This window comes from Schistocerca piceifrons, chromosome 1 (assembly GCF_021461385.2).
Source record: "Schistocerca piceifrons isolate TAMUIC-IGC-003096 chromosome 1, iqSchPice1.1, whole genome shotgun sequence".
NCBI lineage: Eukaryota > Metazoa > Arthropoda > Insecta > Orthoptera > Acrididae > Schistocerca > Schistocerca piceifrons.
Window position 1 is genome coordinate 101,161,912 of NC_060138.1, and position 144,179 is coordinate 101,306,090.

The 144,179-nt window shown below is 43.3% G+C and overlaps 1 protein-coding gene across 1 annotated transcript; it reads right to left on the reverse strand.

Moving 5' to 3' along the window:
• Nucleotides 1-58,998: 58,998 nt before the first annotated feature.
• Nucleotides 58,999-111,233, reverse strand: LOC124715741 (odorant receptor Or2-like). The gene is made up of 5 exons (XM_047243118.1): nucleotides 110,951-111,233; nucleotides 106,377-106,476; nucleotides 81,963-82,076; nucleotides 69,481-69,636; nucleotides 58,999-59,167 (listed from the first exon to the last, which is right to left on the reverse strand). Exons 1-5 carry the CDS (start codon nucleotides 111,226-111,228, stop codon nucleotides 59,108-59,110), a joined length of 708 nt encoding a protein of 235 aa, XP_047099074.1. The 5' UTR covers nucleotides 111,229-111,233; the 3' UTR covers nucleotides 58,999-59,107.
• Between the last annotated feature and the right edge of the window lie 32,946 nt (nucleotides 111,234-144,179).

The window sequence follows — 144,179 nt, forward strand, 5'->3', positions numbered from 1 at the left end:
TGCATACTACGGGTCGTCGGTGCAGCGCGGCATGACTGTGACCGATGGCCTTATGCGGATCACACGACTCCAAATTTCATCTGAACACAGTATTCTTCACTTCATTTTCTCGGGAGCTGGTTGAGATGGACAAGCTTTAACTGACAGCAGCAATTGCTCACAGATTGTCGTTGGCAAGGTGAACAGTGGACCAGAACCCTCAAAAATTGACCAAAATTTCAAGATTGCTCAAATATGGTCATGAATGGGTGTAATAGGGTTTCTGACCCTTGTGATAACGATTTTTAGATCAAAATTAGCAAATTCAAAGTGATGTATCCAATAGGACGAAAATACTCTGGAAAAAATTAATAAAGTAGACTAAAATGTTTTCGATTAACATTTATAATTTTAATTGTAAACTTTATTACAAAACTGCCTCTACTACTTTCTTGGTTACAGGAGATATATATTAGCAACAAAAACTGGAAGTTTTAGAAGTCTTCTTAGTCTTCTTACTCTTAAATTTCTTGTTCATTTTTATTTTCTTCTTCATCTTCTTCCTCACCAAATTTGGCATACTCTTCATCATCCACAGTATATCTGCAGCAGGCACCAAGAGGGCAATAGTTTCCGAAAACATAGTTTTCACTTTCCTCCGAGGTGATTTCCGCAAAGAGGAAATACAGGGAACTGTTGTTGCCAGAAGTCTCCCGAACACATTCTTCATGTTTTTCACGCAAGAAAGATGTTCGAGCAAAGATTAGGCAATATTGCCTTATTAACTTGTTTCTCAATTCCTGGGCATCAAATATTGTTCAAATGGCTCTGAGCACTATGGGACTTAACATCTGAGGTCATCAGTGCCCTAGAACTTAGAACTACTCAAACCTAACTAACGTAAGGACATCACACACATCCATACCCGAGGCAGGATTCGAAGCAGCGACCGTAGCAGTCGCAGGTTCGAATCCTGCCACGGGCATGGATGTGTGTGATGTCCTGGGCATCATCTGACAGCTGAACTATTGGTAAAATGTAGAAGCAATAATGTCCGGTCCGTAGGTCAACAGTATATAGACTCCTGTTATTATATTTTACCATGAGTACTTTTTCACATAATGCCTGGCGGTTACAATGCCGTTTGTTCCAAACTTTTCGACGTCAATTGCTATTTTCTCAGGTAGAAAATGACATTTTTCAACTGCCCGGAAGATAATAGTACATGCTCAAGGATGGAAAGAAAAAGTTGGCAGAATGTTGTGGAATCTAAAACTTCTCTTTTTTTCCTCGTGTTCTACAATTTTCTCGCTTGCATTCTGCTAAAAACATGTTGTTGTTGTTGTTGTTGTGGTCTTCAGTCCTGAGACTGGTTTGATGCAGCTCTCCATGCTACTCTCTCCTGTGCAAGCTTCTTCATCTCCCAGTACTTACTGCAACCTACATCCTTCTGAATCTGCTTAGTGTATTCATCTCTTGGTCTCCCTCTACGATTTTTACCCTCCACGCTGCCCTCCAATGCTAAATTTGTGATCCCTTGATGCCTCAAAACATGTCCTACCAACCGATCCCTTCTTCTAGTCAAGTTGTGCCACAAACTTCTCTTCTCCCCAATCCTATTCAATACCTCCTCATTAGTTACGTGATCTACCCACCTTATCTTCAGCATTCTTCTGTAGCACCACATTTCGAAAGCTTCTATTCTCTTCATGTCCAAACTAGTTATCGTCCATGTTTCACTTCCATACATGGCTACACTCCATACAAATACTTTCAGAAACGACTTCCTGACACTTAAATCTATACTCGATGTTAACAAATTTCTCTTCTTCAGAAACGTTTTCTTTGGCATTGCCAGTCTACATTTTATATCCTCTCTACTTCGACCATCATCAGTTATTTTGCTCCCCAAATAGCAGAACTCCTTTACTACTTTAAGTGTCTCATTTCCTAATCTAATTCCCTCAGGATCACCCGATTTAATTTGACTACATTCCATTATCCTCGTTTTGCTTTTGTTGATGTTCATCTTATATCCTCCTTTCAAGACACTGTCCATTTCGTTCAACTGCTGTTCCAAGTCCTTTGCTGTCTCTGACAGAATTACAATGTCATCGGCGAACCTCAAAGTTTTTATTTCTTCTCCATGAATTTTAATACCTACTCCGGATTTTTCTTTTGTTTCCTTTACTGCTTGCTCAATATACAGATTGAATAACATCGGGGACAGGCTACAACCCTGTCTCACTCCTTTCCCAACCACTGCTTCCCTTTCATGCCCCTCAACTCTTATAACTGCCATCTGGTTTCTGTACAAATTGTAAATAGCCTTTCGCTCCCTGTATTTTACCCCTGCCACCTTCAGAATTTGAAAGAGAGTATTCCTGTCAACATTGTCAAAACTTTCTCTAAGTCTACAAATGCTAGAAACGTAGGTTTGCCTTTTCTTAATATTTCTTCTAAGATAAGTCGTAAGGTTAGTATTGCCTCACGTGTTCCAACATTTCTACGGAATCCAAACTGATCTTCCCCGAGGTCGGCTTCTACCAGTTTTTCCATTCGTCTGTAAAGAATTCGCGTTAGTATTTTGCAGCTGTGACTTATTAAACTGATAGTTCGGTAATTTTCACATTTGTCAACACCTACTTTCTTTGGGATTGGAATTATTATATTCTTCTTGAAGTCTGAGGGTATTTCGCCTGTCTCATACATCTTGCTCACCAGATGGTAGAGTTTTGTCATGACTTGGTCTCCCAAGGCCATCAGTAGTTCTAATGGAATGTTGTCTACTCCCGGGGCCTTGTTTCGACTCAGGTCTTTCAGTGCTCTGTCAAACTCTTCACGCAGTATCTTATCTCCCATTTCGTCTTCATCTACATCCTCTTCCATTTCCATAATATTGTCCTCAAGTACATCGCCCTTGTATAATCCCTCTATATACTCCTTCCACCTTTCTGCCTTCCCTTCTTTGCTTAGAACTGGGTTGCCATCTGAGCTCTTGATATTCATACAAGTGGTTCTCTTCTCTCCTAAGGTCTCTTTAATTTTCCTGTAGGCAGTATCTATCTTACCCCTAGTGAGACAAGCCTCTACATCCTTACATTTGTCCTCTAGCCATCCCTGCTTAGCCATTTTGCACTTCCTGTCGATCTCATTTTTGAGACGTTTGTATTCATTTTTGCCTGCTTCATTTACTGCATTTTTATATTTTCCTTTCATCAATTAAATTCAATATTTCTTCTGTTACCCAAGGATTTCTATTAGCCCTCGTCTTTTTACCTACTTGATCGTCTGCTGCCTTCACTACTTCATCCCTCAGAGCTACCCATTCTTCTTCTACTGTATTTCCTTCCCCCATTCCTGTCAATTGTTCCCTTATGCTCTCCCTGAAACTCTCTACAACCTCTGATTCTTTCAGTTTATCCAGGTCCCATCTCCTTAAATTCCCACCTTTTTGCAGTTTCTTCAGTTTCAATCTGCAGTTCATAACCAATAGATTGTGGTCAGAATCCACATTTTCCCCTAGGAAATGTCTTACAATTTAAAACCTGGTTCCTAAATCTCTGTCTTACCATTATATAATCTATCTGATACCTTTTAGTATCTCCAGGATTCTTCCAGGTATACAACCTTCTTTCATGATTCTTGAACCAAGTGTTAGCTATGATTAAGTTATGCTCTGCACAAAATTCTACCAGGCGGCTTCCTCTTTCATTTCTTAGCCCCAAGCCATATTCACCTACTATGTTTCCTTCTCTACCTTTTCCTACTCTCGAATTCCAGTCACCCATGACTATTAAATTTTCGTCTCCCTTCACTACCTGAATAATTTCTTTTATCTCGTCATACATTTCATCTATTTTTTCATCATCTGCAGAGCTAGTTGGCATATAAACTTGTACTACTGTAGTAGGCATGGGCTTTGTGTCTATCTTGGCCACAATAATGCGTTCAATCTGCTGTTTGTAGTAGCTAATCCACACTCCTATTTTTTTATTCATTATTAAACCTACCCCTGCATTACCCCTATTTGATTTTGTATTTATAACCCTGTAATCACCTGGCCAAAAGTCTTGTTCCTCCTGCCACCGAACTTCACTAATTCCCACTATATCTAATTTTAACCTATCCATTTCCCTTTTTAAATTTTCTAACCTACCTGCCCGATTAAGGGATCTGACATTCCACGCTCCGATCCGTAGAACGCCAGTTCTCTTTCTCCTGATAACGACGTCCTCTTGAGTAGTCCCCGCCCGGAGATCCGAATGGGTGACTATTTTACCTCCGGAATATTTTACCCAGGAGGACGCCATCATCATTTAATCATACAGTAAAGCTGCATGTCCTCGGGAAAAATTACGGCTGTAGTTTCCCCTTGCTTTCAGCCGTTCGCAGTACCAGCACAGCAAGGCCGTTTTGATTAATGTTACAAGGCCAGATCAGTCAATCATCCAGACTGTTGCCCCTGCAACTACTGAACAGGCTGCTGCCCCTCTTCAGGAACCACATGTTTGTCTGACCTCTCAACAGATACCCCTCCGTTGTGGTTGCACCTACGGTACGGCCATCTGTATCGCTGAGGCACGCAAGCCTCCCCACCAACGGCAAGGTCCATGGTTCATGGACATAACTAACAAAAATTAGCTGTTAATAGTGAAATAAGTGTTCTTAATTAAGTACATTCCTTCTGGAATAGTCTTACATTTCAAAAAATATTTGGTTTGATTTCACTGAACAACAATATTTCACCCGAACAATGCAGTAGTTTTCCAGCCCGGCTTTTTCGGCGCTCGGCCTGCAAATGAATGCCGCGTTGGACCCGAAATTCAACCTTCGGAAGAAACAGCTGTCCGCTTATATAAGGCTGGGACTCAATAGTCCCAACGTTTCTCTAGCCAACCTATTAAACGAAACTTGTTAAGTCTGATTTCATGATTATTATTATTATTTATGGCCACTTTTACGGGATTCTGACTTATTGTGCGACTTGTCACTCGCCTCTGGTCCCTGCGGGTTAGATCAGTTTACGACCAATGTTCTACGCCATGTTATATGTATTAAAGCAGTACACCATTTCTTGTAGACACATTGGACCGTCCACATTAATACAACGACAAACCTGGTAGTCAAGGAAGGCAGGATTGGGTTACGATTGTGGATGGGTCCGTAATCTGTTACTATTGGTTGCCTTCTATAGTTACACAGATTTATTTTTAAAACATTAATTCCAGAGTCAGCAATAAATAAAAAAATACCACACGTTATTAATGAAGGAATAAACATCTGTGTAAATAATAGTGTTTTGAGTGCGTTACAATTTAGTAAATCACCATAAAATGCAGATACAGAAAATGTTTAAAAAGAACAAGCCACTGTGATCACGGCTGAAGGCCTTACACACCAAGAATGGCAATAAATTAAGAATGTTTAACAACTCGCTGCAATTACAATTTACAGTATTGAAATATTAAAAAGTGGCCACAAAAACAGCAAAAGGTATCAGACGCCAGGAACGGCAGTAAATAAGGTTTTAAGGCTTATTGCTAAGATACAAATATCGAATTATTTTTTTCAAAGCAAATGACCATACACGGCTGAAGGCCTTACACGCCAGGAACGGCAGTTCTATGAAAAAATTTACAAACCTGCTGTAAAACAGCAAATACAAGCAAAGGTTAATCAAAGAAAACAAGCAACTGATCACCAAACGGGTGAAATAAGGTGATGGTAACCTTCTAACACAACCCTTAAACTGCTAGATGTATTCCAGAAGGCGACCAGAACTATTAACTAGACATAAATAACCTTTCATCTAAGTATTACAAGGTATGGTAATAAATAATACAATAATAAAAGACAAGGACCAGTCACAGATGGTGCTCCAGGAATCGACCTCTGAGAAGGTCTAGCAACAAACACTTTCGCAGGCGATGAGATAGGCAGCCAAGAGTTGCATTCACTTCACAAGACGGTAACTCAGACTTTTGGCGGTCTAACGAATGACTAATGATAGTCTTGCTGAAGCTACCTGACGTCCAGTAAACCAAATGCAAGAACTGAACAACATGCCAAAGTCGGAACCGGTGGACTGCACTACGCCCCCAGAATACTGCGCTTAGAGCGCCCGGAATGAGAAAGGAATCACTACCACCAGAGTAGAAGAATCACGAACGGCCTACAATCAAGAAAGCTGTCAAAACTACATGCCTTACCGGACACTGCCGTTACATACTCTAACCCCCAGGAAAGGTAACTGGGGCATTAGCAGCCACCAGGCAGGAAAAATACCGCTGGTTGAACTTAACAAAAGGTAACAAGCTGAACGCAGTAAATAGTAATAAGAAGTCGAAGAAAGGTAATCAGATCCACTTTCCACAAACACTCCACTCGCTGCTCTTCGCCTCGGTAACACTACGAGCAGCAACACGAACCCAAGTCACTGGAGAATCGCGAGATGTCACAATGGTGGAGGTTTCTCTACTTGAAATACACTCATCTTATCTGGTTTACGACGAGGTCGTGCACCCTCGTGACCACAGCCCTTCCATCCGGCAGTCCCTGCGTGCCGCCAGCGGTCCCGGCTTGTTCTCCACTGCGCAGACCTGGCTCCTCCTGAGTCCCCAACCGTACTGCGCCACTCACACGACTGGGAAAAACCAGTACGTCGCCTCAAAGATAGGGCAACAGTTACTAGATATCGGTAACCTGCGCTGCTGTCACTAGCGGACAGGCAACGCTTGCAAAACGGATGGCGCCAGTCAAGACGAAAAGAAGACAAACAACCGCAACAATGCCAACTAAACGATACGGTCTGGCCTCCAACACTCCTACAAACAGCACCAACGCGAGCCGCAGCACGGCTCTGTGGCCAACTTCATTCATGCTGTGGTGAGGGTAAACACACTAACACTCCTCCAGTCGTCCGCCTATTTAGTTATCTGTGTGTACTGATTTTATCTCTCTACTGTGAGTTTCCATGAATGCGAACGAAGGCTATCTATAAGTACATTAATTACGCAATGGAATTTTTAAAACAATATCTAAAAAGGTGGCTCTGTCATTTATAAATGCCACCCTGGAGGAGATGTTTAGAGTACAAAGTATTCAAAAAACAGTAACTTTTGACCCAATAAGAGCACCCTGCACCATGAACTTATCCAGTGGATTCTTCCAATCAATGTGAGGTTAGTCAAATATTGAGTCCCGTGTCCTGCTGACACGGACCAAGTACTTTCTCCGGTAAATCACAGACTCAGGGTTGGTTTCTCCCGTAGAATCTTCTAGACCAAATTTCCTTTTCCCTAGCTCCATATGCATTTGGAAACGTCCACAGTAAAAATCGCAGGAAACAGGCTGGCGGACATGGCTCCGTGCTAACGGCTGGTGGCGCCGCACAGCTTCCCAACACATTCCAGGCGGCTTCTACACTGTCTAAAAATTTTGCTGGACATCGTTGTACACCGCCTGCCCTCACATCCCATTCCGGCCGCATCCTGGTAAAGCCGGCGCCATCGGCGTCTCCGTGCTAGCAACCACTCGCTAACAACAGCCGTGCTACTGTCGCATCTCCAGACACCCCCTCGTATAGCGTGCCACCACAGAAAGGGCCTTTGTGCGCCCAGCCGTCGGTTGACTTCCCGCGGTCTTCCCTGTTCGCACGCTTATGGATGCACTGCGGCGGAGGTGCCTTTGTCCTATTTGTTCCTCCAGTGTCCAGTGAGCTTTTCACGGCATCGCTACATTCAAGACCGATCACCAAGCATGCAAGTGAGAATCAGTTACTTGTGCCAAGGTGTGCTTCTCGATGTCAGTCATATTCTGTATTCATAATAAAACTACCCTGCTCCTGTCAAACGATATCAAAACCAAATCTAATTCCATGATATAGTGTGCTTCAACAGCACTGTGAGATGCAAAATCTTGCCACTGTACAACGGTAGTTCCTTTTCTGCCTTTGTCACAGCTCCATGTGGACCCACATTACATCACTGGTTCTACGCAACCGACTCGCACAACCACTCCATTTCATTGCAAAGACTTACGCTGTTTGTAAAAGATTACACGACCACCTGGTGCCACTTCTACACCACCCTTAGCTCTCCAGAGTGACCAGTTGGACTTCTCAGGGAATTATTAATATCTGCGTCTACTTCTGCATGGGTACTCTGCAAATCAGACTTAAGTTTCTGCCAAAGTGTTCATCCAAACACCTTCACACCAATTCTCTGTTATTCCCCTCTCGAACAGTGCGCGGAAGAAGCGAACACCTATATCATTCCGTGTGAGGTTTAATTTCCCTTATTTTACTATGATGATAGTTTCTCCTCTTGTAGGTCGGCAAAACAAAATATTTTCGCAATCTGAGGAGAAACTTTCTGATCGAAATTTCGCGACAAGATCCCACCGCAACGAAAAACGCCTTTATCGTAATGATTTCCACCCCAAATCCTGTATCATGACCATGACGCTGTCTCCCCTATTTGTCGATAGTACAAAACGTGGTGCCCTTCTTTGAACTTCCTCAATGTACTCCGCTAATCCAGTATGGTAAGTGTCCCAGCAGTGTAGTTCACATCTGCCGGGACGTAAATAACGGTTGAATCATTCGAACTATGCATGCAAATGAAGCATCTATATTTTTCATTTGCAGTACTCCAAAAGAGGACGAATAGGCTTAGTGTAAGGCAGTCTCTAAAGTAGATCTGTTGCATCTCTTAAGTGTTCTCCCAATAAAACCCACTCTTTGGTTCGCCTTTCCCACAACATTTTCCATTTGTTTTTCTAGAATGTAAGTTGTACGTAATTGTAAGTCCTAGATATTTAGTTGAATTAACGACCTTTAGATTTGACTGATTTATCGTGGAACCGAAGTTTAACGGGTTCCTTTTAGAGTTTATCTGAATGACTTCACACTTTTCATTATTTAGGGTCAATGCCAATTATCGCACCATACAAATATCTTATCTAAATCGTTGCAATTGTTTCTAAATACTTTATTAGACGATAAAAAACGTAAAACGGATGCTCAGGTTGTCTCCTAAATCTCTAAATCGTTTATATAGATAAGGAACAACAGAGGCCTGAATGAAATTTTCACTCTGCAGCGGAGTGTGCGCTGATATTAAACTGCCCGCAGAAGAGCATCTGTGAAGTTTGAAAGGTAGGAGACGAGGTGCTGGTAGAATTGAAGCTGTGAGGAGGGGTCGTGAGTCGTGCTTGAGTGGCTCATTTGGTAGAGCACTTGCCCGAGAAAGGCAAAGGTCCCGAGTTCGAGTCTCGGTCCGGCACGCAGTTTTAATCTGCCAGGAAGTTTCAGCAGAGGCCTATAACATACCCTTAGCGAACGCCACAAATCACTTTTGTTTTACTCAGTGACATTCCGTCAGTTTCTACAGAGTGTCACCTCTCTGTCAGGAAATCGCGAATCCAATCGCAAAACAGACGATATTTCGTCAGCACGAAATATGATTACAAGCCGCTTGTGAGGCACGGTGTCAAAGGCCTTCCGGAAATGCAGAAATACGGAATCAATTTGAAATCCGTTGTCGATATCACTCCACACTTCATGTGAGTAAATAGCTAGTTGTGTTTCACAAGAACGATGTTTTCTAAATTCATGTTGACTGAGTGCCGCTAGACTGTTTTCTTCGAAGGAATTTACAACGTTCGAACACAATATATGTTCAAAAATCATACAGCATATGGACGTTAATGATATGAGTCTGTAATTCAGTGGATTACTCATATTTCTTGAATATTGGTCTGACTTGAGCAACTTCCTATTCTTTCGGTACGGATCTTTGTCGAGCGAGCGGTTGTATATGATCGTTAAGTATAGAGCTATTGCGTCAGCATAATCTGAAAGGAACCTATCTGGTTCACAATCTGGACCGGAAGACTTGCTTTTATCAAGTGATTTAAGCTGCTTCACTACTCCAAGGATATCTATTTCTAAGTTACTCATATTGGAAGCTGTTCTTAATTAGAAACCTCGAATATTTCCTTCGTCTTCCTTGGTAAAGCGTTACGGGAAGGCTGTGTTTAGTAACTCTGTTTTGGCAGCAATGTCGTTGATAGTATTTTCATTGCTACCACGGAGAGAAGGCATTGATTGTGTCCTGCAGCTAATATACTTTACATACGACTAGAAACTCTTTGGATTTTCTGCCAGGTTTCGAGACAAAGGTTCGTTGTGGAAATTGTTATAAGCATCTCCCCTTGAGGTCCGCTCTAAATTTCGAGCTTCTGTAAAAGATCGCCAATCTTGCGGGTTTTGCGTTCTTGTAGATTTGGCATGCTTTTCTCATTGTTTCTGCAGCAGTATTCCTACCTGTTTTGAGTACCATGGTGGATCAGCTCCATCTTTTGTTAATTTATTTGGTATAGATCTTTCACATGCTGTCAATACTATTTCTTTGATTTCAAGACACATCTGTTTTATACTTACGCTGTTAATTTGAAAGGAGTGGAGATTCTCTCAGGAAAGCGTAAAGCGAATTTTTATCTGCTTCTCTGAATAGATATATTTTTCGTTTATTTCTGGTGAATTTGGGAGTTACGGTATGCAGTATAGCTACGAGGATCCCGTATTCACCCATCCCTGCATCCGTTTTCATGCTCGTTATTAGCTCAGGATTATTTATTGTGTTTGCATAACCGTTTATTATTGAAGTAGGCTCATGTAGTAACTGGTCAAAAAAAAAAAAAAAAACTTACCTTTAACTAAACTAAGTGTATCGTATCTCACGATCCCCCCTCCAACCCCCTTCCCAGTCGGATCTAACATTCCTTATTTCGGTAGTCACACCCCACCTCATCCCCTTCACCCACAGTTCAATGCGGTCTCCTCTTGGCGCTTTCCAAATTTGCGTGTTTCGTTCCTGCAATTGTAGCGTCAGATTTTGAGAACAGTACATGATACAGCCTAATGAATTGCAAGGGTGTTCGAGGTTCATTAAACAGCGTGTGGCGTGCTCTGGAACGTATTTATTTTCTTTGTTTTCCTGACTTGGTGACGACTGAACATAGCAACACAACGTTTTACAACGCTTCGTTCATGGACGCAAAGTCCTCTACCAAGTTCCCAATTGTAGTTTTCACCTACATTCATTTATAGTGACTTCTTTTGTGACACGTAATGTACCTTTGTACAATTATTTAAATATAATGGTATTTGTAAACTTCCCTATTGTATTGTTTGTAAATAAATAAATACCTTTCAGACTCATTTAATGTAAAGAGACGAGATAAAAATTACGAAAGGTATATGTAACTATCACAATTCCGTCTTCACAGTTACTTCCTTGGGCGCCGTGGGAGAGGGTGCTCACAAGAATCCCTCACTTGTAGCAAATCTCCAGAAATGTCTCAATTTAGCCAGTGAGCCCGTAGAGGATGGCGTAAGAGGCTCACTCTATGACTGGCCGTGCTTTTCCATCCTAGCGAGTCGTCGTGTACGATTGTAGAATTTATTCTACCCATTTTGCCGAGAGGCTTTCAAAGTTTATGTCCCTCTCAGAAGCAGCACCAGCGACGTCGAGTTGGTTGGAGAATTGGTACTAGGACTAACAGAGTTAAAGGAATTACAGACCTTGGCTGCAAGCGGTAAGTGGAGAAAACTAAAAATCTGAGCCTGTGTCTCCTGCTTACTACGCAGGTGCAATTCTATCTCTTGTGACTCTAAGTGATAAAGCGGGAAGCTTTATTATCCGGATTAACATTCGAAAGGGATGCCATTATGAAGCACTTATTTACTAACTGATAATGTCGACACAATTATTAATGACTAAATGAAAGCTAACAGTTTCCTGACAGGATGGTGTTGCTATAGAATTATATCAGAAGGCATTATATTGGCGACCGGCGACTATAGTGCGTAGCCTACAGCTAGTACTTACACTCGTGATATTTCGTAACCGTTTGTACATTTTCGTTAACTTAAACCTCATTCCTTTATTTATTAATATGATCGATTTATAGCGTTGTAATATTGTTGTAAGAACGAACTTACGACATGTAGCCTTCTCCTAATCTCTGCAGTGGAAAAAGCTACATTTATTAGCAAATATTTGTTAAGCAAGATTACTTGCGTCGAGCTAGAATAATTGGGCTTTTCCTACGTATCTCACAGCTGACGTAAGGGGCGTTTAGCCACAGCGCCTCACGTCATCGTCCATTGGTAACGCCACATGGCTCCTTCAGCCAGCGTGGGAACTGAAATCTATGCGTTCTGACTGTGTGCGTTCTGCAGTACCGCTTTACCCACTGAACTCTACATATGCAGATGCGATACATATTTGCAAAACTGGAGCTGTTCGCTGGGACCAAGCGGTTCTAGGCGCTTCAGTCCGGAACCGCGCGACTGCTACGGTCGCAGGTTCGAATCCTGCCTCGAGCATGGATGTTTATGAGGCCCTAGCTTTAAGTAGTTCTAAGTCTAGGGGACTGATGACCTCAGGTGTTAAGTCCCATAGTGCTCAGAGCCATTTGAACAATTTTTTGTAAAACTGGAAAATAAGGAAATAAAATGTGGCTTGAACGGAAGGGGTACCTTTCATGCTGTACGAACCTAAAATAAAAACACGACATATTTAGAATTTTCTCTTAATCAAATATGAATAAACCGTTACGAAATCAATACGAATTGCTCTGATCAAACAGTAGGTGGGCTGTTCACACACTGAGAAGGTGTTCACCCAATGACAAATTATGAAACGGAAGAGCCGGATAAGAAACAGGAACCGAGATGGTTATGGTCTTTTCGAGGAAATCATCCTGACATTGAACTTCCTCATTTTCAGAATACTGAAGGAGCAATCTGTTTTACTTGCTAAAAACATTCAACAACTTAGATCGCATAAAATATTTCTTTATTTAAGACAACCGGCTTCGACAGACTTTGCTGTCATTTTCAGATCTCAAAAATCTTTTTGTTGTGAAAGGTATTCATTTTACGGATATGCACATGACAATTTGGCGTGAGGTCCAAAGTAAAATGAGTAAGTTTCACAACTAAACGATTTTTGATACCTGAAGATGACAAGCAAAAATCCGTCGAAATCGGATGTCTTAAATACAGCCTTGGGAGAGCCAGTCCTGACAAAACTCTACCATCTGGTGAGCAAGATTTATGAGACAGGGGAAATCCCCTCAGACTTCAAGAAGAATATAATAATTCCAATCCCAAAGAAAGCAGGTCTTGACAGATGTCAAAATTACCGAACTATCAGTTTAACAAGTCACAGCTGCAAAATACTAACGCGAATTCTTTACAGACGAATGGAAAAACTGGTAGAAGCTTACCTCGGGGAAGATCAGTTTCGATTCCGTAGACATGTTGGGACACGTGAGGCAATACTGACCCTACGACTTATTTTAGAAGAAAGATTAAGGAAAGGCAAACCTACGTTTCTAGCATTTGTAGACTTAGAGAAAGCTTTTGACAATGTTGACAGGAATACTCTCTTTCAAATTCTGAAGATGGCAGGGGTAAAATACAGGGAGCGAAAGGCTATTTACAATTTGTACAGAAAGCAGATGACAGTTATATGAGTTGAGGGACATGAAAGGGAAGCAGTGGTTGGGAAGGGAGTAAGACAGGGTTGTAGCCTCCCCCCGATGTTATCCAATCTGTATATTGAGCAAGCAGTAAAGGAAACAAGAGAAAAGTTCGGAGTAGGTATTAAAATCCATGGAGAAGAAATAAAAGCTTTGAAGTTCGCCGATGACATTGTAATTCTGTCGGAGACAGCAAAGGACTTGGAAGAGCAGTTGAACGGAATGGACAGTGTCTTGAAAGGAGGGTATAAGATGAACATCAACAAAAGCAAAACGAGGATAATGGAATGTAGTCGAATTAAGTCGGGTGATGCTGAGGGAATTTGATTAGGAAATGAGAGGCTTAAAGTAGTAAATGAGTTTTGCTATTTGGGGAGCAAAATAACTGATGAAGGGCCAAGTGGAGAGGATATAAAATGTAGACTGGCAATGGCAAGGAAAGCGTTTCTGAAGAAGAGAAATTTGTTAATATCGAGTATTGATTTAAGTGTCAGGAAGTCGTTTCTGAAAGTATTTGTGTGGAGTGTAGCCATGTATGGAAGTGAAACATGGACGATAAATAGTTTAGACAAGAAGAGAATAGAAGCTTTCGAAATGTGGTGCTACAGAAGAATGCTGAAGATTAGATGGGTAGATCACATAACTAATGTGGAGATATTGAACAAAATTGGGGAGAAGAGGAGTTTGTGGCACAACTTGACTAGAAGAAGGGATCGGTTGGTAGGACATGTTCTGAGGCATCAAGGGATCACCACTTTAGTACTGGAGGGCAGCGTGGAGGGTAAAAATCGTAGAGGGAGGCCAAGAGATGAATACACTAAACAGATACAGAAGGATGTAGGTTGCAGTAGGTACTGGAAGATGAAGAAGCTTGCACAGGATAGAGTAGAATGGGGAGCTGCATCAAACCAGTCTCAGGACTGAAGACCACAACAACAACAACAAATACAGAAATATTTTCGCGATCTGTGGTGTTGAATGCTTCTAGCATCTTGTCATTCGCATCAAGTGAGCACGTGGATCGCTGGAAGTCGCTTTGTACCTGGTTCCTCCAGACTGCCAGTCTGGCTCTTAATCAACACACTTTGCTGTGTAGCAATCTGAAAAACACATTAAAAACTGTACGAGACACGCTTAGAGTTGTGCGCTGGAGCCAACTCTGCGTTTTTAGGTGCATTAAACGGGCGAAAACTTCGCTTCCTGATACCTCCCGCCACAAAACACGTTCCCTTCTCAGTGTTTAATCGCCCAGCAGCCTCATCCCACCCTGCCAGACGAGCAATGAGGGCGTGCGGCGGCAAGGGGCCGCGTGGCCCATTGTCGTCCTCTTAATGGATTTCCGATTGTGTCCCGCAGATTGTCCTCACAAGTGTCATCACGAGAAACCGCTTCGTCATAATTATACAGTTGCGAGCAAAACGTGGCCGTTCAGTTTTCTTTATTTTGCTTCTGAATGCCTCTCATGTGCCGGCTGGGAAGAAAATAACTAGTGCAGCCTAGGAAAACCCTGACGCGAATAGTTAAGTATCCTGCATAGTCGTCTAAAGATGAACTGAAGTGTAGCAATAGGTGTATCTTTTTATTTATTTATTTACTTATTTACTCGTCAAGTTCCGTAGGACCAAATTGAGGAGCAAATCTCCAAGGTCATGGAACGTGTCAGTCCATGAAATTACAACATAAACGTAATAACAGTAAAAAATACATCTTCATAAGCCTTAAAAAAGACAGTCCATAAGTTTAAGTAAACGCTATCAGCAATACCATAAAAATCAGCTTAATTTTTCAAGGAACTGCTTGACAGAATAGAAGGAGTGGTCCATAAGGAAACTCTTCAGTTTCGATTTGAAAGCGCATGGATTACTGCTAAGATTTTTGAATTCGCGTGGCAGCTTATTGAAAATGGATGCAGCAGTAAACTGCACACCTTTTCACACAAGAGTTAAGGAAGTCCGATTCAGATACAGGTTTGACTTCTGCCAAGTGTTAACCGAGTGAAAGTTGCTTATTCTTGGGAATAAACTAATAATGATAACAAGAAACGACAATAAGGAATATACGTATTGAGAGGCCAATGTCAAAATACCCAGACTCGTGAACAGAGGTCCACAAGAGTTTCGTGAACTAACACCACTTATTGCCCGAACCGCCCGTTTCTGAGCCAAAAATATCCTTTTGGAATGGGAAGAGTTACCCCAAAATATAATACCATAAGACAATAGCGAATGAAAATAACCAAAGTACACTAATTTTCGTGTCGAACGATCACTCACTTCAGATACGGTTCGAATAGCAAAAATGGCAGTATTAAGTCTTTCAACAAGATCCTGAACATGGGCTTTCCACGACAGCTTACTATCTATCTGAACACTTAGAAATTTGAACTGCTCAGTTTCACTAATCATATGCCCGTTCTGTGAAATTAAAATGTCAGGTTTCGTTGAATTTTGTGTTAGAAACTGTAAAAACTGAGTCTTACTGTGGCGGTTCGGGCAATAAGTGGTGTTGGTCCACGAACCTCTTGTCGACCTCTGTTCACGAGTCTGGGTATTTTGACATTGGCGTCAATTACCTCCAGCACAATCTCAGACGAGTCCATTCCATGTCGTGTGCGGCACTTCTGTGTGTTCGCGGGGGCCCTACACGATATTAGGCAGGTGTACCAGTTTCTTTACCTCTTCAGTGTGTAAGTGCTGTGTGTTCCATCGGACATGTCCGAAAGAACAGACACCACATATATAAATAATTAAGGTGAGACGGCCAATGATCTGTTCAGTGCAGGCTCAAACTCTTACGGGAATCGTCGAAAAGTCGTGAGTAATTAGGATATTCGGCAAGGGGCACTGCATCAGTACTGTGTGGATAAGTTGAGAATTTGGGTCCGACAGTAGACGTACAGGGGTCGTCCGTGTGGTTGGTGTGGCCACTGTGTCCGGATGGCTCAATGGTCTGCGCATCTGCGTAGTAAGCAGGAGACACAGGCTCAGATTTTTAGTTTTCTCCATTGAATTCTATCATTTACCGCTTGCAGCCAAGGTCTGTAATCCCTTTAACTCAGTTAGTCCTAGTACCAATTCTCCAACAAAGTTCGTGGTTTCATTACCATCTACATCTCAAAAACTAAGTCTAAATTAAGATTTGGCAGTTCGATTTAATTCATGTTCTTTTCCATGTATCATACCCCGTTTAGATTTGTTACATTTGCCATTCTCGAGCATGTATGTTCGTAGCATCGTCACGAAAACGGCCTGTATACACTAATATTTGACAATTGTGCACGTCGTACGGTAGAAATGTCTTATTAATTTGGTATTGGTCTGAACAGACTGTAGGCACTACAGATACGTAGGAAAACGAGGTGCGGTCTCTGCCTCCACGGGCATTCGCCACTGCTGCATTGGCTAATGTGGGTAGCTTTATACACTCCTGGAAATGGAAAAAAGAACACATTGACACCGGTGTGTCAGACCCACCATACTTGCTCCGGACACTGCGAGAGGGCTGTACAAGCAATGATCACACGCACGGCACAGCGGACACACCAGGAACCGCGGTGTTGGCCGTCGAATGGCGCTAGCTGCGCAGCATTCGTGCACCGCCGCCGTCAGTGTCAGCCAGTTTGCCGTGGCATACGGAGCTCCATCGCAGTCTTTAACACTGGTAGCATGCTGCGACAGCGTGGACGTGAACCGTATGTGCAGTTGACGGACTTTGAGCGAGGGCGTACAGTGGGCATGCGGGAGGCCGGGTGGACGTACCGCCGAATTGCTCAACACGTGGGGCGTGAGGTCTCGACAGTACATCGATGTTGTCGCCAGTGGTCGGCGGAAGGTGCACGTGCCCGTCGACCTGGGACTGGACCGCAACGACGCACGGATGCACACCAAGACCGTAGGATCCTACGCAGTGCCGTAGGGGACCGCACCGCCACTTCCCAACAAATTAGGGACACTGTTGCTCCTGGGGTATCGGCGAGGACCATTCGCAACCGTCTCCATGAAGCTGGGCTACGGTCCCGCACACCATTAGGCCGTCTTCCGCTCACGCCCCAACATCGTGTAGCCCGCCTCCAGTGGTGTCGCGACAGGCGTGAATGGAGGGACGAATGGAGACGTGTCGTCTTCAGCGATGAGAGTCGCTTCTGCCTTGGTGCCAATGATGGACGTATGCGTGTTTGGCGCCGTGCAGGTGAGCGCCACAATCAGGACTGCATACGACCGAGGCACACAGGGCCAACACCCGGCATCATGTAGTGGGGAGCGATCTCCTACACTGGCCGTACACCACTGGTGATCGTCGAGGGGACACTGAATAGTGCACGGTACATCCAAACCGTCATCGAACCCATCGTTCTACCATTCCTAGACCGGCAAGGAAACTTGCTGTTCCAACAGGACAATGCACGTCCGCATGTATCCCGTGCCACCCAACGTGCTCTAGAAGGTGTAAGTCAACTACCCTGGCCAGCAAGATCTCCGGATCTGTCCCCCATTGAGCATGTTTGGGACTGGATGAAGTGTCGTCTCACGCGGTCTGCACGTCCAGCACGAACGCTGGTCCAACTGAGGCGCCAGGTGGAAATGGCATGGCAAGCCGTTCCACAGGACTACATCCAGCATCTCTACGATCGTCTCCATGGGAGAATAGCAGCCTGCATTGCTGCGAAAGGTGGATATACACTGTACTAGTGCCGACATTGTACATGCTCTGTTGCCTGTGTCTATGTGCCTGTGGTTCTGTCAGTGTGATCATGTGATGTATCTGACCCCAGGAATGTGTCAATAAAGTTTCCCCTTCCTGGGACAATGAATTCACGGTGTTCTTATTTCAATTTCCAGGAGTGTAGCTGCCAATATCTGATGGAACGATGCCTGGTGTGGAAAATAACGTTTTGCTTGATGCGACTCTGAGAAAGAAGAAGTGGGTAACGAACATTGTGTAGCAGGCCCTATGCGATTTAACTGAAGGAAAAGGGATGAGAAAGGAACGGAAAGGGGAGGTGAGCCGTGGCGGAACTGGCGCTAGTAGTATCTCTGACATGAGTACGATCTATTTCCTGGTGCAGGGGTTTATCTTTGGGCTTTGGTTGGCTCGAGATATAAGGGAGTGCCGACCGCGAGTAGGGGGAGAGGACACAACGCTTGAGAACGGAACGCGGCAGTGCGCGAGTCGGCGATTGGTTGGCGAACAGAAGCGAAGACGGCGTGCCTGAGGCCGGGCGGCGGATGTCACGTGGTTGTACTGGAGTCGGCGGAAGTTGGCCGGCGCTGTGCATTCTCCGGCAACCTCGTGAGCTGTGGATGAGCCCGCTTCCTTGGAGGGACACGCTGTTGTGGTCTTGCGAAGTGATGGTCTGACATCTTCGCAAAATCGTCCCAGCATCTAGACATCCACTTAAGTACGCTAATTACTAAGAGCGCTTACTTAACTGCGATTGCGATCGCTCTTTGTACAGCAAGACGTTGCACGACGTATGATGTGATGCTTGTTCGATTTCATTTGAGGCCTCCTGCTAAGCGTGTGCTCTGCTTCGGCATAATATTGATGTATTTGCAGATGTGTGTCATTAAGTTCTAGTGAGTGCCGGTTTACGTGAGCCAGCGCATTTCCCACTCTTAGTGATTGTTTATCCAGTACTGTCTCACTTAAAGGAAGCACTTTCTAACGAAATTGGTTGCTGTTTAGCCTTGATTTTATAGAGTTAATTTACTGATCAATTTTAAATGTTAAAGCTAAGAAAGGTTTTTCTGCCTTCTGTTGTCGGGTGTGGTCTGTGTTCCAGTGAGCTGAGGCAGCGGGCAATCGAAGCGCAGGGTTTCGCTTTAGATTATAAGTTTGGCCTACGAGCGGTGGACTTCGCTTGAGCTCGGGTGTTCCTCTTCGGTAGCGTTTGCTTGGTTCACATTTTGGTGGTCTACTCGACGTCGGGTTGCAAGCGGAGCCACGTCTTGGTTCGAAGTTAAGTATTACTCCTCTCGGTCGGTTCCACCGTTCGTCGTTAAACTTCGGCCTTACAAACTTGGACCTTGCTTCTGTTATTACTCATTTATCATTGTAAAAGGCTATAACTTTTTATGCCCTAAAGGTCAATCTTACAAGTCAATGGGCACTTGAATAATTTCGGGGTCGCTCTGTAAGATTGATCAAGTTATAAATGTGTTTTAAGTATTCGTGTTGAAGTTGAGGCTGTGCGTCAAATGATATTTTGCGTGTAATGTAACGCTTTAATTGAAAGGGTCTTAAATAATGTGTCTTAACTAGAATTGTTTGTTAAAGTAATGGTTAAATTCAGCCTCAGTGGCTTCTGTCAATTTTGATGGAAAATCGTGGGCAACATGTAATGTTAATTGAAAGGGCCTTAAATAATGTGTCTTAACTAAAGTTGTTTGTTAAAGTTATTTAAAAACTTGCTTATGATTTATGTAATGAATCTTGTCCGAGTGGTACCTGTCAAATTGTATCTGAGATTGTTTTGGGTAGTTAATAAAACCATTGAAATTGAAATGTTAACTTTATTGGGTCCGCCCTTCCACCCCTTTTAGATTTAAACAAAACAGCTGTTTAGTGACGGCGTTCCAGAAGGGATTAGTGATAGCAGCTACATCAGGAGTTTGTGCGGCAACAGCGGCGAAGAGTGAAAATGTGTGCCGGACTGGGATTCAAACCCAGATCTCCTCCTTACTAGGTAGGCGCGATAACCACTGCGCCACCCGAGACACAGTGTCAGTGGCAGCTGCGCAGAGTATCTTGACACCCCTCAAGGCCAACCCACCGAGCTCCAGATATCCGCAATCCCTGCCCATTTCGCCAGCCGTAGTGGCCGTGCGGTTCTGGGCGCTACAGTCTGGAACCGAGCGACCGCTACGGTCGCAGGTTCGAATCCTGCCTCGGGCATGGATGTGGGTGATGTCCTTAGCTTAGTTAGGTTTAAGTAGTTCTAAGTTCTAGGCGACTGATGACCTCAGAAGTTAAGTCGCATAGTGCTCAGAGCCATTTGAACCATTTTTTTGAACCCTGCCCATTTTCTCCATGGCCACTACTCAGATTCCCCCAGGAGGTCGAACGTACTTGATCCGCACTGAAGGAGGAGGATCATTGCCCATCTAGGCGAATCAGTTATATGAATGCGTGGTGTCCGTTCTTTCAGACATTCATATAGGTGCTATATGTGCGCAATATCTCAGCCTCTGTACAAAAAATGACAAAGGCTTTCTATATTTGTCTGTCAGCTACCTCGAATACTTCGAGTTGAAGCCAGAGCCAAGGGAATCTTGTTTAGCCTCATCGCATGATTCCTGATCTGGGGGCGAGATATTATACACCTGAGGCCAATGACGATTGCTGATGCTGCTGCTGCTGTCGCAGACTCATGAAATTCATCTTGCTTCTCCAGGCTCTTCTGTTGCAGAGAGGTGAGGTGCTGTTGCAGCAGCAGTTGACTGGTGTTCTCAGACCTGTTAGTGCACAGACAACTGACTACCACAGCAACCAGGAGAGGTTAGAGAAAGTACGGGCGGCTTCGCTGCGAGACAACGGAAACCAGGCATGCAGGAACAACCAGCTGCGGCGAAACGTTAGGGAGCAACCAATTTGGTGGTTTGAAACTATGTGTGCGTTCTCAATTTAGCAACGGGATGGCGGCCAGGCTGTTTGTGAGTTGTTTCCAGAAAATGATGTTAAGAGTGTGGTGTCAACGTTAGACACCACGCTATAGGTTCCTATAATCGACAGCGGTCCAGCACTTCCAACCTCTCCGGACTCGCTGGCACTTGCAGCGCCGCCGTATGGCACGGACAGAGACTGGCAGATCGCACCGGTCGACTCAGCTACAGGTCGTGAGCGAAGTCAGATTAGAATAGCCTTCAGCTCGCTAGGTTCACAGCCTCTAGTTCGCGCGCGTATTACGCACGTAATACCAGAATTGTGTTACCTTGGTTTTCTTTATAATCCAGTTAATGTTTGTTAATGAGTCATTTGTATTCAAGGAAGATAGTTGTTATTAGTTATGTTCCAGGAGTGCAGTAGCAGGACAAAGTTAAGTAAAAGTAATTTACTAAAGTATTCCAGTACTAATTATTATAGAATGTTCCAGATCCCTACAACCACCCCACTCGTGCTAGTCTGTAACACCCCCCTGCAAATCCCAGGGGTACCGATCGAAAAGCATCCTGCATTTGTGTGAGATCATGACATGCTGGTAACGACCTTCACATCAAAGAGCACTTTACCACCGAACGACTTACGGCGATATGGGACATACGTTATTTACTAACAGAGATACCCGGTGTTGCCTAGCTATTTATTTGTAGCTATGCATCCACGGCCGTACCACACAGCGTCTTGCCTTTACGTTAATGACGTCATACATCCTGAACTATGAGTCGTACGATGATGTCATTTTGTTATTTCAATCAGAGCCATATGCGGATAGTGCCTGTAAAATATGTTCCGAATGGAGTTAGTACCAACGAAGTGATAAATTTAAACGTCGTGCATTATGCGGCAGTCTTTCACGCATCCCATTGTTTATGACATCATATTTCCTAAACCAAGTATCGTACAATGAAATAATTTTGCAGTTACGTTCAGGGGTATAAGTGCGTATTGTCTGTAAAATGTGTATTGAATAGAGGTGGTAATAAAAATATTATAACGTCATGCCTCACGTACCTTTACCGAATGAACAGCGGAAAAGTAGTAAGCGATAAACATTTTCCCTTTCATTATTTTGTAGGGGTTATCAGAGAGAAAATATTTCGTAAAAATTTCAAATTACGTATAAAGTTTTCTACAAGTAGGTAAGTTTTCTCCTTTTCAAATACTGGATGAATAAAATCTGGGAATTCACGCGTCAGGGGCTTCTTTTTCACCCCCACCGCTTTAATAGTTACGTGGTTCTTTCCCCCACCCCACCTCCAGCAGCTACACTCACCTGACAGTAAGGTATGTGTGTACCAAGGCTGGCTTAAAATGGTCCAGTGGTTTAGGAGGAGATGTGGAAAACACACACACACGCATACACATACATACATGTTCACACTACTGGCCTTTAAAACTGCTACACCAAGAACAAATGCAGATGATAAACGGGTATTCATTGGACAAATATATTATACTAGAACTGACATGTGATTACATTTCCATGCAATTTGGGTGCATAGATCCTGAGAAATCAGTACCCAGAATAACCACATCTGGCCGTAGTAACGGCCTTTACACGCCATAGGCATTGAGTCAAACAGAGCTTGGATGATGTGCACAGGTACAGCTGCCCATGCAGCTTCAACACGATACCACAGTTCATCAAGAGTAGTGACTAGCAAATTGTGACGAGCCAGTTGCTCGGCCAGTACTGACCAGACGTTTTCAGTTGGTGAGAGATCTTTAGAATGTGATGGCCAGGGCAGCAGCCGAACATTTTCTGTATGCAGAAAGGCCCGTACAGGACCTGCAACACGCGGTCGTGCATTATCCTGCTGAAATGTAGGGTTTCGCAGGGATCGAATGACGGGTAGAGCCACGGGTCGTAACACATCTGAAATGTAACGTCCACTGTTCAAAGTGCCGTCAATGTGAACAAGCGGTGACCGACGTCGGGCGATACGCCAGTATGGCGATGACGAATACACGCTTCCGATGTGCGTTCACCATGATGTCGCCACACACGGATGCGACTATCATGATGCTGTAAACAGAACCTGGATTCATCCGAAAAAATGACGTTTTGCCATTCGTTCAGCCAGGTTCGTCGTTGAGTACACCATCGCAGGCGCTCCTGTCTGTGATTCAGCGTCAAGGGTAACCGCAGCCATGGTCTCCGAGTTGATAGTCCATGGTGCTGCAAACGTCGTCGAACTGTTCGTGCAGATGGTAGTTGTCTCGCAAACGTACCCATCTGTTGCCTCAGGGATCGAGAGGTGGCTGCACGATCCGTTACAGCCATGCGGATAAGAAGCCTGTCATATCGGCTGCTAGTTATACGAGGCCGTTGGGATCCAACACGGCGTTCCGTATTACCCTCCCGAACCCACCGATTCCATATTCTGCTAACAGTCATTGGATCTCGACCAACGCGAGCAGCAATGTCGCGATACGATAAATCGCAATCGCGCTAGGCTACAATCCGACCTTTATCAAAGTCGGAAACGTGATGGTACGCATTTCTCCTCCTTACACGATGTGTCACAACAACGTTTCACTAGGCAACGCCGGTCAACTGCTGTTTGTGTATGAGAAATCGGTTGGAAACTTTCCTCATGTCAGCACGTTGTAGGCGTCGCCACCGGCGCCAACCTTGTGTGAATGCTCTGAAAAGCTTGTCATTTGCATATCACAGCATCCTCTTCCTGTCGGTTAAATTTCGCGTCTGTAGCACGTCATATTCGTGGTGTAGCAATTTTAATGGCCAGTAGTGTATAATATGTACTGATTCAAATTGGGAAGTCGAAAAAAGTCTGTGGAAGAAATAGTTCATTTGTTCGTGGACTAAGAAGTGACTCATAAAAGGAAAAAAGGGTTAGGTAAGCAACTATTTTAATGTGGAAGGAATATTTATTGAATAGTCATATCTACATTTCTTCTATACTTCAACTTGCCATGCAATTTTTGTTCCTCATATATTGTTGAAATACTATTAAAATTTATCCATCTCTTATAACCACAGAATTAATTAAATACTCCTCTCTGCAACACCTTTTTATAACTTTGAACATATCCTTACACCGTTCTAGCATCAGAGTATGCACACGGCAGTCCCAAGGTTCCATCCTGCAATATTCGAAGTTGCACTCAAAGGCTAATTTCCTCGTATCTGCGGGACCAGGTGTTTATTGAAATTCGAATAGGTCCTTTCATCTGAGAAGAAGCCCCCTAGACACCACAGAATAATTCACAAAGTAGGCAATATCCCCACCTTCGATCATCATCCAATAATTTACATGTACATTTATCAAGAGTTGTTAGCACTCTTCAGAAAAACACACACACCCGCACACACAAAAGCAAGGACATCAAAAAATAAAAAAATAAATACACACACAACCTGGCCGAAAATAATAAAACGCACACGTCACACTCTAATTGTAAAATACAATCACTCACACTCTTGGTTTACATGGGGATCCCATAACCGGATTTCATCAACCAATTTACCAATACCGTTTCTGGGTGGTCATGTAAATACTTCAAAATCGGTTCTGGAAATCTTCTTGTGATTGCCGGTCATCCAATTCCGCAATCGATTTTCGCTCACTAGTTTTGAAACGTACTTGGGCTGTCAGCTTTCGTTTTGTTCTTATAAATTTTAGGCTAATTGGGACGGAGTGGTATATTGTACAGTGAACGATAAGTAGAAATATTCGAGTGAAGCTGTTTACACCTCGTCCAATTGACGAGAAGCAGCGATTGTGGTGACTAAATCCTGAACTGTATCAACTGTTTTGGAGGCGCTATATTTAAATGGGCTAGAAAATCCGCTTCAGACCTTGACATATAAGCATGACAGTGAAAAAAGTTTCGAAATTCGGTTTTCGTCTTTCGGAAGATATGTTGCATGTAACCGTAGTGGCAAAGCGATAGCACACGTTCCCACCGCCGGCCCCTGTGACCATGCGGTTCTAGGCCCTTCAGTCCAGAACCGCGCTGCTGCTACAGTCACAGGTTCGAATGTTGCCTCGGGCATAGATGTGTGTGATGTCCTTCGGTTAGTTAAGTTTAAGTAGTTCTAAGTGTAGGGGACTGATGAACTCAGATGTTAAGTCCTATAGTGCTCAGAGCCGTTTTGAACCGTTCCCGCCATTACCAAAACAAACAAAAGACAAACGCATCCCGCATTAGCAAAACAAAACACACGAAAGTGCAAGATGAGGAGGAGGAGATTACTGTTTAACGTCCCGTCGACAACGAGGTCGTTAGAGACGGAGCACAAGCTCGGATTAGGTAATGATGGGGAAGGAAATCGGCCGTGCCCTTTCAAAAGAACCATCCCGGCATTTGCCTGGAGTGATCTAGGGAAATCACAGAAAACCTAAATCAGGATGACCGGACGCGGGATTGAATCGTCGTCTTCCCGAATGCGAGTCCAGTGTGCTAACCACTGCGCCACCTCGCTCGGTCATGCAAGATGACTGCAGTTCTTCTCAATACAGTAACGTGAATATTTTGTTCAGTGAAAGTGCTGTATGCTGAACAACCAAAACATACACGTGGAAGATCACGAAGCAGGCCGTTGTGGCCGAGCTGTTCTAGGCGCTTCAGTCCGGAACCGCGCTGCTGCTGCGGTCGCAGGTTCGAATCCTGCCTCTGGCATGGATGTGTGTGATGCCAATAGGTTAGTTAGGTTTAAGTAGTTCTAAGTCTAGGGGACTGATGATCTCTGACGTTAAGTCCCATAGTGCTAGAGCCATTTGAAGATCAAGAAGAATGAAGTACACAAAAAAACTATGAGCAACGATAAGAATTAAAACTGTTTATAGAACGGTTCATGATCACAAAGATAAAAGAGAAAGCATATGTTGATAAAATCTTCTCGTGTTGACAGCCCAGTCAATGCGTCGTTCTCCTGCTGTCAACCCGAGATTTTATCAACGGTATTCGCCGAGAAAGCCTGCATTCACAGAGAAAGCATATGTCACACCTACGGCAGCTACTCTTCAAGAGCTGAGAAATCAAATGCTTGAAGCTATCGATGCAAAAAACAGAAACCTACCGTTTCGACGTTTCTCCAACAACGCATGGCGCTCATGTTGAGTGTACGGAAGTATAGAATAGTTTCTGTGTACACATAGAACCTTGAAACTCCCTCTAGCCAGTGACACAAGCACTGTGTTTCTATTGTTCATAGCTTGTTTGTAATAAACATTTGAAATCTGATCTTTCCTTTTCAGTCATCCTGCACTTGGCTTGCAAAGTGTATGGTGGCCCTACTCGGACGCTGGCAGGCGCCGAGTTGGAGCTGGACCCCCTGAGCGAGAGGCAGCAGGCAGGTGGACGGGCCCAGCTCGCGCCTGCTGCGTCACGTCCGCGCTTTGTGCGCTCTCCGTTGTTCTTTTGGCCGGCCCGGCCGCTTGTTGATAAAGCTAATGAGGATCGCCGCCGCCGGCCGACTACCTGGCTCTCGTCACATTGTGTGCGGGGACAAAAGTCACTCTAAACAAGCCGCACTCACTCCAGCCAGACAGCACACGAGTGCTTTTTGTCAGGCGACGTCTCTCGACTGGAGGCTTGCCGAAGTGCCACTGGCGCACAGTGCAAACAGTCATTGTTTCTCGAACAGCTGCAGCGGAGGAGCGGACAGAAGATACGTGTTACTGAAGCCCACCCTTTCGGTTTATAACGTACACCCATCCGTAGTGTACGAGTATTTTTCAGCCGAGAAGCATCTTCTCCCCATTTATATGGTCCATTCTGTCTGTTCCTTTCTTTAAGGCAGGAAGTTGTGCTGGCATAAGCTGTCGCCAGCACATCGGTCGGCAAAGATGTAGCGCGAATATCGATAGTAGGCGCTGGATCAAGCGAGGCCAGAGACACACCGACAAGCAACAGATCGCCAACGCCCTCTCGATAGTAAGTATTTAGGCTGCCACCGCCGACTGGAGACTCACTAACTGACACCAATTTGGAGTCTGTCTGGTCACTTGTGGAGCAGGTATAATTGCTCATGGGTTATGACAGTACACAGCGACCACATTAGTGACCATAGCAGGACCAGCAGTGAGACTAAAATTTGTAATAGCAAGATTACCGATATTGTCTGCAACAGGACTATTACTGATGAGCTTGTACCACAAACATGGACTCTGTTCAAGTTAAGTAGCAGTTTCATGTAAATAAAGAGCAGTAGTAATCCTTGTGTGCATTTGTGTTGTAGAAAGAGCATACTGGACACCTATGATAACATCCTCTCCATTGCTTCCTCGTGGTACAAGACTCTACAGGAGTATTATACGAACCTAAAGTTTTGTGTGACATCTGTGGTTGTACTTTACTTAGAAAAGACGAGTCACATCGTAAAACAGTGGTTTATGATACTCGACTCGAAATTGCGGGGGGGAATCTTGTTGACATCCCTGTCTGGATACTATCCATATTTAGATTTTCCATACTTCTCTTGTTATCCTTTTGGGTTTGGTAGTTCAATCTTGGACCCAAGTACTGAAAAATGAAGTGAAGCCTCTGAAATATATGTGTGTCATCAACTGTTGCATATACCATGGACACTGAAAATATCAGATGTCGAGATCCTTCATCATAATAAATTGCGAAAAGGACTGCTACATGACAAACAAAGTGAGTCTCAATGCTTGTGGTATATTACGAGAGGTGTTCAATAAGTAATGCAACACATTTTTTTCTGAAAGTATTTTGGTTTCATTCAGGATTCTAATACACCACACTTCTGACTACAAATCCCTATTTTCCATCATATTCTCCATTCAATGCGACGACCTTACACACCTTACTGGGAGGCCTGTATGCCCGTACAGTTCTACTACACTGGTCGATGTCGCAGCCAACGTCTTGCTGCATCAACAACTTCTGCATCATCCACGTACTGCTTCCCATGGAGAGCATGATTCATTGAGCCAAACACATGGAAGTCAGAAGGTGCTAGACCCAGGCTATCACTGCAAGGTGTCCACAGACGTTCTTCAAGCATCTATGAATATCTGCGATGCTGTGGTTTTCGACCAAAAGAAACTCAATGACAGCTGTCTGTCTGGCAGGCACCTCCATTACAGACGCCATTTTGAAGGCCAAGCATAGCGTCACTATCGATTGCAACTCAATGAAACTACAGGTGCTGAAACGGAAATATTCCACAATGTCACCCAATAAACTCTGCATTTTTCACATAAAAAATGTATTCCTGTACTTACTGGACGTCCCTCGTACAAGGAGTGAGACTTTTTACCTATTACAACTTATAATTGAAGCTACAAGCGGAAAGGTCCAATGGGTGACGATGGATTTCGTGGCTCGAAGGCATTCGTAACTGGAACAGTTAAAACAAGAGCCTTCCAAATCTAGCTATGCCGATCGCCAAGCGTCATTGGGAGATGAAGTCTTAAGGGGAAGAAATGTTCTTCCTAAATAACTGAAGACAGTAGTTCCTCTGAAAAGGACGTGCCCAGTTTTCTTCCCTCATTACTAGCTCCCGCGCAGTCGCTCATGAGACATTTAATCCTGACGTTTGTTAGTAATTAGTAACGAAACACATCAATTCCGCGCTACTCTTTACGAATTAAATACATTTTTATCTTACGTTTACCTTAAATGCATTTAGATCCTGTCTGATCTATTCCACATAACGAAAGAAGGCCTGTGATTAACGTCTCGTCAATCACGAGGTCGTTAGAGACTGAACATAGCTCAGAGTAATTCAATCTTAGTCATGCCTACAAAGTTTGTATCTCAGTGATTGTTTAACTTGCCTCATCTCGTACATGCAGGAACTGTTGCAAGAAAAATTCGATCTACCTGTTGAAAGTCTCAAATACCTTCATGCTCCAGTTCAGACCAATATCCTTAACATCGGTTTTCTGCAGGATTATTGAACACATTCTGAGTTCGAACATAATAAATTTCCTTGAAACAGAAAAGCTTCTGTCGACAAATCAGCAGGGATTTAGAAAAAAGAATCGCTCGTGAGACACTCAGCCTGATCTTTTCACATATGATAGCCTACAAACCAAGGATTTGGGGCAAAATGCAAATTCCATATTTCTAGATTTCCGGAAAGCGTTTAATACGGTGCCCCACTGCCGACTATTGACGAAGGTCCGGGCATGAGGTTCTCAGATATGTCAGCGGCTCGAAAGCTTTTTAAGTTCAGAACCCAGTATGTTGTCCTCGACGGCGAGTGTTCATCAGAGACAAGCGTATTCTCAGGAGCGTTCCAGGGAATCGTGATGGGACCGCTCGTATTCTCTGTGCACATAAATGATCTGACGGAGTGAACAGCAATTTATGTGTGTTTTTTATGACGTTGTGGCGTACGGAAAGGTGTCTTCGATGAGTAGTTGTAGGAGGATACAAGGTGACTTAGGAAGAATTTCTAGTTGATGTGATAAATGGCAGGTTGCTGTAAACGTACAAAAATGTAAGTTAATGCGAATGAGTAGGGAAAACGAGCCTATACCGTTCGAATACAGATTAGATTAGATTAGATTAGATTAATACTTGTTCCATAGATCATGAATACGACACTTCGTAATGATGTGGAACGTGTCAGGTTAATAAAAGATGTCTGTACAAGATATTACATTACACAAAATATTGCATGACACTAATGTTTAAGTTGTTTTTTTTTTCCTTAATTTATATCTAAAAATTAAGCGAATGAGTAGAAGGAGTTGTCATCTAGAAATTCTTTTATTTTTAAATGTTAGTTGGCTATCTGTCAGGCTTTTGATGCTGTTTCGTAGGTGACCAAATACTTTTGTGGCAGCATAATTTACCTCTTTCTGTACCAAAGTCAGATTTAACCCTGCATAGTGAAGATCATCCTTTCTCCTGGTGTTATAGCTATGCACATTGCTATTACTTTTGAACTGGGTTGGATTATTAACAACAAATTTCAGAAGTGAATATATATACTGCGAGGTTACTGTGAGGTCCCTAGATCCTTAAATAGATGTCTGCAGGATGACCGTGGGTGGGCTCCAGCAATTATTCTGATTACAGAATTAGTAGTGTGCTACTTGGCACAATCACGTCGTTTAAATGTCAAAGGGTAAAGTTGCAAAGCTATATGAAATAGAACGCGCAAGTGGTAGTAAAGATCGGCTTCGTTTTTTTTTTTTTTTTTTTTTTTTAGAGAATTTTGGGAAAGTGTAGCATATCTGTGAAAAAGACAGCGTATAGAACGCTAGTGATAGCCATTCTTGAGTAATGCTCGAGTGTTTCGATTTCACAATTTAGATTTTTTAATTACTTTGATAGTAGGCTGAATGCCTGCTACAAAATTTAAACTGTATGCTTTCTTTACGATTGGCGTATCAGGTTTAGTGTTTTCCTCACACATCAATCAGTCACCACGAAATGTGTAGACAAATGTCGAGTTCTACCTTTTAACATGACTATTTAATCGGCTTCCTGTGGTAGAGAGACTGTCACGCCACTGTCACTATACAAGATGCTTTCCTCTTATAGCACTGGCGGTGCTGGAGGTAATTCCTCCTCCTACTCAATAGTTTAAAAAACTGATGCGACACGTCTCCGCAGATTTTTAAAAAACGCAGAAGGCACATATTTGGAACTGTTAAAGACACAGACAGCCTGTTTAGAGATAGAAAGCACACTACAGTAACAGTTGTAGAATAATGATAGATGCCTGGTAAATTTCGAGCGGAACGCAATATTTGTAAGGATTCAACCAAATACAGTAATTATAAATTGCCCTTGAACGGTTTTGTCGAAATTTGATAATGATCTTGCAGCTTTGTATCCCCATGTTCTGTCCAGATACATACTATTTATCCTGCCTGCAATATACCATTACCAGAAAGCTAAACTCACACTTTATACACAACTACCAATCTCTGTGAGGTTCTTCAATTGCTAGTGAAACTGGCTACTGGGTTCAGGATCATACACTATATCTTTATGGTCGTTTTATCATTGTCACATGAGCCCTTCCATTCAATGTGGAAGCTCAACTTGAGCTACTTACCATCTGTTGTTTCATCGGCACTCCACTGTAGCAGTCAAAATCTGTGAGCAGACTTTTTACACCATTTGTTTTACAATTTACAAAAGTTCTTCCAGTGACATTACAGATCTGCTAGCAGACACCCCTCAAATGTCTTACACATGTCATATGCTGTGCCCCTTCAGAATACAGGGATTTGGTATAACGAAGTTCTACAATCAATTTGTACAAAAGTTTCCGTTTAGCTGTCTGGAGAGTCTCCTTTTAATGTGTCATGTAGAGGTGTAGGAGGGCCTGTAGCAGAGTGGGGTATTTAATGTTCGACAGTCATTTTGAGATACAAGAAAATAATGATAAAATGTTAAATTGGTTCAGATCTTTTTATTATACCACTAATTTTCAGAACATTACACTATGCAAATGTTTAATTTCCTAACTTCATATTTTTCTTGAAAAAATTGAGAAATTGTATTTTTCCCCATTTTTTCCCCATTGTTAGAGCAAAATGGGAAATAATATTTCACATACAGAAATTAGTTGTAAATGAAAATCCAAACCATTTGTATACACTACACATACAAAAATTATTTATAAACAGCATATAAACTATAAATGTTTGTGCTTCACATAAAGTGCATACATAACCTCATGGTCGCTGTCGATCCGTGCACACAGATTATGGTCCCAATTGAGACATGTGCTATTTCTGATCCATCCCTCTTCACAGTAGTCAATACTGTTCGTATGCTAGTCCTCGATGTTCATTAGTTGTTAGTCCAAGAATCTGAGCCGCTTGGCATAGGCGCGCGGTCTGGCACCTTTCCACGATTCGCGCGGCTCCCGCCGTCGGAAGTTCGAGTCCTCCCTCGGGCATACCGAGCGAGGTGGCGCAGTGGTTAGACACTGGACTCGCATTCGGGAGGACGACGGTTCAATCCCGCGTCCGGCCATCCTGATTTAGGTTTTCCGTGATTTCCCTAAATCGCTCCAGGCAAATGCCGGGATGGTTCCTTTCAAAGGGCACGGCCGACATCCTTCCCTAATCCGATGAGACCGATGACCTCGCTGTCTGGTCTCCTTCCCCAAAACAATCAACCAACCCTCGGGTATGGGTGTGTGTATTGGCGTAAGTTAGTTAAAGTTAGATTAAGTAGTGTGTAAGATTAGGGACCGGTGACCTCAGCTGTTTTGTCCCATAGGATCTTAACACAAATTTCCAATTTCCAAGTAGCTGAGTTTACATTGTAGTCAAATACCCAACTAGTTCAGCTTCTTGTTGCACTGTAGAGACACATAAAACGACTTATTGACTCAAATGGCCCTGAGCACTATGGGACTTAACATCTGAGGTCATCAGTCCCCTAGAACTTAGAACTACTTAAACCTAAATAACCTAAGGACATCACACACATCCATGCCCGAGGCAGGATTCGAACCTGCAACCGTAGCGGTCGCACGGTTCCCGACTGAAGCGCTTAGAACCGCTCGGCCACACCCGCCGGCTAAAACGACTTATTGCTTGGTCTTTATTTTCACGTTTCGTACCCATATGATGCTCTAATGTGGTTTGAAGGACGTTGAAATGAATTTCTGCTTACTTATGGCCCATTCTCACAGTTTCTACAGCCTCTTGCATTTGGTATAGTACGCAAGCTTTGCCAGTCAGTTTTTCTTTTGTAGACTCGAACCATTACGTGCAGAACACAAATAATCTTATGTGCACGAAATCGAAAAAACGCAGAAATAATTACCGTGGTCTCCCCTACCTCGTTCTGCCGCAAGACCACACTTGCAGATTATATAAGATTCAGCGATCACCATGAGACATAATATTTAAGGTAAATAAAGGTGAAGCTGAAGATCAATTGTAACAAACGTATGTTTACTTACATGAGAGATATTAATAACTGATTATTGCAGAAACGCGTAGGAGGAACGCATCTACACAGAACAAGGAACAACGCAGTATGTAATGGCGACGATGCACTGTTAGGTAATTCGCCTTCACCCCTCGACATAGTTCTAACAATATGCGATAGACAGTAGGACGTAGACGACAAAAAGAACCGTTACCGCGGTTTGTCCTCCTACCCCGTTCTGCCACATGTCCCCCTCCACTTCCTCTGAGCTCCTGCCTCACACGTGTCAGCAACACCGTCGTCTACTTGGTCACACAGCTGAGATACTTCATGACGCATAAAGCCTAGTTTACACGACACTAGGTTGCAGGCAACTGCACTACCGGCCACTGCGCATGCGCGCCGCGCGCTTGCGTAACTCGTCTCTGAAACTAAACAGTTTCGGCGTGTTCCAACTTTGGCTACGGTAGTTGCTTGGGTTTTGAGGTTACGGGTGTACGTAGAGTGTAGACAAGCTGAAATATGAAGTGGGGAACGAAGAATAATGTTCACCTTTTGGATATCTATACTTTGTTTGTGGGATTTCAGTGATGTTGATTACAAAAATAAGCAACATATTGCTGCTCCTGAGACGGTCACTTGCGATCAGAACACAGATAGTTTGACAATATCTGAGCGGCAGGGCAAAATTTTTTGAATTACGAGCACGTATACAACTGAATTAAGAAAAATAGAAGCAAATGTAATTCTAGCTGTAGAAGTGCTGTTGTCTACAAGACTAAAATCCCATTGTTTGAACCGGCCGAATATTGTTGACAGGAGGGAAGGCTACACAAATCAAGAAGCTGTATTCTTTATTCAATATTTATCTATTTAAAACGTCGCAGCAGTGCTCCCCATTCAAATATGTTTGAATTTTGAAATATTGCCACTGTACAGATCTATCTTCAAGAGAGTAGTTTGCAAACCATTTGCTACGGTCGCAGGTTCGAATCCTGCCTCGGGCATGGATGTGTGTGATGTCCTTAGGTTAGTTAGGTTTAAGTAGTTCTAAGTTCTATGGGACTGATGACCTAAGATGTTAAGTCCCATAGTGCTCAGAGCCATGCAAACCATTCTCTTCTTAATGTGGTCTGCTTCGAATAATTACTGCTGTTAATGTTAATAATTATAACTGTTAATAATTATTGGTGTTAATAAAAAAGCGTCATCACCAACTAAAACCGCATCTTATAGCATGCCAAGTGTTCTCGATTGTAATGCATGCAATGTGATATATAATTTCAGTTCTGGCGACAGTGCTTCAAGCATTATAATATCTTTATTCCTTATCGCATAATTAACTCTATTTAGAAGAAACGTTAACAGTCCTAGTGACAATCTAAGATAATCAAAAGAACTTCTCGGGTCTTCCATTACAAATTATTTCAGCAAGGATGCTGAGCTTCCGAGCTGACGTCTTTTCTTAATCCAGTCACGAATCGAAACACATTTCTTTTTTTTTTTTCCTTATGCACCGATTCCACGCAACAATCTTTAACTCCATCATAACTCGTGCGACGTGCAGCTGCCAAAACTTTCATTTCAGAGACGACTCAGGAATCCACAAAACGACGAAACTGAAGTATATAGTGGTTTCGCCATGTCTACAGTCAAATATGAAACTATTTGAGTGCAACTCATTCCACGCAATGAGTGGCGCAACCCAATGTCGTCGTGTAAACTAGGCTTAATACTCTTTCGCACGGTGAGAGAATAATCGACTTCTCTTTCTGGACGCGCCTTATTCCAGATTCGGTGTACAGCCTATTTAAACAAGATTAATCCGATTTCACATGACTTTTGACACGAATGTAGACGGGACTTTGGGGTGAATACTTCGGAGTTGAAAAAGTTTATGTTGGTGTCAGTTGTAATTTTCCGGTTCATGTGTATACCGAGACGGTTGTCTCGCTCGTTCTTTACCCAATGCGCGACATGTGTAAATGGCGATTAATATAGCAGCGAAAGGCGTTTTCCATTTCGACATATGCAGCTACAAGCAAATACGAGAATTTCTAACCATAAGCTGCCTAAGCAACGGATAGACCTTAAGGAGCGCACGGTCTTGCATCGAACCGTTGGCTTCCAACGTCGCCTCATCATACGGCATGTGATTTGTTTGTGTGCATTCGTGAGGGTCTCCAATGTGTATCCCTTTATACACTGCCCAATCAAATTAATGAGACAACCTGTCAAAAGACTGAAAAACTACCTTTTGCGGCACAAACCACTGCTAGACGAGCAAGAAGAGAGTGACTGTGGTTCTGGAAGGTACCGACAGGGATCTGGAGCCATGTCGACTCCATTTCCATCGCCAGCTGCACTAGATATCTAGGTTGAACATTCATGGTGCGAACAGCCCGATGGAAGTAGTTCCACACATTCTCCGTGGGCTTTAATTCTGGCGTGTTTGGTGACGAGGGGAGTGCGTTGAAGTCATCTTGGTATTCTCTGAACCACGCACACACACTGCTAGCTGTGTGACACGTTGCATTGTCTTGCTGGTAGATGCCATCACACTAAGGAAAAGACAAACTGCAGATAGGGTTCGCCGTCCCCCTTCCGGCGACTGTTCTTGTGTTTGTTGACAGACGTCCCACGCTGCAGGCCTACACGCCAACGGCCACCTGTCCGATGGAGCATGGAACGTAATTCATATTATGACAGGGCCAACTGCCCGCACTCAGTGGACGTCCAGTTGCATTGGCCGTGCAAATTCCAACCTTCACTGCCGATGAACGGCAGTCAGCATGGGTGCATGAACCACGCACCTGTTGCGGGGGTCCGTACGCAGCAACTTTCGCTGAACAATCGTGGACGAGACGCTGTTGATAGTTCTTTGGTTCATCTGGGACGTCGGGTACCAAACAACTGCACGTCTATTCTCCCGTACACAGCTACAAAAAAGTTGTTCACCCCTGTCATCTATGCCCCGAGGTGCACCACGCTTGCCTTGGCGCCGAATTTGGATAGAGCCATTTTTCCATGAACAGCGTACTTCAATCAAGGCAACATAGGAACACTTTACATATGATAAGTGTTGTGGCGTAACAAGACAGCTACGCCACACTGAAGTAGCCAAAAGGCACGCGTAATCTCACTTAGGCTAGATAGAGGTCTGAAACAGGATACGTAATGAATGGTAGCTGCTATTATACTTAACTTTTAATCCTTGTTGTATACATCGTTCTTGATGAGACATTTCATACGATAACTATCAAACTATGTAAGGCTAATGGCGCCTTGCTAGGTCGTAGCCATTGACTTAGCTGAAGGCTATTCTAACGGTCTCTCGGCAAATGAGAGAAAAGGCTTCGTCCGTGTAGTCGCTAGCAAAGTCGTCGTACAACTGGGGCGAGTCCTCTTCCGTATCTCGAGACCTGCCTTGTGGTGGCGCTCGGTCTGCGATCACACAGTGGCGACACGCGGGTCCGACATATACTAAATGGACCGCGGCCGATTTAAGCTACCGCCTAGCAAGTGTGGTGTCTGGCGGTGACACCACAATAAGTGATTCCTTAGTCGTACCACACTTGCACAGCATGTCTTAAATACCATAAAAGAGGAAGCGGGGTGGTATCATGGTTGGTAGTCACACTTTATAATTTTCTTAACTTTATTGGCATTACGCCTTTAAAACAATAATTTCAGAATTACAAATTGTGGACGAGCCGCTAGATAAAACTTTGCAAATACAATTAGAAACCCAACATACTCAGTACTCTAACAAACAATTCCAAATTAAGAAAAGGGGGTAACTTTCAAACTTGGGAACTTCAAACTCCCATATAGGATTTCCCTCAAAATAGATATAATGAAGCAGTTACAGGTACAGCGTGACTTAATTACACTGAGCACTAGTGGCAAACTAAGATGCCATTACATAACATGATAGAATCACTTAAGTAAAAAAACTACAGAGACACTGACCTTAAAAAAATAAATGTTTACGTACTCAGATATGTTAATAAAAAATTACTAGAAAAAGCTGCACAAAGAACTCAGCGGATGCTATGCAGTTTAAGGTTTAGCCAATTGCCAGTCCGTAATACTTAAGAAAACAAGTTCTTACACAAAGAGGTTTTATATATATACCAGCTTAACCCGTCCTGAAGGAAGGAATATTACTAGAACTTTGGAAGGGGATATGTCACCAACTCCCGGTAGTGACCAGGTTCTTAAACACTGCCAGGCCTAGACCTCTGATGACATTTCACTCCCCGCCAAGGCGCTCGCACAATTAAAAGTTTCCGCCCGAATCAGAAAGACATTCCAATTTCTGAGTGCGTAGGTGAACAAACAATCACGACGACTTACTCCACATCAGGTACACAATACGAGGGAGCGGATTCCACAGCTTCACCGCTTTTCTTTAAGTTCTGTTCCCAGCGAAGTCACAGAACTTGTATCTCCAAGCTGCCCATGTCGTCACAACTCTCAACCAATTTCACACCACAACGTGTAACGGTCATCACACTCGTTCGGCAGCCGTTGACACTCGTCTCCCCCGCGAATGACACGAGATCTCGAGGGTTCCCGTCGAAGGCTAGCAACCAACTCGCTTCGCCTGCGAAGGCGCAGAATAAGACACGCGAAAAGCAAAGATAGCTTACCTCAACCACAATCGATCTCAACGATACATGAACATAATAAGACTGGCACCAGCTCGCGATGGCTCAACATACTTAGTCGTTTCGGAAATACTTCCACGCTTGGACGGAAAACCAATGACCACGCTCTTTCGGACGTCATATAAATCGCACCGTTCAAGTAATACCACGACTGCACTGTTTTCCGTGTCCCCCCCGAACGTTCTACATACCCTTCATTGCTAGTGCTGCCACCTACCGGCTATGGGTGGTTATGGCACATAGACGTCGAACATAGGCCGTGGTCACATTAATGTGACGGGACTGTAAGTCGAGGTGAACTGCCACGCTGCATAGCAACATTAGCAACAGCAGTGGATGCAGTAACCGTAGTCTTTGAAACATCCCCTTAGAAAAAAATTTATGAATGACAGAGCTGGAAAACCTCTACGTTATTTGATTTTCAAACAGATGAGCAAAACTGAACGTACTCAGCCATTTCTCTCTGTACTTATTCTGATCATCTGTAAACTGACACGCAGAATTTTTAGTGCAACGAAATTTAACTTTCAATAATCCCTACAAAAGAATGGCCCTGACTAACAATAACCTATATCTTTCATGAATCACTCACCTCACAAAAATCTTCGTTACTCGAACTACTGCAATACAGCGAGCGCCAATACTGCCAGCTAAATAAAAGAATATATATACATCAGTTCATGACATCCAGTCTTAACAAATTTCCTTTTTCTGACGAACACACGTCCAGATGTCCAGATCGTCCGCTCTCAAAACTCTGCCATCTCTATCCCCACATCCACCACTGTTGGCGGCTCACCTCCAACTGCACAACGCTACGCGCTGTTCACACCCAGCTCCCAACTGCCCAACACTACAATACCAAGTATTCCAACAATGCAAACCAGCCACAGACTGCACACAGCACAGTCACTGATTTTCATACAGAGCGCTACGTGGCGTTACCAACATAAAAACCTAAACAGTCTACTTACATCTTGCTCGCAAATATATGGGAAGTATTCGATCGTCATGTGGACGTTTCTCGTGTGTCCGGTGGAAGGCACTCTGAACTTCTGTGAAAGGTAAATGAAAGCTTCATCCTAAGCGTTATTGTAAAAAGAACCATGGCGCATAAAATAGCTCAACATTGGTTTACACGTTCTTAGGATGTTGAGGCAACTGTTGATGACGCACAGCGTTCGAACCAAGCGAAACATCGTGCATGGGACATTCTTCTTCTTTTTCTTCTTCTTTCTCCTCCTACAGGTTGTCCATGAGAAGAAGGATTCAGTTATGATGAGGTCCGCTACTGCATGATCGGCAAGATGTTTATTTCAACAGTTTGAGAGCCACAGTCAGTAGCCAGCCTACGGAAGGAAAGTTGTGTAAACTCCGTTCTCTTTGTTATCGTTTTTAACTGTTTGAGCATAATTTGCATTTGCCTAAAGAAGAGTTGGAAACAGCGTATAAAGCACACTTGGGAGTGGCTGGTGTACCAGTCAGTGGTTTTTAATCTGAACCAGGCTCTAGATTCACTTAGTAAAATATCATATTATGCGTCGAGATATATAAGCAGGTCTGAAGAAGTGCAATACTTGCATAAAATCAGCGATCTTAGTGAGATTGATATTGGAACAACTGGGGATTTTCAAGAAGACAGTTAACGCCATATTCACAAATTCTGCCTACGTGGAAGATCCCTTACGTGTTTGTTCACGAGCAGAAGGCAACAAACACTGAAACTGCAGAACTCATTGATGTGGTAGAGATCCGTGTTTTCTGGAAAATACACCACCGTTGTCAGACCTGATGCTACTCGTCAGATCCGGCCTAGAGTGAGCAATTATCAAGGCCATAGTACATGGGTGGCTATACCACATGTCGGCGGACGTTCAAAGTCTTATATCAAAGCATCCTTCAAATACGAGAGAAATCTGGTCAGCGTCCTACTAAGCGTCCTAAGCGTATTTCAGCCAATGAGGCTTACACTGAAGGAAAAAAATTATCCTCTGTATCTTTTATTTTTCAGATACCAATAAAGTACATAGCAACAATTTCCGTGGCGCACCGGCAAAGCCCTTAATGGTTGAGATTATGAAATACGATAACTGCCAGGAAAAACTCGAAATCTACAACTACATACATACTCCGTAAGCCACCGTAAGGGGCATGGCGGAGGGTACTACATATCACTAGCAGTCAACACCTTTCCTGTTCCGTTCGCAACTACAGCGATGGAGAAACGACTGTCTATAAGCCTGTCAAGAATTCCTTTCCTGTGCCAACCTCTTCATCTCAGAGTAACACTTACAACATACGTCTTCAACTATTTGCTGAATTTATTCAAATCTTTGTCTTCCTCTACGGTGGGATTTTACCCTGTACAGCTTCCTCTACTGCCGGCCGCAGTGGCCGAGCGGCTCTAGGCGCTTCAGTCTGGAACCGCACGACCGTAACGGTCGCAAGTTCGAATCCTGCCTCGGGCGTGGATGTGGGTGACGTCCTTAGGTTAGTTAGGTTTAAGTAGTTCTAAGTTCTAGGGGACTGATGACCTCAGGCGTTAAGTCCCATAGTGCTCAGACCCATTTGAATCAGCTTCTTCTACTACCATGCAAGTTATTCCCTGATGCCTTAACAAATGTCCTATCCTAATGTGCCTTCTTCTTGTCAGTGTTTTCCATGTATTCCTTTCCTCGCTGATTCTGCAGAAATCTGCTTCATTCCTTATCAGTCCATCTAATTTTCAACATGCCGAAATGCTTCTGTTCTTTTCTGTTCTGATTTTCCCATAGTCCATGTCTCACTATCACACAATGCTGTGCTTCAAACGTACATTCTCAGAAATTTCTTCCTCAGATTAAGATTTATGTTTGACACTAGTAGACTGCTCTTGAACAGAAACGACCTTTTTGCCAGCGCTAGTCTGGTTTTCATGTCCTCCTTGTTCCGTCCCTCAAGGGTTATTTTGCTGCGAAGGTAGCAGGATTTCTTAACTTCGTCTACTCCGTGATCGCGAATTATGACGTTACGTCTCTCACTTTTCTTATTTCTGCTGTTTCTCATTACTTTCGTTTCTCTTCGATTTACTCTCAATCCATATTCTGTGCTCATTAGACGGTTTATTCCATTCAGCAGATCCTGTAATACTTCTTCACTTCCACTGAGGATAGCAACGTCATCAACGAATCTTAAGATTGATATCTTTTCACTTGAATTTTAATCCTACTCCTATACCTTTCTTTTATTTCCGTCACTGCTTTTTCGATGTACAGATTGAACAGCAGGGGTGAAAGGCTACATTCCTCTCTTACACCTTTTTTAATCCGTGTACTTCGTTCGTCTTAGACTCTTATTGTCCATCTTGGTTCTCGTACATATCGCATATTACCTGTCTTTTATCCCTATCTTAGTCAGAATTTTGAACATCTTGCACCATTTTCCACTGTCAAACTCTTTTTTCCAGGTCAACAAATCCTAAGAACGTGTCTCGATTTTTCTTTAGTCTTGCTTTGATTACCTCCTGCAACATCAGAACTGCCTCTCTTGTGTCTTCTGTTTACCAGCTAAAGCACGGACACTACTAGTGTCAAACACGAGCTCGGACTATGGAAACCAGGGATCTATCAATGTGACAAGACATGCATAAATCAGACGGTGCATACTGTCGAAGATCGTTGTCGAGAATACCAACGCACACCAGATTGCAGCACCCTAACATGTTGGCAGTCCCAGAACTTTGCCTATCGGATCTACAGGAAATGGATTACGACTATACTAAGGTTCAGACGTAGATGTGTAACTGCTGGGACTGTTTCATTAAAGAATCTATAGATATCAGAGTAAGAGCACAGAAGATCAACCATGATAGTCGCTACGGCCTTCGTAAGTCCTGAGAACCCGCAGTTAGTCTGATTAAGAAGAGGAAAGAGATATCCCACAACGAGTTGTCTTCGGGGGCTGGCTGACGATCAGCAGTGAAGCCGCCACGTTGTGTAAGTGGGCGCGAACCTAGGACGGAGCAATGCGTCAGCGGGAGGAGTGGTGGAGACTATGCTGAGTGCGAATGGAGGGTAGAACGGCAAAGGGAAGGATGGGGGAAGAAGGAAAAGCGCCCAAGTAGCCAGTTCATCAAGCACACCTGGTGATGGCAACGTGGCCGCTTGCCGAAATAATGTGACCATCTGGCTATTCACCCATGAACTTTCTCGTTGTGAAGTACGCCGAGAGAAGGTGAAGAATCACATAAACTTTTCTGCTAAGTACGTCCATATTAGCAATTTATACAAGCCGTATGTAAGTGTGATAGCTCACCAACATGCACCAAAGTCCTACTGTAGTGGGTTGTGTTTTACTGACTGTGGTGAGTACAGCGACCTTAGCTCCCTTTGGAGATGGTTGCCTGTCCCCCACCGTCAATGAACGTGAACAGGTAGTTGCTTTCATCGTCACGGCTAGAACCCGACAGCAGGACACAAACTTGATAACTGTTAATGATGTTGGCAACTGGTAATTGAGCCCATCACTTATCTACAGGCACATAATTTTGTTGTTGTTGCAGTAAAGACCATGGTTAGGAGATAAGTTAAGAAGAGTGGGAGCACAAGGATAGAGGGTTCAACAAACTAGCATAGTAAGTGGCCAGACATATGAAAAAAATCACTCTTTTTCAATAAAGCATGGTGTTGAACCAGTGAAGAAGACACCATCAGCTTCGCTGTTACAAAACAGGTACTGCGTACAATTGAAGGATAGGGGCCGGCCGTGGTGGCCAGGCGATTCTACTGGCTACAGTCTGGAACCGCGCGACCGCTACGGTCGCAGTTTCGAATCCTGCCTCGGGCATGGGTGTGTGTGATGTCCTTAGGTTGGTTATGTTTAAGTAGTTCTAAGTTCTAGGGGACTGATGACCTTAGAAGTTAAGTCCCATAGTGCTCAGAGCCATTTGAACCATTTTTGGAGGATAGGTTCTGCCCCTACTGCAAACAAGTTGGTTAGCCCAACAGTCACCGTTTATGATCATAGCCTTCAACACATTGAAAGTCTAATACACGAAGACAGAAGCTCTTATAAGCCGATGGAAAAAGTACTGGTAGATGTACAGACGATGAGAATTCGCATCAAGAACGAAACTCTCGACAAAGATACTTTACCTATCTTGACCACAAAGTCTGGTGTGTAGATTGTAGCATCTCACGTTGTGGCAGCAACCACTAATCAGTAATAATGTCACTAATAAACACTAACAAAATCACAGATATAAACGGTGAATCACTAATATTATGGAGAAGTGGACGTTAAAATTAATAGACCGAAAATTATGGTATACTGTGCAGAGGGTTGCCTGAATTCCTCTGCTAGTCGACACTTGCTAAATATGCGCATCTCTCGGTATCAGACAACAGACTAAGTTGAACATCCTAGACTAGCGGCTATTCTTCTAACAACCCATAAAGGAGGATATGTCTACACCAACGCACAGACGCAAACAGAAAACGAGATGAGGTGCGTTCGCAATTTTAGTAGCTCTAGTAGTATATCTGTAACAACTTTGGTGCGTAAATAAAGTACCTGTCACTAATCAGCACATCTGTCGCGGGAAATTCTAACATGCAGGTTGGCAGATGACAGGAAATTCGGAATCCAAGATAGCGGACGGGGGAAAATTTAAAAATGGTGGATGACACTGGTGGGAAATTCACAAATACGAGGTAGCCCGAAGATCAGTTCAAAAACAAAAAAATTTCAAAAAATCCAATACAGCGGAACTCGACAAGTTATGGTTTGTAACCCTCCTTCCCCTGACTCCCTAACCACTCCTCAGCCCTATGCTCGAGTCACATCTCAATATTTTACAATCGATTAAAGTGGAACAGGCAGTCACAATGCAGCCCCAGAACAACCATCCTGGCTATGCACAAAAATATCTAAATTATCTGAATTTTTTTGCAGTATGCCCAAACGTATTTAACCAAAACATACTTAATGGATGTAACTTGCCCTATTTCCACATCTAACATGTGTTCAGACACACACACACACACACACACACACACACACAGACACACACACACACACACACACACACACACACACACACACACACATATCCATCAAATTAGATCCTAAAACATGACTTCGAACTCTAAAGAAAGTGCCGCAATGCTCTTTTCATGCCTAAATAGTAATGAAACACATGTTAGGGATGTTTGTACAGTTGGCTGCTCAAGTTTCGCTAAATCAGGTGTAGAACAACTAACGTCATCGAGCCAGTAACTGCAGAAACTACATGTTGGATGAAAAACTATGCTAAACAGGCAAGCACACAAAGAAATATGCAGTCTGCGTTACAGCCAGCTAATGGAACAACGTAAGTAATACCATATTTCAGGCCTGCATTTGGTGTCAGACACAATGAACCTTCAAAATATTACATTATTTCCACATCAAGACTGCTCATGATGCTTGTCAAGTGCTACAGTGGTACCTCCACATCTAAAACACGCAACAGATATTAACATTTCAATCTGATGCTGTGTTACTGATGGTTCATAGAACCAGTATCATCATCTGACGTTTTATAAGTTTTTTAGTAACGTTTCATCTCAGCAAGCAACACTTTGTGGGGTAAGAAGATAATGTATCATTTGCTTCACTAAAAATATAATCTGAGGTGCTGTTTTGAAATTATTGCTTTTTATTACAAAATATTGGGCCTACGCAGGGTTATGTACAATAATTTCGATGAAGGCTGCAACATTTATCAATCGAAACAATGGCGCCAAGTCTCTCAAAAACTGTGTTTTCCATAATCAACAACTAACTACCACCAACGTCGAATAAAAATACACGATGCAAAACCACCGCACTGTGGTGTATTCATGCACACAGGAATCTAGAAACAGCCAGAAGATAGCTGCATATGTGCATCGGCTCATAGCTTTACTGTGACATATGTTATCTGCATCAGTCAACCGGCAGTCGTCTTACAAGCCACGAAATGTTATGTAAATTATAATTATTTACATTTGACCTTTGCCTTGCACCAGAGAGGGCAGAACTATGTACAACAGCTTATTAAGTCAGTAACCAAAAATGGTATTGTGTCTGTGTACTTTTAGAGATCTACAAAATCAAACAAATCACTGAGTTGAGAACGTCCATAAATCAGTAACGTCCTGGTAAGTTCTTAAGTAATAGCTAAAAATCACTGAGGGAGTTTAATGAAATAGCTAGCTAGCTTTTCAGAAAATTTTCATTTTTGCTGACGTTGCGTTCTACGTAACATAATGTCAATTCTATTTGTTTTCTTACTAGAGTGAAAGAAGGAATAAGTGTAGTATTTATGTGACTTCTATATATTTGCAATTGGAAGTAACTGAAAGTATGAAAGCGTGGGAATATACATCCGAATCGTGTGAATGCATTACCTACATCGGGGAAATTTATGATTTGTAAGACGCCAGTTTACGGTATTTGGAAAAGTAGAAACGTATTTCAATAATTTAATCATTTAAAGAGGGGATTAACTTGAGTTTATTTCGTTTTCCAAAACACATTATTTAATGGAATTGGTCTACTCTGCTTTGATAAAGTGACTGGTTCACAACGGAAAACGCAGGATGTTATATATCGAAGTCGAAAGATGACTGGCTGCATTCGGATACACCATATCAGAAGATAGCCATTTCGCGCGCTTTTGTACGGCTAGCGCGAATGCGACTGGCAGTCGAGAGGACTTTGTGCTCAAATACCGTGACGAGCAGTCACATTTGTACCGAGCACTGTATAAATGCTTTGCATTTGAGCAACCGTGAGAGTTAAAGATTGCAGATTTTCTGAAGGTGTTACATAAAGAACGTAGTCTGTGGTGAATGTGTGGGTGCTATTCTGTCATTCTGCGCAACGGATTAATCTGAGATGTACGCTTTACCCTGTGGCTCCTGCAAGATGCAATTTCCACCCCACACCCCACACTACTGCAGAAGTCAGACAGACGCTCCTAACGTTCTAAAGAGAATTGCCTGAAAAACTTTCAGCAGTAAATATCTTCTGGAGTCGTTCGCTGTAAGGAAATGACACAAAAATTCACAAAATTTCTTACGTAACTAGTGGGATACTTGGGTACTGGAGTAGTGCTAGTTAGTGTAAGAAAAACATGAAACTAACGAAAATTATTATTTATTTTGCAAAAATTCTGAGAAATCACAATGGCACTTTTAGTTATGAACTGAACAAGTTATTTCCAGGTTCTTTTCGGAATGTGAAGTTACCTCTTAAGGATAGGATTCGTTAATGAAACTTCTATACAAAGTTTAAGATTGTTATTGACTTGGCAGAATGGCTGAGAGCCGCGCCTACTCAATTAGAATAATTATCCATTAGAATGTTGCTAGGTATGGTCGAGGCTGTCGCATGTGAAATGCAGTGAAGTGTACTGTTGTGGAGGAAATTTGAGGGTCCCAAGAGCTGTAGCGCACAATAATGTAAGCTGCGATGACTGCTGTCTGCGCCGCTCACTGCTGACAAATAAGATAACTCTCGTTCTATCTGAATTGACCTTCGCCAATCAAACTCTCCCTACGCCTTGATGAAGTCAAGGACTCCTATTTGCCCCTAGTCTAATTATTGGCGTGGTATACCGGTCAGATAACCAGTCCACCGCGTTGCCACTCAAAAATTCGCTCGCAGGCGTCTAACTATAACTCTGTCCGTTCACACTGCACAATAAGTGTGACGGCCACCACAGTGAATAACGCTTAATCGCAAGGACTCAATATAGAGTCCCACTCAGATTCGCTCTCGACAGAGGTACTCTCGCAGTGAAGTACTGACGAGAGACTTGTTCCTCGCTCTTTGAGTACACGTACGAGCGCACACGCTCTCGTTACTACTTGTTCTCGCTCCAAGAGCGACAGCGGAACGGCCCCTCTCCACACCAGACGTGAAGGGGTATATCTTTCGGTCTCTTCCATTACTCCTTCAGCTCAAGGCGTCAGGAATATCGTCTGCCAATCAGCATTGCTCTTCTAAAACGGGAGAATGGTGTTTCGTTTAAGGCAACGAATCCGGAAATCTGTAGCATCGGCGTTTGGCGTTTGCTGTCTCCCTGTGAAAATCTCTGAAACTGCGTGCTATGTTTGTAAAGAATGCGTAGGCTGGGCGCTCCCACACAATGTAGCGGAATTTGCTTTTAAGTTGAACATGGGGTCCTTCTCCCTTTCACTCGGGCAAATGCTGTCTGCTCTACGGGCGGTCGCCGGCCGACGTAGATAGGTTGACTCGTCCTCTGAAGGGACCGGCCTCCTGGCGTGCGGTTTGCTGAACTAAAAGCTTTTGTGACCGTCGTGTGTTGAACGTGTATGTGTAAGCATCCTCGAGTATCTCAACCTCGGTGCTCACTTACAATTTACTTGTTATTTGCATATCGTTTACATGAATTCATACAACATTGACTTTATCTTATCGAGTTCGAATGAAGTGTCTTGATGTGCGGAATATGATTGAGGATGGAATATGTAAGCAATGAAGGTCAGGAGACCACGACGTCTTACAGTAGTGGAAATTCCTGTTTTTTGTGTGTCCTGTGTCTTTATTTCCAGTAACCTAAAATTCCGCATGGCGTCCTGCACAGTCGTAACCAAGGACTGACAGTTGAAAGTGAACATTCGTAAGGTACTGAGCGAGCATTCAATAAACAGACACTTCGAGTGTCCTTTCGGTAACAGGTCGAGTGGATGCCTTAAATTGGCACAAAGGGTGACTGCGCTGTATGTGTGAAAGACACATTTCAAACTGTACTTAGCGTGGACGCGTCAGAGAAAATTTATTATTAAAATTGACGATATACCAGAGTTTTCATTTTAATACTTTCTCTCATTTCGTACTTAGCCAGATCTGGAAATTGAAGAAATGGTCGAATAACTATTCATAGATTGAAGATAGGTGTGTCCTGCAGAATAAATCACCAGAAAATGTTTGGGATTTTTCTTCAGGCAGCACACTGTGATACTGCGACAGTCATACAAAACATGGCTAAAAAATAAACCAACTGCCACACACGATTTTAGGGAGGAACGAAGCAGATGACTTGACGTGATTTTATGTTACTGCATGCGTTGGCAATACACAAGGAGAACGTTTTTATTTTTACATACACCAAAACACGACCAAAGACGGTGCTGAAGGAGACAGAGATTAAACATTGTTAAAGACAATGTGGTTCAAGTCAGAGATGGTTGCTGACATCGCGAAAATAAGATATTTATCGCCAAAATAAAATTATTTACAATTTATCAAATACAAAGCAAAAGCAGGTACTTATAATAATATGCAAGTTTAATTACAGCTCTCTGATCAAAGACAATGTGGTTCAAGTCAGAGATGGTTGCTGACATCACGAAAATAAGATATTTATCGCCAAAATAAAATTATTTACAATTTATCAAATACAAAGCAAAAGCAGGTACTTATAATAATATGCACGTTTAATTGCAGATCTCTGATCACTGACGAGAATTCGAACATCGAAACTAAATTAAATAGTATTATTTCTTAAACTATGTAAGATATCGAGCATTATACACATGTGGCACTACTGTCGTAACTTGATAGTTCTATAAGACACAAAATAATTCCACACAGCTTGCATATTGGCATTACTGATAAAACTTTTAGGTTGAGCAGTATTTCTTAAAGACCGAAGTTCGATTGCTATACCACATTTTGGAATCATAATGAACCATCAGATTAAAGATTTCCACATCTCAACTATCTGTATGCCTTATTAAAATTCACGCAGCTCCTTTATTAGCACCACTAAAATAAAATATAGGTTAGTCGATGTGTGTAGTTGGACCTTAGTACCACTCACTAAATTTATCAAAATTCATAGAACATCACAAGACACATACGGGCACTACTGCTGATCTTACTATCCTTACAGCATAATCTGCACATGTCGACGATAATTAGCAAATTAAACAATGTTATCCCAAATTTAAATTTGTCAAAAACTCAACAAATATCAAAATCAATCATTACGGTGACCCATATACTTTCATTCCCTCTGTAACATTTTATACTGTTGTTACTTCATTAAATTAAGCACTGCGCTGTAGAGAGAGAGGAAATTTACTGTGGTGTATAAATCAGACAGACTAAATTTAGTGATTATGATGATGATGATGATGATGGTGGTAATGAAGCAGAGGCAGAACTATAATTCATAAATTTTTGACTCCATGATTCTCCAACCTATAAACTGACTGTCATTCTCCACACTGTAAACTGACCATCATTCCGCAAGCTGTGTATGGACCATCATTCCCCATCCTATAAAATGCCCATCATTTCCCACCCTGTAAACTTCCAACATCCACCCTGTCGACTCACTATTATGCTCCACCCTGTAAACTGAATGTCATTTTAAACTCTGCAAACTGACGATCATTCCACACCCTGAAAATTGATCATCATTATTCTAGCAAATAGTATCTGCTCTATCTGTTATACTGTTTCAACATAAAATTTCATCTCGCATGTGTGCACACTACATCCAAAAATTACAACAGTATTTCTGCCTCATCATCATCAGAATCAGTAAATGACCTCTCTATCTGTAATGCTGACTTTATAGAGGCAACAACATTATAATAAGTTACAGAGAGATTGAAAGGATCAATTTTTCCCCCACGTACCTGACATCATCTGTCTGATTTATAATCATCTGCAAATTTGCAAGCAACAACATTATAAAGTATTACACAGGCAATGAAAGAAATAGAATTATATACCACACTAAATTTCCAGACAGCAATATTATAGTATGTCACAGAAGGAATGAAAGAAATGAAGTTTTCCTTCCCTCCCTCAAGTTTCCACTGTGTAGCAACAGAAGATGATAACGTTTTGAACTGCAAAATGGAGCTAATACCCTAGCATGACATTGATATGAGACGATTTTTAACGGATTTGGGGTTAGAATAAGGCTGTTTGTTTTGCTAATTCTCATTGACAAGTGTGCTTTAGGTTGTAAGCTACATCAGCAGTAGAGCTCATGTATATTTTGTAATATTTTGTAATATTATGTGAGAAACTATATGATTACCGAGGCCTTTTCACGTTTCAAACATCAGATCGGGATTCAAACCCGGGTCGCCTGCTCACTAGGTAGATGCTTTAACTATGACGCCACTCCAGCACAGTGACTTTGGAAGACTGTATGGACTATCCTAGCATGCATCCTTGCTCACTCCAAATTCCCTTTCACTCAGCCCACTAGGTATTCCCCATAAACTCGAAGAGCATTGCGGAAACTCTCAAACTATATTGGAATAGTACCTCAGCATCCATCGAACGAAATGGGGAATCCTGCCTGAAATGCTGGCGTAGATGTTTTTAATCAAATGGTCAATGTTTCTGTCTAGTGAACAGCAGACCCAGGTTCGGATCCCAGCCTTGGTATAAATTTTCATTCACTGTTTCGGTCTGCATATATACAGTTTTATGTATTTTATGTGAACTGAATGCTTGGTTCTAAGATCGAATGATGGTCGCTGAATGTTTTTAATCACAGTAAATGAATTGCACGTATTTGAATAAGTTAAATAGATAATTCAGGTGTGGATATATTTAATTTGTGGATGTATTGAAGGTGTATTTTTTTGAAAATATTATGGAACAATTAATGTACGACAGTGGTTCAAAATGGTACAAAAGGCTCAGAGCACTATGGGACTTAACATCTGAGGTCATCAGTCCCCTAGAACTGAGAATTACTTAAACCTAACTAACCTAAGGACATCATACACATCCATGCCCGAGGCAGGATTCGAACCTACGACAGTAGCGGTCGCGCGGTTCCAGACTGAAGCGCCCAGAACCGCTCGGTCACAGCGGCCGTCTTACGACAGTGGTGTTACATATGTTTTGTGCTTGGGATCTTAAGTATTTTCCTTCAAAGTTCGAATTCTCTTTTGCAATCAGAGATCTATAAAAATACTTGCATATTATGTTTTGTACTTGATAAATGATAAATAATTTTATTACAGTGGCAAATATTTTATGAGGTTCATTCAAAAGAAACCTAGACAGCGCGTCTACCTTTGCCTTACACGTAAGTTGGCACCATGTTAACTGCGGGTATGGTGGCGTCTTCTATTGGCAGAGAGACAGACGCGTGCGCGCTGTTTGATGTTGTATAGCGCCAGAGTAATTTCACGCCGAAGAGAAGGTGGTCATATAAGTTACCGTCCACTACCGGACATGCAGATGAGTAAGCAAAAACAACGAGGAGTGATTCGATTTTTTGCGGTGGAGGGAGTTGGAGGCCGTGAAATGTATCGACAGACGACGGCTGTGTACGGTGAGTACAGTCGGAGTCGTTCAAGTGTTGTGGAATGGCGCAAACGATTCCTCGAGGGGCGCGAGTCACTGGAAGACGATGCTCGTCCTGGGCAGGCTCATCGTGTCTTCACACAGGAAGTGGTTGCGGAAGAGAAATGCTTTAGTCTTGGACAACCGCAGAATCACCGTGGACGAGATCCATCGGTGTCAGGACATCTAAAACAAGCTATTCGCGGATATCGATTCGCAGCAACGACGAAGTGTGTGACTGGGTCCAGGCCTGTATCCGACAGCAGCCTCTTCAAGGCTTCTTCAAGGATAGAATTCTTCAAGGATGGAATCGACCGGCTGGTTTCGCAATGGGATAAATGTGCCAACTGTTTTGGCGACTATTTTTGTGTATGTATACTACGTATAACTCCATTTTTGAGTTAATAAAATCGTTACCGCTACTGTACACTTTGAATGCCTCTTATATTTTCGAATTACTAACTATTCATTCTTGTATTGTTGCATCATCGTTTGTTTCATTTTCCTCTTGTCCCAGCACTTTATCATGTTATGTGTAAACACGGCTGAAATTATTGTTGTGTATTATGTAAATATACAGTTTAAGTGCTAAAATCCCACCAAAACATTTTTTTTTTCTTTCCTTCTTAAAATCGTGCTGCACCAGCTTGTTTGTCGTTTGCATATCTTGTGTCTGACTGTAGTTTTTTTATATTGCGTATTTTTTTAGTAGTTGATGTTATATAGTAGTTTTTTATGGGCGCTACGGTTTTAGAGAGTAGGTACTATAGCTCAAGTTGGTAAATACACAGCATTAATCAAAAGTTGTTATTGCTCTTAACACTGACCAAGTCCAATCATTTGTAATAAAATGAAATAAACGCAAATCAGTGTCATCAATTATATTTTTGTAGTGTATGACGAACTACATCTTGTTCTACCTGAAAATTGGGCTTGCTAAGGTGAAACCTTAGAACAGAAGTCTTAAAAAGTGATAGGCGTGTCCGCATATTCTGTGAACCACCAATTTCACAGGGTCAATTTGATATGTCAACACTCTTCACATGTTTTGAGCGTGGAGATATCACTGAAACACTTTACAAGCATCATAGGACGATTGAGGCGTGGACATATTTAATTTTAGGGTGTGTTGTGTCTTACACCAAGAGAAGGCCTAAATAATGGAATTAACTACATTCTTCCACTAGGTAGCAGTAAATTCAGACTACCTACATGTCTGTATGCTTCTTGGCTTGGTGCAGGATTTTAGTCAACATGTATTTACTGCAGTTCTAAGCTCGGTCAGGTTAGTTTTGCATGATTTAGGCCGAACTTTAAATGTGAACTTGGTGTTTTACTTGTTATTTGTAACTATTTATGCATAGAAATATAGAAATAGCAATGAGGCATTTGTGCAAGAGTTAATAATCATGTTTTAAACATCACTTTGAGAGAAATGTGTGTGTGTGTGTGTGTGTGTGTGTGTGTGTGTGTGTGTGTGTGTGTGTGTGTGTGTTGAAAATAGTATTGTGACACTTGATGTTAACATTGCATTTTTTAGCTGCTAATGTATTTTTGTTGACTTTTAAACACTGAATTAATGTTGTGACACTTTTGCAAGCATCACAGAGCAACATAGATGTGGATGTTATGCCTTGCGCCATCTATGATTTACTGGTAGAACTTTGAACATTCACTAGTTCAACATTCTCAGCCCTTGTGAAGCAACCTGAGGAGCTACTTGATTGACAAGCAGCTGCTCCGGTCTCGTAAACTGACATACGGTCGGGAGAGCGGTGTGTTGATCACATGCTCCTCCACATCCGCATCCAGTGACGCCTGTGGGCTGAGGATGACACGGCAACCGGTCAGTGCCGTTGGGCTTTCATGGCCTGTTTGGACGGGGATTTCACTAGTGCAACATTATGTGTAGATGCATGTGTGTGTGTGTGTGTGTGTGTGTGTGTGAGAGAGAGAGAGAGAGAGAGAGAGAGAGAGAGAGAGACATAACAATTAAGTGGTTTTGTATTTCTGGCCTATTTTTGCACGTGTTTTAGATTTGGAAAGAACATTGTTGGTTGTATCTTCTTATTTTGAAGTTTTGCAGCTACATATTTCTTAATAACATTGCGTAAGGGAATTTTGGTTTTTCTCTGTTTGTGGAGAGTATGTTTCATACTTGTTCATATATTGCACAGTTTCTAATAAAATGTACAGTTGAGAGATCAAATTTACTGATAAGACGGTACAGAATATAACATAAACAATGTTTTGAAGTGAAGAATAAAAATAGGGTTCGCAATTTTTAAAAAATATGTGAGGAGTACAAAATTTGATGTATGAAATACAGAGGTGTATGTGCGTGTGTGTGTGTGTGTGTGTGTGTGTGTGTGTGTGTGTGTGTGTGTGTCTGTGTGTGTGTCTGATCTTCAAAAATGATGCCATTTTATGCAGGTGTCCTTGAACATGAGGCCAATTCAAGGGAAGCTTCTATAACGTATTTCGAAGTTGGCGTCATTTTTAAGCAATTCAAGTAACTAACTCTTTCATATGAATACTGTGCCGAGATCGACTGGGAGAAGGGAAAGCGAGGGCATGGCTTGTCACATGATAGATAAGGAGTATATAGTTGATGTGGTGGAAGAGACCAAACAGCGAGGTCATCGGACTAGGGATGAAGCCGACTGTGCCCTTTTAAAGGAACCATCCAGGCATTTGCCTGAACCGATTTAGGGAAATCACGGAAAACCTAAATGAGGATGGCCGGACGCGGATTTGAACCGTCGTCCTCCCGAATGCGAGTCCAGTGTGCTAACCACTGCGCCACCTCGTTCAATAGGAGGATATGGCTCATTACATGACAGTAAAGGGGGAGAGCGCATCTTGTAACATTATAGATACGGGGATGCGAGGCTGCCACCATCTTGGATATTTTAATTTCTCGTCACCGACCACGATGCCGCAAACAAAAGCACCGATTAATGGTGGAAACTTGAACTATGCACCTGACTCACTATAGATGTACCACTAGCCCTGTTTCCAAAAGCAGAAGACTGAGCAAGGCTGCATACTACCAACCTGCTAGCTGCTAGCGAGTGTCTCCAGTCACCCATCAGACCAGGGAGCGATTGTTGCAGCTGCATCTCGTTGGCACCTACTATGCACGTGGAACGAAAGCCTCAAGGAATTAGCCAACTGGAAAATGAAAATAACAGCTTCTCCTTAGGTGCTATATTGCGGGGCGTCAGTCTCAAAAGGTGCGGTCGAACGCAGGAAGAACATAGATCTAGGAACCATCAGTATAACAGGTGTACATTACAGTAGCTGTGTTGAGAAAGTATCAGAACTCGAAGCGCCAATACAAACCACTGATGCTCAAATCGTTATAGGTACTGGACGCTGGCTATGAATACAGTTGGCAGTGGCGTGTTAGTTGCTGTTATAAGTAGTTTAACTTGAAGCGAAATTGAAGAACATAGTTCCTGTGAGTTAGTATGGGTAGAGGTCATTCTTGGCAACTGGAAAAAAATAATAATTGGATCCTTTTGCCGTCCTTACAACTCAGATCATACAATTGCTCAAAGGTTCAAAGAAAACTTGAGCCTAATTTTAAAAAAGTAGCTGATCCATACAATTATAATTGGTGGTGAATTCAATTTACCGTCGATATGTTGGCGAAAATACATGTTAAAATCTGGAGGTACACATAAAACATCATCCCAAATTGTGCTAAACGGAGTCCCTGAAAACTATTTCGGGCAGTTAGTTCGTGAGGCCACTCGAATAGTAAACGGTTGTGAAAACGCACTTCACTACTTAGCAACAAATAATACTGAGCTAATAACGAGCATAAAAACTTATGCAGGAATTAGTGAACACAGGGTTATCGTAGCGAGACTGAATACCGTAACTCCCAAATCCACCAAAGATAAACGCAAAACACATCTTTTCAAAAAACAGATAAACATTCGCTTGTCCTCATCCTGAGAGACAATCTCCTCTTCTTCCAGATTAACAATGTAAGTGTAGAATATATGTGGCTGTAACTCAAAGAAATAGTATCGACAGCAATTGAGAGATATATATCAGAGAGATGAACTAATCACGGAGGTGATCTCACGTAGTACGCAAAACAGGTTAGAACACTGTTGTAGAAACATTTTAAAAACATAGCAAATTTAAATGAATACAAAATGCCCAAGTTGTTGCTATAGTCGTCACCAAATCACGAAAACAGAGATAATAAATACGTTCCAGAGAAGGACACACTATGTTTAGTGAACGTCGAAGATACTTGCAATTAATTAGGCTGTATCATATAGTGTTCTCTAAATCTCAGTCTACGATTGCAGGAATGAAACATGCAGACTTAATAAGTGCTCAGAGGAAGCTGCGTAGAATTGTGGGTGAAGGGAATGGGGTGGGGTGCGACTACCGAAATAAGGAGCGTTAGATCCGACTGGAGAGAGGGGTGGAGGCGTGGGATCGTGAGATACGAAACTCCAGTTAGAGGTAGTATTTTTTTTCCGAGCAGTTAGTCCATGAGCCCACTCGAATAGTAAACAGTTATGAAAACACACTTGATCTCTTAGCAATAAATAATACTGAGCAAATAACGAGCATGAAAACGGATGCAGCGATTAGTGAATACGGAATCATTGTAGTGAGACTGAGTACCGTAACTCCCAAATCCACCAAAAATAAAAGAAAAATATGTCTATTCAAAGAAGCAGATAAAAAATTGCTTGAAGCGTTCCTGAGGGCAATGCAAATAATACCGATGACAGTGCTGCCAAAGCATAGTTACTAAACATAGCCTTCCGACATTCCCTCATCAAAGAATACAAAGCAAATATTACAGAATTCGATTCGAGAACAGCTGCCTACATGAATAACTTAGAAGTAGATATCTTCGTCGTAGTGAAGCAATTTACAACACACAATCAAAGCAAGTCTTCCAGAATTCGATTCAAAAACAGTTGCCAACATGAGTAAGAAGTAGATATCCTCGGAATAGTGAAGCAACTTAAATCACACAACAACAGAAGCAAGTCTTCCGGTTAAGACTGCATACCAGTTACATTCCTTTCACAGTATGCTGATGGATTAGCTCCATACTTAAAACTCATGTACAACCGCTCGCTCGATGAAAGATCCGTACCCAAAGACTGGAAAGACAAGAAAGGTAGTAGGAGTAATTCACTGAATTACAGGCCCGTATTATTAATGTCGACATATAGAAGGATTTTCTAACATCTATTGTGTTCGAACATTATGAATTACCTCGAAGAGAACAGTCTATTGACACATAGTCAACACGGATTTAGAAAACATCGTTCTTGTGGAACACAACTAGCTCTTTAATCACACGAATGTTTGAGTGATATAGACAAAGGATTTTCAAGTTGGTTGCGCATTTCTAGATTTCGAGAAGGCTTTTGACAGTGTTTCTCACAAGTCGCTTATCATCAAGTTTCGAGCTTGTGAAATATCGTCTCAGTTATGCAGCTGGATTCGCGATTTCCTGTCAGAGTAGTCACACTCCATAGATATTAACGGAAAGTCATCGAGTAAAACAGAAGTGACCTCTGGCGTTCCCAAGGGTAGTGTTATAGCCCCTCTACTGTTCCTTATCTATATAAATGATTTAGGAGGCAATCTGACCAGCTGTCTAGGGTTGTTTCGACATGACACTGTCATTTACCGCCTAGTAAAGTCAACAGAAGATCAAAACAAATTGCAGAACGGTTTAGAAAGGATATCTGTATGGCACGAAAATTGGCAGTTGACCCTCATTAGTGCAACGTGTGAGGTCATCCCCATGAGTGAATCTCTTAAACTTGGGATGCAGGCCTTAAATTCAACTAAATTGCTAGGAATTACAGTTACAAACAACATAAATTGGAAAGAACACATAGAAAACGTTTTGCGGAAGGAGAAGCAAAGACTGAGTTTTACTGACAGAACATTTAGGAGATCTACCAGATCTACGAAAGAGACTGCCTTACACTGCGCTTTTCCGACTTCTTTTGGAGTACTTCTGCGCGATATTGGATCCTTACCAGATTGGATTAACGGAGTACATTGACAAAGTTCAAAGAATGGCACCACGTTTTGTATTATCGAGAAACAGGGGAGAAGGTGTCACGGACATGATGCAGGATTTGGGATGGAAATCAGTAAGACAAAGGCGTTTTTGGTCTCGGTCGGATCTTGTCGCGAAATTCCATTCGCCATCTTTCTCCTCCGAATGCGAAAATCTTCTGTTGACGCTCACCTACATAGGGAGGACGATCATCATGACAAAAAAAAAAAAATCAGAACTCGCGCGGAAAGATATTGATTTTCTTTTTTCCTGCACGTTGTTTAACAGTGGAATAACAGAGAATTAGTGCAAAAGTGGTTGGATATACCATCCAGGCACTTAAGTACGATTTATAGAGTACCCTTGTTAATGTTGGTGTGTATATGTAAAAGTACTGACTAATGTTATGGAACCGAAATGTTTGGTAGAGTTACACCTGTATATGAAGGAGTTACAAATAGTACTACTTGCTTAGTCCTATAAAATTAATGACGTAAAATTCTACCTTAAAGTGTCATTGAATCTAAACTAATTAAACTCTCAAAGTTTGAATTATACTTTCCTTTTATTTTTACTAAAAAAATTACAGAAGTATTTTTAAAAAAGGTTCCAGTATTTAAGGTGCTGCACTGTTATGTACTACGACAGATACAGAATAGGCATATTTGTGTGTGTGTGTGTGTGTGTGTGTGTGTGTGTGTGTGTGTTTCAGCGAGAGAAAGAGAAAGAAAGAGAGCGAGAGAGAGAGAGGAAAGTGAGGGAGTGTGTGAACTGTGTGGAATGTGTATTACAACTACTCAATAATTCAAGTATTTGACAGAGATTAATGAAGCACCCAGAAAGTGTGCATATGATATAGATAGTCAATAAAACTGAAACCAGTGTAAAATTCAGTTTGAAAGATAATGCTAAAATGGATCAGATATATTCAGAATAAAATGTTCAGCTTTGGGAGAGGGTAAAATAACTTCACGTTCAAACATCGAAGTAGAAATAAGTAGACCCAAATATTCAGAGATAATGTGATTCATTTCCTGCTACGATAAATACAGAAAAGTTACAGCACATGATATTCATAGTAAAGCTAAAGTCAGTGCCATCTTACAGCCATTATGGTGTGTAAAGCATTTTCATATATGTGGTGATTCTCCTTGCTGTTTACACAGAAATCGTTAAAAATGGCGTACATATGAATAAATTCAACAAACTGGTGAATAAATTCAACAAACTGGGAGTTGAATGTCATATCAGTCACAAAATTTTAATTTTTGTGTTACAATTCGGTGGCAGTATGGGTCAGGTAGAAGCAGATCTAATAGCTGGACGAAAATCAATTTGGTGTTTTGAGTTTCTAACACTGGCTAAAAGTGGCTTGGAGAATTTTCAATGACAGATGTGACTCTAGATTCACAAATATGGTGGTGCAATAAACCAACATATTCTCCAGTGGATTCATTCTAGGATTATGAGCAATGTAGTAATAGAATTAAAGTCAAAATAAGAGAGAGATCATTTGCTATTTATCTTTTCGTGTTCACTAATGTATGGCTACTTTTGTTCTTTTTTGTCATTAATAAGAAAAATAAAGTTCACTTCACTTTAGAAACATTTTCCCAAAATAAAGTTTCGATTGATTATGTTGCATAAAGTTTAAAATTGGACTTTATGTTTATAACGAAAGTATTTATAGTATCACTGTTTTCACGTCGATGAGAAGTCTAAACTACAATTGTAGAACTGCTGTGACAAAGTCCATAAGCGAATGAATTGGTTACAAAATTCTCTTTAAACAAAGACACTTCATTGTAAAACTAAAGTAATGGCATTGAAATATTTTTTGTGGAAATATAAAAGCTCTAAGTAACTGTTTTGCTGATAATGGTTTTCTCTTATATCCTTATGGCATTAAATCTCAACCTTCAAATATCTGAAAATGTATGCTGGTAAATTACGTCGATGAGTCATCTTATTAATTTCTTCCGTTCGTTTGGAACACCAAGTTGAAAAGAGAGTAGGACGCATTCAGTATCTGTAAAAATGAAGTAGACATTAGTGGTCATTCAAAGTGTTCCACATACTTACCCGTATTAGATTCTGCTTTTTCTTAACATTGTCGAAACTGAATAGCTTACGCAGAGGTTACAATATAAATGTCACAGAACTAGTGGCACAGTTAAAAAGGTACTGAATATCAGATATTGCATTCAGAGATCCAGTTATACAATTTATTGTCCTCGCAATGAAAAAGACTCAAGAAAGCTTCGAGAAGATTGTTTATTAAGAGAATATATTGTTTTTGACTATGAGGTTACAAACGAAATGTTTCACGTACTTAGGGGTGGCGTTGAAAGATTTTGATTGAATTGTATTCCTATTTTTCAACTGGTCTCCAAATCTTATATGGCATTATTAATTCGCCCTTTTGCAGTTATCTCAATGACTGTATTTTGCAAGGAATGGAAAAACAGTGTGATATAGCATACGAGACGACCAGTTACTTTCGCATCACAAAGTGCTGATTTTACCTAACGTCTTAAAGTTGCAAACTAGATTTAAACAATAAGAGTTGTGATGTGGTAAAAAATAAGGGTTATGATTCTGCTGCTGCTACTGCCTCTACTAGTACCACATGAGAAGTGAAGGACTAAAACGCTAGTCGCACCGGAAGCAGCAGGCTTCGTTCCTCGATGCAGTCACATAATTTTTGGACTTTTTCGAATCCTCTACCTTACAGAAGGTGAGCACCGTTCTGTTTTTAACTGGTTTAGCTGCTAGTTGGAAGAAAACAAAGAGACAAGGGCACCGGAAGCAGCAGGCTTCGTTCCTCGATGCAGTCACATAATTTTTGGACTTTTTCGAATCCTCTACCTTACAGAAGGTGAGCACCGTTCTGTTTTTAACTGGTTTAGCTGCTAGTTGGAAGAAAACAAAGAGACAAGGGCAGATATATACTAGACAGGCTACCATAGAAGAAGTGAAAGATTTTTTGCTGAAACTCTTGGCCATTTTGTGGAATGGTGTGACTAAGACTTTGCGATATTTCAATAGATCACCTGCTCCACATCTCCAGGCGATGATGTCTACCATTGGTGCTAGAAGCCAGCCAAGTGTTAACAGTTGTGACAAAACAGGAGATCGCACATGCCAGTCAGCGATCCTTATATTTGGCCATAGGTGACAGATAAGATCGATAGAACGTGATTTCGTTATATTTAAAACCACATTTTCATCACCTGATTCGTGGACACTGGTTGCAGACGACCTACGGAGTAAATCTTAACTTTTCTTTCTTGTAGTATTTTATGCCATGATTTTTTAAATTCCAGTAATAAAGTCTCTTCAGTGAATGATTTCACTCAAAAGTATTTGAGGGGAAGTGATAATACGTTCCACGTGTTAAGTTATTTTAAAGTAACAAAATTTTGGTTATATCTTTGTACACAGGGTAAGTCACTAACTATTGCCACCATCAATAACTCCGAAAGTATGATAATAGCTGAAAAGTTTGTGAGACAAGTGTTGCATGGGACAACGGGGCCCATAATATGACGTTGGTTGTTTGTTGCTATGTGGGGTCATGTCAGATATATGAAGGTCAATTTGTTTTTTGTTTTTTAATGGGATTCTATAGCTTGTCTTGTGTACATAGTTCCGCGTAGTCAGCGCGTACACAACTTTCCACTAGAGCGCGCCCCACTAAGCACAACAGCGCAGGCGCAGCGCTCGTCCGTCTCCGCACTATGAGATGGCGCTGCCTTAGAGACGGACCAAATTCTGCTTCCCCCGATCCGCGTATTAATATGTAACGCAGCCAATGAGATTGTTGCTACGTAGAACCTTTTCTGCTCGCGGATCACACTTGCGTAGTGATACCTGAACGCGCGAGGTATTATAACGCGTTTGTGTGTACCAGTCTATAGTCAAGTTTCAGTCTGCGCCTGATAAGATTATCATATTCCTGTACATAGCCATGAAGATAAATGAATAGACACTTTGTCAAGTATCAGAGATATGTGAGAAGAAGATTAACATACCAAGACCAAAGGAACTTCAGATTGTCAATTGTAAACAGCATCCAGAATCAAGTTACGTAATATCTATGCTTTTTATTATTTTAATAAATGTGTGTGAAAATTAATCAAGTTCAGTTTAAAGTTGGTCACCGTCAATCTGCTACTCTAAGCGTGCAAGTGGCATTTCTATCGTCTGACCCAGCGGCAGAAGATAAACACACCATGATAAGACCACGAGACATATTGCTGAGACTCGCTTACTTCGTTAGATCGACAAGTCAAATAATCTGATGGTGTGTGTACCGAAGGTCTTACAGTACGCACACCACAGTTTGGTACTTATTTTCTGATAGCGGCTATAGATGAATCCAACAATATGTAACAGTAAGGTCTTTGAAGGTCAACGAAGGTCAAAAAGGTGGCATGAACGTCCATTTACAGAAGGTGTTCGAAGTGATGACCATTATCAGTGCAGTGCTGCAATCTTCTTCTCATGGACTGAATGGTATTTCTTATCACTTCGGCACTTATCGAAGTACGTGCCCTGACAGTTCTCTCTCGTATATCGTGCAAATAGTAAATATTCGCCGAATACAGTATATACATCTATCGTGCCATTGACATGTAAACACCATTCGACGGTTTCGCAATACAGCATTAATAGGAACGGTAAGATTAGTGTCGTCGAAACAAGCGGATGTGAATGATGTATTCCTTCGAAGAACAAGTCGATATGCTGCTTATTTACGGAGAATGCCAACGAAATTCAGAGAGAGCTAGAGATTTATACGCTGAGAGATATCTTCAGTGTAATCACCCTACACGTCGTACATTTAAATATGTGTATGTTAAATTGAGAACAACTGGCTATTTAACGCATCGGAAACATATACGGCAAAGGAAAGTTACTAACGAGGAAACGGAAATTGGTACTCTTGCCACTGTGGTTCGAGATCCTTATGTTAGTCGCGTCAAATCGCAAGGGAATCTGGCATGAAACAGGGTAGTGTTGTTCGTGTTCTGCATAGCCATAAATATCAACCTTACATATCAGTCTCCACCAAGAATTAACTGGTACGGATTGTTTGCGTCTCATTGAATTCTGCCGATGGGCTAAACTTCAGATTCAGAGGTATGACACATTTATTAATACAATTTTATTTACTGACGAGGCTGCATTCACGAACCATAAAATGTTAATTTGCATAACATGAATTATTGGGCAACTGAAAATCCATGTTGGCTGCGGCAAGTTCCACACCAAAAATTGTGGTCGGTGAATGTGTGGTGTGGGATTCTGGAGGATAGAATTATAGGCCCCTATTTCATTGAAGGAAATCTTAATGGTGGGAAGTACACCACATTCCTGCAAAAAACATTAGGTCTGTTATTGGAAGAAACAACTTTAGGAACAAGGAACAGAATGGTTCGTGAATGTAGCCTCGTCAGTAAATAAAATCTGAATTTGAAGTTGAGCCCATCGGCAGAATTCAGTGCGACGCAAACAATCCGTACCAGTTAATTCTTGGTGGAGACTGATACGTAAGGATGATATTTATGGCGATGCAGAACACGAACAACACTACTCTGTTTCATGCCAGATTCCCTTGCGATTTGACGAGAGCTAACACAAGGAACTCGAACCACAGTGGCAAGAGTACCAATTTCCACTTTCTCGTTGGTAACTTTCCTTCGCCGGATATGTTTCCGATGCGTTAAAGATCCAGTTGTTCTCAATTTATCATACACATATTTAAATGTACGACGTGCAGGGTGAGTACGCTGAGCATATCTTTAAGCGTATAAGTCTCTAGCTCTCACTGAATTTCGTTAGCATTCTCCGTAAATGAGAACCATATCGACTTGTTGTTCGAAGGAATACATCATTCACATTCGCTTGATTCGACGATACATGTCTTACCGTTGCTATTACTGTCGTATTGCGAAACAGTCGGATGGTGTTTACATGTCAATGACACGTTAGATGAATACACCGTCTTCGGTGAATATTTACTATTTGCACGATACACGAGAGAGAATTGTCAGAGCAGGTGCTTCGATAAGTGACGAAGTGATAAGGAATACCACTTTATCTATCATAAGAAGATTGCAGCTCTTCAGTGATACCAATGGTCATCACTTCGAACACCTTCTGTAAAAGGACGTTCATGTCACCTTGACCTTCAAACACATTACTGTTACACATCATTGGATTGGTCTCGATAGCCGCTATTAGAAAATAAGTACCTAATTCCTAACTGTAGCATCCCATGGGAAAAAAACCTACGTTGATCTTCATATCTTTGACGCGATCCCACCTAACAACAAAACACCAACGTCATATTATGGCCCCCGTTTTCCCATGCAACATTTGTCCCAGAAACTTTTCAGGTCCTATCGGACTTTCGGAGTTATTGTTGGTGACAATAGTTAGTGACTCACCCTGTATGACAGTTTCTTAAGTGTGTGGAAATTTATCAAACGTTAATTACATTGTCTTTCGTTTTTCAGTCCACTATATGAAGTCTGTAACTTTTCTTGCATAATTTACAATGCGGGTGACAGCTTTCTCCACTAATAAAACACGGTAAGAAGTAGTGTTTCGGCCCTTGTCTTGAAAAGAAAAGTAACAACACTAAAAGGCTACGTAGAAAAACAATTTCCACTCGAATATTTAGTTCGTGAAGCCTCTGGTCTCGGATAAAAACTAAATTCAGAGGATTTTGCTCCAATTTTTATCTTTTTTGTATCTAAGGGAAAAAAGAGAAATTCACAAATTAGAGAAAAGAAACCGCGAGAAGTGTCATGGGCATCAATAGTGAAATTTAAGACGCATTTTACCCGTATTTTTGTGATATGACTGTATACAAAATTTTAAGGCAGAAGTTAAAATGCTTAAACTTGTGGTTTGATTCCAAATGAAAGTACATTTACATGAAGTTTACATGAAAGTCTTTAAGAAACACCATGATGGTCTCATTGAATAGGGGTTGCTGCTATGAGTGTGTTAGCTGTAGAGTTTTAATTCAATAGCAAAGAGTGATGTACGTAACTGTAGATGTTAGTAGCAAAATAATGGTAAAGTGTATTGATCAGTGCAAAAATCAGCGATTTATTTTGGTCCTCAGATTTAAAACTAGTCGAATGAGACAAAATAATGTTATATTATTTGATCCGCTATAACAGTTTTCAATACCAACGCTTTCCTTTACTTTCTACTTCTAGCTGAAATATTGTTTTAGTATCTGTACTTGATTTAGTAGGAGTCGTAAAGTGTAACTTTTTGGAAGAAGCGAACCTGATGGATGAATGTGGGTGACATTCCTAATGGCATAAATAGCTGACATGTGTTTCTGAGAAATCGTCTGAAAACAAAGTGTCTTCCTTTTTTTTAATCAAACTGGTAACTTTCCAGAATGAGATTTTCACTCTTCAGCGGAGTGTGCGCTGATATGAAACTTCCTGGCAGATTAAAACTGTGTGGCGGACCGAGACTCGAACTCGGGACCTTTGCCTTTCGCGAGCACTTGCCCGCTAAAGGCAAAGGTCCCGAGTTCGAGTCTCGGTCCGGCACACAGTTTTAATCTGCCAGCAAGTTTCAAACTGGTAAGTGTTTTCCTGTCCTGTGTAAACGGTGAATCAGATAACGCACAGTTCGGCAGAACAAGGGAATTCATCGAAGCAATGATAATTCTGAATCTTGAAAAACATACATACAGAAAGAACTGTATGCCTAATGATTTTAGGTTTCTTTGTTACTCTTTTACCTGACCGAATTCTGACACGCTGACAACAGACTGCAGTACTGCAGCAGGCACAAGTGTTTCGCGGCACACCGCCCAGCACACTTTGGAACACGGGGCTCCAGAACATACGACCCCTACGTTTTCCAGTTTTGATGCAATGAAATCATCAGTTACCACTACAATGAGCACAGGTTTGTCGAGATTAGACCGTGGATTAATTGAAATGCGTCACCAGGTCGAATGAACCCCATTTGTTGTTAGACCAGGTCGATAGTTGTGTGCAGATACCCTGTCATCCATGAGACAAACTGCTCGAAATATATACCGCGCCATGGACGTTGGCCAGTGCAGGCAGACATTCACGTGAACTTTCGTGTGACCTGTTAGCAACTGAAGTCAACATGACAGCTGTCGATTAAGTGAACGTTATTTCATACCATCTGCATTCCTTCACTGTTCATGTTTAACCCGATGATGGTGTGATGTTCCAGCAGGGGTTGGGCTTGTTTTGGGGGAGGATAACAGACAGCGAGGTCATTGATCTCATCGGATTAGGGAAGGACGGGGAAGGAAGTCGACCGTGCCCTTTCGAAGAAACCATCCCAGTAGTTGCCTGGAGCGATTTAGGGAAATCATGTAAAACCTAAATCAGGATGGCGGAAGGGATTGAACCGTCGTCCTCTCGAATGCGAGTCCGGTGTGCTAGTCACTGCGCCACCTCGCTCGGTATTCCATTAGGATAATTGTCTGTATCTCAAGGTCAAATTCGTGCCACCCAGCACTACGTATCGATGGTACGTAACTGGGAACAATAGTCGTCTATAGAGCCTCGGCAACGACAAGGCGTTGGTATAGAGAGGTAAAGGAAATCACGTTACACGGTTCATTGTGGTAGAGCAACCACGCCAAGCTCACCTCAACTCTCAGGGCTTCTCTTTCCAGTGCGGACTATAGGCCTATAGCTGATAGGGTTAATAAACGTTACCTTGGAGCTCAGGTTTAGGAAGAGAGAGCCTGTTTCCTTAGGTTGTGACACATAGGGTGTGGAGACGGAAGGACACAAGGATCCGTTGTATAGGGACACTAACAGCCTCATGGTGTAGGAGACAGAGGAGAAAATAGGGTTTTGATATTCAGATTTACAGGAAATGTAAGATCTCAAAAAATATTCTGGAATTTGAGATTGAACATATGTGTTACGAATGCTTAAGAACTAGTGTTTATTCAGTACAAATACAGAAAACCAAGCAGTAACTTTTCTGATGCTTGTTTATCCCATAAACCGGTTTTCGACCCTTTTCACTCTCATCGTCAGGTGGTGCACAGGAAGTTACATAACTATTTCATAGCGTAATACCGCGTGCTGACTTCATGACAAGAAAATGGTACATGCTTTAGGCCTCACCATTAATATTATTTATATTGTGAATTGAGTACAAAAATGAATTCTGTACTTACTGCGACAGTATGGGTGGCTTTGTTATTGGTATTCATCTGTTAACTTTAACTGTGACTGACGGGTGGCACATATCACTCACTTTTCACAGTATATATATATATATATATGGAGGAGACCAGACAGCGAGGTCATCGGTCTCATCGGATTAGGGAAAATATATATATATATATATAGTCACGAAACTTTGCCAGCATCCAGCATGTGCTGTCCATTTGGTGCGTGTTGCAAACGCCTTCACACGAAAATGTAACATACTTTGACCAGAGACATTACCTGTTTTGGTTTGCATATAATGCAGTAGATGTATGAGCAAATACTTTAATCAAACCGGCGCTAACATGATTCCCCAAAAATAAAATAAAGCTACTGTTGTTTCAGTTACTGTGGGAGACAGCACTGACGCAAACAATGAAGCAGAAAAGCGGCGATGGCTGGTAGCAGGAATCCAAAATGATATGTATATTAAACTTTAAGATTCTACAAAGAAGAGAACCATTGATTAACTTGTTGTGCCTCCTTCGTGTAAGTACACTGACAACCTATTAGTACTCGCAGAATGCAGGCTAAGCATCGTCTTCCTATTACACAGTATTGATGCTCTCGAAGTCGGCGACCGAACTGGGGCCAACCAGCCATGGACGGCTGATCAAATCAGCGTTGATAGGGGGCCCAGAACTCTGTCTTCTGGATGTGTGACGTTGCCCGCTCTTTCCACTGGCGTGCGGGCGAGCGCCTGCTTGATGCCGTTCCGCGGCGCTGTGCAGGTCGGTGTGCCGTCGATGCTTTAGGACTGCACATTTATAATAATTGCAGTGAATTACACCCTAATGTATATGCACGGGGACTTTGCATTAAAAAAAAAAACAAGAAAAAAATTCCAGTGAAATTTTACTTTATTTTTGGGAATTTATGTTAGCGTCTGTTTTGATTAAGGCATTTGCCCGTACATCGACGGTGCTACACGCAAAAAGAGGGTCTCTGATCAAAGTATGTTACGTCTTCAAGTGAAGATATTTGTAACATACACCCGTTCGACAGCACATACTGGATGATGGCAAAGTTTCGGGGAAATTGGGTGATGCGTTGCCAACACAATCACAATGGAAGATGATAGATAAGCACTAATAACAATCTCGCCTATACTGTCGCAGTAGGCAACGGCCTTGTCGCAGTGGATACACCAGGAACATCTGTCATGCGCGCAGCCAAAACAGTGTCAAAAGTATGCCCAGTAGTACTACCAGTTTTTTTATTTTTATTTCATTATTTGTACTATATTGTCTAGAATACAAGCATTACTTAGTGGAAAGTGCCAACTACTCATAATTTTTTAAATGATTTCCTTTACTATGTGCCCTATAAAATTATATTGTTTACTCACACTCTCCTTTCTGCTTCTCGTATATAATATGACAAAATTTTCTCTCTTCTACAATTTATATATAATCTGCAGCATATGTAAAATAGTTTCTTCCGCTTCTGCTCCATCTAATATGGTGATGTTTCCCTCATACTGTCCCGCCTAACAGTGCAAACTAGAGGAAGAGATCAAACCAGAATGCACAATATGCCTGTAGCATCACAAGTGCATGACATACAGAAACATGAACTCAAAATTAACGTGTCGATGCTACATATAAATTATTATGCCTGTCCTGCAATGTCTACCCAAAAAAAGATGACAAGTGGCCATGTAACAGGGTTCAAGGAACAACAATATCAAAAAACGAAAAAGGAAAAAATATAAAAACGAAGACCTATAAAATGACAGTAATATTAATCAACAGTAGAAATATAATAGGTTAATAGAATAAAATGTCTTTTTAAATGTATCATTGTTAATATATTTAAATAAATATATATGGTACAAAAAAAAGTTCCCGTGAGATCGCCGAAGTTAAGCGCAGTCGGGCGTGGTCGGCACTTGGATGGGTGACCATCCAGTCCGCCATGTGCTGTTGCCATTTTTCGGGTTGCACTCAGCCTCGTGATGCCAATTGAGGAGCTACTCGACCGAATAGTAGTGTCTTCGGTCAAGAATACCATTATAACGACCGGGAGAGCAGTGTGCTGACCCCACGCCCCTCCTATCCGCATCCTCCATGAGGATGACACGGCGGTCGGATGGTATCGGTAGGCCACTCGTGGCCTGTAGACGGAGTGCTATACTGTCGCAGTAAGTACCGATATCATTTTGGATCCAAAATGCCGTATAAACAATACTCAATGAAGCATGTTCCATCTTCTTGTCACACAGCCAACACCCAGCATTGTGCTATGAAATATTCATGTAATCTCGTGTACACCATCTGAAGATGAGCCTGTAAAGGGTCGAAAACCGGTTTATGGAATAAATAAGCATTTCAGAAAAGGTACTGCTTTCAGTTGCAGTTTCCTGTATTTATATTTTAGAGAGGAACAAATTTAATCAGCTGGTAGAAGATGCACGTGGGAGAAAGAAGATGTATACGGGAGGGCATGTGATTGCAACACTTTATCGGACTTGTAATGGCTAGTAACATATCGGTTGGACAGAGACCCAAATTATGTTGGTGAAAGTAAAGATGGTTCGAATAAAGATTTGCAGTCGTAGAGGATGGCAGAAGGACTTGAGCCTCATCTATGGGCAGTTGTCAGTCTATTATGAGCTTCTTGTTGGGTGGTTAGTTGAAAGGAGGGCCAAGTTAGTTTGGGATCAAGGAGTTATTCCAAAATATTTTTGTGTATTAGTAAGACGGAATGGATGGTAATGGATGGTGAGATGGAAATTATGAAGACGTAAAGAACGGGCCTTGCGTCCTATTCTTATTACCTGGGTTTCATCAGGATAGATTTTCAGGTACTACATGTTAACTAGGATGTGAAGTTACTGATAAAGTTCTGTAGGAACCATTGGGGAACGTTCGGGGTTGAAGGGCATGGGGAATCCAGCGTCGTTGGCTCTGCAGGAGAGACAAAGCAGAATGGACTGAGCAGATCATTAGAGAACTCGTGCATGTGGATGGAAGAAACTGGAGGTTCGATACGTAGGGGCACATCCTGTACAGGAACTTAAGAAGTATGAATATTAATATCGATGAGATGCTCAGAAATGAATGTATCGTAATAACGTAATAGACCTCACCTGAAGGTATGTTTCCTTTGAGAGCGGGTACAGTTTTGCGACCCTTAACTGGAGGGGTTGCAGTGCCCGCGTCATGAAGATGAGCAGCGTCTTCTTGAAGCGAGGATTAGCGTCCGGCCAGTAGCTGCTGTACGCGGACATCATCAACTGCTCGCTCTGCAACAGTGAGGTGCGTGCAGCGTCAGCAGCTGACCGACGTAAATATGATTTCTGCCAAATCGTATGATGCCACGGTGTTTTCTTTTTGCTTCTACAATCGTGACATTAACGATCGACTGCTACAGTAAGTATCCAGTCAACATCTCCAAGGAATAAGGGCATCACCTACCGCGTGAATCAGCTGGAAAGCATTCTCAGTTGTAATGAGACTGCGTGGAAGAAATTCCAGACTCTCACAGGTCGACAACCAGACTGGCAGACTAGTGTGGATGAATGAAAAGTTTATTTTGAGCTAGCTACTATCACACATCATTACCCTTATGAAGGAATAATGAAGAAGAGCTGTGCTTTTCGATTTACTTACAAACTCAGGAAGCGACTGTACAGTGTATGGTGGAGGGTAGAAAAATATTAACAACTTACTATCCCATTCTCTTCGTGTATCGATCGAGGTGAAAAATGGCTGACTGTTTGTCACAATACGTGCTCTACGCACTCTTATTCCAATGTTACCTGCGAAATCTATTTACACACTGGAGACAACAGAATTTTTTCAGTTTTCCTTTAATATCGTTACTCAAAAAGATTTCTTGAGAACAAGGTTATGTTTCGGCCAAAAACTCCTATTCAAGTTCCTCGTGAATCTCTGATACACTTTTTTATGGACTATGGTGATGTGATCCGGTCCTAGTAGTGCGTCTTCGAATTCGTTCAGCATCTGCTGTCCTGTCTTCTTGATAATGGCCCCAAACACTGGAACACTAAAACTGGTTTGCCTGGTGCGTTATATGATTCATTTACAGAGTACAGAAACTTCCTAAAATGTTGATAAGGAATCGAAATGTTTAGTTCGCCTTCCCCCGCGATGATTTTCCCCTGTTCGTCCCATATATTATCTCTTCTTACAAGAATTCGGATTTTTATGCAGTTACATATCCTTTTCCTTCTTTCCAACGCACTGTATTGCCAGTGTTGATTAATTTCATTTTACCGTTTCATATTTCACTATTATTGCGCATGTTAACTTGATGCTACATAAAACTGCATAATATTGCTTCTCTTTTCACCATCAGTAGGCCGCTCCCTATCTACCTATCAGAAAAGTTAAGGACGGGAAGTACATTCTCACTAAAAATAATATTCTAGTGCAACAAAATGAATTTAATTGCACTTTGAACTGGATTATGAAAGAATGATTCTGCTTAATTTTCTAAGATTCGAAATTTCTGTTCTGAAAAGGAAAGCAAATGCAAGACAATATAATTGCAGCATTGTAGAAGCCAGTGTATACATGCTTCCTTTACCAGTTAAACAAAAACCAGAGTTAGGCAAAATTTATTTCAATGACGAACAGGAATACAGATAAAAATTGTTATTCATTATTCGTGAATACCAAATAAAACTATTTACTCGAAATATTATTCGTTTACAAGAATAGAAATATTTATTCGTCATCTGTGAATGAAAAACGTCAAGAATAATAGATAAATTTGAAATCCAATAACATTCGTTGCTGCAGTCCCCTGTCATTTATTAAATAAATGTACATTTTGTTGCTTTTAAATTATATTTCGTAACAATTCGTTTTTCAATCATCTCGTGATGAAGTTTATTTCACTTTCGAATATTTGCCACTGTGACATACTAAAGAAAAAAATACGTTCTACATCTTCAAAGAGGATATCTGTGTGGTACACATCCTGAAATTGTCTGTTTCAGGACAGTGACATAAGACATTCAAATTACAACCTGTTTTTGGCAAAAATTGAAAAATCATCAACTTCGCTGTAGTCTTGGCAGATAAATTCGTTGTGATTCCACATTAGCTTCAACTCCCAAATCAAGTTCGAAATAAATTTTCTTTTAAGGTTTTCTTTAACATTTCTTTGGCTATAATTGTCTTTAGTTTGTTGTAAGCCTGGTTGTTCATAGACAGAAATACAGGCGAACTCTTTGTTTTTTATGTAAGCCTGCAGGCACTTTCAAAATGAAAATTAAGTAAAGTAAAATGTACCTTTCTAAAGTACTCTGCGTGTACCTTTAAATGCATGTGAAGGTAGATCAATTTAGAAACTCATATCAGTGTGTAGGATATAGTTACGTGTTCCTCAGGTGTTCCAATTCTGTGGCAATTTGTTCAATGATGTATCTGTCTGTGTGGGTTTTCGACCAGTTTTTCAAATTATTTGCGTACTGTTGTGTGGATACGATCGTGAATTACTCTTTGTTTCTGGTCTCAACAATGGACCTGGTTGGTGCATGCCTTCCCTAATATCCTCTCGCTCTATACTACAGTCCAAGACAAAAAAAAATCGCATGACGAAGCAATTATCCGAATGGGACGGAAATCAGTAGATGTGATGTACGTCTGCAGATAACCAAATGGTTACAGTTTCAGACAAACTAGACGATTTATTAAAGAGCAAGACTGTCACAAACTAAGAAATTCAATAACGCGTTAGTCCACTTCTGGCCCTCATGTAAGCAGTTATTCGGCTTGGTATTGAATGACGATATCGTGTCAAATTCTGTCCAAATGACGCTCTAGATCGTTAAAATCCCCAGATGGCGAGGTGGTTGGAGGGCTCTGCCCATAATGCTCCTTTTCTTTTCATAGCTGGACCCCCTCCGTTGTGATCCGCGGCACGCTTGCAGTACATCATTAAGCCGACGATATTCTACACCCCGTTTTGTTGCCCTTCATGGCCAACCATCCTGGGCTTACATTTCAGAACGATAACACTCACTCGCACAAAGGTGACAGTTTCTACTGGTTGTTTTCGTGTTTGCCAAACTCTACCTTAGCAAGGTCGCCGGATCTCCCCCCCGTTGAGGACGTTTGGAGCATTGTGAGCACAACCCTCAAACCATCTCACCATCTCGGGATTTTAACGATCTAACGTCACAGTTAAACAGAATTTAGCGCGGTGTCCTGCAAGAAAACTTCCGACAACTCTGTCAGTCAAGGCCAAGGCGAAGAACAGCTTGGATAAAGGCCAGAAGTGGACCAACGATGCCGGCCGGTGCGGCCGAGCGGTTCTAGGCGCTTCAGTCTGGAACCGCTCGACCGCTATGGTCGCAGGTTCGAATCCTACCTCGGGCATGGATGTGTATGATGTCCTTAGGTTAGTTAGGTTTAAGTAGTTCTAAGTTCTAGGGGACTGATGACCTCAGGTGTTAAGTCCCATGGTACTCAGAGCCATTTGAACCATTTGGACCAACGCGTTATTGACTTCCTCAGTTTGTGAAGCTCTTTCTCTTTAATAAATAATCCTATTTTTCTGAAATTTTAATCATTTGTTTCTGTGTAGATGGTACATCACATCTACGATTTACGTCCCATTCGAATAATTCTTTCATGGTACGATTCTTTTTTTCTTCTTCGAACGTATTTTGCTCCTCGTCCTGACATGCAGACTGGACAGGGTGCGAGCTCACTAACTTTGTTGCTAAGATACTGTGCTGGCAGGTTCAGAAAAGTCCGTGATGGTCGCAGATTAATACTTAAGTCACCAAATACGTAACAAAAACCACGTTTATTTTTTTAGTTTCGACAAAAACTTCATCAAGACAGTTACTAACCTCTTTACCAACCTCTTTAATGAGTATATGCTACTATTTCACGTACAGCCCTTAACGCCACACAGTAAACGCTTCAGACCAGTTGGAGCTGCTACAGGTGAGTTCGCACAAAGACTCACCATCGCGCGCGTAAATCACAACACTTGCGCATGCTGGCGCGTGCCAGAACAGACACACTGTTGAACCAGAAACAAAGTTCAAGTCATTCCCACATTCGCACAAAAGTATCTAATTCGGAAAACTGATCGAAAACCCGCCTCCCCCCCCCCCCCACACACACACACATACACGCACACACACAGGTTCATCATTGATTGACACAAAACTGGATCACTTGAGGAACACCAATACCTCACGAGTTGAAATTATTCTTTTATGTTAAGCACTAAAAATATTTTGATGACATTGCATATTTTATCCATTTTCATTATATAAATTGTATGTATTTTACTTGTTGACAATAAATAAAAATTTGTGCTCTAGTTATCTCTTAATATTTGATGCATGTGAAAGGCTCAAAATGTTTACCACCAAGCACGCAATCAGAAAATAACGCTAGCTTTTAGATCAATCACAGATGACGGCTCTAGCTATAATTTTTAACACTTCATAGTATCAACCTCGATAATAGAAGCAAACAGGGAACAAAGGTGAAATAATCCGAGAGCCACGTCCAGGGGAGTAGAAACGGGGGGAGAGGAGGAGGGGGATCCACTCAGTCCCTCTCCCGGCCATGATTTTCCTTTTTTAAAAGCGTGTTTAAAGTCGGTCACGTTTGAACACTTACAGTCACTGTTACAATGCAGAATTTGGCAGCAGCGAAAAGTGGAACGATTTCTGTAAGTTGACGACTCTAAAGCTTGGCTTCGGCTCCCAACCTGTTATCGGCACGTGTCGATACACTTCGCGTCGACTGTCTTATTTTCCCGACTGCTGCCAACTTCAATGATCTTACCAGGTGTAGTAGTATAGTAGCGCGACGAACCCGTGTTGTGTGTCAACTGAAAAATAAATAGCTTAACGAGTGTGTTTGAACATGAATACTTTACGTTATGCTTTCACATAAACTTGTTACTTCCGTGTGTCATTTATACAATAGCAGGTGGTTACTGCGCGCATGCTTTCCTAAAGCTGCATCATTTTATAACAGAAACACAACAGGCCCCCTCTTATGTCCCTCCTTCTTGCTTTCTACGTACCGCGCACTCCACCGCAGTCGAATCGTAACCCAGCATCGACAACTTTATCAACTTCTATCGATAGCTGTAGTGCTGAATAATTACGTCTGAGATCACTAAATCTTGAAATAAAAGAAATGTTACATTGCGATTACCAAAAGATTAAAGGTTTTTAATGCTTTACACTATAGAGTCTCTCAAAGTTTCATTTGCACTGATGTAACAATAATACACCTAACATATAACTGGACCTATTTTCGATGGCATAATAACACCCGATGACTGTGTGCTAGGTTCACTGATCAGTCACTGAGAGTACAGTTGTTAAACGACGAACAGAGCGTGTGGCAGTTTTCAGACGTTTCGTGACGCTGATAGCAAGCAGGAACTTGTTGTACTTAGCGTGACTGAGATTGTGTTGTTTGTCCAGTTGACCTGAAGTGATATTTCACGGTAAAGTTTTTACTTATATTTTGGAAGCGTCGACTGTTATTAAGTAGTTACGTTAATCTTTATATTAGCCTCACATGACAAGAAATGTAACTTTTGTATCATCCATTCAATATTAACATTAGGAGGTTAGCATTCAAATAAATCATAAATAGTTTATACCTTGTGGCCTTTTAAATGTATTAATATAAGGATAATGCTCCAAAAGAAAGACCCCTGGGTGAATACAGCTCTTTAAGAGTGGAAATTCAACTTCAGAAAGCAACAGTATTTTCGAGAGAAGCTATGGTACTAACTGAAGGTACTAGAGAAGACTTGTAAGGTCTGATGCTACTTGTAGGGCTGTTTTGGAGAGCAACTAAAATTTGTCAATAGCTGGAAACTACAGTCTTAGTTTACCAGGGCATTAAAATCCAAAAGAACAGACCAAACTACCTGATTCGTAATCCCGAAGAGTACAACAGAGGGGCGGTCTTTATATAATTCTTTGATTGCTTTATAACAAACTTTACAGATCATATGAAAGTTTTGTCTGGATTTTCCTCACTTTTTTTGAGCTGAACCAGTTAAGTACCATTAAATAGTGAAGAATGAGAAGAGTTCTAGGCCTTAATTGAATCCTACATTAAAGATATGGAATGCAGAGTTGAACTAGTTTCTGATGCATTATCTTTTCGGAGCAGGAAATCTGGAAGGTCAATATTATACACTACTGGCGATTAAAATTGCTACACCACGAAGATGACGTGCTACAGACGCGAAATTTAACCGACAGGAAGAAGATGCTGTGATATGTAAATGACTAGCTTTTCAGAGCATTTACACAAGGTTGGCCCCGGTGGCGACACCTACAACGTGCTGACATGAGGAAAGTTTCCAACCGATTTCTCTTACACAAACAGCAGTTGACCGGCTTTGCCTGGTGAAACGTTATTGTGATGCCTCATGTAAGGAGGAGAAATGCGTACCATCACGTTTCCGACTTTGATAAAGGTCGGATTGTAGCCTATCGCGATTGCGGTTTATCGTATCGCGACATTGCTGCTCGCGTTGGTCGAGATCCAATGACTGTTAGCAGAACATGGAATCGGTGGGCTCATGAGGGTAATACGGAACGCCGTGCTGGATCCCAATGGCTTCGTATCACTAGCAGTCGAGATGTCAGGCATCTTATCCGCATGGTTGTAATGGATCGTGCAGCCACGTCTCGATCCCTGAGTCAACAGATGAGGACGTTTGCAAGACAACAACCATCTGCATGAATAGTTCGACGACGTTTGCAGCAGCATGGACTATTGGCTCGGAGACCATGGCTGCTGTTACCCTTGACGCTGCATCACAGACAGGAGCGCCTGCGATTGTGTACTCAACGGCGAATCTGGGTGCACCAATGGCAAAACGTCATGTTTTCGGATGAATCCAGGTTCCGTTTACAGCATCATGATGGTCGCATCTGTGTTTGGTGACATCGCGGTGAGCGCACATTGGAAGCGTGTATTCGTCATCGCCATACTGGCGTATCAATCAGCGTGATAGTATGGGGTGCCATTGGTTACACGTCTCGGTCACCTCTTGTCCGCATTGACAGCACTTTGAACAGTGGACGTTACATTTCTGATGTGTTACGACCCGTGGCTCTACCCTTCATTCGATCTCTGCGAAACCCTACATTTCAGCAGGATAATGCACGACCGCATGTTGCAGGTCCTGTACGGACCTGCCCTGGCCAGCACATTCTCCAGATCTCTCACTAATTGAAAACGTCTGGTCAATGGTGGCCGAGCAAGTGGCTCGTCACAATGCGCCAGTCACTACTCTTGATGAATTGTGGTATCGTGTTGAAGCTGCATGGGCAGCTGTACCTGTACACGCCATCCAAGCTCTGTTTGAGTCAATGCCAAGGCGTATCAAGACCGTTATTACGGCCAGAGGTGGTTGTTCTGGGTACTGCTTTCTGAGGATCTATGCACCCAAATTGCATGAAAATAGCCGGCCAGTGTGGCCGAGCGGTTCTAGGCGCTTTAGTCCGGAACCGCGCGACCGCTACGGTCGCAGGTTCGAATCCTGCCTCAGGCAGGGATGTGTGTGATGTCCTTAGGTTTAAGTAGTTCTAAGTTCTAGGGGACTGATGACCTCAGCTGTTAAGTCCCATAGTGCTCAGAGCCATTTGAACCATTTGCATGAAAATGTAATCACATGTCAGTTCTAGTATAATATATTTGTCCAATGAATACCCGTTTATCATCTGCATTTCTTCTTGGTGTATCAATTTTAATGGCCAGTAGTGTATTAGTAAACAGAAGGAGCATCCAGGAAAAGGTCATAGAATCAGTATCGCTAATTGAAGATTGTAATGCCTAGATATTAATAGGAACAGGAAGTTGGCCGAAACCGGACAAATTCGAATATCGCAAGGAAACGTTAGTCACCTATGTGGGCACCGTAATTATTACAGAAAAGAATTCGATAATACCTGGCGGGGCTATCACGGATTCCGAATGTGAATTAATACGGATGAAAATAAGCATTAAAGATGGCCCAAAAATGGTGATTGGATTCTTTTACAGACCACCTGCGTCAGGAGCTGTAGTGGTAGGGCGCTTCATATAGTTCAGAATTTCATGAATATGCTTCCCGATCATGCCGTTGTATGCACGTTGACTTCAACTTGCCAAATATACCGGGTGATCAAAAGTCTGTATAAATTTGAAAACTTAATAAAGCACGGAATAATGTAGATAGAGAGGTAAAAAGTTGTGAATTGTGGTATGTGTTGTGGTAGGCTTCATACCACAATTCACAACTCCTCTTGCCACCCCGCAGCACACAAAATGTCAGCATTCCGGTACATGATTAATAGAGCTATCCAACTACCACTCTCAGAAGATAAATGTGATCAAGAAATTGAAATAATAAAACAAACAGCTATTGAAAATGGTTATAACAGCTCCATAGTAGACACCATAAAACACTCAATAATGGCAAAGGAATCACAACACAAAAAACAAAAAGAAAACAACATCTTCCATACAATCCCCTTTTTGGGTAACATTTCATACCAGATTGCCAATGTCTTCAAACGAAAAGGCATAAGCATATCCTTTACAACAGACAACAAGATTGGACAGAAATTACCCCAAACATTGGCACATGAAACCCACCTCATCACACAGGTGTGTACAAAATTGAATGTTTGGACTGTGACTGCTTCTACATAGGCCAGACAGGCAGATCATTTGAGATTAGGTTCAAGGAACACATGGCAGCACTAAAAAACAAAAAATTTCACACATCAGCAATAGCTACCCACCTGCATGAAACAAAACACCATGTTAACAACACAAGTATTAGCATCCTACACGTCCAACCAAAAGGCAGAAAACTAGACATCCTTGAAACACTCCAAATACACTCCTGGAAATGGAAAAAAGAACACATTGACACCGGTGTGTCAGATTCACCATACTTGCTCCGGACACTGCGAGAGGGCTGTACAAGCAATGATCACACGCACGGCACAGCGGACACACCAGGAACCGCGGTGTTGGCCGTCGAATGGCGCTAGCTGCGCAGCATTTGTGCACCGCCGCCGTCAGTGTCAGCCAGTTTGCCGTGGCATACGGAGCTCCATCGCAGTCTTTAACACTGGTAGCATGCCGCGACAGCGTGGACGTGAACCGTATGTGCAGTTGACGGACTTTGAGCGAGGGCGTATAGTGGGCATGCTGGAGGCCGGGTGGACGTACCGCCGAATTGCTCAACACGTGGGGCGTGAGGTCTCCACAGTACATCGATGTTGTCGCCAGTGGTCGGCGGAAGGTGCACGTGCCCGTTGACCTGGGACCGGACCGCAGCGACGCACAGATGCACGCCAAGACCGTAGGATCCTACGCAGTGCCGTAGGGGACCGCACCGCCACTTCCCAGCAAATTAGGGACACTGTTGCTCCTGGGGTATCGGCGAGGACCATTCGCAACCGTCTCCATGAAGCTGGGCTACGGTCCCGCACACCGTTAGGCCGTCTTCCGCTCACGCCCCAACATCGTGCAGCCAGCCTCCAGTGGTGTCGCGACAGGCGTGAATGGAGGGACGAATGGAGACGTGTCGTCTTCAGCGATGAGAGTCGCTTCTGCCTTGGTGCCAATGATGGTCGTATGCGTGTTTGGCGCCGTGCAGGTGAGCGCCACAATCAGGACTGCATACGACCGAGGCACACAGGGCCAACACCCGGCATCATGGTGTGGGGAGCGATCTCCTACACTGGCTGTACACCACTGGTGATCGTCGAGGGGACACTGAATAGTGCACGGTACATCCAAACCGTCATCGAACCCATCGTTCTACCATTCCTAGACCGGCAAGGGAACTTGCTGTTCCAACAGGACAATGCACGTCCGCATGTATCCCGTGCCACCCAACGTGCTCTAGAAGGTGTAAGTCAACTACCCTGGCCAGCAAGATCTCCGGATCTGTCCCCCATTGAGCATGTTTGGGACTGGATGAAGCGTCGTCTCACGCGGTCTGCACGTCCAGCACGAACGCTGGTCCAACTGAGGCGCCAGGTGGAAATGGCATGGCAAGCCGTTCCACAGGACTACATCCAGCATCTCTACGATCGTCTCCATGGGAGAATAGCAGCCTGCATTGCTGCGAAAGGTGGATATACACTGTACTAGTGCCGACATTGTGCATGCTCTGTTGCCTGTGTCTATGTGCCTGTGGTTCTGTCAGTGTGATCATGTGATGTATCTGACCCCAGGAATGTGTCAATAAAGTTTCCCCTTCCTGGGACAATGAATTCACGGTGTTCTTATTTCAATTTCCAGGAGTGTATAAAAACATCAAATGAAACAACCAGAGTTCATCTCAAATGACAAAAATGACAATATTTACAATAGTATCATCTCCGTTTTCAGCAACTGCCTACACTCTTAAAAATGCACGCGCGCACACACACACACACACACACACACACACACACACACCTAATATTTATCATAAATATTGACAGCTGCGAAGAGTACAAGAGATTGACCTCATTCACAGATAATTCATCACACCAACAGCTTGTACCCCTTGTCAGCTTGAAACTGTATGTACATCAGCTACTGGCACAAATTTATATCTATCTGCATATTTTATAGCACTGACCAATGTATTACCCCAACCTTTAGGTAGCTAATATATGCAACGTACAATCTTAAGACTCCTTGCCATGTAAATGTTTGCTCTCATATAATCACTCTTTCCTCTCTCTCTCTTTCACTCACCCCCCCCCCATTCCCCCCTCACCTCCCCCCTCCCACACACACACTTTTTCTCTCTCTCTACCTCTCCTTCTGCCTCCAGCCCCTCACCTCACATCTGTTAATTAATCCCAATCAAAGAGTGTAATTTATGTATGATTTTACTGTTGTAGCCAATATGATCATTGTAATTAAAGTCTGTAACATTTCACCTAATTGTTATCAACAAGTATGAAGTTTAAGCCATTTTAGCATTTCACCTGATTGTATAAACGAGTACGAATGTTTAGCTGTTTTAACTTGTCAGAATTGGATTTATATACCACCTGAAGTACACACACAATATTTGACTTCTCAAAACAAACACCATTAAATGCTTAAAACAATTATTCTGCAATAATGTTGTTACGATGTATATTCTTTGCACTTTGCGATTATGTCTTCTCTTCTGCTATACGAACCTTGCATCCAGCTGATTCCAGACGCCATATTTGTTTACAAATGTGGCAGTATACATGTGATGTATTATGACAGCAAAAGGAACCTGTGACCACTGAAGGTACTCTAGTTTACTGATTTAATGTTTACCATTAGGTATCAGTTTATTTTTTTGTCAAAAGTAATCCTAAACCATATTCTGAAATAGTGTCTTGTTTCTCCACTAGGCAGTGCCACAAGTTCCTCCAAAATCGTAATACAACACACACACAAATGTAATACTAACTAATGTAAATCCACCCGATGATGGAGGTTTAAACCTTCGAAACGCGTCGTGGAAATAAATAAAACGGTGACTGGCAACAGTGAACTTGTTGTTTCATTTAATGTCAGTAACAGTCACGGTAAAGCCTAACCTAAACATGTTCGCATTTGAGTTCTCTAAGTTCACTGACGTCAAAGAAAACTTGAGGTGTGAAGAATTCATTGTGTTCTTGAAAGAATCACAACGATAGTTTTCTAAACATCTTGACGACACTGTCTGTCTTACATCTGTTTCGAGGCTATTCGCCATATCAGTTAAAAGTGCTCCCGCGCAAGTGCATTGCAACTGATAATTCTGCAGTGTAATTCCTGTTTCAAAGAAAAATTCTTTTGTGTTAAAACTATCCAGAACATCTACATTATTTGCTACAGGTTTAAGTTCCACGATTAGATAAAGAGGTTGCAAAAGTACTGCAGTATTTCTATCAACATTCCTTTTTCCATTACGAAACTAAAATCACGATTACGTGTTGACATGAGTGCGAAAAGTTGTGAAATTGTCTGCGTCTGTCCATATGTGGACAATTTCTACGAGATAAAAATTGTCTTCAGCGAGTCAAAAATAATTAAATAATACTGAAAATTTGTTCCATTCTGATGAGTGTTACTGGGAAATATGGTTTACTGCGACTTCTTTGCCATCTAAAGGCGGCTCGTTTGCAGTTTCCCCCTCCTCCCGCTCAGACAACTTAGAGTGGTGGGGAAGAGTCTAAATCCAGGCTGAGCACTAAAGCACACGAGCCGAATTCTTGCCGGCCCCTGTCGTACTTCAACAGTACTGATAACCACTTCCCTCCAGAAGAAAAAATTATCTACGTCCCTGACTACTAACAGCAACGTTATCGTTCCAGGCATGCGTATAGCTTGACTGATCTATAGTTGATCAAGATCTTTTGATTGTTTAGAATGTGTCCCTCTTTTACGTAAGAAATATTACAGAACGGCTTCGGATTGCAGCTTACTGGAATATGCAGAAGAAGGACCACATGAACCGTACGAAAAGGACATTGTAGGGGAAATATTGGAGCGATTACTTGTACATGCTGTATATTGTTAGTGTTGTGCAAGTTCTGGAGTAAATCTGTCGAAACACTTTACCACTGACCTGTTCAATGACGTTGTTGCCAAGTATACAGAAAAAACCCAACTGGGAAACAAAGACCGCTATGACGAACATAATCTTGAGAATCATCGGTTTGTAGCCGCCAATCTGCAAAAGCTGAAACAAGCATTCTTCAATCAGTTTTCCATCTGTTTACGAGTCTACTTTTTATTCTTATGCTTTTTTGGCTAGTTTTACACATATTGTAAATTATATCCAGAAAAGATTACGTTGTTTAATAACATATAGGGATAATCATCCAAAACATGCACCGAAAATATTGTGGAAATGGAAAATGCTATTGCTGTGCTGTTTTCAAAGAATGGATTGGTAGTCAGGGGCTCGTATTGTTAGCCAAGCAACAGATTGTAATAAGACTTAGAAAGTGTATTTTTGTGCAAACATACACTTTTTTGAATGGGACAATGCCCACTGACAAAAGTAGGTGAAGCAGAATGTCAGTGGTGTTTGTTGCAGGACTGATGTGTGAATCATTTACGAGATATGGTTTTGAAATTTCCCTCACGGACAATTGTGCAATACCTGTGGTAGCACACAATAAAGAACAACACAAGTGCATACACCAGTTATGTGGATTCTGACCAGTAATGAGACAATTCACAATCACAAGTTATATTCGAAACGACCATTGACAGCGGTATGGAACGACTGGTGCACACGAGCTAGCATTTCAGCGGAGATTCCGAGCAGGCTACAGCAATACGCTGTAGCATATCATGAAATGTAGTTGGTGTGTCCTTGTAGACAGCGTATTTCAGCTTTTCCCATAGAAAAAGTCTACACGCGTAAAATCTAGGGACCGGGCCGGCCAAGGTACAGGTCCATTGCGTCCAACGAATTGGAAACAATTCGTGGAGGCATGCTGCAGTACTTTGTGCACCATGGGCTAGACAGCCGTCACGTTGGTACCACAGGTTCCTCTTAGTCTGCAGAGGAACGTCTCCTAGCATCCGTGGAAGATGGTCTGATTGGAGGCTGCAATACTTGTGTGCGTTCAGTAATCCGTCTACGTGAAACGGGAATAAGAGCGGGTGGTTCACTATCCCACACGACACGTTTACACTCCACGGACGCTGAAGTTCCACCTGTCGAAGCCAACGGAGGTTGTCAACAGACCAGTGGTGCAATTTCGGTGGTTTAGCTGGCCATTAATGCTTCGTCACTAAACAAAATACGGAGAGTGTCCTGTCCTGCAGTGTCCTGTCTTAATGCCTATGTACAGAAGTTGACACGATTCTCATAATCGTTTTCATTGCGCTCTTGATCTAGAGAAACGTGATACGGATTGATCCTATGTCGGTAGAGAATGCGTAGGACACTGGCCTGATTCATGTCACTTCCTCGTGCGACTGAGCGGGAGTTAGAGTGTGGATCAACAGCAGCGACAGCAGCAAGAACATTAATTTTTCCCTCTTATGTCGTCTCTTATTTCCTTCTGTTACGTTGTCCAGGTCTTATACTACTAATGTCTCGTAACTGATTGAAGTGACTGATAAATAATTACTGACCTGGTTGATGTCTACTGGGATATCTTAGAGCTTGTACCGTTCAAGAAAATCGAATTGTATTCTTCCTTCATTCTCCATACACCATGAGCATGTCGGCTCTTTCTGCCTTGATAAATCCAATCGCTCTCACGAACCACTGCTTCGACTACTGCTTGGACTGCCGCAAGGCACTCAAAGAACTCACAAGCAAATTATAAGCAAACATAAGCAGGTTGAGTGGCACAAACAAGTGTCGTCGTGGAAACTTTTCAAAATACGATATCTCGTAAACGATTCGCACTAGAATCCTGTAACAAACACCAGCGACAGACTAATTTACCCTACTTTTAGTTTGTTAATGTCAATAGGCATAGTTCCATTTAAAAAGTGTATGGCTGCACAAAAAATACACTTTCTAAGTATTTTTGCAATCTGTTTGTATGACTAAGAATACGAGTTCCTGACGACGAATTCATTCTGTGGAAACCGCACATCAATAGCACTTTCCATTTCCGTAATATTTGCGGTGCAATTTTTAGGTGTTTCACCCTGTACATTTCTCAAACTCTAATAAGCTCTCTATATTCTTTCTTTTTACTGTATATCATCTTCACACATCCACATGGATCAATACAGGTGACTGAAAAGTGGAGTTATATCAATCCGAAATCAGTACCATTACACTCCCCTAAGCAGGGGAGAGGAAGGGTGATGGAGATCATGCGGTTCCCCGCCGAAAACATAAAAATGAGTAGAAGCGTTTACATTCTACATGCATCAATTTCCAACTTTCATAGCCAAATATCGATGAATAAAGTATCATGAAGACTAAGAATCTCGAAAATGGCAAGGAATCCTAGAAATTGCGACCTACGTTTAGCAGGGGACATTTTTCACTTTCTGAGCGAAGGCCTGCCTACGCCGATGGTCTGGTAGCTATACTATGTAATCAAAAGTATCCGCAACCGTCCCCCCCACAAAACATACGGTTTTCACGTTAGGTGCATTGTGCTGCCACCTACTGCCAAGCATTCCATATCAGCGACCTCATTGGTCATTAGACATCGTGAGAGAGCAGAGTGGGGCGCTCCGTGGAATTCACGGACTTCGAACGTGGTCAAGTGATTGGGTGTCTCATACGTCTGTACGCGAGATTTCCACACTCCTAAATATCCCTAGGTCAACTGTTTCCGATGTGATAGTGAAGTGGAAACTGGAAGGGACACATACAGCACAAAAGCGTACAGCCCGACCTCGTCTGTTGACTGACGGAGACCGCCGACAGTTGAAGAGAGTTGTAGCGTGTAATAGGCAGACATCTAGCCAGGCTATAACACAGGAATTCCCAATTGCATTAGGATCCACTGCGAGTACTGTGACAGTTAGGCGGGAGATGAGAAAAAACGTCACACCGGTAAATGCCAAACGACACCTCGCTTGGAGTAAGGAGCGTAAACATTGGACGATTGAACAGTGCAAAAAACGTTGTGTGGAGTGACGAATCACGGTATACAATGTCGCGATCCGATGGCGGGGTGTGGGTATGGCGAATGCCCGGTGAACGTCATCTGCCAGCGTATGTAGTGCCAACAGTAAAATTTGGAGTTGGTGGTGTTACGGCGTGGTCGTGTTTTTCATGGAGGGGGCTTGCACACCTTGTTGTTTTGCATGGCACTATCACAGCACACGCCTACATTGATGTTTTAAGCACCTTCTTGCTTCCCATTCTTGAAGAGCAATTCGGGGATGGCGACTGCATCTTTCATCACGATCGAGCACCTTTTCATAATGCACGGCCTGTGGCGGAGTGGTTACACGACAATAACATCCCTGTACTGGACTGGCCTGGACAGAGTCCTCACCTGAATCCTATAGTACACCTTTGGGACGTTTTGGAACGCCGACCTCGTGCCAGGCCTCACCGACCGACAACGATACCACTCCTCAGTACAGCACTCCGTGAAGATTGGCTGCCATTCCCCAAGAAACTTCCCAACACCTAATTGAACGTATGCCTGCGAGAGTGGAAGCTGTCGTCAAGGCTGAGGGTGGGACAACACCATAATGAATTCCAGCATTACCGATGGAGGGCACCACGAACTAGTAGGTCATTTTCAGCCCGGTGTTCGGATACTTTTGATCACATAGTGTACATCGCCGGCAGAGCACATTCCAACGAGGCACTGAGGCCGGACTTTCGTGGACTTTGTCACCTGTGATGTCAGCGTTGTGTTTCCGACCGTATATATTTTGGCTGCAGTTTTTCTGACTGTTTTGCTGATAAGAGCATCCGTTCGCATTTTATCCAGGCTTAGAACTGGCCATGCACGTAGTAGATAGGCATCCTCTAAAGCTTTTGTAATTGAATTTTTTCGTATCGACGTGATTATTAGAGTAGATGCACCAAATAACTGCTTATTCTGATAATATTATAAATGCCAATTCCTGTCATCCAGTGGCTCATAAACTAGCATTTTTCCGTTTCTTTGACTAATAGATCAAATAACCGACCATTAGAAAAACCAGGAATTCTAGAAGAACTTGATCCCGACATAATCACAAAATTATACTAGAAATGTAAAACACCAAGGCAGAACACAGTACATAGCCAGATATGCCTAACTCGAGCAACATCACCGACACAGAAAGAAAGATACATTCCAGCAGTCTACTTTGATAGCCTCTCCAACAGAATTAATGTACTTTTTAAAGCCACAAATATTCAACTAGCATTTCGAACCAATAACAATCTTTCAATAAAATTGCTTTCCGCCACCACTAGGAAATCGAAATATGGTAACCCAGGCATATATAACATCAGATGTGGCAGCTGTAATACCTTTTGCATTGGTCAAACAGGAAGAAATTTTAATGTGAGATATAAAGAACACGTTAGAGACAACAAATATAATTAGTCGATCTTCTTTCTACACTTAAAAAAAATCAAAATCACACAGCTGAAACGATAGAAAATGCACGCCAGATTCTGCACAGAATACCAAAAGGTTTTGCAATGAACATTCTTGAAGAATTAGGAAGCTATATGTACACGAGAAAATACCTACAAGAAATGCTAAACGAAGATACAGGATTCAGAACAAGTACTACCACAAAAACTTTATTGAACTTTTAGAACGCGAAAATGGGTAAATCGGAAGTAACACATGCAACAACCAAAGACAATCGTAATAAATTTTAATTAGTAAAATAATATCGCTGCTCATCTGCACAATCTTAGCAAACATATAGCTTCGTAAGAGTGGAACTGTCAAACTACCTCCACACCGTAATTAACACTTTATTTTCAACATATTTACATCATTTACCATCTTATTAAAAAAGTGACAGTTATAAGACAGTGCACTAACGACGTAATATGGAGGTCACACCAATCTAGACGTGAGTACAATACAGCTACTTTAATATAAATGATACTCACATTCACATATGTTCACGAAAATTGTAATTGGAATTACTTGAAAATGGCGATAAAGCCGAAACAGTTTGTCGTAAATAAAGATCACTTATTATAAGCAGCTATTTGGTGCATCTACTGTAATAATCATGTCGTTATCAGACATATATTATGATGCAAGCTCTAAAGAAAAAAATTATTATCTTTGTTTCTTTTTAGCTATTTTCTTTCTACAACATTAGTCAGAAAATTATTAAGATTTTTGTATTGTTTTATGAATCATAATTTCTCACTCAATTTTTCGGAAGAAAGCCAAATTTTTTAAACATCTTCTTAAATCCTCTGAGTCTTGCTACATTTTTAAAATGACTTTTAACTTTTAGTCAACAATTTTTTTGTTACAAGTCAGTACAATGGAACCGTTTTTATTTCAAATATAGTTCCCCCTTCAACTTATTTATGAGAAAGTTTACACTGGGATATTTTTCATTTATCGAGGAGCTTAAAATTCCTATGGCAAACCTGGATGTGCTTCTGTGCTGCTGGTTAAAATCGTTCCATATTTCAGGTGGTATACTAGGATTTTCCATCAACTTATTGGTCAGTTAGTACTTTATCGCGACCTTTTCTCACTGGGAAATTCCTCCATTATTACCATCCACACTTCATCGACACTGTTTGGTGGAAGACGTGACACTGCAACACATAAGCGCCAAAACGATAGGACTTCTGTATATTCTTGTATCCTCCGTAAATCCCAGTTTTTGTATTTTGTTCCAAAGACCATGGTTTAAGTGAAAATTGTAAGCAAAGAGGATGTTTGTGGGAGCACTGTTTTCATTCCTTTTCATTGTAGCCACTTCAGAGTCTAACACTATAGGTTTCAGTGACAATCCAGTCATGTTACTTTCCAATCTGGAGAAAGGTCTCTCATACCTATTTGGGATTTTATCTAGGGGGGGGGGGGGGGGGGGGGTCAAATGAAATAAAATGTGAAATACAGTACCTTCGCCTCCTCTTCTATGTTTCCGGTGTCGACGTGTATCGTGTACAGTTGTTCGAAGTGTTAACTGTGTCATCCATAAGGACAGATCCATTGAATGCTGGACACTTGCCACGCCGGACATTTGCCACGCCGGACATTTGCCACGATTTTACCTGCTCCCAGGGGTTGGGTCCCTTGTCTCCCCCTCCTCCTCATCGCTGTCTCGCAGTAAAGGTACTTACTGAGCCTTGCCGCTGGTTTACTTAACATAGGACCAGAATCTCTTTGGATTTTCTGCCACATTTCTAGAGATACTTTCGTTGTGGGAACTATTAAATGCATCTCGCATTGAAATCCGCACCAAATTTCGAGCCAGTAAAACTTCGCCAATCTTGGAGATTTTGAGTCCGTCTAAATTATAGTGCCTTTTTCGGTGCTCCTGCAGCAGCTTTCTGTCGTGTTTTGTGTACCATGGGGGACCAATTCCGTCTCTTATTAATTTATTTGGTATGAATCTCTCGAGTACTGTTGATACTATTTCTTTGAACTTAAGCCACATATGGTCTTCACTTACATAGTTTGGAAGGATTGGACACTGTCTCTTAGAAAGACGTCAACCGAATTTTTAGCTGCTTTTATAAACAGATATATTTCGCGTTTAGTTTTGCTGAATTTCTTTGTAACGGAATTGAGCCTCGCTACGACTGTGTGTTCACTAATCCCTGTATCCGTCGTGATGTCCACGATTATTTGCGGCTAAGAGGTCAAGTGTGTTTTCGTAACCATTTAAAATTTGAATGACCTCATAAAATAATTATTCAAAATTATTTTTTAAAAAAGCATTTAGAACAATTACGGAAGTTGTTTTCTTCTACAATAGGGTCTGAAAAAGTATTTTTGTCAACATACGGAAGGTAGATTGAAGTCACTGCCAACTATAATTGTGTGAGTAGCGTACCTATTTCTGATGAGACTCAAGTTTTCTTTGAACTGTTGAGCAACTGTTTCATCTGAGACCGAGGGTCGGTAAAAGGAGCCAGTTATTAATTTATTTTGGTTGTCGAATATAACCTCTGCCCATACTAACTCACAGGAACTATCTGCTTCAAAGTCGCTTGTGAGCTGAAACACACATTACATTTTTTTTCTTAAGTTGTGCTTCTTGTTTCTGTTGTAGTGCAGATCATTACAATTACGGCATTTCCCTCCAAAACCTAGGATGTTTTCTCTGTGACTCTGTAAATATTCGTTATTTCTAACATTTTAAAATTGTACGTCGATTTTAGATGACATGTCAATATTTGATGTTCTTATCTCTATTTAGTGAACGTATTTTCAGTCATGTTTTGAACATTGTCCCGCTACACTTTATTAACTAATGTTTCGCCGCAAAGGATATCGGATTTTAGAGAGTAAATTAATATGGAGTATGTCGTTCTTCTTTTCAAACATTCACATTCACATTTCTTCTTTCCTTATTGTCTTTTGGGCATGCAGCTGTAGTACTTAAATCAGGCACAAATGCAGTCATCGAATAGAAAAGATTAGCGTACATTCGCATTCTTTATACGTCGTTCCTTTCTTGTTGCTCCCATGGCGATGAACTGTTTCTTTCGCAATCAGTAAGCGTGAAAGGAAGCTACCGTACAGACAGAGGGATCTATGTTTATACTTGGCAGAACTAATTACATACCGACATAATCGTCGGAATTGCTTTCGTTTCCCAAAAGCTATAAATCTTTCGATTTCGGAAAAGAAGCTCTGTATTTCGCCAAGATGTCGAAGAAGAAGGTCCCTTACGTACCGGTTGTACCGAGTAAGATGTGGAGACGACGGTTTGAAAGCGGACAGAGAAGTATGAGGAAGGGCGTCCCTTACCTGAGGGATCGCTACCTGGCGAAGGGGCGAGTGTGGCAAATGTCCGGCGTGGCAAATGTGCGCACACCGATCCATTTACACCAAGGCCAGCCACGGCATGCGTGCGGGCCACGGGCGGGGCAAAGTCCGGCCTGCCACTCGGCTTTGTTCTGTCCTTCTCGGAAGTACCCGGAACACCGCGAAACTTCGTTTAGCACTGCGGTGCGGCATTTTGCGGTCGGCACAACTCTCTTTGAGTTCGGCAGAATCGTTCTGTCAGCGCTGTTTACCCTTCGCTTTTTGTTCGTGGTATGAAGGGGACAGCTGCGCGGGGTAGCCGTGCGGTCTAAGGGCGTCTTACCACGGTTCGAGCGGCTCCCCCCCGTCGGAGGATCAAGTTCTCCCTTGGGCATGGGTGTGTGTGTTGTCCTTAGCGTAAGTTAGTTTAAGTTAGATTATGTAGTGTGTAAGCCTAAGGACCGATGATCTCAGTAGTTTGGTCCCATAGCAACTTAACATAAATTTCCAATTTCTATGAAGGACATTCACAGATTGAGGCTTAGCGCCGTATAACGATCCTGCTTTGGAGGCGGTTAAGTGGGAGATGTGTCTCAGAGCTGGATAGTGACAGATGGTGACACGAGACTGGACGTACACGTAGTTTAGCCGATAGAGGACAATATTGGATAGGTGGACTGTGATTTTAGTTTCGATTGTGCCCACTAGAGTGCACTAAAGTAAAACACTCCTGGAAATGGAAAAAAGAACACATTGACACCGGTGTGTCAGACCCACCATACTTGCTCCGGACACTGCGAGAGGGCTGTACAAGCAATGATCACACGCACGGCACAGCGGACACACCAGGAACCGCGGTGTTGGCCGTCGAATGGCGCTAGCTGCGCAGCATTTGTGCACCGCCGCCGTCAGTGTCAGCCAGTTTGCCGTGGCATACGGAGCTCCATCGCAGTCTTTAACACTGGTAGCATGCAGCGACAGCGTGGACGTGAACCGTATGAGCAGTTGACGGACTTTGAGCGACGGCGTACAGTGGGCATGCGGGAGGCCGGGTGGACGTACCGCCGAATTGCTCAACACGTGGGGCGTGAGGTCTCCACAGTACATCGATGTTGTCGCCAGTGGTCGGCGGAAGGTGCACGTGCCCGTCGACGTGGGACCGGACCGCAGCGACGCACGGATGCACGCCAAGACCGTAGGATCCTACGCAGTGCCGTAGGGGACCGCACCGCCACTTCCCAGCAAATTAGGGACACTGTTGCTCCTGGGGTATCGGCGAGGACCATTCGCAACCGTCTCCATGAAGCTGGGCTACGGTCCCGCACACCGTTAGGCCGTCTTCCGCTCACGCCCCAACATCGTGCAGCCCGCCTCCAGTGGTGTCGCGACAGGCGTGAATGGAGGGACGAATGGAGACGTGTCGTCTTCAGCGATGAGAGTCGCTTCTGCCTTGGTGCCAATGATGGTCGCATGCGTGTTTGGCGCCGTGCAGGTGAGCGCCACAATCAGGACTGCATACGACCGAGGCACACAGGGCCAACACCCGGCATCATGGTGTGGGGAGCGATCTCCTACACTGGCCGTACACCACTGGTGATCGTCGAGGGGACACTGAATAGTGCACGGTACATCCAAACCGTCATCGAACCCATCGTTCTACCATTCCTAGACCGGCAAGGGAACTTGTTGTTCCAACAGGACAATGCACGTCCGCATGTATCTCGTGCCACCCAACGTGCTCTAGAAGGTGTAAGTCAACTATCCTGGCCAGCAAGATCTCCGGATCTGTCCCCCATTGAGCATGTTTGGGACTGGATGAAGCGTCGTCTCACGCGGTCTGCACGTCCAGCACGAACCCTGGTCCAACTGAGGCGCCAGGTGGAAATGGCATAGCAAGCCGTTCCACAGGACTACATCCAGCATCTCTACGATCGTCTCCATGGGAGAATAGCAGCCTGCATTGCTGCGAAAGGTGGATATACACTGTACTAGTGCCGACATTGTGCATGCTCTGTTGCCTGTGTCTATGTGCCTGTGGTTCTGTCAGTGTGATCATGTGATGTATCTGACCCCAGGAATGTGTCAATAAAGTTTCCCCTTCCTGGGACAATGAATTCACGGTGTTCTTATTTCAATTTCCAGGAGTGTAGAATGTTTTTCATAAACTGTTATAAAGGTGTTTTAGCAGTATGAATGATGCGTGAGTGTGGTTTAAGGTTAATACGAAGATAATTGTTTAACGAGTTATGTAGTGGGATTTAGTGTGGGAACATCTCGAAGAAGTATGGATGTGGACAAAGGGGATTTTTGTAGAATAGATTTCTAAAGTAAGTTTATGGTAAAGGGAAAGTTAATTCAGGTATAAATAAGAATAGTAAATAACTTTATGCATAAACAAAACTTCAGCATAGTGGATAATTGCGTCGGTAAAAAGTGCAGTCGTTAGGTTTACTATTTTGCGATTGGTTGTTGATGAAAAGCGCGGACTGACGCTGGAGAATGTTGTTTTGCTATTGGCTGTTGAGTAAACTGACCAATCGTAAAGCAATATTCTTCGCGCGCCTTTCTCTGCTGGTAGAGAAGACTTGGAGTATTCTAGAGAGGAGTCGGAGCCTAGCCATGAAACAGATCGGAGGTGTGTAGTAGGAGTTCCGATGGAAACGATAAGTTGCACGATCTAGCAGTGTTTCGTACATCAAAAGTGTGGTAAAGTGACGGCATAATTATTCCGATGGGCGTGTAGAAATTTCGGAATTTTTAAGTGAATTTTGTGCCGAGAAAAGAGATATATTCCGCGTGGCGTATTGAGCAGGTCGGTGGCTAAAAACTGTGACTGCATTTGGTACCGACAGACTTAATATTTGGCGAGCATTCTTAATCAAAAACAATCAGTATTTTTGTAGCTATTACGTTTTCGGGAAATGCAACACCATAAACTTGCTAACGTGAGTGAAAGGGATTGTGAGTGGTTGTGTTAAGGCTAGTACGGGCCTGGCAGTGATACTTGTTCACCTAAGTTTCAGAATATATTAATTGAGGACAAAATTTCCAACCTTTCATTTCGTGTGAAAACTTTCTCCCGAAACGTAGATTAGTGACTTAAATTGCAGCCCGGTTCACATCGAAGTACAGTAGGTTTCGCTCGGCTTTCCTACTGATGATCTGCTGAGACAATGTTCGCAGGTATGTGCAGGTTCGTCGTAAAGGGACGGAAGGAACCGCGCCGCCGCAAGATCCAGTAGCTTTTTGTGCAAAAAGAGGCAGTCCAGCGATCTATCGTTACAATCGTTTAAACATGAATGGAAATGATAGAAGAGAAGGATGACAATTCTCAATTGGCATTAGGGGCAGGTACCGCTTATTTGCTACGAATCAACCTTATAGAAGTATGCAGAAAGAATTAAACTTTTAGATGACGATAAAAGAGCAAAAAATTACAATGCTCGACAGACGGGATTCTTTGTTCTGTACATCAAGAAGCACTTTGTGCTAAATCTGTGGCATGGAGCACTTGAAGAAATTGTAGATACAGATAGTAACATTCCAATTTACAATTGCAACAGTTTTCAGTGGAAATGAACGAAGAGTATAGAGACTTCATATATTACTACTGCAAAGTACATTGGCTAAGTCAAGGGGCATTCCTGGAACGACTTCTCGATTTAAATGTCACTATTGCTGAATTTATGATGGAAAAAGGAGTGCAGGAACGAAAATTAAAACATCTGGAATGGATTGCGGATTGCGCGTTATAAATGGACTTGACTGCACACTGCCCACAGTAAGACACTGCAAGGTAACATCTTCCTGATCTGATGGACGTGCATTTGAAAATAAAATCTGACAAAGACAATCCAGTTCCCTAAGCTCACTGCCGGCCAGGGTGGCCGAGCGGTTCTAGGCGCTACAGTCTGGAACCGCGCGACCGCTACGGTCGCAGGTTCGAATCCTGCCTCGGGCATTGATGTGTGTGATGTTCTTAGGTTAGTTAGGTTTGAGTACTTCTCAGTTCTAGGGGACTGATGACCTCAGAAGCTAACTCCCATAGTGCTCAGAGCCATTTGAACCTAAGCTCACTGACATTAAAGAAAGTGCGAATTAGAAGACTTCATTCTAGCCTTGCAAGAATTACAACGATAGTTTTATTAAGGTTTTGAGGACACTCTCAGTCTTTGTTTGTTTGTGATCTGTGTTGTTGAGAAGTGTGAAATATAAAACCAGCTCATGTGCAGTGCGACTGCACTACTATTTCAGTGCGGCGCGTTCGAAATTTCCCCCTGTTCCCCCTCCAACTGCTGAGACAATGGGGCGCGGCAGTGGTGAAGATGTGCAACGAGGCTGACCGCTTTAGCACTCGGGCCTGAGCATGCTGACCGCCCCTGTTTTAGATGGTCATTCTACTGTATGTAATTACGCCTAGGTGCTTCGTAGTTGTTGCTGTTTCCAATGATTTTTCACCAGTAGGATAACCGAACAGGTATGGATGTCTTCACCTACTTATATGCATTACATTCACTTACATTCAAGACAACTCCTAGTCCTTCCAAGAATAAACGATCCTGTGCATGTCTCCCTGTATTTTACTACAGTCTTAATCTTCCAGTTTTACTTTTAGTTTGCGTTTTATTCTACTTTTATTGCCACTGTAAGTGCTCTTACTGTATGCAAAATTAGGCTTGTTCTTCCATACTAGGAGCAGGAGTTGCGACTGTTTTTAGTGAAAAGTGTATTGTTCTACTTTCTACAAAATCTTCTAGAAGGCACAGTCTTTTGAAAAGTTCATATTCCGTTTTTCTCTGCAAATCTGCTGGAGCTGAGGTTGAAGTTCGTCTCGACCTTGGGCTTTGGTTGGTCTGAATTCTCTCAGTGCTGCTTCAAATTAAATTTCCACAACTTAGCTTACGGTAATCTGGTTATAACTTTCATAATTATAATCACTGATCATGCGATTTGATAGCAATGTTCAGGCAGAAATATGAGTGGGCCAGCCCCCATCCAGACGGATGTAGATGATTCAAATTACAGAGTCTGGAGAAATTTCCTCCACCGTGAAATGGACGACAGGAGGTAGTTACACTTTATAAGCACCAAATTAGGCGCCATTGCTCTCAGTGAACCTACAGTCCGTTAACAACATCCTATACGAGTGAATGGATGTGTTTCGAAACGAACGACTTTGTCTGTCCATAGTTGCGTAGACTTTTCTAATTCCAGACACACAGTGACCCTACTTAAGCAATACACTATCATCCGCATCGTTTCAGGTGCGCATTTGACGAACATGTCGGAAAAGTGCAATGCTAAACCACCTCCATTCAGTCTGTAGCAAAGACGAAATGCAAGTTTTGCGCGGGATTTTTGCACAGGACTTAACTTTTTTTCTCCAAAATTAGTCGTGTGACGTAGTCTGCAAGTCAGAGGAACAAAATAACACCTCCTGCAATACAATGCTCACAACTAAGTTAAATTCCACAAACCATCTTACAATGTTTGACAGATAATACGCAGTGTACCACAAATGTCAACTCCTTCTTCTCCCAATTAATGTTTCATTCGAAAATGGCATCCTCAAGGTTCAATAATTTTACCGACGTGTTCCTTTTGTGAGGTACATCCTCAAAGTCGCTCGTCTGAACGTCAACTTTCAAGCTTTTCATTCTTACACGAATTCTGAATCGAAAGTCTGTTAAATTCTAAATCGGGAGTCTGGTATACAATCAGTCTTTGCTTAATGTATTAGGCTCTTTCCCTAGTCAAGTTCAAATGGTTCAAATGGCTCTGAGCACAATGAGTCTTAACTTCTGAGGTCATCAGTCTCCTAACTAACCTAAGGACATCACACACCTCCATGCCCGAGGCAGCATTCGAACCTGCGACCGTAGCGGTCGCGTGGTTCCAGGCTGTAGCGCTTAGAACCGCTCGGCCACCCCGGCCGGTCACTAGTCAAGTGAAAGCATGTCTGCTGACCTGTACTTTGGAAGAAGTAGAGATGAACCATTCACAGGTCTGTATGGGGCGTGTCGCGTGATTGTGGGTGTCGTTGAATGGTGGTAAAAGCATTCTGCGTTCTGCTTTCGTCTTTCTGCATTAGGCTTCCGATCTTTCTGCCTCCTGCATGCGGCTCTCTTCTGGACGACTGTCGTCGCAGCTTCATCATCGACGTTGGCATTGGGATTGAGGCCACTTTCTGATACCCGTTCTCAGGCTATGAGCTATCAGAAGTATGGTGACGCTGAGCTATACATTCTGCAGCTTGGTATAAATATTCTTTCTGCAACGTTTCAGGTCCTTCAATATACCTGCAAACCCAACACCTTCCATGAAAAACCCGACGTGATAAGCAAATCCAGTAGTATGTCACATAGCTCCGAATAAGTCGTGACATTAAATTAACCAAAGTAATACGAGTAACGAGTGAGCAAATGAAATACCACAGACTAACACAAGAATGCCTAAATGCATGTCATACCTTCCCACCGTGGGACAGACGCAGTTCCTAGGGGAGAAACGAGAACAGAAGCCGAGAGCAGAACCGTGTTAAGCTGGAAGGCCTTACGATAAGGGACGGACGGACACCCACGTCGCCAGCTAACCGCAAGGACCACACCACCCGCAAGTTTTAGCGTGAGACTTTTTCGCGTCTCTGTTACGTCAAGACCACCCCCCAGCTAATGTTAAAAGCTAGAGCCCTCCAGAAGAACAGTATAGATCTTACGATAACACAAAAAGGGCTACACCACCCGCAAGTTTCAGCGTGAGACTTTTTCGCGTCTCTGTTACGTTAGGACCACCCCCCATCCCATGTTAAAAGATAGAGCCCTCCAAAAGAACAGTATAGATGTTACGATAACACTAAAGGACCACAACAGCTGCAAGTTTTAGCGTGAGACTTTGTCGCGTCTCTGTTACATTGCAAACTTTAAAAACATTGCCCCACCACGAAAAGTATAACGTTTCTCATTGGATAGACGGAATTTTTGTAGGCGGAGCTTAAGGTTAACATTGAGACCCTGATTGGTCAGATGAAAACACAGCCAGATAGTTTTTTTTTAAACCAACTTCGGTAAATAGTAGTAAGGAGAAGTTAGGAAGGAGTTGCTTCCGAGAGGGCGAGCTGCACAGAGCTGCGCCGGCCGCCGCCCCCTGACGAACACCGACAAGGCAATGAACGCACGCGATGCCGCATTTTTGAGCGCATAAGGCTTCACTCAGAACTGCAGAAGTCTCATCTGTTATATCCCCTTTTTGCGTAATACTAGCGTCGATCGTCAATTAAAGCTCATGGTGTTCACTTTTTCCACTTGAAGTAAAAATCTGAAACGCTATGATTTTTCTGTTATATAGTTATTGAGAAGCCATATCAGCCACTGTAATTTACGACAAGTTAGATAAGTAATTAAAAACATAATTGAGGGTCACTGTAGACCATTTTGATAGTTTTCTCTTTTGTGAAACTTAATTTAAACCCAGATTATAGATGTGATATGGCATAGGTCATCCTTCGATCCACTGTAGAACTTGGAAACCCATTCAGGGAATATTCGTTCACATTTTTGTTGAATGCAGTTGGTTTTTCCAATCCTGTATTAAAACACTTCCTTTTATCAATAGTGCAATTTAGAAACAATGTTTTGTGAGTAGAATAAAATTTCCAATGGTAAACTTAACTGCTTTTTCGACGTTATTTTACCAGCTAACTAAAAATAGGAAAGCCTTGAACCCCTTCCACTAAATTTAGTTAGTATTAAGATTCTTTTACAGGGAGTGCAGTGGAGCTGACGCTGAAATCATTAAGTATTTGTTTATATCATCGCTAGTCTCACTGAACTCTTCTGAACTCTACATGTCATGTGTGGTCTGGCGTCTCCTTACCAGCAACAGGTCCCAGGTTCAAACTAGTCAATTCCCTAAAAAACACGCTCAGAGCGTCGTTGCACGAAAGTGGTAGGGAGACACGATATAGAACAAACAGACACCACCATGAATGTTTAGATCTGTGATTCTTCAGATTCTCTCGGCGTACTTCCCGAATAAACAGTTCACGGGTGAACGACCGTATGTCAGCGTCCAACGGGCGCATTATTTCGGCAAGCGACAACGTTCCCATTGTCTGGTGCGCTGATAAACTGACCGCTTGGGGGCGCGCATGGCGCTTTTATCTCTTCTCCCCTCACTCCCATCTGCCGTTCTATCCGCCATCCGCATCCTGTGTCTCCCGCTGCAGTCCATCCGCCGAAAGACAGATCCATCCTACTCGGCGCCCACGTACGCATGCTGGCGGCAACTTAGTTGTTCCTCCGCACGCCCCCGAAATCGGTTCGTTGTGGGGTATTTCCAACCTCTTCTCAATCAGATTAATAGCGGTTTAGCCACTATTACGATCGATCAGCGATTCCCTTTATCGGATCTTATAAGGTTCTTTAATTTCGCAGTTCCATAAGTTAGACATCCGTGTCAGAACTTTAGTATGGCCGTAATCCGCTCCATGTAATTCCGATAGGCAATGTTCTGCGACTGCTGACTTATTAGGCTGCTCGAATTTGGTGTGCCGTTGATGTTCTCGACAACGATCTTCGGCAGTACGCAGCGTTTTACCACATTGGCAGGGTATCTGATAGTCCCTGGATATCCATTATCCGAGGTCGTCTTTGGCACTAACCGGCAGTGACGTGTTTTAGATGGTGACTCAAATGGCTCTGAGCACTATGGGACTTAACATCTGAGGTCACCAGTTCCCTAGACTTAGAACTACTTAAACCTAACTAACCCAAGAAAATGACACACATCCATGCCCGAGGCAGGATTCGAACCTGCGACCGTAGCAGCAGCACGGTTCCGGACTGAAGCGCCTAGAACCGCTCGGACACAGCGGCCGGCTTTTATCTGGTGCACGGAAGACATTTTTCACGAGACATTTCCGGACAGTTCGTCCTATTTTCTGGATAATGAGCCACAAAAAGCAATAAATGCAATGGTGACATACTTCTGGTGTTCCCCTTCTGTTTCTGCCAGTTGTACAGTAAGAAATTTGCCAGTCCTCGTAGCTGTTCTTCAGGAACACCGTTATCAGATGTTCAAGTTCTTGACTGAGACTTTCACTGTCAGAGAGGCCTCTGTACCGATCTTTTGAGCACGCCATTCATCTGCACCGCACAGTGGCAGCTGTCCGAGTGCAGGTATAGGTCGGCATGCGTCTTCTTCTGGTACACACTGTGGCCCCACGTGCCATCGTCTTTTCTTTTCACCAGGACATCGAGAAATGGAAGCACTCCACTCACTTCGACTTACATGGTAAAACTGATGTTCTGGCGTATAAAAGCTGAGACGTATGAGAAAGTCATTCAGCTTGTCACTTCCATGTGGCCATATCAGAAAGTTGTCGTCAACATACTGGAACAGACAGGTAGGTTTCCATTCGGCTGATACCAGGGTTTCCAGCTCGAAATTCTTTATACAGGGTGTTACAAAAAGGTACGGCCAAACTTTCAGGAAACATTCCTCACACACAAAGAAAGAAAATATGTTATGTGGACATGTGTCCGGAAACGCTTACTTTCCATGTTAGAGCTCATTTTATTACTTCTCTTCAAATCACATTAATCATGGAATGGAAACACACAGCAACAGAACGTACCAGCGTGACTTCAAACACTTTGTTACAGGAAATGTTCAAAATGTCCTTCGTTAGCGAGGATACATGCATCCACCCTCCGTCGCATGGAATCCCTGATGCGCTGATGCAGCCCTGGAGAATGGCGTATTGTATCACAGCCGTCCACAATACGAGCACGAAGAGTCTCTACATTTGGTACCGGGGTTGCGTAGACAAGAGCTTTCAAATGCCCCTATAAATGAAAGTCAAGAGGGTTGAGGTCAGGAGAGAGTGGAGGCCATGGAGTTGGTCCGCCTCTACCAATCCATCGGTCACCGAATCTGTTGTTGAGAAGCGTACGAACACTTCAACTGAAATGTGCAGGAGCTCCATCGTGCATGAACCACATGTTGTGTCGTACTTGTAACGGCACATGTTCTTGCAGCACAGGTAGAGTATCCCGTATGACATCATGATAACGTGCTCCATTGAGCGTAGGTGGAAGAACATGGGGCCCAATCAAGACATCACTAACATGGAAATTAAGCGTTTCAGGACACATGTCCACATAACATCTTTTCTTTCTTTGTGTGTGAGGAATGTTTCCTGAAAGTTTGGCCGTACCTTTTTGTAACACCCTGTATATAAGTTGGCGGCAGCTGATGCAAGTGGAATCCCCGTGGTTACTCCTTCATCTGCTCATAGTAGCCACAGTAGAATAGAAAGTATGTCGATATCAAGGCATACTTGAAGAGATTAGTCGTTTTTAGGTCAAATTTCTGACCAATAGGCTCTAAGGATTCTTCTAAAGGACCTCTGATAAAAAGAGAGAAAACATCGAAGCTCACTAGGATATAGGTTGTGAGTTAACGAGTATTTCGCTCTCATTTAAGTATATGATTGAAAGAGACAGACTTCCAGGAATTGTGAAAAGAATCCTGTCGTCCAGGACCGTGTGGCACAAAGAGCGCAGATTTGCCACGACATGGGGAGATTCACAGGCGTCTATTGTACTGAATGAGGTCAGGGTGATCAGGCCTAAGTGCTGTAGGGTAAGAGTGAGACAGATGAGAACCTATGTCACAGGGAAACCCGATAGGAGCTGTTCGTGCCCAGGGAGGCGTAGCAGCGTTAAATAAGGCGGACCTAAGATCGGCTATGTCCACTGCTCGTGGTCTCGCGGTAACGTTCTCGCTTCCCGAGCACGGGGTCCCGGGGTTCGATTCCCGGCTGAGTTAGGGACTTTTCGTATCTCTAGATGACTGGGTGTTGTTGTGTCGTTTTCATCATCATCATTCATCTCCATTATGGTCGGAGGAAGGCAATGGCAAACCACCTCCACTAGGACCTTGTCTAATAAAGCGGTGTGGGTCTCCCGCACCGTTCCCCTACGCTCTGTAAAGAAGCATGGGACTTCATTTCATTTTATAAGATCGGCCATAAAGGGAAACATTTATGAAAACTATTTAATTCTGTAGTAATTCAGGGAATGAAGCCACAGTAATTTTAATCTATCATCTTTCTTAAAGTTTCATGGTGATCCCGATAAAACTTGGATACTGATCATATCTATAATAGTTTTTGGATTTGCCGTTAAAATGAAAGTAAGAGGTTTTGTAACAAAGATCTGAAGGTAAAATCTGATCGCTTTGGTCGATCTTAACGATCGACAGTTCATATAAAAGCGGATCATTAAAAGACACATGTTGCAAATATCAACTCTGTAACTTTATTTGTTTAAAAGATATAGCAAATTTAAATTATCACTATTTTCAGTTAAGCATCAGATCATCATTTCCTCCACACAAAACACATTGAACAATGACAACGTGACACCTTATTGAATCATTAGGTAACAGAATATTTGTTGTAAAGTTTATTGCATAATAGTTACTTTTGTTCTTTGTTTATTTATTAGAAAGGACATTGGTGCAAGGCTACTGACCGTGACATTCAAAGTTAAGAAGGAATTTGTATTGGTTTTAAGTAAAAGAATTAAACGTTTATCATACAATCGATATCATTGTTACTCTATTTAGAACATGAAAGTGGTCAAGCTTTGATTATTTAAATATGTTAAAATGTAAAATAATGTAGAATAAGCTGTAGTCAATCAGATGGACGGCTGCAGGGAAGTCAATTGAGCGATGATGTTCAGCACGCGGGAGACGCGGCCAGAGACAGGGCAGAGAGACAGTGCTGGTGCAGACGCGAAAGCGGACAGTCGGTCTTCTGGGTAGCTGGAAAGCGAAACGACTTAGAAAATATCGCGTTGTGTGGTATCGCGGGACACAGTCTCTGAGCGGTGAGGAGCCGCGCGCCTTGTGTGAACTCTAACTCTCGCATAGATAACGATGTGGAGTATTGGACTTGTATTTCACGACGAGATTGTGAATGATCGAGCTGTGTCAAATGGATATGCGCTCGACTGTAACAGTAACTCTAATACGACCACTTTCGCTATTAGTTTTCTTTCTGAATAAACATTATTCTAACCAAATCGCAACTGTGTGGCCTACATCATTTATGGGTCGTTAATTTAGCTCCGGATATTATTATTATTATGTTATTATATGTTATATTAACTTTGTATGTTTCATACAATTTCACAAACTTGCCATCAGCCAGACAATTTAACAAAAGGGTCACAAGTGTCTAATTTAGGGCTTGTAATGCGACACGTGCAGTTCAACCCCTAGAAGAGTTTGAGCCAAGACATTTCGACGAAGACAAACCGCATGTGAGCCCGAACATCTTTGCGATGTTAGCTCAGAAGGTATCTTTAATTTAAAATTGTTAAAGTACCGCACAAATCAACAGATTTGAATATATGATATGAACATTTCCCGTTAGGGTTAAGCAAATCTTTCAGGTATTTAGCAGGGGAGTACATGAGGACACAAATATTGCTATCAATGGAGAATAAACGCACTTCATCTTTGTGAACTTTCGGTAGTTCGATAAGTCTATGTGGAACTGATGATATCCATCGTAGCTCCTTCAATCCCTCGTCTAGTAAGCCGGATTCTTTGAAATACCGCAATTTACTCCTATTACGTAATTTTTGGAATGAATACTTAAGAACACAGTGCAAAAAAATTAGAACGTTCTGATACTTTTACTCACCATTTAAAACACTTTGATATACCGCAAGTTACACCCTTTATGCCATTTTCTGGACAAATACTTTCAAATATGGCGAAAAAATTCAGATCATTCGGATACTTTTGAGCACACTTAAAGTACTTTGAAATACTGCAGATTACACCCTTTACATAATTTTTTGGATAAATACTTTTGAGTACGTTTTCTGCCTGGCATCTCATTGACTGACGTGATCTTCAGTGATGAGTCCTACTTGGAACTGAGCCCCAGTGACCAGAGAAGACGTACCTGAAGACGCCCCTGTGGGATACCAGTTGAAAGCGGCCCGACCACCAGGAGTAATGGCCAGGGAGCCATTTTCTTTCATAGGAGGACCCCTGTGGTTGTCATCTGCGGCGCTCTTACAGCACGGCGGTACGTCCACGATATTCAATGCTCCGCTTTGTTGCATCATCATGGGCTTACATTTCAGTAAGATAATGCCCATCCGCACAAGGCGAGAGTTTCTACTGTTTGTCTTCGTGCTTGTCAAACTCTACCTTGGCCAGTAAGGTCATCGAATCTAACCCCAATTGAGAACGTTTGGAGCATTACGGGCACGTACCTCCTAGAGCTTAATTTATCCACTTAATCAAATGTGTTTCGGGCTGCATGCAGGGAAAGCCTTGATGACTCATTCGATGAAGGTGCACTCTCAGCTACTGTTTTGATGTCTGCGTACGAGGGGCGTTTGAAAAGACCGTGCAAAAATAAAAACTACTTACGTGTTTGGGGTAAACCTTTTTTATTTTTCGACATAGTTTCCTCTTAGACTTATGCAACGCTGTTCTAATTTTTTGATCCCTTCCGAATAATAGGAACTGTCCAAGCCTGCAAAATAGCTACGAGTTGCTGCAATCACCTCCTCGTTTGAATAAAATCTTTGTCCTGCCAGCCATTTCTTCAAATTAGGGAACAAATAGTAGTCTGAGGGAGCCAAGTCTGGAGAATGGGACGATGTAAAACTAGTAGGAATCCTATTTCCATTAATTTTGCTACCACAACTGCTGAGGTGTGTGCTGGTGCACTGTCGTGATGGCAAAGAACTTTTTTACGGTCTAATAGCCGGCTTTTCTCTTGCAGCTCGGTTTTCAAACGGTCCAATAACGATGAATAATATGTACCTGTAATACTTTATCCTTTTCCAGATAGTCTATGAGGATTATCCCTTCCTAATCCCAAAAGACAGTCGCCATAACCTTTCCGGCCGAAGGACTGGTCTTCGCCTTTTTTGGTGCAGATTCTCCCTTGGTAACCCACTGTTTAGATTGTTGTTTGGTCTCAGGAGTATAGTAATGTATCCATGCTTCATCCAAAGTAACGAAACGACACTTAAAGTCCAGCGGATTCTTCCTGAACAGTTGAAAACTATCCTTGCAACACTTCACACGATTCCGTTTTTGGTCAAGTGTGAGCAATTGCGGAACCCATCTTGCGGGTAACTTTCTCATGTTCAAATGTTTATGCAAAATATTATGTACCCGTTCATTCGAGATGATCTCAGCACTAGCAATCTCACGACCTTAACTCTTCTGTCATCCGTCACCATATCATAGATTTTATCAATGATTTCTGGAGTCCTCCTCCACAGAGCGTCCAAAACGTTCAGCATCACTTGTGCCCATATGGCCACTCCGAAAATTTTGAAACTACTTATAAACTGTTCTAATCGAAGGTGCAGAGTCACCGTAATGTTTATCAAGCTTCTCTTTAGTCTCCTGAGGCGTTTTTCCTTTCATAAAGTAATGTTTAATCACCACACGAAATTATTCTTCGTCCATTGTTTGACAATCAGTCGAATACCAAACACAAAGAAATAGACCAATATGGCTGAAGCTTGGTGCGCGTTCTTTCAAAAAATGCTACTAACTAAACATGACCTCGATACGCACCAGTGGTGTCATCTCTCGGACTTTGCAAGGACTTTTCAAACGCCACTCGTAGTGTTCGCTGTCTGCTAAGTGGAATTATTGTTACAGGGTTATTACAAATGATTGAAGCGATTTCACAGCTCTACAATAACTTTATTATTTGAGATATTTTCACAATGCTTTCCGCACACATACAAAAACTCAAAAAGTTTTTTTAGGCATTCACAAATGTTCGATATGTGCCCCTTTAGTGATTCGGCAGACATCAAGCCGATAATCAAGTTCCTCCCACACTCGGCGCAGCATGTCCCCATCAATGAGTTCGAAAGCATCGTTGATGCGAGCTCGCAGTTTTGGCACGTTTCTTGGTAGAGGAGGTTTAAACACTGAATCTTTCACATAACCCCACAGAAAGAAATCGCATGGGGTTAAGTCGGGAGAGCATGGAGGCCATGACATGAATTGCTGATCATGATCTCCACCACGACCGATCCATCGGTTTTCCAATCTCCTGTTTAAGAAATGCCGAACATCATGATGGAAGTGCAGTGGAGCACCATCCTGTTGAAAGATGAAGTCGGCGTTGTCGGTCTCCAGTTGTGGCATGAGCCAATTTTCTAGCATGTCCAGATACACGTGTCCTGTAACGTTTTTTTTCGCAGAAGAAAAAGGGGCCGTAAACTTTAAACCGTGAGATTGCACAAAACACGTTAACTTTTGGTGAATTGCGAATTTGCTGCACGAATGCGTGAGGATTCTCTACCGCCCAGATTCGCACATTGTGTCTGTTCACTTCACCATTAAGAAAAAATGTTGCTTCATCACTGAAAACAAGTTTCGCACTGAACGCATCCTCTTCCATGAGCTGTTGCAACCGCACCGAAAATTCAAAGCGTTTGACTTTGTCATCGAGTGTCAGGGCTTGTAGCAATTGTAAACTGTAAGGCTTCTGCTTTAACCTTTTCCGTAAGATTTTCCAAACCTTCGGCTGTGGTACGTTTAGCTCCCTGCTTGCTTTATTCGTCGACTTCTGCGGGCTACGCGTGAAACTGCCCGCACGCGTTCAACCGTTTCTTCGCTCACTGCAGGCCGACCCGTTGATTTCCCCTTACAGAGGCATCCAGAAGCTTTAAACTGCGCATACTATCGCCGAATGGAGTTAGCAGTTGGTGGATCTTTGTTGAACTTCGTCCTGAAGTGTCGTTGCACTGTTATGACTGACTGATGTGAGTGCATTTCAAGCACGACAAACGCTTTCTCGGCTCCTGTCGCCATTTTGTCTCACTGCGCTCTCGAGCGCTCTGGCGGCAGAAACCTGAAGTGCGGCTTCAGCCGAACAAAACTTTATGAGTTTTTCTACGTATCTGTAGTGTTTCGTGACCATATGTCAATGAATGGAGCTACAGTGAATTTATGAAATCGCTTCAATCATTTGTAATAGCCCTGTACTGTTGGTAAAGATCGTAATGGCCAAGGCTGCACTGTCGCCAGATTTTCCCCTCAGCCCTACAGAACTGTTAGATGAAAGACATGCAAAAGGTACTAGACTGTGGAAATAGCCCACTTGTGCTATGAAATAAACAGCCAAACTGATTGAAATGGATCACTTGCTCTGTGCAAAAGTGGGGGGAAATTCAAATTTTATTAGAAAATTCATCGAATTATTATGGTAGGGGACCTAAGTGAAAACTGTGCGAAAATTTCAAATACGACATTATGTAATAATAATAAATTAATACGTCTACTGGATGGGGGAAGGTCAGGTAAGAAAGGATGACCAAGGATACTTGCGGTATCAGGGAACAATGGCACATAGTCACAAGTTACGTGTGATGACACAAGAAATTATATTCGGATGAAGATTGTTGAGCGTAAAGGCATGATAAATTTATTGTCTTTTGAGCTACCTTCATAAATGTTTGAGCAAGAAATCTTTCCTTGTTCTGACGAGGCGACGAAACAGATGAATGACTTATCACCAACATACTCATAGTAACAAACTTTTTTTCCTTAGTATGTGCACTCACCACGGCGACAGACACGATGCTGAGAGAGATGCAGACGAGGTTGTAGAACAGGAGTATAAGCGTGGGTCCGCTCATCAGGGACTCCAGTTCCATCGTTCGGCTGCAACGGAACCATACGGAGCGGAAGTATCAAGTTCGAAGATATATGGTTGAGCTTCAAATAAGAGAAATGAGTTTTACTGCCTTTCTGTCATATTATTCTAGCTGCATTTTTTAAAAGTTTATAGGTTTCCGTTTCTAATCAGATTGGTGATTTTGCGAGAACGTGGTAGTGATCACAGAAACTATAAAATAAAATTCATACAAACATAGCTACCAATGCTTGCATGTTATGTTTTCAGTCATTAGCAACGTCGCATGTAAGTCACAATACGTGTTAAGCAAATTTTATTTTCTTATACACGCTAAGACGTGTACTAGCATAATACATCGTGACTAGATCGTTAATGTCCCTGTAACAAACCAAACAGCTGTAGTGTCTTAGTTCTGACCGAGGTTTACGGAATGTTTCTGTTGTTTTTTGAAGAAAGCTTCGGAGTTGTCAACTAACAGAGTCCCAAATGAGACCAGTTACTGGACCTCAGTTCTATCAGATTTGGACGAAAGTTTCTGTATCGGCACTCCTGCTCATGTTGATAGAAAATGGAAGTGCAAAAAAAGTAACACATTGTATGAGTATTAAAAACAGGCTACAACACATAAGCTGCTTACACTGACCGAAAAAAATCGCTACACAAAAAAATAATTAACGTAGAGCAATGAAATTTTCCGAATACATTTGTTTAGGTGACATATTTAAGTGATTAACATCGTAAGATCACAGGTCAATGTAAGCGCGAGACAAGCCATTGTAAATGTGAAATGCTGGTACATTTATAACCACTGACATTTGAATGCAAGTATGCATTATGTTGTAGAGGTGCCGGATGTGTTTGTGTGGTGGAGTTCCTTGCGTATTGCACTTGGTTGGTCAGTACAAGTATTGTTCATGCTAAGCATGGATGACTCTGGAGTTCTCGTTCAATGATGTCTCCCATATGAGGTCGATTGGAGGCAGATCTGATGATCGTGCAGACCGAGGCAATATCTCGACATTCGGTAGAGCATATTGGTTTAGAACAGTAGTATAAGCGGTATGTGGGCGAGCGCTATCCTGTTGGAAAACATCCCCTGGAGTGCTGTTCATTAATGGCAGCACAACTGGTCGAATCACCAGACTGATGCACTGTTTTGCAGTTACGGTGCATGGGATAACTACGAGAGTGCTCCTGCCGTCATACGAAATCGCACCCGAGCCCATAACTCCAGGAGTATGTGCAGTGTGCCCAGCACGCAGAAACGTTGGTTGCAGGTCCTCGACTGCCTCTTTCTAAACAAAACACCGCCATTACTGGCACCGACGCAGAACCACCTTTCATCAGGGAACACAACAGACTTCCGCCCTGTTCTCTGATGAGCTCTCGCTTGACGCCACTGAAGTCGCAAATGTTGGTGGTTTGGGGTGGGTGGAATGTACGCTACGGGGCCTGTGACTCGAAGCTGTACTTGAAATAATCGATCTCTAACAGTCATGAGGAGAACACGCCAAGTGCCACATTCCACTTTCATAGAAACTTTGCTGAGTGGTAGAGGGGTCGAAATAAGCGAACACGAGTCCCAGCTTATCCATATATACTCGATCGTTTGTAAGAAAACTATAGTCAAATTTGTTGAGGTGCTTTATGTGCTGCTCAGTATGTAACTACTTCAGTCGAAGCGTTGGCTAAGTGGCTAGCATTGTGGTGCCAACTGCTGCTCAAATTGCTTCTGCAGATGCAGTGCGATTCGCCAGAGCCGTACGTCGAACACGATAGTCTTCCATCTCAGTAGTGTCACGTGGCTGGAGGGGGCCCGGGTTGAAAGGGGGGGGGGGGCGGGGGCGTGACTGTACATTCTTGTGACCACTGCTGCCAGCAGTCATGTACAGTGGCTACATTCCTGCCAAATCTTTATGCAGTATCGTAGAAGGAACATCCAGCTTTTCGTAGCCCTGTTACATGACGTCGACGAAATTCGGTGGAGTATTAATAATGGCTTTTTGGTTGTGTATTTAATGTAAACCTAATTAGCAGCCTCATAGTGGCGCTACTAGCGCCACTCTTAAGAAACTGCCGCGGAACTGGAATAGACGCCATCTTTCAGATGTAGAAACACTGGTACCAACTTCCGATTATGTCGCACAACTCCTTCTTGGTGCTGCCATTTCTTCCTTCAGTGTGTTAGTGCAGTCATCGATAATAAAATTTTAAAAAAATCTTCATTTGTAATCGCTGTTTTCAGTACGAGATGATCGTGGCGTTTTAGAAGTGGATTCGTCATTTAATTAATCACGTGTTTCATATTTAGACTCACTGTGGTGTTAAAAATGCCGTGTTGCCAGGGCCTCCCGTCGGGTTGACCGTTCACCTGGTGCAAGTCTTTCGAGCTGACGCCACTTCGGCGACTTGCGTGTCGATGGGGATCAAATTATGATGATACGGACGACACAACACCCAGTCCCTGAGCGGAGAAAATCTGCGACCCAGCCGGGAATCGAACTCAGGCCGTTAGGTATGACATTCCGTCGAGCTGAACACTCAGCTACCAGGGGCGGACACTGTGATGTTGATGGCTGCTGATGCAGAGGTGCCAGTATGGTGTGCAGATCTATAACGGAGTCCACTCGGTGTCGTAATGTCAAGTGAGAAGCAGCTTCAATAAATAACCAAGAGTCACCAAATCCAAAGGCTTATATCAGACTGCTATCTGTGTGACATCCAGCAAGCAAACCACAAAGGTTCCGCCACGCTGGATGAATATGCGTGCAGGCAGTGCCGATTTAAGGCCGAAGCGACACCAGCTAACCTGAGAGGGGCGCCACAGGAAAACTTGTGAACGTCTTCTATCGTAACTAGTAGCGAAAATGAACATGGGTGGAGCTTTAAGATTGTGAAAGCAAAAATGTTTCAGTAAACGTAGGACTCCAAACGAATCATTTCCGAATAATTACGAACGTCGAGAACCGCCAGTGATTTCAGTGTGAAACTTCGTTCTAATTAGTATAGAGATATTTAAAATGATAACTTTGTGATTAACTCCCCATCTAAATGAGGTCAAATTTCGCGAAACAGGAAACACATTAACACCTCAGCATGCTACAAATTGTGAAAGGAGTTTTCAAAACTCAAGACGATATGGGAATACCTAGGGTCAACACTTTCTCCAGAACTATCGCGTACACTGTCAACTGTAGCCACTGAAAGCGAGATCTTGAAGTCGGTAGACCCGGTAGACAGTTGAGTTCACCCAGAAAATAGCGCTTCCTCCTGGTTGCAGGGTGTTTGCTTTCAGCAGTTTCACGCCATACACGCCAGCGGCCGTCTGTCTGATGGAGCATAAAACGTGATTCATCTCAAAACGCCACCTGTCACCATCCAATGGACGTATTGGCATCCAAATTCCAGCCGTCATCAACGATGAACGGAAGTCAGCATGGGGGACGAAACGGGCTCCTGCGGCGGAGACGCGTACGCAGCAATGTTCGACGCCCAGTGGTTGAGGAGACAGTTGGTAGCCCCTTGCTTCATCTGGGTGGTCAGTCGATCGACAGTTGCACGTCTATTCGCGTGTACACATCTCAGCATACCTGTCATTTATGGCCTGTGGTGTGCCGCTGTTTCCTCGGCGTTGGTTTTCGGTGTGACCGAGCGGTTCTAGGCGCTTCAGTCTGGAACCGCGCGACGGATACGGTCGCAGGTTCGAATCCTGCCTCGGGTATGGATGAGTGTGATGTCCTTAGGTTAGTTAGTTTAAGTAGTTCTAAGTTCAAGGGGACTGATGGCATCAGATGTTAAGTCCCATAGTGCTCAGAGCCATTTGAACCATTTGAGCGTTGGTTTTGAGCAACGCCATTTTCCCCTGCGCGGTTTACATTAACCACGGTGGCACGCGAACAATTTACAGACTTAGCCATTTCGAAAGTGCTTCCAAACTCGTCGGATTTAAATCCAGTCGAGAATCTGTGGGACCACCTCGATCGGGCTGTTCATGCCTGGTATGTGGGGAAGGGTGACGGCAATGCAGTCGGCATGCCTCTACATCCCTGTCGGTACCTTCCAGAAGCTCACTCCCATGCTGCACGTCTCGCGGCATCCCGCGACGCAATGGTCAGCGAGTGTTTTGACACGTGATTACATTAATGTGACAGGACAATCCGAGCGGTCTAGGGCGCTGCAGTCATGGACTGTGCGGCTGGTCCCGGCGGAGGTTCGAGTCCTCCCTCGGGCATGGGTGTGTGTGTTGGTCCTTACGATAATTCAGGTTAAGTAGTGTGTAAGCTTAGGGACTGATGACCTTAGCAGTTAAGTCCCATACGATTTCACACACATTTGAACATTTGCCTGGACAATGTACAATCTGTGAGCTACGGAGAGAGCCAAACAGCTGTAGAATGATCTGCTAATTTAGTTATTCCTGTGACAGGTGATAGTTAAGAAATAACACAAGAAGGGAAGGACAAGGAATATAACACAGAGATTTTCGTGCAGTACACTTACCTTATGATATGCTGGTGGTGTTTTATGTTATCCACTAACTGAAGGTACGTGTCGTCCGCGGAACTGGAATTACTGTTGAGACGCTTGTCATTCGAGTACGGATAGCGATCATTTGTATGACAGCATTTTTCGTCCTTCGGCCGTTCGGTGCCTTTTATGGAGACGAGGTTGTCGTTGAGAACCTCCAGCTCGGCAGCGATGTTGAGCATCAGCGTCAGGAGCGAGGCGTCCAGCAGAACCATCCCCTCGGTCGCGACGAACAGGCACGAGGCCTGCATGACGTACAGCAGCTCGTAGTGCGGGGACAGCGAGACGTCGGCCCCGGGCACGCACAGCGGCATCGGCAGCTCCCTGGCGGCGGCCGCGTCGCCGCTGAGCAGCCCCGACGCGGCGGGCACCGTCACCCACACCAACACCGTGAACCGCGAGACTCTCTGCAAACCAAAGGGGCCTCAGGTAGCACCGGCTCCAGGTGTAGGGTGCTGGCCGTGTGTCTTCTACCGGTGAAGTAATTCTTGGTAGTCTTCTAATCCGACCTTGGATGGTCCGTCACTCTGGTTAGTCCGACCATGCTGAGGCTCGCGAGCCTCTGCCGACTTGTCACTGACTGGACGCCTGTCGGGCCATTGTTGCGGTGTCTATCGCTGTGCATATTGTTATACTGTACGTAATTGTGCAGTTTTATCCTTTGTTGGGATTAAAAAACTTCGTTATTTGCTTTATTCCGTGTTCTCTACCGTACTTATTACTGTAGATTCACTGTGTGTACACTAAATGAAAAATTAGCACTGCTACAAAGACTGGACGAAGGAGATTCGCTCCAAAAAATTGCGAAGAAACTGAATGTAGGTGTTACGACAATTAAGGATTGGAGGAAGGATCAGAAAGACATTGACTCCTATACAGTTACGATTGGTGGTGAAAACACTCTGAAGAATCGCAAAACATTAAAAAAGCCTAAACTTGAACTGCTTGATAACGCATTGTGGATGTGGTTTTGTCAAGAAAGAAGGAAAGGAACTCCAATATCTGGGCCAATTCTCAAAGAAAAAGGGATAGTTTTGCACAAAAAACTGGATGCCGAAAGTACATTTGCTGCCAGTGAAGGCTAGATTGATCCTTGGAAAACTCGTGAAAAATGTATCCCTGACTTTTTTTTTCAAGTAATTTGTTTTCGTTTGTACTGTAAAAACAATGCATACAGGATAATCATTTCTTAGTTTATATATACAGTAGTTTATTTCTTTGTAAAAAATTTCTTTTTTTATATACAGTGCTATAAACATTTATAAGTTTACAGTATATATCGTTGATACGTTATTATGTACAGTACAGTTCTGTAATTTGTTTGTCGTTTTCCTTCTAAAACCAATACATATTATAGTGTGTGTAGACGTTTTTTAGTTAATATACTGTTCAACACTGTATAAAAAACATCTTTTTATATTACTGAGACATCTTTTAGTTCTTAAATCGTTAAATTTTTTGTACTAAATGTCTTTTTATATTTTTTGCAATAAATATAGATTTTTCGGATAATCCGACCTTTTTCTCATTCCGACCATGGTCCCGGTCCCGAAGATTACGGATTAGAGGCGTTCTACTGTACGTACAGTCAGGTGCTAGAAGGTTTCCCTCGTGAATGGCACCCCATTCTTTACGGAATGCTGCACTGAGAGGTATCGATGTCGGTCGGTGAGGCCTGGCACGAGGTCGGCGTTCCAAAACATCCCAAAGGTCTATAGATTCAGGTCAGGACTCTGTGTAGGCCAGTCCATTACAGGAATGTTACTGTCGTGTAACCACTCCGCCACATGGCGTGCATTATGAACAGGTGCTCGATCGTGTTGAATGATGCAATCGCCATCCCTGAATTACTCTTCAACAGTGGGAAGCAAGAAGGTGCTTAAAACATCAATGTAGGCCTGTGTTGTGATAGTGCCACGCAAAACAACAAGGGGTGTAAGCCTCCTCCACAAAAAACACTACCACACCATAACACTACCGTCTTCCAATTTTACTGTTGGCACTACACGCGCTGACAGATGACGTTCACCGGGCATTCGCCATAATCACACCCTGCCACCGGATAGCCACATTGTGTACCGTGATTCGTCACTCCACACAACATTTTCCCAGTGTTCCAATGTTTATGCTCCTTACACCAAGCGAGGTGCCGTTTGGCATTTATCGGCATGATGTATGGCTCGACCACGAAATCCAAGTTTCCTCACCTCCCGCCTAACTGTCATAGTACTTGCAGTGGATCCTGATTCAGTTTGGAATTCCTGTGTGATGGCCTGGATAGATGTCTGCCTACACATTACGACTCTCTTCAACTGTCGGCGGTCTCTGTCAGTCAATAGACGAGGTCGGCCTGTACGCATTTGTGCTGTACGTTTCCAATTCACTATCACATCGGAAACAGTGCACCTATGGACGTTTAGGAGTGTGGAAATCTCGCGTACAGGCGTATGACGCAAGTGACATCCAATCACCTGACCACGTTCGAAGTCCGTGAGTTCCGCGGAGTGCCCCATTCTGCTCTCTCGCGATGTCTAATGACTACTCAGGTCGCCCATACGGAGTACCTGGCAGTAGGTGGCAGCACAATAGACCTAATACGAAAAACGTATGTTTTTGGAGGTGTCCGGATACTTCTGGTCACATAGTGTTCCAACACTGTAGGATAAGGCATATTGCTTCTTACCGCAAAGAAGACACGTTAACTTAAATCACACCCCATGCACACATAACCGCCAACTCCAGCATCTCGGGGCCGCTTTCCCATGTGCTTACTTGTGTTTGTGAATGGTGTGTCTTTCTCTTTTGCTGTTGAGGGCTCTGACCGAAAGATTTATGTTAGTGTCTATCAATTGAGACTGTCTGGAACATAAGTGTCAACTCTACGCTAAGTAGCACATAGTTGAATCATAAAATCAACGTGACTCCATATTTCGACGATCCACCTCTCCGCCATCTTCGGGAAAGAGGCCGCTGTTGCTGCTATTGGGTACCGCTGAAAGCTGATGCTAAGGCTGAAGTCGTCGACCTATATGGGGCCCCGGTTTTCGGCCACACCGATTCCCTTCGTCTCCAGTTTAACCTGGCTGTTAAAACCCCTCAAAAAACTGGTTTCTGAAATAACCGATTTTCTGTTTTTTGTTGCTATCACTTCCGCGGCAGACATATATCGCATTCGAAAACTGTCCCCAAACACTCGGACTGGTTACATCAAAGAACATAGCTAATACACGATTCCACGTCCTGCCAAGTAGAAAACCCTTGTCTCTATTAATGAACTTATTACATGGCGGCCTCTAGTAGACTAAAAGCAGCACGGGACAAAAATAAATAATTTTCAGCAAAAATAATTCAAATTGCCTCCTTAACAACACTGTTACAAACACGGGACGTATCGATGACTATCACGGTCTCATCATATTCCTCTTGTTTAAAAAAAGCGAGTGAGATGGTGTAGTAGTTAGTACACTGGGCCCGTCCAGAATTAGGTTTTCAGTGACTTCTCTAAATCCTTCCAGGTAACTCATAGGATGGTGCCTTTGAAATGGCATGGTCGACTTTTTCCCCCACCGTTTCATAATCCGCCCTTGTGCTCCCTCTGTAATGATTGGATTGCGCTGTCGATAGGACGTTAAATTCTAATCTTCCATCCTTCATTTTTCGTTTAAACAATGTACTGCTATGGCTGATTTTTCATACTTTTATAGCTTCTTGCGACGACGACGTTCCATGCATCTGTCCTGAACTGTGTGAATCGATCGGCCGGTATAAGCCTTCCCACATTGACACGGATATATGACAGGCTTCCTAAGTCACAAATCATATTTGATAGAGTCCAATAGAGTCTCCTTAACGTTCTTCCAGTCTCAAACGGTATGCCCCGAGCATAAGGTACAAAGGGCACAGAGCTATGCTTCTCTTCATGCACCTCCGGGGATGGTCCAAACTCCGTAGCTCGACGAACCTGCTTCTCGGAGTACCCACTGTCGTTGAACTCATGTTCCAAGTGTGTAAGTTCCTGTGTTAGACAACCCTTGTTGTAAATAGCGTATGCTCCGAGTAACAATCCTAAGGACGCCACTGCGGTGGTACGTCGATGGCAACAACACTTTGCATGCAGGTATCGATAGGTATGCGTTGGTTTTCAATAGACACAGTGGCCCAGAGAGCCACCATGATTTTTATAAACCATTGTCTTCTACAATGGAAGCTTCTTATCACTTTCAGCCTCCATAGTATAATTTATTTCTTGGATGAACACAGCTGAAGTGGTCCAAAAATCGGTTAAAAGCGTCACCTGCCGTTCTGCCAAGATTGTATTGTCCCCATATAATTAGTGATTTAAGTGTGTCTACTTACAACCTGTTCTTCACTCATTTCTTGGCAAATGTGAACACCATATCTCCAATTCGGTCGATTTGTTGAAAAATGTTCAAATGTGTGTGAAATCTTATGGGCCTTAACTGCTAAGGTCATCAGCCCCTGAGCTTACACAATACTTAACCTAAATTATCCTAAGGACAAACACACACACCCATGCCCGAGGGAGGACTCGAACCTCCGCCGGGACCAGCCGCACAGTTCATGACTGCAGCGCCCTAGACCGCTCGGCTAATCCCGCGCGGCTCGGTCGATTTGGTTGGTTGATAGATTTGGGGGAGGGGACCAGACAGTGAGGTCATCGATCCCATCGTATTAGGTAAAGTTGGGGAAGGAAATCGACCGTGTACTTTCATAGGAACCATCCTGGCATTTACCCAAAGCGATTTAGGGAACGCACGGAAAACTTAAATCAGTGGTCGGACGCGGGTTTGAACCGTCGTCCTCCCGAATGCGAGTCCAGAGCGTTAACTACTGCGCCGCCTCGTTCGACTCGGTCGATGTCATTCGACGGTTGAAATCTCTGCGGCTGGATCCTTTGAATATACTTGACAGGAGCCTCTGAGAGATTCCTTGAGTTTGATTAGTGAAAAACTGAATGAGGACTTGATAAAGTTTTCTCGTCATACGTTGACCACATATTTTCCATTTAATGGCAATATTTTTGAACTGATTCGCGAAGTCACTATAGGTAGCCCTTTTGTGCCCATAGCTGCCCATTTATTCATGGAGAACTTTGAGGACAAGGTACTGAGGACTTCCGTTTTTCAACCAACGTGCTTCTGGCGACACGGCGTCGATACCTCTTTTGTCTGGCACCATAGACATGTACTCTTAACTGGTTTCTGAACTACTTCAGTTTTCTTTATCCTAATATGAAATTTACCATGGAGGTTAAAAGTGATGGGGAACATCCATTGTTTTATGTAATGGCTTAAAGAAAACTTGATGGTACTCTGTGACACAGAGTTAACCGAAAACAGATACACACCGATCGACATCTGCATGCAAAAGAGTTGCCACCCACCATATCAACGCAGTGCCGTCCTCATGACTGTTACGCAAAGCATATGTTGCGGATAGTCTAACACAGACACTTGCGCTCTAGGAGGTTGTGTTCAAGAAAAATGGATACTCCGAGAAGTAGGTTCATCAAGCTATGGATTCTAGACTATTCCATGAGGTACATGAGCAGAAGCATAGATCTCCACTCTTTATTCCTTATGCTGGGGGCATACCTTTTAAAATTGTAAAATTTTAAGGAGATTTGACATTAATAGTGCGTTCTATCCACCTACCAACATTAGAGCACTACTTTGCACTGTCGAAGATGGTTTGGGACTTTAATAAGCCTGGAATACAAAAAAAATCCCGTGTCAATGTGAGAAGGCTTACATCGGTCGCCGATTCACACACTTCAGGAAAGCAGCGTGGACAGTAGTCGCCAGAAGAGGCTGCAACAGCCTGAAAAATGGACGGTACCACAACATTGTTTAGACGATGGATACGGGATGAACAATACCCTGATAGCTGCCGGTATGTCCGTTTTTTGGGACAGTGTTTAAAAAGAGACAACTGAAATTAGGTTGGCACACAATTTGATTAATAGAGATGGTTTTCCTCTTAGCAGGACGTGGAACCTTGATGCGGAAGACCCGATCACCGAAATGTTGATTTTAGGATGTGACAGCAAACTCAAGCTGACTACGGTGTAGCGTTCTGATCTGTTTGCAGCTTAAAATTAGACTGAGATTCCTCGAACTGACTCTTCACTTTAAACTAACGCAGAGCCATCTCCTATTAGACTACCACCAAAAGTCAGGCAACAGGCTAACGCTGTTGCCGTACTTACCGTGGGGTGCACACATGGGTGTCCGCCGAAATTTTTGCAGAGGGGGGGGAAAGGGGGAAGGGGGGGGGGGAGAGGGGCAAGGCTGCAAAATTTCCGCTTTCATGTAATGAATTGGCCTGTTTGGAGACATGTCATGCCATAAGAACCTAATTTTATAGGCGACACAAAAAAATTTTATGTCCCAGAGAATTCATGGCGCTCCACTCGATGTCCGCTACTGACCATTAAAATTGCTACACCACAAAGATGTGCTACAGACGCGAAATTTAACCAACAGGAAGAAGATGCTGTGATATGGAAATTATTAGCTTTTCAGAGCATTCACACAACGTTGGCGCCGGTGGCGACACCTGCAACGTGCTGACATGAGGAAAGTTTACAACCGATTTCTCATACACAAATAGCAGTTGACCGGCGTTTCCTGGTGAAACTTAAGGAGGGCAAATGCGTACCATCACGTTTCCGACTTTGATAAAGGTCGGATTGTAGCCTATCGCGATTGCGATTTATCGCCCCGCGACATTGCTGCTCGCGTTGGTCAAGATCCAATGACTGTTAGCAGAATATGGGATCGGTTGGTTCAGGAGGGTAATACGGGACGCCGTGCTGTATCCCAACTGCCTCGTATCACTAGCAGTCGAGATGACAGGCATCTTATCCGTGTGGCTGTAACGGATCGTGCAGCCACGTCTCGATCCCTGAGTCAACAGATGGCGACGTTTGCAAGACAACAACCATCTGCACGAACAGTTCGACGACGTTTGCAGCAGCATGGACTATCGTCTCGGAGACTATGGCTGCGGTTACCCTTGACGCTGCATCACAGACAGGAGCGACTGCGATGGTGTACTCAACAACGAACCTGGGTGCACGAATGGCAAAAAGTCATTTTTTCGGATGAATCCAGGTTCTGTTTACAGCATCATGATTGTCGCATCCGCGTTTGGCGACATCGCGGTGAACACACATTGGAACCGTGTATTCGTGATCGCCATACTGGCGTGTCACCCGGCGTGATGGTATTGGGTGCCATTGGTTACACGTCTCGGTAACCTCTTGTCCGCATTGACGGAACTTTGAACAGTGGACGTTACATTTCAGATGTGGCTCTACCCTTCATTCGATCCCTGCGAAACACTACATTTCAGCAGGATAATGCATAACGGCATGCTGCAGGTCCTGTACGGGCCTTTCCGGATACAGAAAATGTTCGACTGCTGCCCTGGCCAGCACATTCTCCAGATCTCTCACCAATTAAAAACGTCTGGTCAATGGAGGCCGAGCAACTGGCTCGTCAGCCAGCCAGGGTGGCCGAGCGGTTCTAGGCACTGCATTCTGGAGCCGCGCGACCGCTGCGATCGCAGGTTCGAATCCTGCCTCGGGTATGGATGTGTGTGATGTCCTTGGGTTAGTTAGGTTTAAGTAGTTCTAAGTTCTAGGGGACTGATGACCATAGTGCTCAGAGCCATTTGAACCATTTTGAACTGGGTTGTCACAATACGCCAGTCACTACTCTTGATGAACTGTGGTACGGTGTTGAAGCTACATGGGCAGCTGTACCTGTACACGCCATCCAAGCTCTGTTTGCCCAGGAGTATCAAGGCCGTTATTACGGCCAGAGGTGGTTGTTCAGGGTACTGATTGCTCAGGATCTATGCACCCAAATTGCGTGAAAAAGTAATCACATGTCAGTTCTAGTATAATATATTTGTCCAATGAATACCCGTTTATCATCTGCATTTCTTCTTGGTGTAGCAATTTTAATGGTCGGTAGTGTATTAATAAAAACTTTGTATCCCAGATTCCAGGGTGGTGGTGGTAAAAATGCCCCTTCCTGGCCTCCCCCTCCCTACCCCCGGCCGCATGCCCCCTTGTGAAAACCTATGATGGTATCATTATGGGTTTTGATTTATTACCAACCCATCCTCAGATGACTATCTGGTAATAAGTTGCAACTGGTGATGATATATTTGAGTGATCTGTGGATAAGATATATAACAGAAGAATTCAACATAAAAATATTGAAAAATATGTGATATTATATTCAGCATGTAAAACATTATTTGTTTACCAGTGTTTAGTGTGTATATAGAAGATAAAAAACATTTATAAGTGACAAAAATGTGATAGATGTGCCGTTTCCCTGCAAGGATTCTGTACAGGTTTTGACGGCAGTGATGTTGAGAGACGGTGTTCAAACTGCCGTATGACGGATGTTGTTTTAGAGATGTTGCTGAAGTAGTATGGATTTCTTTTTGTGGGTGAAGATGAAGCGTTTGTTGTACACGACGTCGATAGACACTCCAAAAGAGCTGGTTTGCCGTTTGGCTGAGGGTGCAGCCATTATTCGTAAAGTACCTGGTTGTTCTGAGCGAATTACACAACCATTACTCAGCAAATGTTGATGCAGGTATAAAAGGCCAACATTTCCAGCAATATGTCTAAAACAGTATTCATCACAGAACAGTTTGAACATCGTCTCTGAACATCGCTAGCCTTAAAACATTCATGGACCCCTCTATCGAGTAAACTTTACACTTGTGATTTTTTATGACATAAAAAGTGTTTTTTGCTATCTCCTGTAGACACTCAAAAATTTTTTATACGTAGTGTTTTTGAACACTCTGTATAGATTGATGTGAGCTGCCCAACAGTGTGTACTTTTGATTTTGATTTTTTTACCACACTAGTATCGGACGCGTCCCCATCTTCTACGGCATTCACGTTATGGAAAACAAAATGACTTTTGCAGTATTTATAAATAATCTGAAAGTTGCTCGTCACAAATGACAAGTTCCAACTTTTTTCGGTTTCCACATTGTCTAACTCGCCATCACAAGGCTAACACATCCTGTGTATAGTAATCGAGGTATAAGTATGAAGTGAGGACAGTCATCGGCCAGTCGTGAAGGGAAGTCTGGGCCACGTTCTTTGGCGAGCAGAGTCTCCGCCAATGAGAATTCTGCACAGCCACGTACTTCAACGCATGGTCAGCGTTAAAATAGAGCAATGGTAGACTACATACACATGCTTGTGGTTCTTCGGTGCTGGATGTATGGCTCTTGTGTGTTCAGCCCTGTTCTGAGACGTTCTTAGTGGAGGAGACTGATGTTCAAGTTTAACATGAGATTGAGTTTAACATACTCTTCTCAAGACTTATTCCGAATTACGGTTAGGTAAAGCACAACACTGTGCAGTTTAGCATATTAATTCAAAGTTACGATTTCAGGTTTGTAACAAGCCACTAGGATGATATATTTTGTACTGTGAGATATTCAGTCTTGACCCACGTGGGCCTGAAAAACATCCGAATCGCAGGCGGGCTAAATAAATCACATTCTCATTCATTTTACTGTTCTTGATATTGTCATATGATTCTTGAACAATATGGGGATAAATTCTTTATTAAGTGGTGGCATAGCAGGACACATAATTTATCTGTGACTAATTGTTCTCTTCGTTGCACTATGAATTATCTTGAATTGAAATAATCATTAAATTCAAATCATTTTTTCTCAACATTTATTTATATTTCCTTGTCAAAATTAAATTGATAGTTCAAACTTAACAGTTCTACATAACATGTCATTCGTCTGTGCACTTTCAATTAAGTTGCAGTAAAGGTCCTGCTACTATAGCATTTCATCTAAAACGCACGGCTTATGACTTGTACCTTAAAATAGTAAAACTGTTATTACGAATATTTCACTAAATTTGCACCCTTGCTAGTTTAAAGGTTTCTTGGTGTTCATCTTAAGTTCTTTTCAGGTGAGGTAAGGCACTTTTCAACCCTTTTTTGTCACTGTAGTACCACTTGGGGCATGTCCGTATATGCGTAAATGCCCATTGTGCAGAGATGGCGCGTCGTAAAGTTTTATTTGTGAGAAAATACTTACTGAAGACATAGTTTGGTAAGCTCAGAATCCTTACTATGACCCCCAGAACCCTTGCCAATGTTCGGTACATCACTTATAACTACAATTAAGCCTCAGACCTTACATTACATGATTATTTTTATGTGCGTATATACTGTAACTTTGAAACTCATATCGAAAAACGTTTCAGTGCTCTCGAGAACATTATCTTAAGAATATCTAGTAAAAATTTCGACGATTTGCCATGAGTAGAAATTATAAAAGTGGGTGTCCACACAATTGGTACTTTTGGTACGCAAAAATTATGGTTTCTGGGGAGTTTTCTCAGGAATCGCCGATGAACAAATGGCGCCTTTATAAGCTATCTTTGGTGGACACTAGGTCACACCTAATTCAAAGGAACCAACCGATTTGCTCAGCTTTTTTGGGTTTCAGAAAGCGTCTAATATTTAAACTTTGACCGTGTGATGCAGGATAGCTACAGTATCACCGTTCTTCAGGTGGATACAAAAATGGCCGCTAGGCCAAAGACTATCAAAAACACTTGATCCCTTATCTCTGTGATCAATAGAACCCGAGACATGACCCACTGAAAAATCGCATTTTCACGCGAGGCTTTTGGGAACGTACTGATACAGTGCACTGGCCAGTTTTATTGTGAGGTGGATTAAGATTTGAGTGGGAGTGGCTCACGTGTGTGATCGTGTATGTTGAGGTGCGTATCATGATTATTAATATGAACTGTTATATTGATCGTTGGTATTAATTCCGTGATTATAAAGTGTGATCAACAGCATAATTTACAAGTACTTACGATGTAGGCAGTCACGTGGAATAGCGTGTATTTTCTTACGTGTGTTATTTTAACAGTGCTGTGGCGAGAATTGCAACACAGAATAAATAATTGGCATCCGATAAAACAAATTTACGTGTTCTTTACTGAACAGTAGCCGATACTTGCCTACAGTCACAACAATTTCAGCGCCACTTCATAAATGGAAACAAGACCGAGCGTGATCTTCTGTCGCCTTCAAGGCCTTTGACTGCTTGTGGCACGACGGCCTCCTCTATAAACTTTTTGTACTGGGGGTTCGCGTCGCGTCGTATTTGCGTGACCAGACGTTTCACGTTTGTGCCGAAGACGGCATCTAAACAAATAGGCCTATACGAGCAGGAATGCCGCAGGGATCGATTCTCGGCCCCCTTCTGTACTCCCTGTATACATCTGACGTGCCACGCACCGACAGGGTATCCCTCGCGCTATACGCGGATGACACCGCATTCCACGCGCGTCCCCCAAGGATTGACGTCGGTCGCCGCCGCTTAAAAGAGGCATGCAACGTCCTAGGGGCCTGGACAACGAAATGGCAGCTTAAGTTCAATGCCATTAAAAGCCAGGCCGTCGCAATAACGAGACATAGAGTGCCCGTGGACCTCCAACCGCTGCGAATCATGGGAGGCCCCAGCCCTTGGTCTTCCACGGCTAATTATCTAGGGGTAACACTCGATAGGCACGTCACGTGGAAACCGCACATCCGAGAGGTCTGGGGCAAGGTGCATGGACGTTTGAAGGCGCTATATCCCCTACTAAACCCTCAATCGACGCTTCCTCCACACTGCAGAATTACGCTATATCTGTCACTGATCCGACCAGTGCTAGAATACGCGTCTGCAGTGTGGGGGAACGCAGCCGACCCTACACACACACATGTCGGCTCCAAGGGGTGTGCCGCGCGAGGTGGCGCAGTGGTTATCACACTGGACTCGCATTCGGGAGGACGCGCGTCCAGCCATCCTGATTTAGGTTTTCCGTGATTTCCCTAAATAGCTCCAGGCATATGCCGGGATGGTTCCTTTGAAAGGGGCACGGCCGACTTCCTTCCCCGTCCTTCCCTAATCCGATGAGTTCGATGACCTCGCTGTCTGGTTTCCTCCCCCCAAACAACCCACTCCAAGGGATGCAAGGGAGAGCTCTGCGACTCGCGAGACTACCCGACCAGGGCCTCGCGTGAGGAAACCGGGATCCCCCATGATAAGGGACCGCATAAAACAGACTGCCCGACGGTTCTATGAAGCGTCGCCGCAATCTGACAGTCGGCTCATTTCAAGTCAGGGAACCCAGGAGCGCCGACGACGGACCACCAGGTGGCCCGACCTGCTTCGGCAGTGAGGTAGGCGGTGCACAAACGCGCCAGTGCTCCTGACGCCAAGAGGAAATACACAAACGTTATGGTAATAAAATGCGCATTGAGGGAACACAAGAATAGTTAGAAAAACTTAGCTGTACAACAAACAAACAGTAAGGGCTGTCCTTTAGGAAAAAGAGCAGGTGGTGACCGTGATCTTCTGCAGGGAGAGGCAGATCCAACTTTAGAAGGCTCAAGGTGAACTACAGAACCCCATAATGCTTACCTGATGCTATACAGATCCCTCATGTGTGTGGCCCGGCTGCCGCCACCAACAACAGTGGCATATTATTTAGAGCGAAGCTGTCATAAATTACTCAGCTGTGTGTACTACACATTGCTGTTAAATGTGGTTGTATCTTTCCGCGTTTAGTGGTTTCTTAAACTCAGTAAGGAAACCATATCCTAACGACAAACAACACCCCCATACCATAACGGCCCTGAGCCGCGGCCGGTTCGCGTTGATGCCATTTGTTCTGTGACAGTTTGTCGCAATCGAGTGACATGTTATTTCTCCCTGAGTTACTACCATGACGAGTTGCTGACTTGCAGTGGCAGCAGCGGCGCTTCGCTACTAGTACTGCTGTGCCATATTTGGTGTAACCTCTATATTTCTGTGTGGTGGTGGTGTGTGGTAGCCAGTCGGGTGGGACAGAAGTCTCCGCAGTGCGAGTTCAGGCCGGGACCGCAGGTGGCGTGCACACACAATCGGATTGTGAGGTAGTAGCTGCAAGAGGTACAAAGTTCGTTGTCCACCGAACCTGCACACTGAAGTTGAGTGATCAGTTAAGCTGCTATGAAACCTCAACTGCTCTGACATCTCTTCGTTCATTGCCAGTTGTTGCTTCCAGGGCCGTTCCGGCTAGCAGCAACATATGATGCCGGCCGTGGTGGCCGAGCGGTTCTAGGCGCTACAGTCTGGAACCGCGTGACCGCTACGGTCGCAGGTTCGAATCCTGCCTCGGTCATGGATGTGTGTTATGTCCTTCGGTTAGTTAGGTTTACGTAGTTCTAAGTTCTAGGGGACTGATGACCTAAGTTAAGTCCCATAGTGCTCAGAGCCATTTGAACCAACATATGATGTGTTGGAGTCGGTGAAATTTTGCAGCCATCTTCCTCTACAGTCTTTAACTATTAAATTGGTTGTTACTTCTCAGTGAAGCGCAGCAGTGATATTTTCTGCCTTGTGGGCGTTAACGCCCCAGTGACTTGCCCTGGACGTTAGCATAGTTTTCTGGAAGTGTGTTTTTCCTCGCCATGTTGATGCTGTCCAGCACGGCGTGTAGTTCTACAGCCTTTTAGATGTTTGTTAATATTTTTTTCTTAAGAATGGTTATTGTGCCGTGACTGTTTTTAGACAACAGGTTTGAAGACGTAGTGCTGTTAGTATTTTCGCCCTCGTCTGATATTTTCCATTGTCGTACCGTTGGTCAGGCAGAAGGTAATTGCTTAGGTTGTTGGTCGGTCCTTCAGCCATCCCTGCGTCGGGTTGTCATCCGATTATTTAACCTTACTCTTGGCTGCCTGTCTCGCCTCACCATACATTATAGCTACCCCCTCAGGCCGACCCTTGGAACACTTCTGAGCACCACTGTTCTGTTGGTTTTAGATTGTGATTTTCATTGTAGTCTGATGTACTGTGTGGGGCCTTCAGCCGTCTATTAATTTAGATTGTTTTAATTTTGAAATAAGGCCTTCAACTGACTTAAATTAAAATTTGAAGATTGATTTGTTTAAAAATTAAATTTTGAAAGTTTGTTCTAGCTTAAATTCTTGTTATCCGGGCCTTAAGCCCTTAGTTGTTCAATTTTCAAGTGTGTGGCTTTCAGTTGAGCTTTTAAGTGGAATATTTTTAAGATAAGGCCTTCAGCCGACTTAAAGTTTGAAGATTGATTTGTTTAATAACTAAAATTTTGAAAGTTTGTTCTATCTGAAATTCTTGTTATCCAGGCGCTAAGCCCTGAGTTGTTCAATGTCTTGTGTGTGGCCTTCAGCCGAGCATTTACATGAAATATTTTTTTTTTTAGATAAGGCCTTCAGCCGCGTGTATTCTTTAAAGTATTTTTTATAAGTTGTGTTCAGGCCTTCATCCGTTCTTGTTTTTGGTGTGGTTTTGGGCCTTCAGCCCAGGAGGTATTGCAAGTTTTCTTAACTAGGCCTTCAGCCATATTGTCTTAATTTGATCCTTTTAAGGCAATATTTAATTAAGTGGTGCTTAGGAAAATAAAGGTTTGTGTGTTTTGTGTAACTAACAGTAACTGATTACGGCCCCCTCCACAACCATACCCTGATCCGCTCTATCCTGCAAAACCAGACACCTCCACCATCCTTCCTTGTTGGCAATGGACATTACAACAGGAAACTTTCTCAAGGCATTTGTCAAAACCAAACCTTGCCGCCAGATTGCCACAGAGTATAGCATGATTCGTGACCGCAAATCATTCATTTCCACACCCACTGTCCAGTAGCGTCCCTCTTTATACCACCTCAAGCTTCGGTTAGCACTAACTACAGAAACGTGTGGTTTACGAGCTTCTGCTCTACCGTAGTACCCCATTCTTCGTCTCCTAACACAATCATTCCGCTACCTGGACTGCCGGTAGGGCTTTGGAACTCACGAGTGGTTCCTTCCGCTGACTTCATGCGGTTTGTTTACATCCGCCCTCCGCAGTGCTCTACGGTCCCTGTTCGCCAGTACACGATGTCTAACCGGTCTTGGTATGGCTGTGGTTCTTCCTTCGCATTTCCACTTCACACTCACAGCACCAGTAGTTGGAAGCTTTAGAAGCGTTGCTACTCAGACCAAATCCGATGACTAGTCTACATTGGAAGCTACTGAGATCTACTGATCGACCCATTCTGCTGTCAATGTTTCTCTGCTGATGAAACATCCTGCCTTCTTTTGTACTGGCGTGACAGTCAGTTCCGGATTACAAAGGGGTGTCCAGATGTTTTGACCAGGTGATGTAGGACAAGCGAAATTGTGCTACATTCTCTGAAAATTATTTCGAGCAGTTAGTTCATGAGCCCACGTGAATAGTACATGGTTGTGAAAACACACTTGACCTCTTAGCAACAAATAATCCTGAGTTGATAACAAGCACCAAAACCGATTCAGGGATTAGTGAACAAAGGGCTGTCGTAGCGAGAATGAATATTGTAATCCCCAAATCCTCGAAAAATAAGCGAAAAATATACCCATTCAAGAAAGAGGATAAAAGTTCACTTGACGTCTTCCTCAGAGACAATCTCCACTCATTCCATATTAATAATAAAAGTGTAGACCAGATGTGGCTTAAATTCAAAGAAATAATTTCGGCAGCAATTGAGAGATTTATACCAAAAAAATTAAAACGACGGAGCTGATCCTCCTTGGTACACAAAATGGGTTAGAACACTGTTGCAGAAACAACAACGAAACAAACATGCCAAATTTAAACAGACGGAAAATGTACAAGATCGGCGATCTTTTACAGAAGCTCGAAATTTAGCGCGGACTTCTATGCGAGATGCCTATAACAGTTTTCACAACAAAACTTTGTCTCGAAACCTGGCAGAAAATCCAAAGAGATTCTGACTGTATGTGAAGTATGTTAGCAGCAAGAAACAATCAATGCCTTGTTCCATTGAGTTTCGGGTGTGCAGCCGCAATAAATCTCCTTCTTCTAATATTTCGGCTGTGTAACGTTCAGCCATCTTCAGAGTGAGCCGCAAGACTGCCGCTCCAGTTTTTTTTTTTTTTTTTCTTTATTGAATTTCAATTCCCCCCGAAGGGGGCGGGCTGGCAGCAGCTTAGTATTCCGCTCTTCAGCCTACAGACTTTGTTAGAAAGATGAAGAGAATATATAATAAAAACAGGCGATAAAATCGGAGACTTAAAGAGTAACATGGCGAAAAGAAATCGTGGAACTTAAAACAAAGAACAGAAGGATGATGATGCTAATAAAATACATATGAAGCAGACAGGTAAAACAATAGACAGACAATTAAAAAACACGGCGACAGTCTGGTTTCTGTTCGCAAAAGACATAAAATTCACACCTAGCGACAGCATGGTTTCTGTTCGCAACACGAGAAAGACGAACAACACTGAATAGTCGCTGGAACACTGCACTAAAAAGTTGGCAAATGTGACATACCACAGCCGAGAGCAGGTGGGGGGGAAACTGGACAGATGATGGGAAAATAAAAAAGGGGGAAAGGAGAGTAAAAGCGAAGGGGGGAGCCGGGAAAGGAGCTGAAGGAGGATGAGGACCCAGAAGAGGGGTGGGGGGCGCTGGGCAGACGCGACAGGGAGTGGGGTAGGCAGAGGAGGGGAATACAAATGGACTCGGGGGGGGGGGGGGGAGAAGGGAGGTAGGGAGAGGTTTAGTGGGGAGAAAACAGCATGGAAGGGGGAAGAGGGAGCCCAGGGAAAGGACAGAGTAAAGGAGGGGCAGTGAGGATGAGAGTTGATAGGAGGGATAAATGGAGGGAGAGAGGGCATCATCCGGGAGGGGGAGTTGATGGAAGCCACCTTGAGAAAGGAGATGTAGGGTGTAGAGATGGAGGGTAGGGGGGACACAACGGTGAAGATGTGGCAGGGGGCGGGGATGAGAGAGGAGAGGAGCAACCAGGGGGTGTGGGGGTTCAAGACGGCGGGAGGTGTAGAGGATGCGGATATGTTCGAGGAATAGGAGCAGATGGGGGAAAGGAATGAGATCATAGAAGATCCGCGTGGGGGACGGGAGGCGTATACGGAAGGCGAGACGGAGTGCACGACGCTCAAGGATCTGGAGGGACTTACAGAATTTGGGGGGGGGGCAGATATCCAGGCAGGACTGGCATAACAGAGGATGGGTGGATTAAGGATTTGTAGGTGTGGAGGATGGTAGAGGGGTGCAACCCCCATGTCCAGCCAGAGAGGAGTTTGAGGAGTCGGAGGCGGCGCCGCTCCAGTGCTTGCTTCGTCCCTTTATGCTGTTTTACCGCGCGACTGCGCATGCGGCCACAGATGCAAATGCGCCAGAGACGTTGGGCGGCAGAGACGTGCATAATGCGCGAGTTGTATCTATGACTCCGCAGTTGATCTGTGTTGGCATATCGATATATCATTGTGAGCTGCACTCTGACGACGTCTTTGCGAGTTTATTACAGCAAGTGCCGTATTTATCAAGATTGAAACCACTATCTCTGTTAATTAAATTCGTCTTCAAACGAATTTCAGTTGCTTCCTTCACTATCGAGTCCCAAAAGGATGATGTAGTTGCTAAAATTTCGACGTTGTCATACAACATACTGTGACCATTATCAATACAGTGCTCTGTCACTGCCGACTTGTCAGGTTGTAAAAGTCGTGTGTACCTCCGGTGTTCTGTACATCTTTCTTGGGCAGTACGAGTTGTTTGTCCGATGCAAGAAAGGCCACATTCACATGGAATTTTGTAAACTCCAGATTTTCGGAGCAGCAAATCATCTTTGACGGAGCCCACGAGTGCAGCTGTCTTGGGTGGAGGACGAAAAATTACTTTTACTTTGTGTCTGCCGAGAATGCGTCCTATTTTTGATGAGAGTCTACCAACATATGGCAGGAAGGCTATCGATTTAAAGGTTTCTTCATCTTCTTCTGTTTTCTTTGTGGCCTCTTTCAGTTTCATTTTGAGTGCCCTCTGTATTTGTTGTGGAGAGTACCCATTGTCTTCAAACACTCTTTGTAAGTGGGAAAGTTCATCTTGCAGACTGCTCTCGTCAGAAATAATATGCGCTCTGTGGGTCAAATTTCGGAGAACACTCATTATCTGGGCAGGAGGGTGGCAGCTATTTGCACGTAAATACAGATCGGTGTACGTCGGCTTCCTATAAACTTCATGTCCCAAAGTGCCATCCTCTCTGCGCCGAATCAAAACATCCAACAATGGAAGGCATCCCTCCTTTTCAATTTCCATTGTGAACTTTATTTGATCGTGGAGGGAGTTCAGATGTCTTAAGAAGTCTTGCAAGTTGTCTTCACCATGGGGCCAAACTACAAAGGTGTCATCAACATACCTCCAGAATACCGTGGGTTTCAAGTAAGCAGATTCAAGTGCCTTCTCCTCGAAGTCCTCCATAAATAAATTGGCCACCAGAGGGGATAAGGGACTACCCATGGCGACTCCGTCCGTCTGTTCAAAAAATTCGTTGTTAAATAAGAAATATGTGGAGGTCAGAACATGTTTAAATAAAGCTGAAATCTCTTTGTCAAAATTTCTTTCAATAAGTTAGAGAGATTCTGGAAGGGGAACCTTTGTAAATAAAGCCACCCCATCAAAACTAACTGATATATCAGACGGGTTCATCTTCAATGATTTCAGTTTGCTAATGAAATCAGCCGAGTTTCTTATGTGGTGAGTACATTTTCCCACAAGAGGCCTCTACAATGATGCCAGATGTTTGGCAACGTCATAGGTCGGAGAGCCTATGTTACTCACTATGGGGCGTAGAGGGACATCTTTCTTGTGGACCTTTGGTAGTCCATAAAGTCTAGGAGGCACCGGACCACTTTGTTTCAGTCGCCGAACAACTTCTGGTGGAAAGGGAGAATCATTCAGAAGCGAAACAGTTTTCTTGGCCACTCGATTAGTGGTATCCTCCGAATGCGAAAATATTTTATTGACACCGACCTACCGCGCTGCCGCTACGGTCGCAGATTCGAATCCTGCCTCGGGCATGGATGTGTGTGATGTCCTTAGGTTAGTTATGTTTAAGTAGTTCTAAGTTCTAGGGGACTGATGACCTTAGAAGTTAAGTCCCATAGTGCTCAGAGCCATTTGACACCGACCTACACACTCAGAAACGATCACGACGATAAAATAACGGAAATCAGAGCTCGTACGGATAGGTGTTCGTTCTTTCCGCACGCTATACGAGACTGAACTAATAGAGGTCCGGCCGGGGTGGCCGAGCGGTTCTAGGCGCTACAGTCTGGAACCGCGCGACCGCTACGGTCGCAGGTTCGAATCCTGCCGCGGGCATGGATGTGTGTGATGTCCTTAGGTTAGTTTAAGTAGTTCTAAGTTCTAGGGGACTGATGACCTCAGCAGTTAACTCCCATAGTGCTCAGAGCCATTTGAACCAACTAATAGAGAATTGTAAAGGTGGTTCGGTGAACCGTCTGCCAGGCACTTAAATGTGATTTGCAGAATATCCATGTAGATGTAGTTCAGAAAGGGGTTTTGCTCGAGTGAAGAAAACTCCCTTCAATGAAAGATCTATTATGGTATGAGATATTGATATACGGCCAAAGAAGAAGTTCTTGAAAGTGTACGCAGAAGTATATGGAAGTGAAATGTGGACTATAGGAAATACAAAGAAGAAAAAAATGGAAGTATTTGAAATCCAATCTTATCGGATAGTGTTGAAAATCAAGTGAACAGAAAAAGAAAAAAACGGAGAAGCTTTAAAAGTAGTAGGTGAGGAGAAAAGTCAATGCAGGACATCTCACTTGAAAGAGGAGCTTAATACTGGGGCATTTGCTATGGAATCGGGGAATAACTAAATTGGCGAGGGACGAAACGCTTGAAAGGAAACTTAGTAGGGGCACGCGAATGAGCAAAACTGATTATAGGGATAAAAATATTTGCACAAGACAGAAAAAATATGGAAGACAGCATGAAACCAGTCAAAAGACTGACCACCGAAAGCAGTAATGGCGGCGTCCTGTCGAGACACTGAGGCACAGCCGGAGTAGGGAGGCCGGCAGGTGGACTCACGTGGTGCGTGTTGTAGAGCCTGGTGGCGATCGTGCGGCAGCGCTCCCTCGCCCCCGCGTTGTCCACGAACAGCGTCTGCGTCTGCTGCAGCTGCACCAGCAGCCGGTCGAAGCGCCTCTTGTCCAGCGCGAACAGCAGCGCCTGTCCACAAAAGTAATCTCAATTCGTCCTACTTATCTTGATGGTACAGCGCCCATGTAGAACAACTATTGATTTCCTTTATTAAATCGTTGATTTCATTTATTGCCTTACACTCGTACGCAACAGAATTAGAACGCCTTTACACTGCAGCAGCGCTGGTGACACCTGTATCTCCTGGATGCAGAACTCTAGTCTCTGAGCACAGAACGTCTGCATACTGTGCTTTGCATCGACCCCAATGCCAAAAACTTTCCATTGATTTGTACGTGAATAAGGATTATTTACTGTTTCAGAATACACATCTTATGTCACGGACTGCAACTTGCCGAAGCAGGTAATTGTCAGATCTGCAGAATATTGAAACAGTTCGTTAGAACCTACATACATAACCGTGCCCTGATCTACGCTACGAACTGTGTAACTCCTTAGTGGTTTTGTTCCTGAAAACGGAAACAAAGTTTAGGGCTCCACAAATACACTGCTCGACAAAAAAAGTGAAATATGGCTGAGCTGGGTCTGTCACGTTATTTCAGCGTTTACAAAATCGGCTGAAATTTGCCAGGAACTTGGAAGTATGAGCCCAATTACGAGTATTACATTGCTCTCCCCCTACGCTGGATGCATGCACTCACTCAGTTAGGAAAGATGTGATAACGCCATTGTATCCTCACCAGAGGCAAGCTGGTACACAACTGCTGTAACTGGTCCTTGATATACTGGATACTTACACTGGGACAGTGCTGACGCCTGAGCTCCTGCCCCACATGTTCTATTGGGGACAGATCCAACACATGTTCTATTGAGGACAGATCTGGGCATCTTGCTGACCATGGCAGTATCTCTCCTGAGGCAGGCTGGAACACAACTGCTGTAACTGATCCGTGATACACTGGGTACTTGCACTGGGACTTGAGATCCGAACCAGTCCCACACGTGTTCTATTGGCGATAGATCTGGGGACCTTACAGGGCACAGGAGTAGCTATCCTGAGGCGAGCTGGTACACAACTGTTGTAATTTGTCCTTGATATACTGGATACTTGCATTGGGAAAGGGTTGACGTCCGAGCTAGTCCCATATATGTTCTATTGGGTACAGATCCAACAGATGTTCTGTTGGGGACAGATGTGGGCACCTTGCAGGTCCTGAGAGTACCTCTCCTATGGCAAGCTGGTACACAACTGTTGTAACTGATCCATGATATACTGGATACTTGCACTGGGACAGTGCTGACGCCTGAGCTCCTACCACACATGTTCTATTGGGGACAGATCCAACACATGTTCTATTGGGAACAGACCTGGGTATCTTGCTGGCCATGGGAGTACCTTCCCTGAGCGAAGCTGCTCCAGATCTGGTGTAACTGCTCCTTGATATACTGGATACTTGCAATGGGTAGAGTTGATGTCTGCGCTGGCCACACACATGTTCTGTTGGGGACAGATCTAACACATATTCCATTGGGGATAGATCCAACTCATATTCTATTGGGGACAGACCTGGGTATCTTGCTGGCCACAGGTATACCTCAAGAGCACACAGACAGTTCATGGAGAGATGTGCCATGTGTTGACCAGTACTGTCCTGTTGAAAAATGGCATCACAATAACGCCACATGAGATACACATGAAGATACAGAATGTCTGTGAGGTATCTTTGTGCCTTCAAAGTTCCCTCAATCACTGCCAGCCATGACACGATGTCATACCCGCTGGCTTCCCACAAAATATCACCGCTGTGCCTGTCGACATTCGCCAACGACAGTCATCTGGGGTGGCGTAGAACCACGATTCACCACTGGACACAGCAATCCATGCTTCCCGGTCTCGTACCGCTCCGAACACAACCGTTCTGATTGCGATCTTAACTACAGCCTACGCATGGGACAGTAATCCCTAGTCCAGCTGTTGCTAGTCTGTAAATAATAGTGCGGGACGATACAGAGTGTTGCAGTGTTGCAGAATGTTTCAATACTTGTTCTCGGATGACAGACTCAAATGTGAAGTGTTTACCACATGCTTGGTGAGCAGTTCAGTGGCCCTCCCTTGTGTGGTCAAACAGCATTTACCGAAATGTTGGCGGCATGTGTTCATGCCCTCACGGTCCTATGCAATCCAGTATCGAACCACTGTCACATCCAAATGCTGCTCAAATCTGTATATTGCACAAATCGAGCATCCAGCCAAATGGAGACTCACAATGAGGTCCGTTTCAAACTCCGGCTGTCCCACGTCAGTTACCAGCATCTCAGTATCCTTCTCAGTGGTCACTCAAGACCTGGTGCTGTTTACGCGTCTTATGTACCCTACCAGGGCTGATAACTAAATATAAACGCTAAAGCAATCGGCCGTTCTAAACGTCACAGAGAATTGCAGCTCTAATCATTTACATACTCGCCGATAGCTTGTATATATATGAAGTGAGATTGACATCCGACCTGTCTTTTTGGTGCTTCATTTTTTTTTTTTTTTTTTTTTTTTTTTCTTCAGGCAATGCATTTCGCTTGCGTCGTGTCTTTACTGTCAGTATGCTGTACGAAGCTGACAAGTGTTATCACTATGATTCCCAAAATCTGTTATTTTGTACATGCAACTGTGTTGGCAAAATACAGTATATGTAGCATCCATAAGTGCAGATAAGTTTCGTGAAAACTCTATATTGAAGCCCTGTTGAAGGTAACATACTGTTGCATTCTATGTATTCGCTACCACGTGGTAACCAATCGATCTATATACAGAATGCTACTCATGTCAAAATGAGAAACATTCACGCAAATGCGAAATTATTCCAAAATCAATAACGTAAATTTTCCCCTAACATTCTAAGCCTGAAACCTCGCTATAAAACAGATTTATTATTAACTGCCATCATAAATGCTAGCAGGAAATGCATTGCTTTTGATGCCATGAATGTACAAGTGTATTTCGTTTTAGGCTGTTAAAGTTTGCTGTTTGCTACAGGTTCTCGAATTTAATTTATCCAGAACCTTGTAACATATGCTGTAGTTGTTGGGGGAGAAATTCACTGCCTCTGGCCATAAATCGAACTTTATCAACGAATAATTTTAATATAGGCAAAAGAACGCAATATTTTCTATTTAAATTTAGGCCAAGTACTTTATACACTGAACCGCCAAAGAAACTAGCATAGGCATGCGTAATCAGATACAGTGATTTGTAAACAGGCAGAATAAGGAGCTGCTTTTGGCAACGCCTATATAAGACAACATGTGTCTGGCGCAGTTGTTAGATCGGTTACTGCTGCTACAATAGCTTATTATCAACATTTGGCCGCGTGGAGTGGCCGCGTGGTTTAAGACGCCATGTCACGGATTGCGCGACCCTTCCCGCCGGAGGTTCGAGTCCTCCCAAGGGCTTGGCTGTGTGTGTTGTTCTCAGCATAACTTAGTTTAAGTTAGTTTAAATAGTGTGTAAGTTTAGGGACTCATGACCTCAGCAGTTTGGTCCCTTAGGAATTCACACACGTTTGAACCTTTTTTTTATCAAGATTTAAGTGATTTTGAACGTGGTGCTATAGCCGGTGCACGAGCGATAGTACATAGCGTCTCTGAGGTAGAAATTAAGTAGGGTTTTTCCCCTACGGCCATTTCACGGGTATACCGTGAATATCAGGAATCCGGCAAAGCGTCAAATCTCCGATATCGCTGCGGCAGGAAAAAGAGAGAAGCTACCATATCACCAGTGCAGACTAGGCAGGGAAACAGGTCATCGCAGTGAACATGTGCGAAAGCCACGAAAGTTCGTTGCACTGAGAAAAATAAAAATTAGTAAAATCCCGCTATACATGTAGGTACTCGTTATGCATCAAAGAAAGGGAGCAATCGATTACAGAAAGCTACAACAGTCACAGCATTATCTGACGAGCACGTGGGCAGAAGGAAAATACATCCACCTCACACACTCAAATAAGATATATGGAATTTAAGCACAAACGTGCGGAATGGATCTGAGGTGCCCCTTTTAAATTATATGTAGGTGGCAATCCACATATTAATATCAGTTTATATTTAATAACTACGCCATTTGTTCATATGTAAGTAGTAGAACAAAGTTCATATGGCCCCTCTCTCCATTGTTGACAAAATTTATTCAAGATGGTGGAGCCAAGATGGCAGCGATAGATATGGCAACATCGCAATGATGTCATGGTGGGAAGTTCAAATTTTGGCGAGAAAATAGGTGAATTGGGCTACCTCCACTAACCTATACCACTCCCTCCCCCCTCCCCTCCCCCCCAGAAAATGGCAGGAAATTCAAATTCCAGCAGGACATTGCAACCCACTGCGGCTACCTCCACTAATCTAAGAAAATGGCGGGAAAATAGCTCACTTGGGATAACTCCACTAACCTAGGAATTGGCAGGAAAAGGGCTCATCCTTGTGCTGGATAGGATGGACGTAAGTCTTTATTTTCAGTCTTTATTTAAACAATTAGAGGCAGTATGTTCATCAAGAGGTCTGGAGCCCAACTGACCTAGTACACAGTACCGCCACTAAAGGGCGCCATCGTCCCTCCTGTGACATATTCCAAGATGGCGGCCTAGGGTGCACAATGGTGGGAAAAGGACTCAGCCTGCACTAAGCTGCTAGAGAGAGGAAGGAGTGTACTTTATTTATTTTGGAACAATTTATTTAGGGATGAATTTCTTGTAGTTTATTTATTACACTGATACAAAACACTCGCCGTGAGATGCTTGAGGTCGCAGTAAATAGTCTACAGACCTGCAAACTGCTCATAAATAATGCAGTACACTGATGTGCAGAGACGTAAACAACTCGTAAATTACCGAAATAATGCAGCACACAGCATACGGACGTGCAAAATACTTTTAGATCACCAAAATAATGTATGTGATGTGGAAAATACTTGTAGATCACCAAAATAATATATATGTAACGCTACGCAAACACGCTCACATAGCTCAAACACCCGAAAAAATGCAGTGCACAAACATTCATTGCACATGAAAAACGCAATGTTACAGTGAACTGTTCCAACACGGCCATGCACTTTGCAGAGCCTGCCATATGCAAGCCAGCACTGGAGCGGGAGCTATTGGTATCACGCCGTTGTCAATGGCAAGTGAAAGTCATGTCTATTTTCGGGTATAGAGTTAAGAGTTCTTCAAGTGTTATAGTGATGTCACATGTCTATGTAAATGAGTGCCAAGTCACCTTCTGGACCACACGCGTGTGTTCACCATTGCTGGCACGATTCCTCTGTTTACCTGCGGTCCAGCGAAGACCTAATTGCTGAGTGACTCATCCTCGCAGACGCTGCAGAAATCTGTCCCATTGCTTCGCAGAATAGCCCAGGGTGCACTGTTCCTAGTGATCCTAATGGGACACTCGCGATGCTCAGGCCACATATGTGATTACCCAGCCACCACGCGTATCTGCCGGTCCAGTGCAGGCGTAATTTCCAAGCAAGAGATGTCTGCACAGCTACTCACCTGTGCAGGTGTAGTAAAATGTTTTACTGATGTCTCATGTCTATGTAAATAACAACCAAGCCCCCCTCTGGACGTGCAATAGAAATCTTCTGCAATGCTTTCAGAAACTGTTAACGAAGATAGTTCAAAATAACACTGAATCCATTCTTCCAGATGCTCCTAGTGGCAGAGCTTGTCCATCACATGTTAGTCCCTCACGGAAATCGTAAACTGTCCCAGAATTAGTTAATGGTCTCTTTTCTAGGAGTTTTCGTAATATCTCAGCTTGTCTGCATGGAAATTCTTACCCTAACAGAAACTGTTTATGGAAATAGCCAAATGTATTTGTCCTGTTGGTCCTAACTTGGCACCCAATCCATCATGTGTTACCCTTCCTGGAAATCGTTAAGTCCTGCTTTCAACAAACATCTCAGAAACGGTAAACGTTCTCACTGCTATGCACAGGCTCCTATGTCCCGGCACAAAGGATGTCTTGTGAATGAATGGAGCAATGGAGCACTATGATTGGCTCTTATTGAATTTACCCCCCTCCTCCCAAACTACTGATGCCGCCAATGTGGAAGCAGTGTCCACTGTTTTTTTTTCTTTCTGCAGATGAGACTTTCAGTGGCAAAAAACTATTTTCTACAGATCACCATATTGCACCGACAATTAAACCCTGCAAAGTGGCCTACAGATCATAAAATACAGAAAGAATTTTACTCAATTACACTTCTCTCCACTGAGGGCTGGAGCTTGAATATTAGAGAGTGAAACTGACCTCCAACATGGCAGTATAGCACTGTGTATTGTGTCGATGTAGTAAACATACAATTTGTATCCTGAACGATACAAAATTTCATTTTCAAATCATTTGTATAGCTACCAACCGCCACACACTTGTTATATACCGTGAAGACAGACAACATAAGCACAGGCACCATAGGTATACTCCTCACTGAGCTAAATATTTCCTGTGAGGTCAGCCAGTCATCCACCCCTGATGCGTGACCAGAGCGCCCTCAGTGGACTGATATCACACTCCAAACTGCTCTACAAATTCGGGGCTGACTCGCCTCCATACAAACGCATTACTGTTTCTGGTCCTGACCTGCTTGCTTGCTTGCTTTTCTACACCAATCTCAAGAACATATGTAATTCCAGTTGGTTTGCCACAATAATATGCCATTTTCGCGATACTTCTCAATATGCTCACAGCAATATCGCTTGCACACTATAATTCTGAAGACATAGACTGGAAATTATTTCTCTAGAAACCCGAAACTTTAGCAAGGTGAAGTGTGGTGTAAATCACTGAGTAACTAGAAACGTATCCCATCTGCAAAGACCTTTACATGAAACTTCGAAAAAAATAGAGGAAACTGATGTTTTCACTCGCAAATACTGATGTCGGTGATACAACAGATTCCAAATCATCCATATAATTTACAAAGTCAACTAAGGTGTTTCTTATGTCTAGAGAACCAGCCAACATGTCCTTCACACGTCTTTCACCTGCTAGATGCACGCAACACACACCACAGTCGATGCTCTCTGAACCAAATAAAGATGGGGAAATGTCAGAAAGCAGTCAATCAGACAATTTACTTGGGAGGGAATAATGGTCTAGTGGCGCAAACACATGTCCATACTGAATATTCTCAAATTTCCACACAATCACGAAAGCTGTCCAAGACATACTAAGTATTAGTTCGCTACTTGGCTGTCTAGAGGACAGCATCTAGATGACTGCATCTCAACAGGCCTTTCCATTTGGACAGCTCCTGCCATTAACGGGAAACGTGAATCGTTCCAGCCACAAGCCACCACTGGCGCGCCATGCACTGTAAGACATAATCGTCCTAGGAAATCAGTCACATATATATTTGATTGCTATACTTACAATTAAATGTTACGATTGCTATCTCAGTTGAATGACATTTGACAATGAGCGAAGTATCTGAAATATACTCTCCTAATGGCTGTGGCTCTGGAAATAGAAATATCTGTACCATTCTTAAGACTTGACATACGCTTCTCATTGCTATCACAGTATCCCACATCAAATCCATACCTCCCCTACAACTGGACATAGTCATTTCCTTTGCACATGTCAGAACACAAACATATACTTCATAAGGCTGATGCTTAAGGCAAACCTATCATGCATCCCCTACTACTAAGTATAAAACTTAGCCATTAACTGATTGCCTGCGATACAAAGTAATACTGACCAGAAATCAGCGATGGGTGGATATGCCTCATAAGTTTTTCTTGAGAGTGGTACCACTGTGTCTTAGAAAGAAAGGTGTAATCGTCTTACAAACCACCAGATATTAAAAAACACGATCGCAACAACTACTTTATATTAGTGTCACAAGCGGCCTTGGTTCTACAGGAACATACAAGTATCCATGTTAAAAGCTATAATAGCTTTATAAATCGAGGTATGTCATTACTTCCGAATGAAATGGTTTTTCCAGACAAATACCACGACACTGAATATGGACGGTGATCACCAAAGTGTATACTATCAGACCAACAGTGCGGTTACATGTCGCAGACTGTGCAACCTCGTAATAAAATTATCAAATTTAGAGAGTGATTCGGCTAAGGAACATGGTATGAAACCTGTGGTGTCACCGCCAGACACCACACTTGCTAGGTGGTAGCTTTAAATCGGCCACGGTCCATTAGTACATGTCGGACCCGCGTGTCGCCACTGTTAGTGATCGCAGACCGAGCGCCACCACACGGCAGGTCTTGAGAGACGGACTAGCACTCGCCCCAGTTGTACGGACGACGTAGCTAGTGATGCACACTGACGAAGCCTCGCTCATTTGCAGAGCAGGTAGTTAGAATAGCCTTCAGCTAAGTCAATGGCTACGACCTAGCAAGGCGCCATTAGTAGTTTATTGCCTGAATCTACAGAGTCTCACTTGTATCGTCAATAGCGATGTACAACAACGATGGATTAAAGTTAAGTATTCCAACAGCTACGTATTTTTCTTTATAGCATTCATTACGTATCCTGTTTCAGACCTATCTCTAGCCTGCGTGAGTTAATGCGTGCTTTTCGGCTACTTCCGAGTGGCGTGGCTGTTAACCTACGCCACAACATATGGCGACAAGGCTTCAAAGAGGAATTAGCGTTCGTATTGCTCTACTTTGCTTGTGTCATGGCTTCACCACAATCTCCAGATGTACTGTCCGGATTTTATCGCTTGCAGAATCAGCAGACGCAGGCGTTATTGGATGCCCTTGGACAGCTCGTCCAGGATCAACGTGCAATGCAAAACGATGCGGCAGCCGCCGCTCCACCGCTACCGCAGCCACGACATGCTGTTGCACCCACGTTCCGGCCATTTGACCCAGCTATGGAAACCTAGACGGAGTGGTCACGCCAATTTGGATTTCATCTCGCCGCTTACAGAATTCAAGGTAACGAGTAGCAGCCTCACTTATTGTCTTGTGTCGGCGTGCACACGTACCGTGTGATAGTGAAATTGTTTCCTCGACGCGACGTAGCAACTCTGTCCTACAAAGAAAGTTTGTCTGCTTTAGACGCCTATTTCAAGGAATCAGTTAATGTAGTTGCAAAAAGGTATACTTTCTTACGTACAAAACGTATGGCCGGTCAAACTAATTGGGAGTGGGTTGCAACTTTGCAAGGCCTTACAAGGGATTGTGCTTTTGAGTGTGAATGTGGACTCCCTTATTCAGATACTATGGTCCGTGATGCAATTGCACAGAACGTTTCTGATGTTCGTATACGGGAGCACATTTTTAAACTCGTCAATCCCTCCCTTCAACAAGTGATAGACATATTGGATAGGCAAGACACACTTGACTTTGCTCGGGACTCATTTGAAACTTCGCCAGCTGTGTGTCACATTAACCGACCCGCCGGGCGAGCTGCACGGAACTGTCAACAGCCCTCGCGCACGTCGCGCAGCTACGTGTCCCGCGCAAGCGCGCAAATGCAGTGAAATCACGCCCGCGGTGTGCTACTAGACATTCGCGTGAGAATTGCCCATCACGCCAAGCTATTTGCTTTTTCTGTAATAAAAAAGGACATGTTCAGAGTGTTTGCCAGAAAAAGCTCAGATCAGACACTCACAACGATTCCAGGCCCTTTGCTTCGCGCCGGAATCGTACCAAGAATACTCAGGCTCATGAACCTTCACTCATGGACATTCATGTAGTTAATTCCACTCCGCCCAGTGCCACTTTCTCTAACAGTGACAGTGTTCGTCCCACAAATAGTGTGCGTCGACGTCGCCGGAAATCACGTCAATGAGCAAGTGATTCTGTACCAGTGTCTGTTCACGTTGCACGAGACAGTCACTCTTGTCGTCGGCAGGACAATAAACTTTTTGTACACTTGGACTTTGAAGGCAAAGTAATACCATTCCAGCTCGATACCGGAGCTGCAGTTTCATTGATCAATCACGACACATACAAACAACTGGGCAAACCTCCGTTGTGTGCCGCAACTGTTAAGTTACATAGTTATTCAGGACAGCAGATCCCTGCGTTAGGACAGTGCACTCTTCTTGCAACATACAAGGGACAAACAAAACTTGTGTCATTTTACGTTCTTCGTTCTTCTACTGCAGTGAACTTGTTTGGTTTAGATTTATTTCAGTTGTTTAACTTGTCAATAGTCAATCAGGTCCTCTCAGTGAACCAGACTGTGCCTTCAGACAGTGTTTCTCGTCTATGTGAAGAATTTGCAGACATTTTTGCACCGGGCCTTGGTTGCGCTACGAACTATAACGCGAATTTGGAACTGAAAGTACACGCGCAACCAAAATTTTTCAGAGCGCGCAATGTTCCACACGCATTGCGTGATGAGGTCGCGAGAACCTTACATGATTTGGAATCACAAGGTGTGAGTGAATGTGCGCAATGCCTCTTCCATTTCAGCTCCGCTTCATCGCTTACGCTGTAAAGGTGTTCCGTTCGTCTGGACGACGGAATGCGAACGCGCCTTTCGCTAGTTGAAATCGGCGTTGCTTTCTAATACTTGCCTTACGCCATTCGATCCCCAGAAACCCCTTTTGTTGATGATAGATGCATCGGATTTTGGGATCGGTGCTGTGCTTGCCCACAAAGATGGATCGCATGATCGCCCTATTGCCTTTGCGTCCAAATTGCTCTCATCTGCGCAAAGAAATTATTCACAGATAGAGAAAGAAGCTTTGGCTCTCGTATTTGGTGTTACTAAGTTCCATGATTTCTTGTATGGTCGTCACTTTACCATCATCACGGACCACAAACCTTTGACATCACTTTTTCATCCGAACAAGCCTGTACCTCTGCGTACAGCGCAGAAATTCATTCGCTGGTCTATTTTCCTCTCGCAGTACCGCTACGATATCGTGTATCGGTCCATGGCTAAGCACGGAAACGCCGATGCGTTGTCCCGTTTGCCTGTTGCTGAGGATAGAGCATTCGATTCTTCCGAACTTGCTTGCATGTTCATTGATGCGGAAAAAGATGACGTGGTCGAATCGTTTCCGATTTATTTTCGTCGTGTAGCTACAGCCACAGCTGCTGACCCTGTCCTTGCTACCGTTTTGCGTTTTGTTGCTACGCAATGGCCTTTGTCAAAGTCTCGGATCGAGGATCCGTTGGTTCGCCGATTTTTTACTCACAAGGAGAGACTTTTTGTACGGCGTGGTGTTTTGTTGTTGCGTTCTGATAATGATCAGTCCAGAGTCGTGGTCCCAAGTTCGTTACAGTCCTCTGTCTTACGGCTTCTTCACCAAGGACTTGGGGTATAGTGCGAACGAAACAACTTACTCGTCAGCACTGTACTTGGTTCGGAATCGATGCTGCGATTACGAATATGTGCTCTTCTTGCATGGCGTGTGCCAAACAATAATCCGCACCGCCGCGGAAATTCTTTGCATGGCCAAAAGCCACTTCCCCTTGGCAACGCTTGCACATCGATTTTGCTGGTCCATTCTGGAATGCCCGATGGTTGGTTGTGGTGGATTCTTTCAGTAATTTCCTTTTGTTGTCCGGATGTCTTCCACGACGTCAACTGCCACCATCCGAGCGTTGTCTGCTATTTTTTGCATTGAAGGTCTTCCACAGACTATTGTTTCCGACAATGGCCCACAATTCATGTCCGCAGAATTTCAGTCATTCTGCAAGGCCAATGGTATTCAACATCTGACGTCCGCGCCGTTTTTGCCTCAGTCAAACGGTGCCGCTGAACGATTGGTCCGGACTTTCAAGTCACAGATGTTGAAGTTGAAAGAGTCGCATTCTCGGGAGGACGCATTGTTGCTCTTTTTGTCTTCGTATCGCTCTCAGCCCCGAGATGGTCGCTCGCCAGCTGAGTTATTCCATGGTCGTCCTCATCGAACCTTGATGTCTTTGCTGCATCCGCCGCATCAGGTTCCTGTGCAGCGGCAGACTCCTGCTTTTGCTCCAGGCGACGTTGTATTCTATCGCAACTATCGAGGTTCACGGCGTTGGCTCGCAGGGCGCATTCTTCGCTGCCTCGGCCGCACGATGTATTTGGTTTTGGGGGCCTCTGGTGAGGTGCGTCGGCATCTCAATCAGCTGCGCCTCTGTCGTCGCCTGGGTTCTGCCGCTCCCCGTCTGCTTTCAGCGACGGTGCCGTCCGGTCAGCGCCCTGGGGACCCATCTACTGGCTCGCCTCATCCCCAGGTGTTACCGACGCCCCCGCTTGGTCTCCCGCCGGCGCCGCCCGCAGTGGACGCTTCGCTGCAACTGCCAAGCGCCTCCCTGGGTCACGAGCCGCCGATCGCTTCCCGTGACCAGATGTCCTCCGCCATGGAACTTTTGCCCGCTCCGGAACACATGGCGTCTTCGCGCGTCGGGTACCCCGACGCAATGGAGATGACCCTTCGGCCCCTCTAGTATCTCTCAGAGCTCATACACCGCATGTTGACGTGCACCCTGGACTAGGTTTTCAGGCGTTTCCTAGCTCCCCTCGGACCGAATGGCAGGGTGCGGGTGGCACAGCCTCGCCTGTTGTTAGGCTCCCCACCTCATCGCATACGTCAACATGGGGTCCTCCCCACAGCGGGCGGAAGCCTTATAACACGACCGTTCGCCGATTTGCGGGGGAGGAATGTGGTGTCACCGCCAGACACCACACTTGCTAGGTGGTAGCTTTAAATCGGCCGCGGTCCATTAGTACATGTCGGACCCGCGTGTCGCCACTGTTAGTGATCGCAGACCGAGTGCCAGCACACGGCAGGTCTCGAGAGACGGACTAGCACTCGCCCCAGTTGTACAGACGACGTAGCTAGTGATGCACACTGACGAAGCCTCGCTCATTTGCAGAGCAGATAGTTAGAATAGCCTTCAGCTAAGTCAATGGCTACGACCTAGCAAGGCGCCATTAGTAGTTTATTGCCTGAATCTACAGAGTCTCACTTGTATCGTCAATAGCGATGTACAACAACGATGGATTAAAGTTAAGTATTCCAACAGCTACGTATTTTTCTTTATAGCATTCATTACGTATCCTGTTTCAGACCTATCTCTAGCCTGCGTGAGTTAACGCGTGCCTTTCGGCTACTTCCGAGTGGCGTGGCTGTTAACCTAC

Coding starts and splice junctions, on each gene's coding strand:
- LOC124715741 (XM_047243118.1), bottom strand. CDS start 111,228: ATGCAGGCCTCGTGCCTGTTCGTCGCGACCGAGGGGATGGTTCTGCTG. Junction 106,477..110,950: donor CACCACCAGCATATCATAAG/GTAAGTGTACTG, acceptor GTTCCGTTGCAG/CCGAACGATGGAACTGGAGT. Junction 82,077..106,376: donor GCATCGTGTCTGTCGCCGTG/GTGAGTGCACAT, acceptor TGCTTGTTTCAG/CTTTTGCAGATTGGCGGCTA.